General features: G+C 36.3%; 3 protein-coding genes across 3 annotated transcripts in view; all 3 read right to left on the bottom strand.

The window, feature by feature from the left end:
- Positions 1 to 4,684: 4,684 nt before the first annotated feature.
- Positions 4,685 to 17,827, bottom strand: pcmtd1 (protein-L-isoaspartate (D-aspartate) O-methyltransferase domain containing 1). Its single transcript, XM_081352379.1, has 6 exons — positions 17,464 to 17,827; positions 10,855 to 11,346; positions 9,869 to 9,971; positions 8,521 to 8,692; positions 7,941 to 8,064; positions 4,685 to 5,922 (listed from the first exon to the last, which is right to left on the bottom strand). Exons 2-6 carry the CDS (start codon positions 11,159 to 11,161, stop codon positions 5,549 to 5,551), a joined length of 1,080 nt encoding a protein of 359 aa, XP_081208505.1. The 5' UTR covers positions 11,162 to 11,346; positions 17,464 to 17,827; the 3' UTR covers positions 4,685 to 5,548.
- A 4,943-nt stretch (positions 17,828 to 22,770) lies between these two features.
- st18 (ST18 C2H2C-type zinc finger transcription factor) lies at positions 22,771 to 81,850 on the bottom strand (the record flags this gene model as incomplete). The annotated part of the gene is given in 23 exon segments (XM_081352378.1): positions 22,771 to 22,911; positions 23,256 to 23,399; positions 23,484 to 23,587; positions 23,763 to 23,851; positions 24,783 to 25,004; positions 27,313 to 27,393; positions 27,790 to 27,852; positions 28,018 to 28,086; positions 28,182 to 28,244; positions 28,351 to 28,463; positions 29,930 to 30,175; positions 33,718 to 33,914; positions 34,991 to 35,190; positions 36,049 to 36,141; positions 37,096 to 37,186; positions 38,851 to 38,985; positions 40,719 to 41,420; positions 45,386 to 45,567; positions 47,893 to 47,923; positions 50,478 to 50,526; positions 52,689 to 52,804; positions 81,798 to 81,822; positions 81,824 to 81,850. Coding segments are annotated over 23 exon segments (3,183 nt in total).
- Positions 81,851 to 92,057: 10,207 nt separating this feature from the next.
- The window catches only part of rb1cc1 (RB1-inducible coiled-coil 1), a 20,614-nt gene continuing 920 nt past the window's right edge, over positions 92,058 to 111,751 (bottom strand). Inside the window, exons 2-23 of the mRNA XM_081353243.1 lie at positions 110,578 to 110,709; positions 107,472 to 107,598; positions 106,799 to 106,969; positions 106,320 to 106,522; positions 105,425 to 105,851; positions 104,163 to 104,333; positions 103,628 to 103,812; positions 103,269 to 103,455; positions 102,955 to 103,036; positions 102,762 to 102,826; positions 102,572 to 102,675; positions 102,250 to 102,376; positions 99,838 to 101,774; positions 97,714 to 97,891; positions 97,360 to 97,468; positions 96,829 to 97,111; positions 95,634 to 95,685; positions 95,493 to 95,540; positions 94,401 to 94,459; positions 94,190 to 94,317; positions 93,776 to 93,846; positions 92,058 to 93,340 (exon numbers count right to left, since the gene is read on the bottom strand). Of these exons, the coding sequence (XP_081209369.1) occupies positions 93,263 to 93,340; positions 93,776 to 93,846; positions 94,190 to 94,317; positions 94,401 to 94,459; positions 95,493 to 95,540; positions 95,634 to 95,685; positions 96,829 to 97,111; positions 97,360 to 97,468; positions 97,714 to 97,891; positions 99,838 to 101,774; positions 102,250 to 102,376; positions 102,572 to 102,675; positions 102,762 to 102,826; positions 102,955 to 103,036; positions 103,269 to 103,455; positions 103,628 to 103,812; positions 104,163 to 104,333; positions 105,425 to 105,851; positions 106,320 to 106,522; positions 106,799 to 106,969; positions 107,472 to 107,598; positions 110,578 to 110,648 (4,863 nt within the window). The 5' untranslated portion in view covers positions 110,649 to 110,709 and the 3' untranslated portion in view covers positions 92,058 to 93,262. The remainder of the gene's footprint in view (positions 93,341 to 93,775; positions 93,847 to 94,189; positions 94,318 to 94,400; positions 94,460 to 95,492; positions 95,541 to 95,633; positions 95,686 to 96,828; positions 97,112 to 97,359; positions 97,469 to 97,713; positions 97,892 to 99,837; positions 101,775 to 102,249; positions 102,377 to 102,571; positions 102,676 to 102,761; positions 102,827 to 102,954; positions 103,037 to 103,268; positions 103,456 to 103,627; positions 103,813 to 104,162; positions 104,334 to 105,424; positions 105,852 to 106,319; positions 106,523 to 106,798; positions 106,970 to 107,471; positions 107,599 to 110,577; positions 110,710 to 111,751) is intronic.

The raw sequence follows: 111,751 nt of genomic DNA, 5'->3' as shown, positions 1-111,751 counted from the left end.
GTGCTGATATATTAGTAAGTCGTGGGAATGAATTGTTAATTCGTGGCCACGATATAATTTAATTATTTTCCCTGCATGTCATGTAGGGGCTCTGTTTATATACCCAAAATTGGCAAAGCATAACCTGTTATCCTGGTTGAAAATGTTAGTTTTTTAATCCAAACAAAGCAAATCGACATAAATCGAGCATCAATTCTCACAATGTTTAAATCTGTAGAAAAACTCAATGCTATTAAATGGTCTACCTAGAGAAACAGACTGGAGAATGTGGGATAGTGTAATTATTTTCATATTGTACCTATTTTGATACTTTATTAAAGGTTCAATCATGTAACTGAAGATAAGCTGGAATTGACATGACAGTGTGATGCACATTTGAACTTTCTCAAGGGAAGGACATACTTGCTAATAAATGAAGCGCTTGACTTTATTTTTTTATTATTGTTATCCAATATCTAAAAGATATATTAGTGCATAAACTGGTCATTTTTGCAGTCAAAATACATCTACCTGTTAATCTAATAAAGTCAACATGAAATTTCCGTTTCCCTGTGCATAATCCATCAGATTTGTCTTGCTTTTGTCTTTATACATTGGTTATTGTCATCTAGACTGTGTGGGCTGTTAGTTAAAATATTTAGACACTGTTGTAGATAAATCCTCTATTATATGTAATGCAGCCTAAAATCTTGCCAATATTAACTCTTTCCCTGCCAGCGTGTTTTTAAAATAGTTGCCAGTCTCTGCCAGCATTTTTGATCATTTTCACAAAATGCCCAGAATATTTAGTTGTATGAATATCTCAACATGCAACATATCAAAAGAAAGAACAGACCATCTGCTTTTAAACAAAAACATAAAACGTTCTATTCTAGTTTCATGCTTTTTTTATTTATTTTTGTAGGTTTCATAAAAGATGGAGTCCATTACCCCTAAGGCTTCACGGTCCTCTACCTGTCCTGGGTCGACATTTCATTCAGTAATGTTAGGCAGTTTTAATTATACGCTGTTTAATGTTAATTTTACATATGCATCTGCTTACATAAGCTATCGCTTGTTTCGCGTATAACAGTTAAAAACAGTTAATTTCTGTCAATGGCAGGGAAAGAGTTAACACTCTAAACACTGATTAACATTGATGTTATAAAGGTTATTGCAAAAAACAATTGAATTACAATTCTGTAATGCGCATTTTCCGCAATCATTCATTTCCTAATCCTGATTCACTTTTATGTGGTTATGTGGTTTCATGTTGACTTTAATCATCTCAAAACTCTGTACATATTTAAGGCTGCTGTCATTTAACGCATGCTAGAATCACAAACTGACATGTAGGAATAAGATATTTGTTATCTAGCATTATGGCCAAAGCTTTAAATTCAACATTTACTCATGTTAAAGTACTGTATGTATTTGTACTAAAAAATACAACACCTCCGTCAACTACCAACTTAATTGGGCTCAAAAACGTTAAATAACAATCCATAATGTGTCTTCCCCCCAACCTTTGTAATATTCCTCCCAAAAATGTAACCCTTTATTGGCCACCATGCTGCCACCCCAAAGTTAATGTAGGACCCGACAGATGGAATAATAAATGTGGTTTTACTGAGAAGCACTTTTGCGCCATCAATCTTGTCCTAACCCTGGTTTTTTGTCCTGATGTTGAGCGTTTAGTCTATGCAAAAGAGAGATTTGTGATTTACCCCAAGCTGGGATGTCTTTGGCTAAAGATGGGACTGGAAAAGCAGAGGCTGAAAAGTATTCTTTTATTTTTAGCAAACTATGATTTGTTTTAATAAAGATGTATAGTTAATAAAGATTTTATAACGTGTGACCTTGTCTAATCTCAATTATTTTTGTGTGTTCTGAGGTTTGTGTGTTTGCAAATTTTGTCACCAGTAGCGCACTGTACACACGCTGCCCTATTTTTTACTATTTTTATGTAGGCTATATATATATATATATATATATATATATATATATATATATATATATATATATATATATGAATTAAATCATGTATTTTTCTAACTACTGTACATTTCAGAAATTCTCGTGACACTTAACACCATATGGCAAACACAGGCATAGTAAAAACATAACAGGTTGGCTATAAATATATTTAATGAAAAGATGGTTGAGAAACAAAGCATCAAATTACAGTCAGTGATACACTTGTGAAAAAAGACACTCGTGTGTCTTGAAAGGGACCGTCTGTGGAATTAGACCTCATGGAACGTTCTTACAACCACAAACTCATTGGACAGATTCTCCTGGTTGCTCTTATCTTGAGACACGGTCCGGTTTTAGCACTTCAGGGCAACTTTACACGACAACTATATGTACAAAAAAACGGAAAGGTTTTCCTTTTATTTTTTTCTCGTACAGACGACAACGTTGTCAAAACATTAACCGTTCATAATCCCCGCTGTTGGCGATATCACTTTGTATCACTACGTCAGAGCCGTTCATATTTAACGGCTCTGCACTACGTGCATGCGCATGACGTCACCGTTGTCACAAATTCGCATTTTTGTAGTTTACACTGACTGAGACGATAACAGTAGGCTATAGTTTTCAATAACTTACACGTTAATACCTGTTTTCAAAAGTTTGCGTTTTCAGGCCCCCAAAACGCCGTTGTCGTGTGAATGAACGGCAAAAACACAGAAAAGGTTTTCCGTTTTTAGTTTTTACCATTCACCATTTTCAACTAAAAACGGAAAACGGAAAAAAGCGTTTTGACCGTTCATTCACACGACAACGGCGTTTTGAAAAATACTGAAAAATGTGGAAAAAAATGCATGAAAATATTACAAGATCCTCTCAGAAGAGTTTATAATTAATAAAATATGACACTTAGGCCGGTGACACACTGGATGCGTGGCGTGAGCGTGGCGTTTCTGTTGCGTTTCAGCTGCGTGGCGGCTGCATCGCGTTTTCCATGTCTTTGCACACCAGAAGCGTGTCTGACGCGGCGCTGCTGCTGCTAGGTGACATATTGGTGATATATTTGACATATGGGGAGAGAGTTGTGGAAGGCCTATACTTCATGTTAAACAAATATATAGCAGCAAAGACAACTTCGGCAGTGTTGACGGCAATATAGACTATAGAATATTTCATTCTGTATTGACAGGTGCAGTATTTGAAAATCGATAATATTTTTTTAAAATACATTTATATTTGCATTTATGTCAAACCCTAGACACTTTCAAACATCAAAATGACATTTATTAATATGTATTCGTGTCAAAATTTCATATAAACATCTTTTCCTATTCAATTTTGCTTGGAAACGCTTTCAAGACGCTTGCGTGTCGCGTGAAAAATAGGCGTCGGTTCTATTTCTAGCAGGCACGCGTTTTCCGCGCGGCTCGAGCCGCGCCTGAGACGCGCGTGTCACGCACGCAGTGTGCAAGCTCTAACCTGTTAACATGGGAGCCGAAATAAAAACGGACACGCCACGCAGCTGAGACGCTTACGCCACGCATCCAGTGTGTCACCGGCCTTAGCCTGTCATCCGGCTGTCTTTTGAAAACAAAACTTTTTTTTTTTTTTTTCTGAGTTATTTTGAATTTAAAAGCTGTTTTGAAAAGAACATTTGTGCTGGTGTATGTATATTGTACCTTAACCCGTAAGGACAAATATGAAGAATCATTTGGGTCATTTTTACATTCTCCCTGTTACCATCATTTCATAAATAATAGGAGATAGGCAATGACTTAAGGTGCTTAAAAACCCCGTGTCTTTATGCAAGTGAGCTTATAAAAATTTTAGTCACGTTTTCTTTTAGGAAACGAACAAAAATATTGATTACTCATGGGTGTATGATTCAAATTTTTAGCAAATCACAGCTGTGGCATTACAAAAGCTATTTAAAATGAATGTGTCCCACCCTAATGTCCTGTATTAAAACAAAATACATCAACAGACAAAAGATACCCGTGTTTGTCAGGCCATTACATGGAGTTATTTTGGGTAAAAAAAATGTTTTTTGATTCAGTAGGCCTACCACCCTGAAGAAGCTGTACAATAGATATTTATACACATTTCAGAAGAAAAAATAACTTGTTCTTCACATCATGTGTGGCCCCCATAAGCGTCAATGACTGTTTTCAGTTTTATGATGGTTTTATCAGGGCCTCAATCGCCCTGAGCGGGATCTCAGCATCCCATAACCATTGTGGGGAAGAACTCAAACGTGCAGAGCATGCTGGGAAACCAAAGAACATACAGGACCTGGAAGAGGACTTTTGTGGGATGAACCAGAGATGCACAACCTTAACAAAAGATTATGAACACTAATAGAGGCGACACACAATAATTAAGAACCAAGTGTGTGAACTTCCAAAAGAATCATTAGTAGCCTATAAATTCAGTTATCATTTAGTATTGTGGTGTAAATATGTTATGATGATATAGTTTCATAAGGGCAGTACTAAATCAGCAAAATTAAATTCTAATGAATTTTAAAACAATATTAAAAAGTGTAAATGCATCTACTGAATAATTGTTTTTTAAGTTTATTTAGCATTTTAAGTAAATTTTTATGATCTTATTTTTTATTTTGCAAATTCTAAGCATGAGTAGAACTGTATATCTGATTTAGAGATGATATTTGGGGTGTTTTTTTCAATATCTCAAACTGTGTATTTTTTGGGAAATGTGACAAACACGATAGATGTGAAATTCTATTAGATTCCATTTCAATGTAACAAAATCATTTACAATCAACTGAATAATTGAATATGCTGACAATATATTCCAAACAAGTTGTTACGACAGTGTGAAATCACCGATTACAAACCAACACAAACAGTGACGTCTCTTACATTTTATGATCACAAGCAGAAAGTGGAGTGTTAGGTCTTCAGGACGACTCGCAGACGAAAGGAACAAGCAAAAAAATTACATCATCTATTAAGAGAGTTCAATGTCGGTACTTACAAATGTGACTAGAATGTAAAAAAAGAAAAAAAAATAGAAATGCAAAACACAGGTCAAAAAATCCTCTCTAGATGGAACTTCACTAAAACAGTCCAAAGATATACCGAAAGCATTAGCATCATAAACAGCGAAACCTCCAGAAGGTTCGGAGAATCAAAGAAGGCAAAAATCAATCCCAAAATAATGACTTGAGTCTTTCATTCTCTATAATTAAAAAAAGAAAGAAAACTGTCATTACTGGTCTTACATTACAAGCCTTTGAAAAATAGCTTCAGCAATCCTTCCGTCACATTTAGCAAACTCTTCTGAATACAAACAAGGTGAGCTAGAAGCTTCTAAACCTCAGTCTCCCTCAGTTCCTCGGTAGTGAAAAATCACATTCAAAATGTGAATATTACAACGTTAGGAGTCATTAGAACGAACACAGCAAGCACATTCAAATCAAGTCTCTTGGAAACGCAGCCCAACCCCATTTAAATGTTTAAATTATGCTACATTATCAAAAAAAGAGAAAACAACAACTATGAAACTCAGGGTGAGAAGCAGTCTGAGAAGGAAACCACCACCGTAGATTAATGCTTAGCCTGGACGGGTGTTATTTCTCACGGTAGTACAGCAGGTAGGACTTCAGCGACTCGGGAAGCGGCAGACTCAGGATTTTGTCTCTCAGATGGTTGACCTGCGGTTCCTCGGGTTTGATGGGCTCAATGTCTTTCTCCTGCTCCTCTTCTTTGCTCTCCTCCTCGATGCATTCGTCCTCCTCGCTGTCCATGGGTTGAGGAATCAGCTGGTTCCCGACGAACACGTAGGTGTTGATGCGGCGGCGGCGACGGCAGCGCCTGCGCTTGCGCTTCTGGGACGCTCTTTGCATGTTGTTGCGGCCGGGGTTCTCTTCGTTGGTCAGGTTGCGGAGGGTTCGGCGGATGTAGATCCGAGCCAGGTCCTGAAGATTCCTCACGCTCAGAGCCGCTGAGGAACAGACAAGTAATACAGGTTAACGAGTACAGGTTGTTTTCTCGAATCTCATTTGTGTGTACAACCAATTTGTTTAAACCTAAAGTCTTACTTTCCAGTTGATTACTCACAGCACAATAAAGGGATAGTTCACCCAAAAATGAGGTTTGTTCTTGCGCGTCAAGCAGCTTCTGTTTATGTTCGCTGATCAGTGTTTATTTGTGAATAAAAGCCTAAATCAAATCTGTTCATCATATAAAGCGATCGAGTCTCTTTAGAAAATTTGGACTAAACTTCTCAATTCATATGGATTAGTTTTATGATCTCTTCATGAACTTCAGGGACAGAAAGCTCTCAGATTTCATCAAAAAGATCTTCATTTGTGTTCTGAAGATGAACGAAAGTCTTACGAGTTTGGAACGTCATGAGGGCGAGTAATTAATGACAGAATTTTCATTTTTGGGTGAACTATCCCTTTAAGACAATTGTTTTGCATTACAATTTTTCGGAATTGTCTCGTTTAAATATGGAAATAAGGCATCCAATTAAATATGAACAAGTTTGCATATATATTTTCTGAACAGAAATCTGCATATTGGATAAAGCCAGGTTCAAACTGCTTGTTTGATTTTGTTGATATATTAGAGTTAAATATAGATATACAAAAGTCCCACTGTTAAAACTGTCACTTTATAAATCAGAAAATAATGTTAACATCCAAGAAACAAGTACATTTTCAACATGTTTTTAGGAATAAAAAGCTATATAAATCAGGCAAATGAACAAACAGACCCCTCTTAAATAAAACTGTAAAGTTTGGTGTAAGAACTACTGAAGTGGAGATTTCTAGCTTAGTGCATGAGAAAAAATAGAATTTTGAGAAAACGGTCTGTAAAGAGTTGTATTGTTATTGAAGTCTACTGATGCAAATAGATAAAGTGTAACAAAATAAACATTCAGTTATGTATTTTACATGTTTTCTTTGAACTAGCCTGAAAGAAGACATTATGGAAGCCCAAAATCTCAAAATTGATCAGTGCATGAATTATTATTCTTTTTTAGTCAGAAATGTCATTACTTTTCTGAATGAATCAGGTTAATCATTTTAAGAAAGCGGCCTGTAAATATATGTATTGTAAACTACAGATGCAAATAGATAAAATGTAATAAAAGACGCACTTAACTCTTCCCCCGCCATTGACAAGATTTTCCGTCATTTATGACGCAATGCTTCCGGCATTCATGTTCATTCATATTCATGTTTTCACTCAGTAGGGGGCGCTTTTACGCATCTTCTAAAATAGTACAGCATCTCCGGATCCAAAAACAAGCAAAGAAGCAGAAACAAGCAAGAGAAGATTGCTTATGCACATGTAAGCTAACGCGATCATCAAACATTAAACAGCATAGAAGTCAAAACTGCCTAACGTTAGCGAATGTAAAGTTGAACCCACAGAGAGGTGTACGACTGAGAAGCTTCTGGGGTGTTGATGGACTATAATCTATATTCTGATCATCGTTATGAATCCAATCAGAACAAAGTCTCAGACAAAAATGCAGTTTTCTCAGCATTTTGTTCAAAATGTTTTTGTTTTGTTTTTATGAAACTCACCCACATTTTTTGTTGTTGTTGTTGTTTAAAAGCAGAGACTTTGTTCTTTCTTTTAAAATATGATATGTTCCAATATTGAAAGGCTATGAAAGTTTTGTGAAAATGATCAAAAATGCTAGTGGCGGCTGGCAACTTTTTTTTTTTTTTTTTTTTAAACGCTGGCGGGGAAAGAGTTACATGCGCATTTTTGATTCTTTCCACTAGTCTGAAAGATATGTGGAAACAAAATCTCAAAATTGCCCAGTGCATGAAAACCCCCCCATTGGTTTTGCCTGTGGTGTCATTCACACTTCTGAATGAATCGGCTTAATAATGGAATTTGCATGAATAAATCAGTCTGTAACATTGTACTTGGAAACCTCCCAAGTGGCAGCTGATTGGACAGAGCAGTATGAGATCATATTTAGGGGCGGAGACTCACGGAGTACCACAGCTTCAGCCTTGCAGCCTTCTGTCCTGTTCTGCTGAACAAGAGGAGCAAATGACACCGCCAGGATATTCTTACTCTCCCAGGAGCTCTGACCAGTTCTAGTTATCTGAGTCAGCTGCAAGAACACATAAACACTGAATGAGACGGACGGTGTGTACTCATCAAGAGGTCAAACATTTGATGCAATCCCAATTCGCATACTTGTGCTCTATTCTATGCCATTCTATTTGTTCACACTGAAAATTCCAAAAAGAAAAATTGCACTTAAAATACCCGGATGATGCATTTCATTTACTAAAAAAACAGGTAATTGGACACTTCATGCACTCAAGGTCAACTGTCATTGCTTTGATTACATAGTGGAGGGGGCGGGGCTATCAGACTCCAATGTTGAATGAACAAATGATGAAGAAAAGTCAAATTAATTAGCGATGAAAAAAAAATCGTGCAGAATTTGAGACCAACAAATGCAAATGGGTCTATATTTTGTTATCTAATGACATTGAGACCAGTGTGACTGAAGTGTCCAAACACTTTTAGGGCCCGCTATATGCATCATCCTGTGGTTTACCTGGTCCTCTATTGGCATGACCAAAATTCCTCCGACTTTCAGCAGGATTTTCATATAGTTCTCGTGGTCCTTCTGAACTCCAGCTCCGCAGTATATGCGTTCGTACTGGTGACTGTCTGACGAAATCTCCAGACAGTTCCCCACGACAAAGTGTGGTTCGCAGAACTCAAACCTGAAACAACATTTTTAACACTGATATTAATTTATAGAACTTCAACACAATTTTCTGCTGTTTGATATCCTTATATGATACAATATTATGGTCTCTAGATATGTAGGTGAAATGGTATTGCAAGATTATTTGTCCATCAGGCAAACCTGCTTTTCAAATCACTTACACGAGTAATAGCACAGCTCTTTTTAACTATAGCTTATAATCCGAGTCATCATTTAGGCCCATGGGACAATGAAGGAACCACACAGCAACCAAATGCTATGTGGTCAGCTATTAAGTCAGCGAGTTTAGCACTTGCATTTCCTTCAGAACATGTAATAGTCTATTTTTGTGGATGAATAAAAAGCAAATATTCTTGTATTACCTCCTAGAGAATGCCAAAGAGAAATCTGACATTTTGAGCTTATTACAAACATGAGTCAAAACGTGTTTGTATTTGCTTAGAGCCACTAGGCAGCTGTTTTCATTGAACAGTCGTAGACGTGTAAGATATATCGATATCTAATAAAGTGATTCCAACAAGAGAGCTCCCAAAGCTCCGCAACATTGATTAAGCAGCCTTGTTCTGGCACATGGCCTTCTGTATGAAACACATGCTTTTATGGATTGTTTAATAGCATCAGCACTTTGTCTAATACGTCATTACAGCTCTTTCTCCTGACCTTAATAACCCTGCTCTCTTTGGTGCATGACGAAAACAGATGTTTGCAAGCAGCAAATGCCAGAGAGAGCGTTCAGGGAAACCCATTTGCGTGTTCAATACTGAAGAGGACTATCTGACCTAGCGGTTCTGGTTTTGACTGGTGTTCACACAGGTGTGCAAATCACTCAGCCGACCGAAGAGCTGACGTGCGCTTGAGGTATTTATTCATTGAGCCTGTGGTTTGGGGATAGCTAGTGCATTCTTTGTGTCACATGGAAGATTATTGGGCAGGCCTGACTAAATCAAAGATTAAAAAAACAAGTGATCTTTGAAGTGCATAACCACAGAACTGCGGTAGGACTAATGTGGTTTGCTTGAATCTCAGTTTGCCTCCCTGGAAGCGGCTGCCAAGTAAAACAAAGTCATTTCGATTTCTATACTTCTGATTAAATCGCCACTTCTTCAAGCTGAATCTTTACATTCACACTCAAATCTACAGAAACACAATGCAAAATAAAGGATGAACATGCCTGTCAAAGCTGTCGCTGTTTTTAATGAAGTCATCAAGTCTTTCTTTCGCATACTCCACAACATCCTTATGGAGCTCAACGCCATGATTTACTCCAAACGGACCTGCAGATAACAAGAACAACAGGTCCCTGGATAGGTTTTGGGTCCATCATTCAACATAAGCACACTACAGTTCAAAAGTTTGTAAGATAAGAAAACTAAGAAATGTCAGTAAGATTTAAAAAAAGAAAAAAAATTATACTTTTATTCAGCAAGGGTGCATTAAATGTATAAAAAGCAACATTTTATAATGTTACAAAACATTTCTATTTCAAATATATGTAGTTCTTTTTAGCTTTGTTCACCAAAGAATCATGAAAAAAAAAAAAGTACCATGGTTTTTATATTAGAATGATTTCTGAAGGATCACATGACACTGAAGACTGGAGTAATGATGCTGAAAACTGTGTAAAATATATTCAAATAGAAAACTTTGAATATATTAAATATAAAAAGAAAATACTATATATATATATTATTTTAAATTGTTATAATATTTCACAATATTTCTGTTTTTACTGTATGATTTCATGTCTATATAGCACACACAGTACGAGGTGAGTTATGTGTCAATTTCTGCCAATGTTAACGACTTAGGAGTTTGTTCGAATCCCTAAACTTAAACATGAGCAATAATATTAATAGTGATGAAAATAAAAGCGTCAAAATGCAATTACTACGATGCAGAATGTTCTAACAAAAAAAGTGAAATAAACTTTTAAAATAAAGGATGAGAGCTGATTTATGCAACCTAAATGTATTTTAGGTCTAAATAGTCTTTTTGTTTTTGGTACAAATTTCTTATTTCTTCTCATAATTTATTGTTTTTTTTCTTGGATTGATTTCTTTTGAATTTGAAATAAATTAAACGATATTGTTGAATTATATCCTCAATATCTGCTTGTTTTCTTTATTATCGTTTACACTTTATAAGAGCGGTTCTCACCTATGATCAGGCCCACCATCGTGCTCAGGTATCCCGTGCCACTGCCGAGGTTCAGGAAAGACAAACCCTGCTGGAGTTTCAGGGCTTCCATCACCTCGGAGTAGATGCACGGCGCCGAGAGGTGTATATTCCCATGCTTCCACGCCAGGTCTTTGTATGCATTGTCTCTGTAGCCCTCCAGGTAGTAATCTCCACGGTCTATGGCCCTGAAGGCCTGCTCGACGCGGTCCGTGCGGATGTACTGGGCTTCCTTCAGGTTGTCTATCAAATCGTCATTATCCTCGCCAGCACTGACTGCTCCCCCCATGTTCCCCAGACAGGCAACGAGAAAGAAAAAGAAACAAAAAGAAAATGCAGAGGAGGTGAGAGACGGGTAACTAGACCGGTCCTCACATCCAGATGAAAGTGCTGGAGCGATTCTCCACAGGGAAGCCCAGTCGTGATGTCTGTCCCACACAAATCACCTCAGACCATTCTCAGCAACGGCAAGATCTGAGGATTGAAAAACAAAGGGTGACAGTTTAGACCTCTCTTTCACACATTTCAGTTTACCCTTTTCTCTGGCGCACAGCTGGAAAAAAGGAGGCATACTGCGCGCGCCACCTGATACCTGCCGTCTTTGATTCTTCAGCTAGGTGTTGTGTGTACCTGATGGTACATGCCTGATGCAACAGCTTTAATATTGCAGAATACAGCTGAAGTCTTATTACGTGTTTCAAATGATAATGCCAGTTATTAATCAGGACACTGGAAATTCTGCTTCCTAGAAATGTTATGCACTTAAATGAATATCCTTTCAAAGCAAGAGAAAAGTAAGCCTGTGTGTGACATTTGGGCTGCAGACAGGGCATTCAGTTTCTTCAGCACATTGGTAATTGAGTTAAGCTGGATTGCTGTAACCTCAAGGATTTTCATGAACCTGAACCAGATCTGGATTTACACAAAGAAAGAAACATGAGGCTTGTTTACTTAATGGTTCAGCGAGTACAAGAAAAGCCCAATTACTGTACATTGAAATGTCTCTATTTTCCACTCCAATTAAGGATGGCTTTGCAAAGGACCATCCTTCTGAAAAGAACCCACTAAATCGGTTTTATTTTCTTTGTTGACATACTTCCTATTGAAATTAAAGAGCTCATCCCTTTTTAAATATGTTTTATATCGTTGTTGTTTTTTTAAAGCCAAAAGGCTTTAGTTTACATTGCAACCAATAAATCATGATTTTTTACTTGCTATTGTCAGAAGTAGGGCTGCACAATATATAGAAATTATCGTAATATCGCGATATGTATATCGCAACGTCTTGCAATAACTGGTCATGAACAAAAGACAAAGAGAAAATCACTCACTGCTTTTGGCTGAATAACTTTTGTAGCTTTAACAAGAATCAGTATTTATATTTAATTCATACAGTGAAAACGAAGCAGTGTTTTATTTTTTACATTTGATTATTCAGTTTCTGTTGTTAAATAAACCTAATGTAGGCCTTCCTGAAACCCTAAACCCCCTGGTTTACAGAAGTTGTAGGGATGTTTTCTAGTCCCAAAAAGAATGTGAAACACGTATGTAGGTTATATAATTTTAAAGATATTTTAAAGATAATTTAAAGGTATAGCGGAGGATTTTTTACTTCCTGGTGGATCACCTATACTATTGGTCCTCCTAATTGTCAATCATTCTGGTGAATCAATCAAACTTTTCAAAAAGCGGAGAGGGCGGGTCTTATCTAAAATTCGGAAAGATCCTCCGCTATACCTTTAAGTTTATTTTACACACTTTAAGCATTATGAGTTATCGCATATCGCATTTTTCTTCAGTATCGTGCAGCCCTAATTAGGAGTTGTTCTCATTCTTACAGAGTGACATTTGCAGATGTCAAATAGCAGATTTACAAGAAAACCCTGAGACTTTCACATGAAAACAAGAACATTTTACTAAAAAGCACAGGAAAACAGGGTTTTGTGTATCTATGAAGGTTTTTCGTGCACATGTACAAGATTTTTGTGCATGTCTAGAGCAGGTCTCAGGGCATTTTCCTGTAAATGACACTTTAAACGGTGCTCGACATTAAAGCTCGTCCACTTGTCTGGGACAAGTGGATTTTATGAAGAGGCAAGTGAAAGAGAATTTTACTTGCCCGACTAGAGATGTAGCCTGATTAAAATGTCAATAGCAATGAAGCACCGAAACGTCCAAAACATTTCAGGCAAGAATGTAAATGGATATTTTTTGACGGTAACAAGGTGGCGCACAGCCTGTCTATGTGAGAGACTCTCATGGAGAAATCAAACAAATGAGTGCAACAGCACACACAAGCTAATATAAGCACTCACATAAGCTTACAGAAACATAATGTGGTAAAAATATATATATATATTTATAACATTTCTGTTGTGTAGTTAGGCAACATCATACGACCAAGAGTGCCGTTTTCCCGAATATCAGCACGCGATTGCGAATTTTAGACACAATATAGACAGTTTTTGCTCTACTACAAAAAGAGTTACAAACAAATTCACAGAAGTGGAGTTGCAGTCTCCAAGCAACAAACAGCTGTTTCGTTACAGAATGATTCAGTGACGAGCCAGTGGTTTAATGACCCCTTGCTTCATTCTTGAACGAATGATTCAATGACTCACCCATTAAGAGTCACTTGCCGCCACCTACTGTACTCTGGGGTTTGGGCCAAAGTACGAGCCCTGGGACAGCACGCAAAATACACAGTCTTTTGCTCTATCTGATCATTTGTGAGTGTGAACTTGTGAATTATTTTAATTAAATTTAATTCTGATCAAATGTAAGAATTTGACATTAAAGATGACATACATTTGATAAGGTTTCGAAAAAATTGCCCTAGAAATCAGTTTGAAGGGGGTAAGAGCTGATAAAACTAATATATTTAATATATATAATCAATATTGCTTTATTTTATTGGGGGTTTTAAATGTCTACATAGCCATAATTCCCTTGTTCTTATCTTTTCTGCATTTGTCTTTCTTTTCTGCCCTTTGAGTCTCCTGCACTAAAAATACTGCAGGGAGGGATCTGGGTCAAACCTCCTACTCTGTTTTGTACAAGACCTGATTGCAACCCTTCAGAGACTCTCAGTACATCAGTATACAACTTACAAAAGAGAACGGCACCTATTACATGTCTTTCTTTCCAACAAACAGACACTGGTTGGACACCATAAATCAATAACGCCATTAATATAGGGGGAAAAAGGATGCTGGTTTTCATAACACTGCTAACTGGTTTTGTCAGAGGGCAAGTTGAGTAACTCCTGGATTGTTGTCAAGTTAATACTGGAACTTGAACAATGAACTGGAACAGTTTGTTATAAAGCTGAGCTGATCCGTCATTAACATGTTTTAACTTGCTGGTTGCATAATTGCAACATTATCACACTTCACTGATGCTCAGCCAGAATAAATCTGTTTACAGTTCCTCTGTAGTTTTCCAGTGAAGATAAAAGATAAAATAAATGCCGTGTGATTTCCACTATCTCCATTATTTCTTCACAGTATTTTATGTCACACTGCAGGATACTACTGAAACTTATACACATTATACATCTGTCATGTCTCCTATCACAGAGGACACGTGAAGTGTGTGAATGGTCTACATACGCAACGGAAGCTCATGTCCTCGCATTGACTCCTGCACCGCATGTCTGACCCAGAGAAAGCAGAAGCCTCAAACTCTCAGCGGATTCATCCAAACCTCAATAAGAAGAACTGTGTCAGAGAGAAACCCCACCAAGCAAAAAAGAAAAACTGCTTCGGGTGTGTGTGTGTCCACAGTTTGCAGTGTATGTGTGTGTGTTCACTACTAATTAGAACTACTAATGTGTGTGTACTAACTTGGATGGGTTAAACACAGGATAAATTCCAAGTATGGGTTGCTTGCCATACTTGGCCTTCACGTCACTTCACTTCAGTAAAACATGACCCCACCTGCAGGGGACATCACCATAATAATAATAATAAATGTTCAGGTCCTACTTCTTCACCCCAAAATTAAATAAATAAAAATAGTTTTATTATATAAATATTAGTTTGAATTTTAATAGAAATTATAGTTTGAATAAAGAACATTAAGTATTAAAGCATTCCTGAAATGTAAAATAATTACGTATTTCTTTCTTTTGATTTTAAACTATGACCTTTAGGTTTCATGAGATTCACCTTTTAATAATAAAAATAATGTTCAGATCATATTTCACAAAAAAATTGTTAACAATATACGTTTTTTGGTTCATACAAATTACTGTTTGAATAATATTTTTTTTAAATAACATGGATTAAGTATTTAAGTACAAAATATTTTCAAATGTATTCCTTACAACTTTGTTACTTGTACTTATTTATTAGCAACCAAATAAACACTAGTTGAGGCTCTAGTCTAGTGTAAAATATTTGATTTTAAGAGCAACCTATAGCTTCAAGGGAGCAACGTTACTTATAACTTGTATCCATATTTTATATTCATTTAGCATTTATTACATTAATATTACTCATTATGTTCCATGCTCTTGCAATGCTTTACTCCTGTGGTTCAATCTTATGATTGTGTGGCCTTCACAAGATGTGAAGGAGGAGGAGGAATGTATCCATTTCAAGGTTTCAAGGGAGGTTGTAAAGCAGTTTGGTCATGTTTGTGCTGTTCAGATGAAGCCAGACTATGCACAGAGAAAGACACAAATGAGATTATTCAATAAATTTTGTTAAATTACTTTTATGATAGAATGGAAGACGACCAACATTATGGTGGAGAGAAGTTTAGCACAGCTGGATCCAATATTCATAGAGACTGAGATCTAACAAGTGTGTATTCATTAGGTAAGATTTTTTTATTGTATTATTAAGTAACCATTCTAACCTGTAAAAAGCATTTAGAGCTGATGGCCAATAAAAACTGTTTATGTTGTGGAAAAAGGCCTATGAATAAGCACTGATATTTAAGGAGCAGTCACTTGTGAAACTAAACATAAATCCCAGATAGGCTGTGTACATGTATTCACATATAATATGTAATAGTACAGTATATGTGTACTAGTAACAAAAATTAACTATTTTGTTGTAAGGAAAAATAGCCTATTAAAGGGATAGTTCACCCAAAAATGAAAATTGTGTCATTACTTACTGACCCTCAAGTTGTTTCAAACCTGTATGAGTTTCTTTCTTCTGTTGAACACAAAATAAGATATTTTAAAGAACATCAGTGACCAGACAGTAGACAGACTTCCATAGTGAAGAAAAAGTCGATTGGGTCCATCAACTCTCTGGTTACCAACATCCTTCAAAATATCTTATTTTGTGTTCAACAGAAGAAAGAAACACATACAGGTTTGGAACAATATGAGGGTGAGTAAAATTATGACAGAATTTACATTTTATGGTTGAACTAACGTTATCCCTTTAAAAGCAGCTTGCCATAAAAACGCCATAACATTCGGCTCTAAACAAATATTGCGGCACCAATATGCCATAAGAATACTTTTATATTCCTCTGACCGATGTTTCTGTCGTAAGTGAAGAGAAATGCCATATTTGGGACGCTTTCGTTCGTTTGTTTACGTTTACGACCGATGAACATACAATATGGATGGCCTTTGGCTGCGTGACGTCAGCCGCTGAGGTCCATGCACACACGTAAAGATCTACATTTCACGACGCAGTCGAGCTAAAGGATTTGTAAAACACTTCACATAACCGCACTGCGTTAAATACAGTGTCCAGCGACGTGTGCAGTGCTTAATACATTCACATATTATATATGAGACAGTAAAAAAATAAAATAAATCAAAGAAGCGAGAGAGAGAGAGAGAGAGAGAGAGAGAGAGAGAGAGAGAGAGAGAGAGAGAGAGAGAGAGAGAGAGAGAGAGAGAGAGATGTAAGGGTTCCGCATGTTTATATCCGCCATAATCTCTAAGCTGGCCTTGCTTTGCATACATTATATTACTTCAGTAACTCCACAGCTCTATTTAACAGGGTTATGCAATAACATGACATTTAAAATATTTACGAAAAAGCTCGCGGTGTGTCGTGCATACGGCCTTTGTTTTTATGCGTGTTGTGCAATGAGCAAAACATAAAAACAAACTATATGAAAAAATAAAATAAAATAAAAAGCAAGTTATTAAAAAAAATAAAGCTTCAGATATAGTTGTTATACGTTACTTGCTATTGTTAGTTGTCTAATAAGTGTTAGTAAACTTGCAGCATCTGGTTAATATGCCTCCGCCGCCGACTGTAATTCACATGAAAATAAACAGAGCGAAGGGGAAAAAAACTCTAGTTTTTCAATGACTTCAGAAACCCATGCTGTTAGATAACATTAACGCTGCAGGACTGGGGAAACCAGCAAGACGGCGGTTTTGTGTTTGACCTGGTACATCAAAACACTTAAGACAATAAAACATTTGTGCATTCTTCAAAACAGCCATTTTGGGCTTTTCTGCGTGCATTAAACCATTACAGTAAGTTAGCATTTAAATGTCTGCCACATGCAGGCTAAGTTACATCTTCCTCAGCTTGCTCAGATCAACGCAAAGCAACAAAACAAAAATGTCGGCATCATCTTTGCGGAAAAACAATGTTCACTGACCTTTATAAAGCCATGAATCAATCTCAGGCTTTGCACTAGCCAAACAGACTGGATGCACATTAGAGTTGGTATTTTTTGAGCGTACTGTTGATTATGTATAGATTTTCGTGGCGTTGAACAGCCAGCGCTGTTTTTGTCGAGGAACAGCTGAGAGGATGTAAACAGACGTCACGTGGTTCACAGAAACGAGGCTGCGTTATAATCGAAATTATTATTTAGATACACAGTATATTGCTATTTAGAGACATCTTCTGGGATAATACGCCAAGCCAATGCTATTCTAACAGCTTTTTCTGTTTCGGAAAGCAGTTATTTTTCCTCGCCTGTATTCACACATGTCCCGCCTCCTGAGCCAGGAGCCAATAGGGGCTATTGGCTAGTAGCTCTGGCTAGTAGCCCAAGAAGGCGGTCAGGGATTGGACAGTTTAGGAGTCGTTCATATGACGTAGCTATCATAACAGGAGAAGGCGGGACATGTCGAAACATGAGTGAAAAAAGGTTTTCTAATAAAAAACTGCTGGCTTGCCTTTACAAATTATATTGTAAAAGGCATTAAGAACCCATATAAGCATTTATTTATTTTTAAACCCTCAACGTCAACCAAATGATTAGCTACCAGGTTTAGCAATGAATCAGTGGTTATATTTGAGCAGCTGGGGTCAGTGTCTGTTAAAGTAGATTGATTGATGTAGATGATTTTTTGGCATTGTAATTTGTTGACAGTGGGTCAACATTCAGAAGCACTTAAACCTCAGTTACTCAGAGAAAAGAACAAGCATGCCTTCTTGTTTACATCCGAACTTATAGTTGCATCATTGCATGCCAAATTAGTTTGAACACAAATGTACCTGCCGTCTGGCACATATATATATATATATATATATATATATATATATATATATATAGGGTTCTGTTGGTAGCATTTGCCCGTATGTCAGTTGTCTCAGTCTGACTGGAAAACAGTATTCATTTACCACGATGACATCTTTTTATTTTCCCATAGACTGTTGATCCACTTTGTCAAACTCTACTGGGAAATTACTATTATGAAACCACTTTAAAATTAGCATGTGTCCTTTAATACATATGGCTATTACGTTTCAACTATAGAGGACGATGCTCCAACAGAATTGACTGCGTAACACGTCTTTCCCAATCAGGTTTTGGAAACATCAGACCATGATGTTCAGACTCTACAACATGGGCAATATGTAACAGCACTTTCATCCAGTGGAATTCTGGGTAAAATGAGCTCAAAGGAAGGGGTCATATCAAACTCCCCTTTAACCCTAAATTGCATAGCAAACTTTGCCCTCCTGGAATGCATATAAAGATCAACAAAGACAGATGCAAGATGCAACTTCTTTAGAACTATACTTGCTGATATTTTAATGATAATTAAATTATGGAGTGTTTGTGTGTGTGTGTGTGTGTGTGTGTGTGTGTGTGTGTGTGTGTGTGTGTGTGTGTGTGTGTGTGTGTGAGAGAGAGAGAGTTTACTACTTAGCTGTTAATTTTGTCCTCAAACTATTTCTATTACATGCATAATGTAATAATGTATTGTACTAAATAATAGTCTATTATATCATTAAATACAAGATAATAAATATTACTATAATAAAAATAGTTTTGTTTAATATAATAATGTAATAAAGTATTTAATAACTATTATTTAGAAACTATTATTTATATATACTGTATATATATATACTGTATACATATATATATATATATACATAAATACAATAAAAAAAATCATAAACACACATGCACACACATAATAGTTTATTATATTAAAGAAAACCAATTTTATATGTATATAAATGTCTATATAATGTTTGTATTTTTTTTATTTAGTTAGTTTTTCTTTAACCCTATCCTTAGGGGGTAAAGTTTGAATTAGGGTTAGTCAGTTCAGTTGTCATAATTATTTTTGTATTACGGCAAGAGAAGTTTATAGTATATCCTCATGTATGTAAACCAGAGGTACAAAGAAAAAGATCAAACTAAATGTGAAAACACAGATTAGATATAGGCTGATGAACGCAATGAGAAAATCACTTCAGGTGAAAAATGTATCAGAAATATTGGGTGCCCAGGTTAACGCATACAGCAGCAGAGTTTCATTTACATCTGTGTGAGTATTGGTGCATTTAAAACTTTAACTTTAAATAAAGTTAAACTCATTCCTATGCAGTATTTGCTAATGAGGACAGAGAGTATTACAGTTTGCCCTGGAGTGGCTGTATAAGCCAAAGCCCACAGACAGGCCAGCAGCATCTCTGCTTTTTTCCTCTGATATTTATGATATTTCTGAAACTCGCCATGAGCATGACATGTTAACTGTGAGATTCAGTCGAGTGTGTGGGTCAGGGTTAAAGTTAAGCGAAATCAAGAAAACACGGATCATTTAGTAATTGTTGGTTTTGTTTCTAGGTGACGTTCAACAGGAAAGCTGTACCTCAATTCAGATAATTAGACATAATTTGCATCATCATCAACGCATCAAAGGCTAGGATAAATTACTCTGATAATTATAAAGAGGTAATTACAAAGGGTAACAAACCGAACACCATATTTACAAGACACCGATTATTTCATATCAGGGCAACAGGCTTACGCAAGGTGTCTCGAGAGGATCTTAAAATCATTTTCTCGTGATTTAACCAGTCAAACTGGTTAAAACTTATTTATTTACCCTTGTATTTGCTGACACTGAAATCATTGTCTTGTTATTTCTCTTTGTGGATTTAGTGTTTCGAATGCAGAAATGAAGGCCTGAAATCTTTTGTGTCTCAAAGTTGCATCCAAACGCCGCCATCTGCTGGTAAATGTGAAAATAGTTTTTGAATGTCTTGCAATGTCATGAAAAGTTGAGTAGCAACGTTTCAAATGTCACGCTGTTCAATTAGATTTGCTAAATAATACATTGTGGATTTGGTTTTGAGCTCTGATGTAGTTACAACAACACGCGTCTGTGAGGAGCAAAAGTGTTTCCATATTTCATTCAAACTTGTCAGACATTTCTACAGTATGCAGTTTTATGAATTAAATATGAGACTACATGGAATATATTTATACTTTTAAAAATATATTATACTATATAGAAATATAAAAAAGTTGCTGCTTAAATTTTTAAGTTGTCATTTCAACTTAAATTACATTCAACTGACTTAAAAAAGCTGAATCTTTTATAGCTTGTAAAAAAATTATTTTGATGAGTTGATGCAACTTATTTTGTCATATTCTTTTACAGTGCATGTGAAACCACCAAATGTACATTCATGTTAATCTGAACCTAAAATATTGATGATGAGTAAAATAAGTTCAATGACATGTTAAATACACTCTATATGCAAGTAAATATTTTTTTATACGAGCATTTCTATAAATCATATTTTTATATGAGCCACTGTACAATGAGCGCTATGCAGATCATTTCAATAGTTTATTTCTACCATACACAAACTGTACAACACAGCGCAGTACTGCTTATGAAAATTTAAAAGTGTAAGGAAATCCTGATATACAAACTACTTGAACTAAAAAAAAAACATTTTTTTTTTAAAAACAGAAACAAACTAAATAATTTACAGTACCGTGTATTTTACTATTTTTTTCTTTCACACAAAAAAATTCATATCACATTACAAAACATCAAATACAAAAAAGAAAAAAATAAATATTCCTCACAAAACTTCCTGAGCAAACAATCTGTGGTTTATAAATGAAAAATTAGCAATTACAAATCATTTAAACAGAAGTAATTCTAAATTATACAGTAATTTAGGATTTCAAACAAAAATGGATTCAGTACAATTCATTATGCTCATTTGGTCAGATAATATAGCGTTTTTATTTCCTCTGAATGACCTGTAAATTTGCTTAAACAAAGTTTTTGACATCATCAATGGACAATGTAAAACTAGGCTAAACCTGCACTGATCACACATCTGTGACCCGCTCAAAAGAAACACTAAATAACAGAATAAAAGTGCAAAAGGGAACGTTTAGCGTTAGAGAAAGCTTTAAAAGTGCCAGAACAAGGCCGTTTGTGATCGTAACATCACAGCAAATGCCTCCAGTAAGAGCGCCGTGACCTCGGCCCTGCGTTTCAACGCTAAATCAAGTGTCGTAATGGAAAGCTTACTCTCTATTGCAGTCGTTTAGCTGTTTATTTGTCCATTTTTATATTTTAGTGGGTTAAAGACATGAAGTGCTTTGAGAAAAGATCATCCATAAAACCTATTTGAGAGCCCACTGTTTGTCTCACAGAAGAAGCCAAAGGTTGAGGAGTTCAGAAAAGAATAAAAAAACGTATTGTGCCTGATCATAAAACACTTCTTTTTTTACAAGAATATCGTTACATACTTAAAATGGCGTATAAACTGTAGGTAAACAGAGTTTAGAGGCTTTTCATTCAGAAAATAAATATACTGCAGAATAAAATGAATCACCATTCACGTAATACTGCTCTACCACAAAACATATCATATTCCATGTACTCATTTACATTTAGGCACATATATGCACACACATGATGTGCACACCAAAGGCAGTTCATATGAGCAGAAACGGAAATAAATTATGATGTCCTTCTTCGTGGATGGTTTGATTTTTGCTCACTGTACAGTCGTTCGGAGAGTGAATCGGATAAAATATTTTTCTTTTCGCTCACTTATTAGAATACAGATTTATGCATGAAAACAAATGATGTCATTTGTGGCGCACATTAAAAAAATAACCCATACGGCTCTAATAGACCAATGACAGCTGCTCACCAACAGGTGGCGCAAGTGGACTATTCTTACATTTGACATCTGTTATAAAAAAAAAAAAGAAGAAAAAAAAAAGAAAAAAAAAAAAATCATCATCTTCACGGATGCCGGCGATTAAAACTCCCAGTTATTGTACAACGAACGCAGGTAAATGTAAATAAATTAAATTCACAATATGTAAGATTGGCCTTGCATTTTTGGAGTTGCAGAAACAAAAAAACAACAACAATTATGATAGCAATAAATAAATCAATAAATAAATCAATAAATAAGATTACTGTGAGATAAATAGAAGATAATATGCAGCAATAATATAACGACACGCAAAAGAACAATACGGAATAAAGTCAAGCAAACCATAGGAAATAAATAAGTGCAAAAGGAGGTCAAATCTCACTACGAGGAACATTGAGCTGTAAAAATGTGGCTGGTTTTTTCAGTGCAATGAATTTGTCGTGGAATGGAGTTATTATAACGAGACATATCTTGCACAGATTACAAAGCCAGCCCTCCGTGAAAGAGTTGGGCCTTATACGTGGATGCCCTTTATGGCCTGTCTGATGCTGTCCAATAAGGCTTTGCATTCTGGCGAGTACTCGTGCTCTGAAGTGTTGTACATATCCGTCAGCGTGTTCACGTACGCTTCGAAGTTCTGTTCGTTTATCGGACCCTGGAACAGATTGAAGAGCATTCAGTTCAGTAACTCCTGAATGTGTTTCATGATGAACATTTAGCTCAAATCATATTGAATTAATCAAAAAAAATGAAGGTTACACTTTATTTTAAGGTTGTTACAGTGTAACTACATGTACTTACTATGGGGTTAGGGTTTGGTTGAGGGTTAGTTGCATGTAATTATGCATCATTTACTGTTACAACATGAAGCTACCACAGTTTTAATGTAGTGCTTTAGACTTTCTGAGGTTAGTACACTGTAAGCGCGCTGTAAAATAAAGTGCAACCACAATCTCAGCGGGAAAAGAGCATGTCGGTGTAAATGTTTCAGCGTCCCACCATTTGCGGCAGCTGTATATCTGTGAGACTGTTGATAAGTGCTTGACTGAGACGCGCTAACTCCTTCAACAGACTGTCGTTGTGCTGCTCAATTATCTTATTCTCCTCCTCAATAGTCTTTAGGTTGCACTCCATGGATGAAATCTGTTTTAAAAGCAGAAAACAAGGTCTTTAGCTCGGAAAATACATCACTCACAATCTTCTCACACAAGCGTTAATGTTATTTACCTGAGTCTGGAGCTGCATCATGTCTGCTTCTATCTTCAGATTGGATTCATTTAGCTCCTTTATTTCATGATCCAAGTGCTGCATGTCTTCATTGTTCTCAATACCTGATTGACAAGAGACAAACCAGGCAAATTAATAAACACGTCTTTCAAAGTCTGAACTGAATTACTCGGGCTCTCTATTTTTCTTCTCGGGAGACGAGCACAGCCTCACTCTATGATGATAATGTCAGCTTGGTTTTAAGCTCTTTTATTCCTTTAAAGCGCTTGAATCGCTCACCGCTGCTGGTTTTGAGTTTGATGGTCATCATCTCCTCCTCGGAGAGCTTCTTCTTGATGCTCTGGGCGTTTAGTGGACATCCTGACAAACTGTACATGGACAAAACACGAAATCTACAGATCAGTACTAGCAATCTGGAGTAGTTTTTCTTAATTATAACTACAGTTTTAATCTAGTTTTAGGAATCGTTAGATAATAAGTACCATATAAGCATGAACAATCTGTGTTACATAAAATGATAACATTATTGGATACTGTAAGGGTGATCAAATAATTAATAAACCATAGAGTCTGTAGTAATAATATTGGAAACAATATAATAATATAGTCAGTTCTGTAATCTGTATTTGTTTATAGTATACCAATATATTTATATATGTATACCATACTACATGTTTTCCATATTTTGATACATATTTTTACACATTGAAAAAAAGCCAACCTGTATTTTTGTGTATTTGAATATTTGTTTTGTATATTGTGTGTGTGTGTGTGTGTGTGTGTGTGTGTGTTATAGAATGTGATATTATTATAATATATTTCGATATATTATATATTGAATACATACATAACATGTTTATATTATATATTTTTATATATTTGGATAAAATAAAATAAATATATTTTGTATATATGTGTATATATATATATATATATATATATATATATATATATATATATATATATATACACACACATACACATACACACACACACAAAATACCAGAATATAATATATCGGTAATATATAATATAATATAGATGGCGCAGGGTCAGTTCCTGTAAAAGTGAGCCGATTGCGATAAACCCTATTGTATTTTGCATATATAATATAATATAAATATAATATAATATAATAATATTATACATTATAAGGAGAGTGTACTTATATATTATAAGTACAAAACTCATAGATAACTCAGTTCACCATAAATGTGTGAGGAGGCCTCATTATACAGTAGAGAAGTTTAAAGTGTAATATCAGAGTTGAAGTTTGGGGTTATGGTATAGTTTCCTCACCTCCTGTGCGTAACGAAGACGTTGTTGGCATGACCCAGGCCGTTGCAGCCGGGCAGAGGGCAGTGAGGAAGCTCCTGTTTACAGATCTTCCAGGAGAAGGCCGACCCGTTCACGGAGCTCTCCTTCTGCTGCTTGCTGGCCATGGGACAGCTTCCAGCGCTGCGATGGGACGTGTATTTACCCGACACGTGGCCCTGCCCGTCACACCCTGACACCGGGCACCTGAGACAGCAAATACACATCATTACCAACAGCACAATATCCACTGATTTCACTGAACACTAAACTGATGAGAGTTTAGACTGAGTTTATGAGCGTTCATATGTAGATTTCTGTCTTTTTAATAACTTGTTTAGAGGGAACAAGGTCATAATCTGCATCACAAAGGTTGTTTGGTATAGATTTCTGGGTCACTATGCCAAAACACACACAGATGTGACCTGACCCCTCGACATGCTTAAATTAAACCCCCTGCGCAGACCTCTTTTGTTGTCCTAAACTCAACAGGGTAACACTGTGATTGTCCAAGATAATCTCTTATTTGAGATTGAACTAGTTTCAGAGCTTATAACCGAGAGTCTTCCTAAACACAAACGAGCTCATATACATTCAGTTGATAATTTGATGGCTAAAACTTCCCCACACCACCGTCGCGCATTTGTCATTCTGTCCGTAAACACCCCCCCCCCACCCCCCAATTTGCAGAGTTGGAAGACTTTTCAAATACCATTAAGAAGATTAATCCTGTGAAATGCTGATTAAAAATGTATTCAAAACAGAGAGAAAAAAAAGGGCTGGAATAATTCTATCGGCACACGCAAAAAAAAAAAAAGTCTGCGCTTCGACGGAAACGCACTCCAGTAAATAATTACGGGCATGGAGGTTAACGTGCCGCCGATGGAAAACATAAGCCCTAGCAAGTTGAAGACTAGAGTGGTGAGGAGTTGGCCAATTTATTTTGCTGCTCACTTTCCCCCTAGGTCAGTAATGGAATGACATAAATTGCACATAATTGTTGTGCGTCCTCCACAGGGGGGAAAAAGCACATGATTTGGAGGTGGCTGACCCTTTCCCTGATAGCCCATATTGGAAGAGGTGAGAGGTTATCTGGGATAGTACAAATAGCTTGTCTGCAGGCCTATATGGGAAAGGTTGTTATGGCAGTTTTGGCACTAATACACTGACTAAAACAAGACAACATTACGACTCCAACACTGGCCGTCGGGTCCAGCTCTGGGAATGGCGTTCCTGACCGCGGAACAACAGAGATGGGCCATATGGCCGACAATTTACAATAATCTAGCCACATTACAGATGTAGCCTGCTTTCCGTTTCTCCACCCGTCCATTTCTCTGCCTCTCCGTTCCTCCTTTTAATGTGCGCGGACCTGCTACCGTCTAATTCCTAAGCTCTCGTCTTTGCATTAGTAATTAAAAATGAAATACTAGCCCAGATGCAAAAGTAGGAAAGCCCTGTCACTCTGGGTTAGACTTCGGATTTAAGGCTGGAATCAATTCAATTAATTTATTTATTTTTTTCCTCCATAGTATTATGTTTTTAAAGAGCAAACTACTGCATTAATTGTAATTAAATGAGATCTTACAGGAAAACGAGGAAAGAGTTTTGAGCTCCCTGAATTAAAAAAGATTATTATTATTATTTTTGAATGGTATTTCTAGGAAACGCACATTCTGGGAAACATTTTCATCTAGTGTTCCGGAATACAGTATTTCCCAAAACAACAATTACAGTATTATTTTCTTGTGCGTTGCTGTGCAAATAATTAGTTTTAAAGGTTAGTTGTATAGGCCGTTTTGATTTAAAAAGTAAATAAATAAAAATCCTGTTGAAGATATTTTCACTTTCCATAAATATAATACCATAAATTAAATTTCAACAAATTATCAATGAAAGTAGGATCAGTAAAAAAATCATATTTATTTTATATATAAGAGAACAATGTGGCATACAGCAAAATAGACAAATTATATGATCAACAACTTTTTAGCAATTTATACAAGTTTAATACAAGTTTATATAAGTTATACAAGTTTCAACTAATTTTTAAAGTCAGTTTAACGCAATTTAAGTTGAAATTACTTAAAAATCCAAGTTGGTTGTACTTAAAAATTTAAGGCAGCAACTTTTTATAGTGTATTATGTTTTTAGCATTTAAAATATTCTCATTAGTTAACATTTTTCAAATATACTAACAAATCACTATTTTATAATGAAGATACACGCATTTCATACATTTAAACCTAGCTACATTTCATGCTAGGTTAATTTAATTTTAAATAATTCAATGGGACTCAAAACAAACAAAACAATGCTTATCTACCATATTTGTGGAAAGTGTATACTATATTTCGGTTCAAATTTTTAAATCTTTCATCCAATAAAGAAGAATCTATCGGTCAAATGTTGATGCTTTAGTAAATACATCTAGTTTATAGTTAAGCCTTTCTCTTAAATCGTAAATTAAAAACACCAAACGTTTTGGATGTCATTGTTTTTGGTGGTGTCTTACTTCATCTCCGGCTCTTCTTTGTCCTCTTTGCTTGGCGTGAGCTTCAAGCTTCCTTTCCTGGCACGAGGGCATCCTGACAGACTGGGAAGGAACATGACATATGTGACGAACCTTTCAGAAGTTCAAGCGTGCAGACGTGTGTGTGGGAAAGATACTGCGTGATGTTTCAAGCTTTGACACCTGTCGTGTTTCCATTGAACAGGGGTCATTACCTCAACAGCCGTGAAATGCCACAAAGTATTTACTCTTTGGCGATTACCCGGTTTTAAATGCAAATGATTTAACCCACTGAGTGCCTTTGTGTGGTCTGATGTCTAAAATCTATTATAGAATAACATCTTGAATTAGAAAACACTGGTGTCAAAATGAGACATTATGTTATAATAAAAAGCATGACCATTTATGTCATGCAAAAACATAAAAAATGTCACCACAATTTCATCTTTCATTGAAGTCTATGATTATTGAGACGCTTACCTCCTATGAGATGCATAGTTTCCTGTCACATGACCTGAGCCGTCACAACCAGGAGTTGGGCACCTTTAAAAGAAATGGACATTTTATGATTCACGATTCATATTCAATATATATTTTTTCCATTTATTTACATCATCACATTACACTTACATTATTGCTTTAACTTCTCTGTAACTTTAAAACCATTGCACAGTTTTTTATTGAATTGAAATATTAGCTAATTCTTACTTTAGCTCTTGAGAATTAGCAGCCATTAGTGATTTCAGGGTCTTATCAGCCAATGGGCAACCAGATACACTACAAAAATAAAAGCAGGAGACATAATGTATATTTTTCAAGATGGTTTTGCTGCTTGAAAAATAAAGAGGGTGTCGGCGGACGGGGCTCCTCACCTTCTGTGTGACGCATAATTTCCTGTCACATGACCACTGCCATCACAACCTGGTGTCGGACAACTGCAAAGAGAATAAATGACCAATGAATGCCTACAGTCTATGATCTACTAGACACGCGCTAATAATTAATAAAGTTTTTAGCATGCTATCCAAATAATTTTAGTACCTCATCAGCTCTTTTTTGGTGTCTCTTATGAGCATCTTGTTTTTTGCACTTGCCATGTTAGCGTCCCCACTGTACGCTTTATCCTCTAGAGACGCCTTCTCCAACTGATCCACCTACAAGACAAAGAGAAGTGTCAAAACACTGTGAAATGTTGAAGTCAAGTCACGATGGTCACTTAAAAATATCATTCTGTAAGCACACAGCCCCTAATAGTCTGTGAGAGGTTTGATTCTGCTTAGTAAAGCATATATCCATTTAAACTCCGGTGTAATCCCTCGTAGTGTTTATGATGGGAGAGCTGGGTGTTAAACCTTTGGATTTACTTACATTTTTTTTATAAGGTAAGTATCTTTGAGAACCAGATGTCAGAGGGAGAATCAGACAAACGTAAAACTGTCTGGGTTTGTTCTTTGACTCCAAAGAGGATGGAAATTTTCCAGCTTTTCAGGAACATTCTTCTGCGATTTCTTTTCAATTTTGCTTTCGTGTCAGAGCGGTACATCATAACAGACAGAGTGCATTAAGGTTGTGGCTGACTGAAGGAGATAATTTAGATGAATAAATAGAAAGTTAAGGGTTTTCATGCTGAATATGTTCCTAATGTAGCGTACACCAAAGTCAAAGAGCATTTAGACACTGGATGTTGTTTTCTCGGGACATTATTATAATTAGACTATTCATTTTCCACCCAATTCTATTAGAGTTTCATCAAATGTTGAGGTCATTAATACTTTTACTCAGCAAGGATGGATTAAAGTGATCAAAAACGACAGTAAAGACATATCAAATTTTACAAAATGTTTCTATTTCAAATAAATGCTGTTCCTTAAAAAAATTTCCACAAAAAAAATTGTGCTCAACAAACATTTCTTCTTAATCAAAATGTTAAAAACATTTGTGCTGCTTAACAAAACTGTTTTCAACGTTTTGATGATTAGAAGGAATGTTTTTTGAGCATCAAATGAGCATATTACAATGATTTCTGAAGGATCATGTGACACTGAAGACTGGCGTAATGATGCTGAAAATTCAGCTTTGCATCGCAGGAATAAATTACATTTTAAGACATATTCAAACAGAAAACAGTTATTTAAAATGGTAATAATATTTTTACTGTATTTAACTGTTTTTACTGTATTTTTGATCAAATGGTGAGCAGAAGAGACTTCTTTCAAACACATTTAATGTGATTTGACATTCGATGTGTCAAACATGTTATCAAGCCCAAACATTTGATGTGTGATGCATTTAAACCTTGAGATTTTACACAATATATTACTAAAGACATTAACATTCATTCTCATCTATAAACTTGAAAATATTTAAAAAACACTACACTCTTTAATCGATGGTTCCATGAAGCTTTGTTTATTGAACCTTTGCATTGCACAAAAGGTCCTTTATAGTGGAAAAAGATTCTTTGGATTCTTTAAATGTTAATTTACAAGAAGAGTTACAGAAAACTGTTCACTGAAAGGTTCTTTGAGGAACAAGAAACAGTTCTTATGGCATTGCTGAGAAAAAAACTTTATTTGTAAGAGTGTACCAGTAAAAGTGACAGTAGCGGCCTCCATCTCACCTCTTTGTCCTGTTGCACAGGTGTTTTGCTGAAGTTCAGCGGCGCGTCCCAGGCATCCCGTTCATAGAGGACGTGGTAGATGGCCGGGGAGATCTGGAGACCCGCAGCTTTGGCTAGAGAGTGTTCAGGAGGGGTGAAAAGAGCGTCTCCCAACACCGGGATCACAGGAGAGTCTCTCGACTTTTCTCTCTTTTTCTTCATACTTAAATCCAGCGTTCCGTTCTCGTCTACCTCAATGGGCGAGTCCTGAATGAAAAGGAACATAAAAAGCCTTGTAGATTACCAACCATTGATAACTAGAGCACTTTTCTACCAGAAAATTGTGTTTTGAACTTGTCTTCTCTCAATATTACAATTATGTGCATAACTCATACATCCTTGTTTGTGCGACAGACATGAATGATACACAAAATGTGTAGATTGTTACAAAATGTGTAGATTGTTACAAACGTGTCTTTTAATACTTACAAGTTTTGCCTGGCAGACAATAAAATGGTTGGAAAAAAAAACTTGGATAGACACTTTCAGCTAGTAACTACCAATACTACCGTTCAAAAGTTTAGGGTCAGTAAGATTTATTTCTGTAAAAAAAATAATGCTTTTATTCAGCAAGGATTCATTAAATAGATTCAAAAGTGACAGCAAAGACAATTATAATGTTACAAAAGACTCGTGTTTCAAGACTCGTGTTTTTTCTTGAAAAAAAGTATCACTGTTTCCACAAAATATGATGCAGCACAACTGTTTTTAACATTGATAATAATCAGAAATGTTTCTTGAGCATCAAATCATCATATTTGAATAATTTCCGAAGGATCATGTGACACTGAAGACTGGAGTAATGATGCTGAAAATTCAGCTTTAATCACAGGAATAAATGACATTTTACAATATATTAAAATAGAAAACAGTTATTTTAAATGGTAATAGTATTTCACAATAAATGCAGCCTAAGAAGACTTTAAAAAAATCTTACCAACCCCAAACTTTTGAAGAGTAGTGTACATACTACAGTTGCTATGGGCTACTTTAAAAAAAAAAAAAAATCCATAGAAAATTAATTTAAAAAAAGTTTTAATTAATTAATAAAGAGTTCAATTTCTAACACGTTTATAAATATTCTTTATAAAAAAAAGAATTAAACCATTAAAATGGTATCCAGAAAACTTAAAACAGAAAACACATATTTTGGTAAAAAATAAAAAGGAATTTGAGAAAAATAATAATATAAAAATGCATTTCATAGGGCCCTAAACATGTAATTGTCAAAAAACATGTGGGTCCCAAAAAAAAGCAGAATCCAGAAAAATGAAAACAGAAAAAAAGGATTTCATAGTGCCCTATTCTTCTATTTCTTTTCCCTAGGGACAACTGGTTTCAAGATGTCAACCACAGTGGTTTTAGGTCACAAACTAAATTAAATGTGAGATTTAAAGCTCTGCGTATCTTAATATCTTAAATTATATCATCAACAGATGTGCTGGTGTATGAATTTGTGTTATTGCGAAGAGTTTTTAGGCAACTCGTTAACTGCTTAAAAATGTGTCACACCAATTACTCCACATGGTAGCAAACAAAGGAGAGCTTATCAGGAACTAATCGTGATAATTGAGATTACAAACCAAATATGGCACTCTCTCTCCAACCAGCTCTACCCGAGCTAAAGCGCACCTATAGAGTTGATCCCTGCGCACGATGTGAGTTTTTCCCATCTGATGACATTCTCTCCAGCCTTAGAAACAAGTGAGGTGACATCTTTCTCCCACACTTCCCTGAAACGCTGCAAGACGTTTAGCCGTATTCTTCGAAAAAAACAAGCGACTTGGCACAAACAGGGAAATCGAGATACTTAACATGCATAAAGACATTTCGACGCAGACATCAGCAGATGACAGATCGGCTAACACTGTTTTATTCATTCGCTCAGTTTGTACAGTATACCTGCTCTCTGCCCACTGCGTGCTGGGACTACGAACGGCCTGTGTGGTGTGTAGGTGTGTGAAGCGTTTCACGCCATACTTCTGCGAGTTTCTCTCACTTTTATCTCTCTGCTTCTAAGAGGAAAACTTGAAAGCTTTGATCGAAGCTACCAAACTGGATGGATCATACTGTACGCTGTTTCTAATTATTACTAAAATATACAGAATTAGGATCCTGTGTTGATTTTTTCATTATTTTGGCACAGTAGAGCATAAAAGTTACATTACATAACAATGAGTGTCTTATTGTTTTACCAATATATACAGGCAGTCATAAGTTTACATGCCCCTTGCAGAATCTATTAAATGTTAATTATTTTAACAAAATAAGAGGGATCATACAAAATGCAAGTTATTTGGATTTTGTGCTGTCCTGAATATGATATTTTACATAAAAGGTGAAAACATTCCGTGATGCTCCAGAAGGAAACATGATGCATTAAGAGCCGGGGGGTGAAAACATGATGATCAGGGTACATTTTTACTTATTTTTGTCATCCGGGACACATGTAAGTATCTTCTGTTGCTTCTGAATGGTGAACTAAGTGAAAAAATACAGTATGATCAAAAAAATCAATTATTTGGACATCTTCTTCCTGTTCAAAAGTTTTCACCCCCGGCTCTTAATGCATTGTGTTTCCTTCTGGAGCATCAATGAATGTTTGAACCTTTTTTTAATAGTTGTGTAACTTAGTCTCTCAGTTGTCCTCAGTGTGAAAAGATGGATCTCAAAAGCATACAGTCAATGCTGGAAAGGGTTCAAATATGCAAAAAAAACACAAAGAATTTGCAGGACCTGGATGATTTTTCTGAAGAACACTGGGCAGTTTATATATATATATAAAATAAAAAATATTATTATAATTAATCATTTATAAATATATATATAAATATATATATATATATATATATATATATATATATATATATATATATATATACACACACACACCGGTATGTAAATATTATATACAGTATACTGTATGTAAATATTATTAATAATATTATTATATTTTTTTTAAATAGAAAATATGTTTATACTTTTGCAAATGTATAAAGCCAGAAGAATTTATATTTAATCATAATAGCTCATTTTTGAGGGAATTTCTTTTGTCTGAGAGAAAAGAAGAAAGAATACATGAAATGTCGCGAGCTGGATTTTCTATTAAAAAGAGGCTCAATAAAAGAACACAAGTGTAAAACTGATTCCGATATCCATATTCACACTGTAACATACATAATCTGGTGGCCTATGTAGACTTTTCTTATTTAATTTAAATAAAAGAGTGATGTCTATTAATCCCTCAACCAATTGATTTAATCCAACGTCTCATAGATCGTCTGTTAGAGATCAACGCCAAAGGATCTGTGCGAGCTTATCTAGGATAATATATTACTTAGCAAAATGTCTTTGACCATCTGCAGTGAAAAAAAAAAAAAAAACCCTCTCTCCTGCAAACAAGAGAAAGCCCCAACATTACCATTAGAGCAAGTAGAAATCAAATGCACGGCCACATGTTTTACAAAAAGCCTTATAATTGTCATAGAGAAGGAAGCTGTGATTGTATTCCTCCCAACTCTTTTTGATGTGATTACACAAATTCTCCTTTGTGTACATTAAAGCTTTAGGGCCAGTGTGGGGAAAAGAAAAAACGCTCCCACTCTCTTGTTGTTGTGCCACCAGAGGCAACACAGTTCTCTGTGCCAAAAAGTGTCTTTTGATGTTACTCCTCTTTTTCATACACAAATCACAGTTGTTTCAGAATGACCACATTAAATACCTTTTTCTGAGTGGTCTAATTTGATTACCTTTGTGGATGATGCCAGGGGCCGGCTGGGGGGCAGGGCCTCGCTGTTGTCTCGGCAACGGGTGGAGAGGTTGAGGATGGCTGCGGATGCCATGTTGGACTGGAGGGCGTTGCTTTGGGCTTTATGGCGACTGGGGCTGTTGTCTCCGGGCATGATCATATGACTACCAGGAGCCAGAAAATAAGGGAACTGAGCCGCTGGAAAAGGTAGTTAGAGTTAGTGATAGGGTAAAAAAGAGACAGGGAGAGAGGGAAAATATTATGCAAATAGAGCAGATCAACATCTATGTAGACAGACAGGTTACAAATATGAATAAATTAAGGTTTTAGTAAAAAATAATAATAATAATGTTTTTAATATATGTATAATTTCTTTTAAGCTGCCTGTCAACATAGATGTGGATTTGTAGTTGCTCTCTATCTCTTCAATATAAGATCAGTTATAATTTATACCGTATTGTAATAAATATTATTAATAAAAACATATATTTTCAATTATATTTAATATCTATCTATCTATCTATCTATCTATCTATCTATCTATCTATCTATCTATCTATCTATCTATCTATCTATCTATCTATCTATCTATCTATCTATCTATAAATATATATATATATATATATATATATATATATATATAGTGTGTGTGATATATGTTCGTATATATATAGTGAGTGGGATATATATATATATATATATATACACTGTACACATACTGATCAGTTACAGTTTAATGTACATTTTCAGTACATTCATGTGAATATTATTAAAACAAATACATATATATATGTACTGATTTATATATATATATATATAATTATTTTAAATAATGCAGAGACAACTATAAGTTCACCATTTGTAGGTTAATTTATATTTTTATAATATAATGTTGTAATAATGTAACATTATATTAAAAATATAATATTCAATTAACCATCAAATGGCTTAGTTATAGCTGTCTCTGCAATTTAAGCTTTTTATATTATATATATTTTTGAAATAGAAAAGATTTTTACAAAAAGTGAATGGTGTTTTCATGTGGAAAGCTCACTGCCAGGGTGTTGCTATGCAGTTGCTAGGGTGTTCTAGGTGGTTGATTATTGGTCTAAATCAGGTTCTTCATTAAAATTGTATAGAGCAGACTGTATGGCACATACAAGTGACTGCACCAAGTCACACATGATGACACTGAATACAAGTTCTTTTTTTAAACGTCAGTAATGTCAGTGCATGCTGGGTAACCTTTGATTTGAAACAAAATAGACACTCACAGTCAGGAAAGTGTGAAGATTCGTGACTCTGGTCGGATGCCATCTGAGCTTGCTTGCCAAAGACCTGGGCGTCAAAACTGGCGTAGTCAAAATGGCCTTTAGTGTACTTGTCCATGTCTTTGGCCATGCTGGCCTGCAACGCTGCCATAGGATGTGCAAATCTGTATGTGAAGTCAAATTTCTTCATGTTTCCTAAAGGTCTAAATATAAAAGAAAAATCAAGACTTCAGAATTGAAGTATAGAGTTTTTATTGCTGCTCATTCTTTAGCATAAAAATTAATGACATTCCATCTTGAATGAATCATTCCCAACCAAATCAGATTTGTGTATTTATATATTTAAAAGCTCCAAAAGAATGTGTTAACAACTCGTGAAGAGCTTATTAAATGTGTAACGGAGTCAAATAGCGGCAGGAATCCCTCCGTCACACACACAAACGAAGATCTGCTGTGAGGAGATGTGGTTCTGATGCCTGTACTGGACTGTGATGGGCAACATTGACACTATGACGAGAAAAAACAGTTATGCTTGAGCATTCTGTCCTTTTTAGGGTCGCATCTTGTGACATTATGCTCTGCTTTTGGTTGGTTTACATGTCTTTGGTCTGTGTTGCGTTCATATTTCAGTCAAACCGGATCAGAGTTCGTTTGGAAGCGGATTGAGACCCATCTTTCCAGCGTCTCGGTCCGCTTGTTTGGGGTCACCAGGGTTCAGATGGCAGCGTTCACACTTATTCAAATGAACCGCACTAACAGAGCAATCGCACCAGGGTTTGTTTCAAATCGAACCAAACATGACAAGTGTGAACACGCTCTAACTCTCATTGGAGTATTAGTAGACTGTGTGCTTAATATCTGCTATCTTCTATTATCTTCTAATGCCCTAATGAGAGTTAGTTGACATGTAGTTGCAAAGATACTTAGTTAGAAGGATGTCTGAACAGATGAGATGTTTATTATTATCCTTCAGAAAGATGATTTGTGAACTTATTTTGAACCTGCTTGACTGTAAAGGAATCAAGACCTCCATAAGATGCTCCTAGATGAAGGTTTATTACCTGGCCATTCTCTCTGCGCTCTGTCTGCACTTTGTGGGCTCCTCCTGCGGTTTGGAGATCTTTTCTGCAGCCGCTATCGGGCAGCCTGAGAGACTGTGTGAAAACAGACATCAGAAGTGTGGAGTTAGTCTCCTCCTGGCCTCCTCTGGGTTAACAACTTTCTTTTAATTGAATTTGGGTGCATTAAATAGTAATTGTTCAATTAAAAATAATCTGATAGTTTCTATGCGATAACCATCACATTGTTTTACAGTCTACTTAAGTTTCATTAACAATTTGTTTGGATTTTTCCTGATTTCCTGTTTCTTTTCAAGTGAATGTCCAAGTTTTCAAAGCAAGTGCATCTCTTTTTTGGGGGTAAATTAACATGGCTGATGTTTTAAAGGGGATCTATTATTCTTATACATTTTCAATGTACTTTAGTGTGTAATATTGCTGTTTGAGCATGAAAAAGGTATTTATATAAATCCCACCCAAGGCATACGTAAAAAAAGGGGCGGGGCCTGGTTGAGTTAGTTAGTAGGGTGTTGAAACTCGCGCTTATGGTAAGGGGCGGGACATTTCCCAAACACGCTCGAAGCGGTTGACCAATCACAACACACTGGTCCAGCCGACCAATCAGAGCACAGTGCGCTTTTCAAAAGGAGGGGCTTCATAGAGACAGGAACTAAACACAGCGTTACTGACAGACTGGGAAGAGAGGAGCTGCAAAAATGTCAAATATCTAAAATATAATGAGTTTTTGGAACATTCAAGCATGAAAAACTATTAGTAGACCCCAAGACATTGATATAGGGCATAATATGTTCCCTTTAAGGTGCTTTAAAGCATTGCAACAGTGCAAAATAGAGTAATAATACTAAGATATATTTTTGGGAATAAATGTCCAATGTGGTTTAGTCGACTGGTAACGTTATTATAAACAACATCACTTTCCCCCAGCGACTGCCTCCCTGCTGCAAATATAGATGCAAATCTGCTTACAGCGAGAAAGGAGGTTTGTATAGAAATGAATAGAGTGTAATTTGTGTAAAAAAACAAGCTCACCTTCTATGTGTGCTACGGTTACTGTTGACATGACCTCTTCCTGTACAGCCAGGGGTCGGACATTTAAGGACGTTTTCGTGCATGGCAAGGACTGGAAAATAAAAGAAAAAAAGAAGAAGATATGTAACTTTACAGATAAAGAAGAGAAATTACATTTAATAATATTTAATAATTCCATTTTGTGGAATTCACACAAGCTTCTACTGCAGCTGTTTTTACTGTTTATGCTAACTAAAGTTTTCAATGTGATTCTTTGCTAGTTGAAAATGTCTCTCCTTTCAAGTATGAACATGCAAAAACATCACGACTACAAACACATTTTGATTACCATTTAAGAGACACACACATATTGTTGAAGTCCTATCCAGTATCCTTAGTAACTTTTCACTCTGCTCATAATTAGTTTGGAGGATGTGCCCGTCTATTTAGGCTGCATCCGCGGGTCCTTTGATTTGCAGAATGCTGCCTCTGGTTTAGGAGTACATGCTTTCATATTGGAGGAAAAAAAGGGGAAAAAAAACTTAATTACATTTTCTGTTCCTTTTGTCACATCACTGTTTAATGGCGGTTGTTTGTTGTGCTACTCTCAAATGGAGAAAAACAGCGAGTGAAAAGTTGTTTCCGGATTGCATTTTTAATTTGCATACCGCAGGAAATCAAACCTCAGTTGTGTTGACGGCTGAAAAGTTCTTTAAAACAAGTTTTTTTTTTTTTTTTTTACTTTCAGCTTGCAGCATTATGGTTTCCACTGGAAGGCTCAAGATAAGTAGCAAATACATGAAATACATTTATGTACATAATTGACAACCAAATTACATATTACATACTTCATGTTTGTGATTTTGTTTTTAAATTAGGAACGATTTTGACTAAATGAAGTCTTGGAAAAGGACATTTCTTCAAATTATGTTTAATATGTTTATCATATTTGTTGAATGTCTATCAAATTCCCCAAAATAATTTTTCACATTTTGGAGGAAAATTTGGCTAAGCCTTTGACAACAAGTTAGTTGCAAAAGCAATGAATTGCTTCTGAATTAAAATATTCAAATAGTGAATAGTTTGGTTATGACAACTAAATAAAGATAATGTCATATCATGATTTAAAAATCTCAAAATAAATGACATCAGAACCAAATTATTTGAAAAACCTAATCTCTAAAGAATATACATAAAATTTATGTAAAAATACAAAAATATGTATGATTTATTTTAAGTAAGTTGCAAAGCAGAAACTCCTTGATTTTTTTATTGTTGCATATATAAAGTCTGTCTCAGTCATAAAAACTGGCAAATGTAACACTTCTTCACAACACTCTTAAAATTTGGAAAAAGTAATTAAGTAGATATAAAAAAAAAGGTTTAAAGCTATAATAATATACCTATTAAATATAAAATGATTGTTTATTTAACACACGCACACACACACACAATATATATATTTGCATTTTTTCTTTAAAAACTGAAGAATCCTGCATTTTCTATCACAGAAAAGAAATAACTATTAGATGAAATAGAAATGTGCTGATTATAATACAGGCAGGTTAGTTAAGCAATCACCATGTAATCTTTTATCCCTGAGTCTCTGTACAACTAAACCTTGATCATTAGTATGGCATGAATATTTATGGGCTGAAATGATCACAGTGTTGTTATCACTAATTGTATTTGTTCTGTTTGTATTGTACTGCTGTGAAGGGAGGAAATGTGTCTAATGTCCTCAGGAAGTGATGCGTAACATGAGAACAGACTCACTCTCTGGGGGCACTCTGACTTTGTGGGGACATCCTGATAGACTCCGGTGATGAGGGTAAAGGCCTGTCACGTGACCCGTCCCGTCACAGCCCGGGGTCGGACATTTGATGTCTTTCTTTTCTGTCCGAGGGGAGTCTATAACGCACACACACACACACAAACACACAGTAAAAACAGTGCTCTTCAAGAACGTGGTTATAGTTCCTCCCATCCAATCACGTTTCTCTCTATGTAAGCTAAAGCGCATCCTGTAAAAGCGTGATGGGTATGTGTATGTATTCATCCGTGACATTAGTTAAGGCTGCGGTCTTACTCAGGGCACCGGTTTCTTAGCGTTGATCCATAGAGAGATTATCTTCAGAGATTACCCATTAAACAGCAGTCATCACAAGATTCAAAGTGCTTAAAGCTCACATCAGAGATACTTTACTAGGATTTATGACTTAATTTATGCTCATGGTAAAATATCTGGCTGATACCGATAAAAATCCAGCATACATAGATGTCATCAGAAGATTTTCTTCTTGCACTTGTACTTTTTATTTATTTATATATATATAAATCATATTTACTATTAAATATTTTCTAGCCAAACTGTTTTTAGCACTTAAGAGGATTTTATTTATCTATCCCTTTGGGCTAGAATCTCTGTATGTCTCGTTCTTTTTATATGTGGATTTTTGTAGTTTTATTGCAAAAACACATATACTATGAAATGGTGTAAAGCAGGGGTTTTCAAACTGGCCTGGAAGAGAGTGACAGTGGGTCCGTGGAAAAGTGAAAAATGGTAAAAAAAAAATAGTAAATAATAAATAATATTTATTAAGTAAATAAATTAAAATAAATGGCATCACTTTATTTTACAGAGTCATTGTTGAAGATGCTACTTAGTTACTATATTAATAACTATAAATGATGCATAACTACATGCAACTAACCCTAATCCAAACCAAACCCTGATGCTAACCCTATAGTAAGTACATGTGACACTTCAGATGTAGCCTATATACTTCATACTTAAACTAGATACTTTATGTAGCCTATATGACAGACCTTTGCTGCACGTTGTAACCATATTTTCCTTTTTGAAGTTATTTCAATCATATTTCAACCAATTCAAAACCATCATTGTGAACAGAGCATCACAATGATGGTTTTGAATTGGTTGAAATATGATTGAAATCACTTCAAAAAGGAAAATATGATTACAACCTGCGGTCTGTCATATAGGCTAAAATTAATAAAATTATAATGAGAACATTATACATAATTGTGTGCTTGAGACATGGCTTTTAATGGTGAGACTTTTGTTTTCATAATCAGGCTCTCAAAACTCTGGATTTCGATTTATTGGCCAATATATCGGTTATCACCCTTCAAATATAAAGAATTATCGGTATCAGCCAAAATGTTCATATCGGTGCATCCCTAAAAAAGTAAACTGAATGATGTTCGGTTCGGTCCGTTAACACTACAACAGAGTTTCCTGCAATACAAGGCACCGCAAAACAAACAGTGTGACCAGTGCAGTCCGAATCAGTTAACCACCCACTTAATGACTCTAACGAGCCGGTTCTTTATTCGAATCACAAACATATAAAGTGCAACAAGTGAGGTCCGACGGCTGAATGAATGACTCTTATGAACCAGGTTTATTTTAGTGAATCAGAAACATAGGCATACAGTCTGATTCCAGAATGAACGACTCTAATGAGCCGGTTCTTTTTAACGAATCAAACACATAGTCTAGTTCGACTCCTGATTGAATGACTCGTATGATTCATGCCAACTTTAAGGAATCAGAATATTTACAAGGAATCCAAACTATAATCTTTAAAAATCAGTGAGAATGTGATAGTGAATCTCACCTTTGCTGCTGTGGTACATGGAGCGAGCGTCTATCTCCAGCATCCTCTGCTGCCTCCGGTCATGGTTCATCTGCTCCAGGAGGAAGCGGTCCATGTCTTTGTAGGCACTGTGGATGACCTGTCTATGTTCAGACTGCAGCACCATGGCCTGCTCTAGAAGACTGAGGTTCAGTCGGGCTCTATCCAGCTCCAGACGTCTGGCCATCAGACCTGGACCCCAAACACCTCCTCGCTCCTCAACCCTGGGCGTCTGGAGCTCCTCCTCACTGTCGCTGAACTCTCGCACAGAGCCATACTCCTCCATAAAGTTCCCTGCACTGTTTCTGTTGATGTAAGCAGAAAGAGCGTCTTCGTGGAACTGCTGACCTATTCGGAGTCTCTTTATGAAAGCGTTGTCTGCAGGCGGACTGGGGCTGTGATGGATCCCGTTGACTTTAGTTAGGGACGGAGGAACGCTCCATTCTTCCTCGTCTGCCTCTCTGTCTGGAGAAAGGTGATAGCTGGCTCTGATCTCCTCCTGATTTTGGTCTTCAAAGTCCTGGTTGTGTTCCTCCTCTTCTTGCTCATTCTGGTGCTCGGATATCTGAGCCATCAGGTCTGGCGAACCCTCACTCGTTTGTTCCGACCATGACAACAAGTGGTGAGAGTTTGCGTTGTGATAGACAGTGTCTTCCAGAACATCACTGTCGTTGAGTTCCTCATCTGAGACACAGGAGGACAATGGGGTTTAAATTGATGGATCATCAGTAAGAGCTCATTAAATGATTTGTTTGGAAGTAAAAGACTAACAGATGGTTTTCAGATCATTCAAAATCACAAGTTGTGACAAATATGACAGATTCAGTTGGGGATTTGGAAAAAATGTGAAGAGAAACACAAAATATGTCTCTGAGCACATTCATAAACATGGATGGATGGATGGATGGATGGATGGATGGATGGATGGATGGATGGATGGATGGATGGATGGATGGATGGTGGATGGATAAAATATACAATATACAATTTTGTCAAGAAAACATTATGATAAACATTATGTATCCCAAGTGCATACAAATATTTTAGTATTTACTGACCACAACATCTAAAATCACCATTTATTAATTGAAATATATACATGACTTGACCTTAATATAAAATAAATAACATTTAAAATGTATTAAATGTTAACATTTATAAAAAATAATACAAAATATGCCCTCTTAATTTAATCTTCCATCTGTCCAAGTTACGCAACAGTGTTTTTTAAAGTGCGACTTGCTTAAAAATGTGTTAAATGTACTGGAAAAAAAATTTTTTTCAAATCCACAATGATATAAAGCTGTAAACGCTAATCAGAAAGCAGCATGATTTGCTATACTACAGTACTACTTTTCATAAATCCATAAAGCTTATTTGACAGGGGGTTTATAGGGTGAATAATAATTCTTTTTTGGGGGGGATAAATCTCAGATCTTTTATCCCTTAAAATCACCTTTAAACGACTCTTTGGAATTGCAACAGACCCGATTATATTAAGTAATCGAGTCAATGATTAACAAAAGAAAACTATCAGCTGGATTGATTTACAATCCACAACTGATCTCTCTGAAACTTAACCGCTGGGGTTAAAGCTCTTTGGGCACTAGGTTTTAAAGTTCAAAATACAGCGTAAGCACGAGATACATCTATCCTCTTAGAGGGCCTTATGCCACCCTCCAAACCATATGCAACCACTGAGTTGATTAGATATTAGAGCATTTTGGCTGTCGCCACATGCGGTTTCAGGGGCTTCTAATGGGATCATACTGCCTTAACAAACAGTTGCTAGACTTAAAGAGCATATAAAGTAGTCCTGCTTTTAATCCCCCCAAAAACATCCCTAAATGGGGGATAGAGAGCTCAGTGGCATTTACAATCTCACCCGTCTCTTGCCAAAAATGGAAACCAGGCTTTGAGGGGTTAGAGTGTGCTTGCGGATTGGTTCGTGCCATGCCAAACTCGGCATAATGTCGCAGAGGTCTACATTGGCGCTGTAAGAATGCAAAGGCATAATGCTAGCGCACAACCTAAATTTTGATTCTGTTTGTTCAGATAATTATAGTTTTTATGCATGCTGCTTGAGGAAAGGGTGGTTTAATCTCGTCCGTTTTTATTTTTGGAATTGCATCCAGTTGAATGCGTGTCGAATGTTTACTGCACTGATTCTTGAGAGATGAAACGTGTCCCACACTTTAAAATCAACAATAATATGAATCAGAACAGATAGAATGTTCCTTAAACATAGTAAACAGTCACCGAATCTCTCAAAAATATATTAAACAATCAGGATGAAGACTAATTTGCCTGATTTGATTAATATTTTGATCTGAAAGGTGCGTTTTTAAAGGTGTATTTTTAAATAAAAAAATTATTATATTAATATGTATATTTTTTTTCTAAAAAACTAAAAAATAATGCTATTTTTGCCATTTTTAAAATAAATATATATTTTTAAATATATATATATTTTTTTATAATATTAATTTAAATAAATGCACCATAGAAAATACACATCTTTCAGGTTATGAAAATATTAATAAAATCAGGAAAGTTAGTCTTTATCCTGAATGTTTTATTTTTCCATATGCTAGTAAAGCAACTCCAAATAAACAAAATGGCTACAATACATCTGTAACTAAATGTCATTATTTTGTCAACACCATCAGATTTTCCGTGAGATGCGGCTGACATTTAAAAAGACGGAGCAGAAAATCAGTTTGAAGCCGTCCTGTGGTCTCAATTTATTCTTAATCATAGTTAAATGCTCCATTTATTATAAAAATCTGACATGGTACTACTCATGTTTGTATCTGACGGTGTTGACCTGTACAAAGCGATAGAGAAAGAAAAACAATTTGTGAGAAAATGGAAGCAGGAAGTTGCACCAAAATATGAACATGATGAACAGATTAGTCCACAAACTTAAAACTTCAATATTTATTCATTTCTGTCGAAGAATCAGTGCCGTAACACAAAACCATGAAGCATCTGGACGGCGAAACCAAAACGGATCATGGATTCCACTGCTAACACACTTAAGAGCGGACGATTTTCCTGATTATGTCGCTTTTGTCAGCAGTTTGAGGTGTGAAAACCCAAAGCGGTCCAGCACAGATGAAAAGTTCGCCAGTTATGCTAAGACACAATTAACAGAGCAGATGATTAGGAGTTCTCTGCCATCCAGATGGAGATACAGCCCTGACCAAAAAAACAAACAAAAAAAAAACAGAACAGTGGGGAAAAAAAAAAGACTGGAGCGAACAAGGGCGAAAAATGCTTGGATGCAGAGAGTGGTTTGTGTTTTGGAACAGGTGAATGGTTTATACTCCAGAATAACCATTACCATTGTGTGTATGGAGACCAGAAGCTTGGCTGGAGTCACACACACACACACACACACACACACACACACACACACACACACACACACACACACACACACACACACACACACACACAACAGTACCAAATGGAAGCCTTGTATCCCTTTAATTTCTCCCCTGCCTTTCCTTAAATTCACACACCCCTCTCGTCCCTCTACAGATTCATTAATTTCGCTACGGTCCCAGTCGTCACTCACTCCCTGTCACACCCCGCACATTATGTTTAAAAAAAAGAATAATTCAGTAGCACTTCTTCAGCAGTGCACTTTGGCAAAACGCGAAGCAAACATGTTGCGAGACAGCAGGGAAATATGACAAATGAGATTTTCCAAATCATTCTACAACTTCAGAATATAATACTAAAAAACTCAAAGGAGGAGAGAAAAAAAAAAAAAAAAAGGTTATGATTATTGTGGGTAATATGAAATCAGAGAAACAAATAAATTCCATTTCCAATGATGCTGTTCAATTTATTGAGCTATTTTGTTGTCCATTTAACAACCCACATGTGTCCAATAATGAGCAGCACACATTATGCCTAATTATGTATATTTGGGCTGCATTCGTTGGTCTAACAAAAGCTTTCGAAAGGGACAATTACGTTTGTTGCTTGGTTACATCGTTAAAAATATACCAAATAAGTGCAGATTATAGGGGTGTGGAGGTACACATGTAAAGCATGGGTATTGTTGCCAACATGCTCATAATTTGATTCATTAGGAAATGGCAGCATTTTGTTTCTAGAAAGGAGACTGCTTTAAAACGTAATATCGACTTTAACGTTTCCGTGCCTCCTTTGCCAAAAATGTTTTGTTGTTGGAGTGTATGATCACTCTCTTTTGTCAACGAGGCACAATATAATTTGGTGCATTCTATTCTCAGTTACCCTATTTGCATAATTATGCAAGCAACCACACTTGCTTATAAAAAAGCACTTTTGTGGGCTGCATAATCGACCCGGCGCCAGCTACTTTAACGCCACCGAGTTTTTAATCCGGGTTTCAAAGTAGTCGAGCGGAGGAAATCGTCCTTAATCTGGAGACCGGATGCGGGGAAAACCGGCTCGGAATATTCTGACGGATCAACTTCCATGGGACGCCGTGATAGACAAACGTGATAGATGGATGGATGGATGCGATAGGGGAGGAGGGAGAAGAGGCGAAGGAGGAGGAGGGAAAGAATATATGAATGCAACAGATGGTAGTTTAAAATTCAGCGTCAATTGTTCATCAAAACAGACAAAACAACAGGACATCTGTCTACCTGCTGGAGTGTCAGTGTTCCTGGGCACGTCTTTGTCCCGAACGTTTGCCAGGTCTTCCTCACTGGGGCAGGGGCTGGGACTGTAGTGGCGGGGCTTCATCAGGAGAGATTTCCTCTTGTTGACTGGCGCCCCGCGGACCCCTTCTGCGGCCGCACGCTTTTTACCCGCTCCGAGATGCAAGCTGGAAGGAGAACACAGGGGTCATTCAATGGATGCGGCATGTCACAAACCAACCTGTTAAACTGTCTGTGTCTGAGTATTTGATTGGTTGAGGTACAAAGATCTAATGAATCTGACCCATGAGGTTTAGTGTTGTTTAGACACATCTTGAAATAAGTTGTGGCAATTCTTCAATGGTTCTTTCAGCAAAATACACTCTTGTTCTTGGTTCTTGAGTTGCGATATGGTTCTTTACAGAGTAAACAATGTCCAACAATAGGCTCTTCAGATCAGTGTTTTGGTTCTATGTGGAACCTTTAAAGTCTTACAAAAGCAGCTCATTAATAAAATGACTTACGATATTGTTCAAAAGTTTGGGGTCAGCATGATTTTCTTTTAAAAAGCAAAAGTATTTGTATCCATTAAATTGAGCAAAAGTGAAAGTAAAGACATTTATAATGTTACAAAGGATTTCTATTTCAAATAAATGCTGTTCTTTTGAACTTTCTTTCTGTTTAAGAATCCTGAAAAAACATATCACAACTGTTTTCAACATTGATAATAAAAGTAATGTTTCTTGAGCAGCAAATCATCATGATTTCTGAAGGATCATGTGACACAGAAGACTGGAGTAATGATGCTGAGAATTCAGCTTTGATCACAGGAATAAATTACATTTTAAAATATATTAAAATAACAATACTGCCATTTTAAAGTGCAATAATATTTCACAATTTTACTGTTTTTACAGTATTTTTGATAAAATAAATGCACCTTGGTGTGCATAAGAGACTTCTTTCAAAAACATTAAAAATCGTACCAACCCCAAACTTTTGAACAGTAGTGTATGTGAACAGACATGACTAGATTCTCCTACTCATATATTATTAATTATTTTTATAATTGCCCCATAATCCTCTCTGATAAGACAGATAACAGATAGACATGTAGTTTCAAGTTAACATTAAATCAAAAACGTCTTTCTTAATTCACATTTCTGGCCTTACAGTAAATGATACGGTGACACATTATTTCAAAGACAAAAATATAATTCCACCTCTGAACCGACTTTCCATTTTAGCCTTCTTATTTTTCACCCCCTCCCCTCCAACCACTTATAAGAGGCCACTTTTCACCATCCAATCAATTCCCGATGGATCAAATCGAGCCTCGCCCTACATTTTGTCTCACTGAACATCCTGTTTCACACACACACACACACAAAAAGGGTGGCGAATGGCATTTCATGCTCTTTGAGGCAACGACTTTGTTACAAAACTCATCAGGGCAGCATCTGAAATTCCCTGCAAGATGTGACTAAGAAACTCAGCATCGCAGATCCTCATGTGTGAACTTATGTGTGAACACAGAGTCCAAAACACTCAAGCATGAACTGGCTCATTATTTTCAATGAGAAATCTGTTGCTATTATCAGCTATCACGCTGCATAATAAGGAATGATACAGAGAATAAAATGTTTGCTGTAGGCTGATATCATAAATATTCTCTGACTTTATATCTCCCAATTGCATGTTATAATGTCAGAATTGTGCGATATAAACATGCAATTCTGAGAAAAAAGTTGTGTTTTTTTTTTCAAAAGTTTGTCTCACAATTCTGACTTTATAACATGCAATTGCAACTTTATATCATGCAATTCTGAAAAAAAAAAGTCAGAATTGTGAGATAAAAAGTCGCAATTACCTTTTTTACTTTTTATTCTGTGACGGAAACAAGCTTCCATAATTTACAAAACTACAACTGCCCCAAAAAGTATTTGGACACTTAAAAGGTACACTATGTAACTTTTGGTTACACAGAACATTTGGTTGTGCTTCAGCTCTGCTTGACTTTGTTCTCGCCATCTCCGAAAAGCCAAGCCAATGTTGATTCTTGTTTTATTACGAACTTTGTCGCATTCTATTTTTGCCAGTAGACTCATACTTAAAAATGTATGAATGCCATTGCATTAGAGGTAAAACATCAAATCAAGCAACATTTATTTTAAAGAAAGATATACAAGTACACTTTACAAGCACAAAATAGTTCTTCAAATGGATCGTGTTCATACAACACTTAAACTAAATGACTTCATGCATCAGCTAAAAAACATCAAAACACTAGGTTAAAAGACTGAGTAAACATGATGAAGACAAGTCAAATTAGTCAAAAGAAAAGACGATTTCCTTGGTTTAATATTTGGTATCCAATGCAAAGACATTCATTTATTGTTAAGTGTCCAATACCTGAAATCTTAAATGCAACTTTTGACAACTGCACGTATGAAAAGCCGTCAGAAAAGCCATAAACTGACACCCGGAAGCAGGTAGTGAACTCTCTGGCTTACCTGGGCGCCTCAGCGATGCAGTCAGGCAGAACTGCAAACAGAAAAAGAGAGAGAACGAGTAAACACACATGTTTACATTTCCAGCAGCGAGCCCGGCCCCTCCAGCACCTGCCTGTGATCCTTCACACACCTCTCGCTTTAATGTCACACTCAGACGGACACAATGATGAAGGCTCCTGCTGGCTCGCTGAGAGACGCTTGTGTTGAGGATACAACTCTTCTGGCATACAAAACATCTTAAGCGAAAAACTTCCTCTACCTCTTTTTTTTGCGCTCTGATAATGTGGCTATGGATAGCAGCAAAAAGGATGCAAATCCATACAAAACAAAAAGATGCAAATAAGGCTTCAGGAATTTTTAAAACCACGTTAGAGAGGATCTACCCTTGTCCGGTATCAGTTGACCCTATTTTGCTAGTGGATTAACAGCCCATAAGGTCCTATTTAGGGTTCTTTCAGGCACTTCATCTACAGAACCTTCCATCATGGGATCATTTTTATAAATTAAACATCTCATTAACATACATTAAAGTAACCTATTAAACATGAAAGTATTATGCAATCATTTCTCCTCATGTAGGACCTTTTTGGCATTAAGCGTTATCTAAAATTAAGGCAAGAACCCTAGGGGTTGCTAAGAAGTTGATTCATTTTTGAGTGCTCTGGCCCTTTAAGGTCAGGCATTCTGGGTAATGTCTTTCTTATGAAGTAGGGCTGAACATCAAACAGTTAATCATGTCTTTATGTCAATTGCAACTAGTTAATTTACTCATCATTATAAGTAAAATAGTAGTTGTTACATACAAGAGATATGGTTGTTGATGCAACAAAAAGTATTCAGTCTTATTAAATATTAATAATACAATAAAATAATATGCATATTACATTATAACTACAAAATACATTATATTAAATTAAAAAATATATTAAATAAAATGCCCTTAAAATTCATTATATTTAAATTTATTTAATATTTTTTTCATATTTTTTTTATACATTTATATATATTTTTAAATTACATGTATTACATATTATATTTGTATTATATTATTATATGTTTGACTAGAATAAAACTAAGTCATTAATATGTTTCTACATGATGCACTTTTTAGGTTACCAGACAAACATTTTGTAGACTAAATGAAAGGAAAGGTAAAATGAAAATTCTCTGAAAGGAATGAATTGTTTTATATTTCATAAAGCATGTTCAGGATGCACAATATTTTCTCTTGGGGCAAAATTAGACAATACACATATCTGGATATGCATGGGGAAAAAAAAGCTGGATCACTTTACTAAACAGTGTTTAACAATCACAGCTCTGACATAATGATATATTCAAAGCCTCACTGTGAACTTAGTCTAACGAGATGTACAGACAGAGAGAGAGCGAGAGAGAGAGAGAGAGAGAGAGAGAGAGAGAAGGAATGTGTGTCAGTAGGAGAGAATATCTCATTCACAGCTTCACCTCAATCCCATGGTGAAGACTCAATAAAACACCATCATGAATTTTTACCGGCACATTAAAGGGCCAGGCGCACATGAGCGGTACAGTACGTGGCTCTAAACACTTAAATAATGATGTCCCCTTTCCATTCACGACGCCCTCCTTAACTCGTTTGAAAGAATATTGCCACATAATGAAGTCACTGTCTATGCATAATGCATCGCCGCGGCAACCGCACCTCTCTCCAGCTAAAGAGGATTAATATTAAAATTGACAGATCTGATGTGAGACCGTTAAACTAACACTTCAGATCAAATGTGCGTAGGAAAAGGGGGCGTGCGCACGCGGGCCTGTCAGGAAGCCGTCGCTGAGGCATCATGGGAAATGTGTTCAGCTTGTTTGTGTGAACTTTGTACAGGGCAAATATAATGCATGTTTATATAAACCAATAATGCGTTCTAAAAAGTGTTATGAGATCATGTTTCATAACAAGAGCATGAAATAAATATTATGTTGCAGAGGTAATGGGTTATACATCTTTACAATGATATGAAGCACTTTAACACTTTATGCTAAAATGTATTACGCCATTCAACTTTTTAAAATGCTAAGCAGATGTTAATTAAAATATGTAAATAAGAGCTGACATTTCTAACTATTTGAATATTAAGCGCTGAGTATATGGTTGATAATTATATGAAGTAAAATATAAAAAGTCAAGCTAGATATATCTACTAGATCTGAACCTTAATAAAGAATTAATTAAAAAAACATTTATTAATCTAATAAAGACAGATTGATATATAATATAAATAAAAATAATAATTAATTATACAGTAATTAATATACAGTATGTATATATATATATACACACTGTATATATATATATATATATATATACACACACAGTTTTATATGTATATATATATATATATATACACTAGATAATTTAAAACACTGCTGTTATGTTATGTAATATATTTTGTTATGTTATATTGTTAAACGTCATGTTATACGTTATGTTATATGTAATGTTATGTCATATGTCATATGATGTCACGTCATGTCATGTAATGTTATGTTACGTTATATTATATTATTAAAGTTAGTATATATATTTCAACTTGTGAAGCACTTACTTGTGCCATCACATGTTTCGCTGCGATTCTCTTCACTGTCAGACTCCATCTGGAAATAAAAACAGAAAAAAAGTTAATAACAAATAGCAATTTTCAATTCCAGAGATTTATAATCCTGTTTAATAACTCATCTCAACAGGATCTCATCATCAGAGTGACAGCTAAGTTCCTGTCAGTTTAGGTTATTAATAAGTAAGCCAGATTATTGTCATGCAAAGAGTTGATCACATTGCAAGCACTTCATTTGCAATTTCAGAAACACCCCATCTGCAAGCCCTCACAACTTTAGATCTTAAAAAAAAAGAGAAAAGAATTAACAAGTTTAAAATTCTAGGATTACAATAAATAATAGTAGTAAAAAACCTAATCCAATCAAATGATTCCCGTAGCGTGCAATGAGGCGCCAGCACAAGAAATGAAAGGTCAATGAACTTTATGACAAATAAAAGAGGGAAATTTCACAGTGTTCGCAGTGGCTCGGGTCCATTATGTGCATTGTGTGCCGAGCTTCATATTTTGGCTTGATTTAATTGACTTAGCATCTGCACAGAACTACAGCAGCAAACAGAGTACAGTCAGACAGGCCTTCACTTTTAAGAGGGTGAGACAGGGGCGAGCAAAAATTTAATAATGCAAAAACCAGCGACAAACAAAAGTAGTAGTGTGTGTGTGTGTGTGTGTGTGTGTGTTTAGACAAAAAGAGTTGTTAATACCGGTGCACCTACTCACTCACTCAGTCTCCCTCTCTCTCGGTTTCTCTCTGCCAGCAGTGCCTTGCTGATCCCAAATAAAACCTATTAAATGTAATTATTCTGGGCTGATGGCGCTCTATAGCGGTCGGAGGGTCTGGTGAGCTCGGTGAGTCACTGGCTGGGCTGTTACTTCGCTTATAATGGGAAACATGACTCCTATCTCCCCTTCTCTCGGCTTGGCTGTTGTGATTGAAGCCACTGACCTGTCATACATTTATAATAGGGGGAGCAGGTGTGGCATTGATGGACCTTAATTTCCTTTAATAAACCTTTTATGTGGCCCACTCTTAATGCCACGCCGGCCCTCTCCCGGCTCCCGACGCGTAATAGCTTCATTACTTTTGATTACTGGGGGCCCCTATTGAGACAAACAACTCCCAAACACTATAGATTACATTCTGTAAAAACTAATGTACCTGATTAGTTCATTACACTGGCTCGCTCGTGTACACACAGATGCACGCTAGCACACACAACGCCAGAAGTGGCCTGACGCTTCCGGACGGGCTTTTCTGAACACCTCTTGAAAGCTGAAACTATTAAAAACTGCGAGAGCCATCGTGATTTCTGTATTGTTTCGCTGTGAAAGTGAAAAGAAAGCTTTTATTAGCCCCCGACAAGCACGGGCTTTATTTCAACAAAGGTTACGCAGATTTCGAGGGTTACGTAATTTGATATTTGGTATGTTCAGAGCGGAAACTTTGACACGAGGAGGAGGGCGATCAGGCAACAGCTGCTCACTAACAATCCCTTAAATTACACATCACCACCTTACAAAACCAAACCATATGTCAACAAGCACCGCCGACCTCAGGTATCACGTCAACAGAGCACGCCAAAAACAACTTTAAACAATGGCACAAGTGATTCCCCAGACAAACTACAAACAAACTTTCCATGCTTTACTATAATATACAGTGCAACTGTCACTTAAAGAAGCTACATTGTCTGCAAACTAAAATAATCAAGTTTGTTCATATTAAATAATGTTATAATTGAATATTTCTTTCCTTTTTGCAGTGTTGTACTGGTAACAATACTTTTTAAATGATTGTGTATCATATAGGCTAAACACACAAAAAAATCTCAAAAATGATTTATACTAAAACGTTAGAAAACCCAAACTATGTTGATAGTTATGCATTAACAGTTGCCCCATAGTGCATTTCCATTGTGTCTAAAGTTCACACAGAAAATGTTAAATAAATAAAAGTACTCAGAATGGCTACTAGAGAAATTTACTGCATGTAACAGTGTGGTGCAATACTTTTCTACTTTCATAGGCCTAAATGATTATGTAGAATGTAAATACACACTCACATGAAAAACAAAGGCAAATTATTTTTTAGTCCACAAATTGATACAAGAGTGTATAAACTACTGGATGTGCACATGCGAGATACTCTGACTGAATCAATGGCCAATATATATCCACTGCAGAAACAATGACTAATTTTACCTTTGTTTGCTTGGCCTGTAATGAATAAGATGTTCTGCGAGGTCCCAGCGGGCCGCTCCGGTTACTGCACACACGTTTCTTCAGCTGATCTATGATGTGAGTGTGACATTCATGCTCTGAGTGAAGAAGAAAATGACAAAAGATATCAAGGACAAGTATTTTTGAATGACTAGTGTGGAATCCATTTTTTAATGTCAAATGTGTCCTTTAGAGACAACATGACACAAAATATAAGGACATTTTTATTGTAAAACATTAAAAAGATATTTCTACCCTTTTGAAAATCACTAACTCAATGCAGTCAGGTTGCTTTAGTCATATTAAATCAATCGTATGACATTTATTAGCTTGTGCATACTTTTTAAAGACAGTTCATTTTTAATGGACGACTACATTTTTGTTCGGACAGAAACGCTATTCATGCTCAGAGTGAAAGAAAGACAAAAGATATCAAGGGCAACTTGAATTGCACTTTACGGAGTATGACTAGTGTGAAATAAATGTTTAACTCACAAATGTGTCCTTAAGTGAAACATGACCACATAAACTGCAGTTATAAGTCATTTCTGATTCATGTAAAACATTCAAATGTGCAGTTTTAACTTTAAAAATCTATTTATATCTGTTAAAATGAACTCAATGCACTCAAAGTCATATTAAATAATACTTTTTTTGCCATTTTTAGGTTTCACATTTCACTTCCATTTGGACGACGACATTCAGGAGTTGTTCGAAGCGCTAACCGTGAATGTTACAAACGGTGTCGTTGAGAAACCTGGGAGCGAATTACCAGACAAGACCTCATGTGGCTTTCTTAACAAGATGCAAATTGATTGCTTGACAGAAATCAAATAGCTTGTGTGTAATTAATATGGTTAATCCGGGAAGAGTTTTGTGTGATTGCGCGCATCGGGACAATTTAAACGCTGCGCTACACAACGCCTGAGCTCCGCTATTGGTGAGCCATTCATGCCTGTTGGCTTTGAGAGAGAGAAAGAGAGAGAGAGAGAGAGAGAGAGAGCTTTGTGTTAATTATGGCTAAAAACTCCCAGCATCTTTTGCCCGTTGGCCCCCGCCACCACACGAGCGCAGGGGCCCGGGGACGAGGAGGGGGCCCCCCTCATTAGCATAAGAAGAAAAACGGCCCACTCCTTGAGCGGCCCGTCATCTGCTGAATCATTATAAGGGGGTTTCTCTCGCCCCTTCTGCGCGCAGACAGCGTCCCTCTGAGGGCCGGGCCACTAATGTGCATGGCCTCGCGGTCTCCAAGGAGATAGTGCTTCCTGATGCGGCGTGCGTGTGTGTGGGTGTGTGTGTACGTCTGCGCGTGTGTGTATGCGGCCGCTGCACTTTGCCCTAACCCATCTGCTCTTTTTCTCAAAGCCCCGTCTGAGCCCAACGAGAGAGTTGCACTTTACAGCCTCTAGACATCAATGGGCGTCATCTGATTCAAATAAACGACACGGCGACCCTTAAAAACATACATACAAAGAAGATTAGTGTTAACATTCACAAATGAGAAAGAAAATATGAATGACATTTTCTGGTCAAAACAGAAACGCACACGCTATCATTAAAGGCCGGGTGCAATGTTAGCGCATTTCTAGTCTTTAACGCATGAATGCTAACATCACCGAAAATAAGACAAACAAACAGACAACGACACAATGCATATGGTAATTATGTTTGTTATCAGCATCACAATCGCTCATTGGATTTAACCGCTCAGGGGACGACTGCTTGTAATCAAACCTCAAATCATCTTTAGCTTTATTACGACATGCACAGAAATAGTGTTCAAGGTTAGATTGCAAGTTAAGCGACAATATTTGTGCATTCTGTTGATTAGCACGGAAATATTTTTAGGAAAAACAAACAATGGACGTCTATGGGCCAAGCGTACAAACTTTGTTTTAACTTATATTTGACACAGAATTCACTTCTATTTAACGATTTCAATTCATTTTGGGTTATTAGTAAACAATCAAAGTGTCACGGAAGCAGGGTGATTATCATCAAAACCATAAAAAAAACAGGTTACACTTTATTTTAAGGTGTCCATGTTAGAGAGTAATTAATTAAATGTACTGACTATAGTGTTAGGGTTAGGATTAGGGTTTAGTTTAGGGTTAGCTGCATGCAATTATGCATAAATTATAGTTATTACTATAGTAATTACACGAACACTGTAAAATAAAGTTTTGCCAAAAAACAACAATACTTGAAATAAAATAAAATAAACGGTAACTGAAATATATTACTTACTTTACTAACTTAAAGTACTAAAATAACAAAGTAAAAAATTATTTAAAAAACAATTTAGGATTAAAAAAAAAAAAAAAAAAAATCTTGATGAAATGAAAGAGGAAAAAAACGAACTCAAATTATTAATAGAAAATATTAATGATACTAAAATAATTTTTGATAAAGCAAACACTTATTTTGGATGTTAGATTTCAGAATGTTGACAAATGGATAAAAATGAATAGCAGTTAATAAATGTACATAATAAATGTAAATAATAGCAATAAAACTGATGGTTAAAAATATAAATTTATTAAAAATTCAGGTCTATGCAGCAAGCAACGATATTCCCACAGACTTCCACTGAAAGTGCATTTTTGCGCACACATTTTTTATTTCCAAGTTATTTATCTTGCATTTAATTTGAATTTAACACAACTTTTTTAGACTTTTCAGAAGTGTATTTCTAAAAAAGAATGGCTTTTTTTAATTAAAAGTGCACGCCTACAAGTGCTCTCTCGCTCGCGTTAAGTTGTGTCTTAGTACCTCGACTTTGTAAAATGATAGAGGGTAAAAAAAGCAGAAAGAAATAAGCGTAAAAAACATCCGAAGCGCACTCAGTGCCCTTTTCCTTCCTGAATGACTGTTATGATTAGATTGTACTTTCAGTGTAATTACGGAATAAGCACTATGTGGCACTAAACAATGAATAAATAAAGACCTCCAGCTCTATCTCCACCCAGATACCTCCCTCCCTCCTTCTTCTCTCTCCTTCCAATCACCTTTCCCTGTTTTCTTCTCCTCTCTCTCTCTCTCTCTCTCTCTCTCTCTCTCTCTCTCTCTCTCCATATCACCTGTCTCGCTAGTATCGCACAGAGAGAGTTATGAAGACACACAGGATCTCATTGCAAGGTCACCCACTCTCTTTCTATCTCGCTCTCTCCCTCTTTTTGTTTGTCTGTAGCGTCTGGCTGGAAAAGGGTTAAGCCAGGAATGGATTTAATTATGGAATGAATGGAATCACAATGCGCCTGCAGCAAGTTTGTGCCTCCTTATTTATTAAAGCTGCTGATGGTCCAGGTTTGATGAGCCACTTCGGGCATAATTGAGTCATCATACAAAGAGGGTTCCACGCATTCAGAGAGGTTTTATCAGCTGCAAACAGACCTGATTACTGGCAATTACACTATGATCTAGGAGGATGGTGGGGGGGGGGGGGGGGTGGGAGGGGTAACTTGTGTGTTTATAGTTTACCCCAGGAATAATTTCCACATTCATTTTACATGCTAAGTGTTTTTCTGTTGCGGCGTAATAAAGCGCAAAGCGAGAGATAGCGGCGTTTTACTTTCATTTTCCCCCTGCGCTGAATGTCTTACTGTAACCGAAAAAAGGGGAAAGAAAGGAAGAAAATAATTGCAATTGAATGCGCGTCAGAAGGGCGGTTGGGGGTTTTGTTTACATGCTTTTTGAAATAAAAAAGCATGCGGAGGTGTGAAGCAAACAGTGACATATGTCTGAACTGGGTGGAGTTGAACACAATCCATTATTGTACGTCGCTTTGATACTTTTTACTTCAAGGGAAATTAATTACATGCACATCAAAGATTGATCAAATCTAAAAAAAAAAGAAGAAGAAATATTCACAATGATCATTCACTATATAGGCCTTCTGCCTAAAAACAAAGGCAGGGAGATGTAAAGAAAGGGGACGCCTGAGATTAGAAGGGGCGGGTGTGTGTAAACGCGAGATATCAGTCTCCATGTACTTCATGCCAGAGACTTTAAACTGTGAAATCTGAGAACTCAAAAAGCTGCTATTTTAACTTCTGTTAGCTCCTGGAATATGAGGCTATGTTTTCTTTCTAGGGCAAGCATAATTAGTTTCAGTATAATTACCTTAAAGTGCATCATCTGTCCCTAGGTCTAATGTGGGAGTAACTTCAAAGATACACTTGTTTCCAACTGTTTAAAGCATTTCTCATCTGATAAATTATTCTATGAGAAATCTGCCAGCAAACGCAGATGATAAAAAAGGATGTTTGCAATGGAAACGTGGCGTTTGTAGAGCTCCGAAGTTAAAGCTCGTGCAAACAATTCTGCAAAAGTGACCAAATAAATTAATACATTATAAAGTCATTTAATGGAGCACAGAAACAGATAAAATACTCCTATCAAACTAAACACTATATCAGGTACAATATCACATAATTAAATATCCATCCATCTATATATCTATCTGAACTGTACTGAATTATATATTATTTATTATAACGCATTCTTACTATTTAAAAAAAATATATATATATTTTTGTGTATTTTTTGGATGTATAATACATATCAAATTATGTATATTATATTATATATATAATATTTACAATATAAATGTAGATATATATATATATATATATATATATATATATATATATATCGACAAATACAGTATATTGTAATATATACATAATTTTTGCAATAGTAAGAGAAGTCATTGTAATATACATACATACATACATACATACACATACATATACATATACATATATATATATATATATACACATACATACACACACACAAATATATATATATATATATATAATAAAAAAACTATCTACTTGCCAACACATGATACAAAATGTTGTTTGCAATAGTCAAATTCATTATAAATAATACATTTTATTTATTTATTAATTTTTTTTTTTTTTTATTAATTTATTAATTTATTTATTTGATTAATTAATTAATTAATTTATTGGTTCATTCATCATTCGGTTAATAAAACTGGCTCCAAAAGAGCTAAATAATACTGTCAGGAACTTCAATTTAAAAAATCTAAAAATTGGTAAAGTGTGATGGCCTTTATCGAAGCTCCTTTAAAATACAGTGCCATTTGAACAGCGAGAGATACTTCATTAAAGTCTAGTAAAAGACCTAGCTTAGGGACACAAATATATTTCAGAAAAGTTACTGGGCAACGTGAACATATTTATTTATGCTAACAACTGCATTGTCTCTACATCTTCAATTCAAAGGCTGACCTATCGCTTCCCTTAATGTGCTTTGGAGAAGCATAAAAGGGCATCTGAAACGAAAATGAGATGCCACAATCGAGGCCAGGTGTTAGCAGGGACAACTTCCACGCCTGTTCTCCGTTATCAGCACGCACTGATCCGGCCCATTGTCTCAGGACGGGAAGGTATCTCAATAGAGAGGATGCATGAGTACTACCAGGTGGTCGGCAATTTGTTGAAGCCGTGGCTACCATTCCAGCTAAATCCTGGAGCACAAAAGGCAGGTCTCCAGGCTCTGAAGCCCCTGGGTTAAAAAAAAAAAATGGAAAAAGAGAAAGGGGGGAAAGTAGGCCTATATCACAGGCAGGGTTTGAAAGGAGAAGACCCTTTAAACTCCTGATTCCTAATAAGATTGAAATGAACAGCTCGCATGGCAGCTGTACTTTTCCCAGGGTTAATTACCTTTCACTGCACTTGCCTAATGAGTCAGCTGTTCCTGTCATTAAACAACTCCACTTCACCATAGCTTCTTCATCCTCCACAAACACTGGCCCTCCTGTTTGCTCACTTGTTTCAGCAGCATGTGAGACGGAGAGAGGGAAAAAGGGAAAGGTTGCCCTTCATGGCATATGTTTGGAAACTGGCGGCCACTCACAGTTTTGAGCTCTGATTATGAAATTGAACCCCAAAACAATCTGGCAATGCAAGTGAGGGTGAATTACACTTGTAATTTAGATTCACTTCGCATAAATTGCTTTCTTCAAAATTAGACTTTTTTTGGTTGGGTACTTTTTCCCAATACACTAGTGATTCCCAACCTGAGAACTTGAATTTTGATTTGTTAAACCTGCAGTTTAAAGCAATGTAAACATGTTGTGGCGGTCAAAGGATTAGAAAAATAAATACTTACACATTTTTTTTTTATAATAATAGGATAATAATAAATAAATAAAAAACAAATGATAATAATAATAAAATATTAATATATATAAAAAATCCTTTATAAGGACAAACTATGATAGTGTAATCTGTCAAGTTTTACACTATATGTGCTAATTACAATGATGGTATCAATTTAAAAAATAATTAATTAAATAATAAATGATAATTAAATAATAGATTAAAACCACAACTAATTTGTTAAATGTCATTATTTCATTTAATAATGTGTAATCTGTCAAGTTTTACACTTGAAGTAGAATATATGAACTACTTATAGTTAAAATTGTATCCATTTAAAAATAAATAAATAATTAAAAAATACATAGATTAAAACTACAACTAATTGTGAGTTATGTCTTTATTTCATTTCGACTATAAGGACAAAAATATGACAATGTATAATCTGCACATTTTTACACTCAAAGTAGAATATATGTGCTAATTATAATAATAGTATAAATTTAAAAATTAATTATTATTAATTAATTATAATTCCTTTATGTCATCATTTCAGTTCAACTATAAGGACAAAAATATGACAATGTATAATCTGTTAAGTTTTACACTCAAAGTAGAATACATGTGCTAATTATAATATAATCCATTTACAAATGAATTATTATTGATGACAAAATTATGACAATGTATAACCAGTAAAGTTTGACACTCTAAGTAGAATATATGTGCTAATTATAATAATATAATCCATTTACAAATGAATTATTATTGATGACAAAATTATGACAATGTATAACCAGTAAAGTTTGACACTCTAAGTAGAATATATGTGCTAATTATAATAATATAATCCATTTACAAATGAATTATAATTGATTAATTATAGTTCTTTTATGATTTTTTTTCAGTTCCACTATGACAAAAATATGACGCTGTATAACCAGTAAAGTTTGACACTCAAAGTAGAATATATGTGCTACTTGAAATAACAGTATCAATTTAAATTTTTTTAAAAAAAAAATAATATTAATAGATTAAAACCACAACTAATTGTAATTAATGTCATTATTTCAGCTCCACTATAAAGACACAAAATAATAATAAAGTGTAATCTGTAAAGTTTTACACAAAGTAGAATCTATGCACTACTTTGTGAGGCACAATAGTTTTACTTGTTTAAAAGCAGCTTTAATAGTATTACTGATCATTATTAATGCTAAATATTGAATATGATGTATAAAATGAGTAAATATGAGCACAATAGGAACAGTAAAGATGAGGGATACTTGAGCCTTATTAATGGGGTTCTTTGAGGCACATGTGACACTCCACCTCATAACACATGCACAGGCTGAGTCAAACAAACAGACATCTTCAACGCAAACGGTGTCAAATCCCTATATAGAGCAGAGCGAGCAGGTCTATAACATGCTGGAAAGTCCTCTTTGGCATCTACACAGACACCAGCACCATGAGCTCAGCTTCAGCACATCTCCGCTGTGCTGTCATCATTTCAGGCTGGATCCTGCAGCTCAGGCTGTTCGGGGAGTTTTAAGTGATTTTTGCCAGTGTGTGGCGAAATCCCCAGGCCACCTGGATTACAAACTCTAGTCCTTTAACTCATGCCAGTCTAAATCCATGTTAACTCGGATTTACCTCTGGCATAGGAATTCCCAGTCCGAGTAAGCTTTGTTTGGAAAGAGTTGCGTCTAAGTATTTTATGCATTAAAAAGAGGTCTAGTGGGGAATTCTGATTTAACTAAAATGTCCAAACGGGCTGAGGGATCAGGATCATGGATTTATGAAGTCTCATTCTGTAATCTTCTAATAAACAGAATGGATGCGTGCACACTTTTGTCATAAACTTGTTTTTACAACTTGCTTTTAAGGTGCTTACAAAAATGATGCCTAAGCAAGAAATAAACTCCGAGAACATTTGCAAACATTTCTGTAATTGCCTTATTTTATCCTAATAACTACAATGCTTCTGTTAGCATAAGTGTAGAACAACAGCAGACAAACACACACACACACACACACACACACACACTATTTAAAGGTAATTCAATTAATTTAAATATATATATAATTACTATATGTAACTCTATAACCCAATATGAAAAACTTTTTGCATTTTTAGAATGAAAAAAATCTCTATATTTATTTGTATAATACACAAATTCTTTTTTCAAAATAAAAACATCCCAAAATGTCCTCATAGGGAAGTTCAGCTCACTTCTAGGGGCACACACACACACACACACACACACACACACACACACACACACACACACACACACACACACACACACACACACACACACACACACACACACACACACACACAATCACGTGACCCTACAGTGAGGTCACACTGTTTTCTACTTAAATGGTCAAAAAAGCCACATTATGAGTTTAAAACAAGCTTCCCATACCAGCAGATGGAACTTACACATGATTATATGCATCAGTAAAATGAATAATCTTTAAGGAAATGTAAATTTGACTTAACCCCCAGGATTTAATAAAGAGGATGGATTCTGAACACTCTTAACCCATATTCTCATAGCCAGAAAAAAAAAAGATATGCATCTTTCAAAGGACCAAATGTTCAATAAAGAAGTACTTTATAAATTGAAGTTGTTTCAATTTCCAGATTTCAAAATCTCTGCATTTGCTTTTATCAGATTGTGATTGACCACAACTTTAGATATTACATTGAGTGTGTGTTTGTGTGTGTGCATCACATCTGAACCACACACTTATTTAAAAAAATAACAAGCCATGTCGCAAACTATAAAATATTAATTTTCAATATTGTTGCATTTGTGCTATTTCTAAATGTTATGCCAAATTTGTGGGACACCAAAATCGCTATTTTATATTATATGAAAAATAACTAAATTACACAAATTAAAAAAAAAAATCTAAAAATGGTAGACATGAAATATCAGTTTTAAATTTTTTTTTTTTTTTTTACTTTTACCACATTATTAAAAGCAACTGTGTGGAAGCAAACTTTGAGAAAAGTGAAAAAAAAAAATCAATTGATCCTCTGATTCAATAGTCATCCTGAAATAATCAGTTAACCATGTAGCGTAAAGTCCACTAAATCTGGCTTTTGACTCGCATCTTGGAAGAACCAACTTTAGTTTTCCCTGTAATACACGTATGTCAACTCGCCATGCATATGATCAAAAGCCACGCTTCCCAAAGCAGAACTAAACAAAAACTACTAGTTCCCAAATGAACAAGCTTCACAGCTAAAGATGAGGACGTTGAGGCGAACACAAAAGTAAAGCGTGCATACGGAAAGACAAACAATGTATTAATTACAGTGAAGAGTTTTATCTAAAGAAGAGTGTCTCAACTCTGACTCAGAAACATGCTTCCAGGAGCATCACCCCTCTCAAACACGACCCTGGAAATGACAGCGTACGAAAAGCACTGCACTTGTCTTGATGCATTTCACAGATCAAGCCCTCCATCCAGCCAAGCATCTTTCTCACCCCCAACCCACCTCTCCACTTCCCTCTCTTTCTCTTAACAAACACAGACGGACACAAACACAGTCAGCGGGTTAGTGAAGGGCCACCTGACTTACCACATCCACGCGAGCTTTTCACAGCGACATGAAAGGTGTTGTTAGTGGAGAGCAGAGGAGGTGGGGTCGGGGTTACGCCGTGTCTTGCTGTTGTGTCGCGTGGCGAGAGGGGAAAGCGAGTGCTTTGGGTCTCTATCCCCCCAGCTCTCCCCCTTCAGCCTTTGTGTCATTCATTTAACCACCAATCTCATTAGGCAGCGACGCACAATGGGCTGAACTATTTTCAGTATAAATATACCACATGGTGACCCTCAAGGTATAACTTATGAAGGACTGTCTAATCTCATAAAAGATGGATAAACAAAAAAGCAAAGCAAAGGTCAAAAAATGAATTAATAAATAAATAAAGATCAGAATGCTTTCATATATGAACCTAAATAAAACATCAGTTTGTGGCTTAACATATTGAACATGAATATAGTAAATGCAATTTATAATACTTAAATGTTAGTATTTATTAATAGTTACAAAAGATGCAAAATTAGGATAAATATGCAGTGTAGAATTAGCCTAAATATTCTATTTAAATATAAATAAAGAAAATTAAGTACATAAAGCATATCAAACTATTAATTAAATATCAAATATTTTAAAATTCCTATGCATTTTTCCTTCACTTTATGCTGTGACAATGACTAAAAAAATAATAAAAATTGTGCTTTTTTTCTTTAGCAAAAAATTATAACGAGTGCATTGGCAATTTCACTCTTCAAAACAAAAAGAAACGTGTTTAAAAATCAAAGCGATGTAAATATAAAGTGTAACACTATAAATGAAAAAATTCTGATTTCTATATTTTTATAAAAAAATATTTCCTTCATTTTTCTACTGTGAGCATGCTGAAATAAGGTACAATTAGTTTTATTATTAATACTCCAAAGTTTTGGGGAAAATAATAAAGATATAGAGTGCGTTGCCAAAATCCCTCTTCAAAATCAAAGCGATGCAAATATAAAACTATTAATGAAAAATTAAATATAAAAAATGTAGGACCATGAGTAAAAAACAAACAAACATATAGTGTTACTTCAATTACTACAGTGTTTTGGGGGAAAACCAATGCAAAAAAATGCTAAAAATGCTCAAAATGCCAATATCGCTCTTGAAAACAAAAAGAAATGCGTTTTAATATCAGAGCGACGTTTGGTAACGTTACACATGCTGCTGTGTCCTTCTGACTCCAAAATTGTCTTTCTACTCATAATTCCATGTAAAATGCATTAAGGTGGGACTCACATTAGTGGCAGCTGTCCATAATCAGCAGGGACATGTCTATTGGCTAACTTGACCCATGTCAGTAGACAAAACAAACAGAGACACACACACACACACCATTAAAAAAAAAGAAGATTTCAAAAGCCTAGGACTTGCCGAGCGAGGTCACTGGAGATTTTCCAGACAAACGCAATCCGGAGGGGTGGTGGATGGTGTGTGTGTGTGGTGAAGGGGTGGTGTGTGTGTGTGTGTGTGGTGAAGGGGTGGTGGATGGTGTGGTTAAAGGGGGTGGGGGGGGAGAATAAAAAAGGACAGGCTTAGAATCTCATTTTACCAGACCGCACACAATCTGGGCTCCCACTGAACTATCTCTGCCTGACCGCTTTCTATTTATCCCTTATCAGTGTTTACCAACCGCTACTTCTCTTTCATTCATACTGTGCGGCAGTTCTCTTACTATCAGTCAACAGCTGACACCATGGAACAGCCTCAAAGGCATAGGAAAGGATCAAAACTGAACCAAAGCTGTTTAAACAATACAACAGAGGAAATAAATTCATAAATCCTAATTCTTCCCAACCCACAAGGGTGCAGGCAGATCCTTTATAGTTAGGCCAACAAACACACCCGCAGCCAATGAGGTAACACTGCTATCAAGGTAGATGCTGAAATATATTCAGAGGGAAAAAAAGTGTCAAAAAAGGCCCATGTAATTTTAATTACACAACATGGCTCACTGCCTTTTCGTGCTTTACTTTTTTACTTCTATTTTTGCCTGAGTACAAATTGATCTTCATGCTGGATTTTTTTTTTTTTTTCGCAATATCACATTTGGTTATCTGTCATATGAAAGATATCTGCCTACAGATTCAAAGAAACATTTGATGCATCGCTTAAATCTCTCACAAACGCTTAAGCCAATCAGATGGAGAGGATTCAGTGGCTTTTGTTTTCATTTGGACATTTTCAGTTAATTGCGAATATAATTCTGGAGTCATCGCATCAAACGGTCGGTGCTAAAAATCAAACGTTGCTCTATTGTGTGTAATCTTCCTGCCATGCTCCTGATTTCACTTGCATTTCTCCAACACACACACACACACACACACACACACACACAGCGCTCTGTTTTCCTGGACTACTGTTCAAAAGTTAAGTAATTAATTACATTCAGTCTATCACCAGCTGCTCCACAGCAGATGGAACATTTTTAAAACCTTGTTGAATTAAACCCACAAAATTCATTTGCCTGGATTAACCAAGTGAAGTTTGTGCATGGATGGCTTTGTGCAAGGGGTTCAGAAAAAAAAAAAAAACAGGTAACAAGATGTTACACGGGTACACAATTACCATGTGAACGTTTTGGTGTCGTATCTCTTGATTTATTGGGCTAAAATGGCATTGCAAATGGCAGCGTGTTGATGTTTAGCATTACGAAGCTGAACCGAAGTGTTAATTTGAGTACTGGGAGTTTTACTCGTGGTTTGAATGTTTTCTAACAGCTGAGTAGGCGTAAACGAGCAGGTCAAAAGGTCATGAAGGTTAAAGCCGAACCCAGTTGACCTTCAACAAAGCGGAGGCCGGTTTGTGAGGAAGAGAGAGTCTGTTCAGCACCAGTTTGGTGAGCAGCACCATGGACAGTTCCCTGATCTCTCACACGACTGGATGAAACTGTTGCGCTCCTGTAATGAGCCTGACAGTAGAAGATAAGACATCATTCAGCTTGCTTAAGCGACACAATTCTGTTGACTTTGCTTTAGTAGTGGTGAATGACAAAACGAATAGTTAAATAATAAAAGGTGATGCACGTAATCTGATTTATTAGAGATTTTGGCTTTAAACAAACAAAACTACTGTACTTTTTAGTTCACAAAATACTGGCATTTTCACTAAAATATTATTTCATGACGATTGTCTTTGCATAGTACAGTACAAAACTGCATACAAATCAATGTAATAACCACAGTGTGGTAATATGATGATTCATTTGTTAAAATTACATTGACTAATTTTAGATAACAAAACATTCACTAAACTAGGTGTTTTAAGTAATAAATATTTTTGGCCTGAGAAAAAGTTCTTGTATTGAAAGTGTTCATAAACAGCAATGAAAAATATAATTAGAAAATTAACCTGTTGACATGGCAGTGAAAATTCAGCTCGCATGTGAAGTTAAAGTGTACTGCTTTATAAAATGCCATTGCAACATAAACAGTAATAATTTCTAAGAATGAAAATCTCCTTCATGCACACATCCAGTTTTAGCTAAAAGTTTCAAACGTAAACCCTCAGACAAAAACACAATGCTAAAGTCTGTTTTATCCATGACGCCACATGGACACAGATCTGAGTTTGCTTTCCAGGTGGCAACTGCTAAAAACCAAACCGAAACCAAAATGCCGTACAACCTAAAGACAGCAGGATAGAAGGCAGTGTTAACGCAGCCCGAAGCCTGAAAGTTTGAGATGAAAGAGAGGAAGGGCTGTGTGTGCTCAGCTGCTGTACCGAAAGCCCAAGCTTTGTGCTAACACACAATGCTAACACGTCTAAGACTCGCTTTAAACCCTCCGGCACACGCACAGCGACTTTCATTTAGGTAGACAACATCTACTGTTATCTGTGTGATTAAAAATAGGTCATTCTTCTTCAAATACACAGTTTGAGCTGTCTAATCTGCCCTTGCGCCCTCTGAATCCTAGAGCGAACAGAAGTCGCTTTCAGCGAACAATAAAGCTAATCTCAAAAAAGTAAAAAATGTATAAAAAATACAAGAAAGCTAGGAAAAAGAAATCAGAATTTTACTTTTTAAACCAATAAATAAATAAATAAATGTATCTTTTATTAAATAAAATATTAAGTAAATGTTACAATTTTAAATTCTAATTCCCATTCAAAACTTTTCTTTTGTACTAAGCTGTCAACAGCAACACATCCTGTCAGTTCAAAGACAAACAGCTCGATTTGATACCCAAACACCGACCACAGACGGCTACAGCTACTGTCACATCAAAAAAAAAAAAAAAAAGAAGCGTAGCACCAACCTACTTGACTGCTGCTGAAAGTTAGCTGCGGATTGTGTGGTCCCTGCTCGGCTGATGCTCTAGCGCTGGAGCCGGTAGCTTTTGAAAGGTAGTCCCCAGGAATATGACACACTATGTCTGTGACAGCCCCGAGATAAGCACCTGCGTTCTGCTCTCTTTCTACGTCACACCTCCCTATTCACAAGCTCTCAATATGATGCACATTTGCACATCAACAGCAACCCCTCCACTACCACACACACACACACACACACACACACTTCACTCCACTCCCACATCCGCAAAACATAAAAACCGGCGCACAGAGGGGAGGAACAGACAGTTTTTTTTCCTCTCCACATGCACACACTGATTTATCCTGCTCTTCCTAACATGTGCATGCAGGTGCGTGTTTGCGTTGAATTGCGTACATTAAAAAGCTAAACTTTCACGTGTATATTGTTGTGATGGGGGTTTGGGCATATGTCCTTCCAAACACACCCCCCCTTTACCCCATCCCACTCCACCCACAATCTCTCCTCCCCCCATATCAGTTACCATGCAAATGAGATGGAATGTCAGCCTTCGGTAGCAGATGGTCAGAGATGATAACAATGGCTCAACAGACCAGTTCCAATGTCTGCCACTTTATTGCTACGGAAACAACAAGCAGAAGTATATGTAATGAGAGGTCGGCCTGGTGGATGTTTTTTCCTTATTTGCACTCCTTGCCCTTTCTGAAATGAGTCTTACCCCGGTTTTATGCTATTATGTATTGCACGAGTGCTGCCGGGTCATTCTGTGAAACGGATGAGGTGATTTTTAACCGTCATTTTGTGAGATTGGGAATTATTAATCAGATAAATTATGCATTTTAGTGTTAATAAATTACCGTGTTAAAGTCAGCATGAAACTTAGGTTATTATTGTGACATATTTGGCTTCTCAAACAAGAAAAATGTTGGGACGGGACTTGATTTTGTTCATCGGGAACTGATTGGTTCGTTGTGGTTTGCTATTGGTGGATCTCATGTGAGTGACAGGTTGCCCCGCCCTCCTGCCAGTAAACACATCATCAGAGAAGAAAGGAGATGGTTCTGCAAGAAGGAGGGGAAGTTATTTTGACCAAATGAATCTAATGCTGATATTTTCAGCATGGTCTCATGGGAAGAGGGAACAATTTGCTAGAGATACCAAATCTAAGCCTAGACCAACCATAAAGCCTTAAACCTTAAACCAAAATTATAATAGGAAAATAAACTGTAAAAGTGTGTTTTAGTATAATCCAAATTATACAGTCTCATATAATTTCAGCAAGTCGTACAAATAATTACGAGTTATCATACAAGTGGATATTTTGACAAATTGAAAAATTATGAATAGCTCACTATTATTCACTATTATTACTATAAAAAATATTATTAACGGTTGAAATTTTAAGATTAGTGGATAGAGATTATATGAAAGGGGTGCCTTTTCCAGGCTTTAATTATATATATATATTTTTTAAAGTTTATATAACAAAAAAAAATGTTTACTCTTTTTCTTATTAATGATGTTGTTAATAAGTTGCATTGTGCATAATTATGCTTTTAAAGAGATAAAGGCAGTTTTACCATTGAATTTGACCTTAAAAGACATTTAATGCTGATATTTCTCAAACTTTTCAATGATCAAATTTATTATAATCCTATATATTATAATAATCCCCCGCCCCTTTTCAGCGCTGCGCTCGTTGTGTTCTGTCTTACAGTTTGTATTTTCACAACATGAAGGTAAGATCTTACGGGTTTATGAAAGAACCGCTTGTTTTAAAACCTTCTCGGTCAACTAACATCTGTTATGACATCCACTTCAAATATTACAATGCTCATGATAACTGTAAATCCACTAATTACTCTTCAACAGCGATGCCATAGAAATATACAGAGCTACCACAAAATCAGAAGTTCAAACCCAAAATTCTAAAGATCGTGTTTCTCTGGTGCATATGGTCTATGAAATGAATTGTCCCCTTCTGACAAATATAGCAACAAAAGTTAAAATGTTAAAATATATTTTATAATCAATAGTGCTATCAAATTGATTAATTGCGATGAATCGCATCTAACAAAAGTTTGTTTATATAATGTATGTCTGTGTGTGTGCACGCATATATGTTTATATATATAAACGCGCGCACACACACATATATACGTACATACAGTATATATAATAATGCATATATATATATATATACACACACACATATATTATAGAAACACAAACTTTTATGTTAGACGCGATTAATCGATCTGACAGCACTAAATCAATTGTTTAAATAATCCATTATATGTATGTACATTATACATTAAAAGTTACTTGATTTTGACTGATACATTTAATGCATTTTAAAGCTTTACCCAAAAAGCATCAGCTATCCTAAAATGGGCTGTATCATACAGATACACAAATGTCACTCGTTTTGTAGAGTGACCCGGCCCATGGGTTTGATGTTGTTTGGTGACTTAGAGAAGCAGGACTAGTAATTACTGGAGTGATGAGGAGTAATTTCTCCCTGTAGACTATCACTTTTGAGAAAGGTTGGGTAAGGGGGGCCGTCTGGAGAACACTGCATATACAGGGTGTGACAATAAAAAACCCAGCGGCAATGATGTCACGGCACTCCTTCAGCCCGCTGACTTTTGTAAATACACACGCGTGCAAATGTACACCCATCGGCGAGAGCAAACAGCGAGTGAGCCTTTAACAAATAGAGTCCGGATTACAATGACAAAGAGCGCCACACTTCTGGAGGGCGAGGAGAGGGTTTGAGGGGGGACGCCCATGGCCAAGTCCTCAAAATGAGTGAGGGGCCCACAAGATGCTCCCATCTGACGTGTCTCCGCATGTGTGCGTGCGCGCGTATATTCTTGCCAAGACCCTTTCAACCCCCTCCTTCCTCGGGTTCAGAGAAAGCTCATATCTGTTTTGTTCTTCTCTCAAGAGGATAAGGCGCAAGCACAATGTCCGGCGAGTTTTTCATCAGCCGAGCGTGAATTTTGAGGAACAGAGACAGAAGGGCAAGTCATTACAAAAGGTTTGGCGGTTGATCTTGTTGTAGATTTCATTTGAAAGTCTAATTCCGCAACTGCTTTCGGGGAGGTTTGTCACTTCTATATGTGTGAGGGGACAGATTGCGTGGCCGTCGGACGCACTTACAACATTAAACTACATGTTTCTTTCTTCCGTAATCTCCCGCAACACAAGTGAAGAGTTGTCGCTACAAGCGTCTTACTTAATGGAAAACCTGTTCTCGAAGATCCAAAGACCGGGCAATCTGATTTCCAGTGCATTCGGTCAAGACGTCGCTGATCTCTCGTAATGTGCCGAGACAGCTGGCAAAAGAAAAAGAACATGACACATAAATAAGTTTTAAAAGGGATCAGCTTTGTTACAACAGTCTTGATGAATCAAAACATCAGTGGACATGAAACAAAGAAAATCCTTGCACTTGAATATTCTGTTGCTGAAAGTATAATATTTAATGGTGCACATACTCTTCCATCGAGGGCGTGCGGTCCAGAGCATCAGGAAGTGAATAAAAGTGCATTCTGGGTGTTTGATTTGGGGTTTCATAAAAAAAAATATGCCACAATAGGTGTATATTAGAGGGAAAATTAGAGCTAAAGTGGGCGAAATGAAATGACATGTCACACAAAGGTCTGCGTTTTTCAAAGTACACTGCATGTTTGGAGAAAATGTTTGATTGCGTTTATAAAAGTATCACACTGGGTCACACATAATGTCTAAAAGCTTTTTGCATTAGTCCGCCAATTATGTAAGCAAAGTTAAATGCATCTGTAACCTGTTGTTTATGTGCCTTAGTCAATCCTACACGCGCTGTGTCGAATAACTCTATACTTTTGATAGAAATGCTTACTGTGACACATTTACTGCAGTATTCGGAAGATTGTTCCAAACATTTTGAGAGCTCAATTAGAGTGCTCTAATCCAGTGAGCTCAAAAAATATCCGACATATTTCGTTGGCCTATTAGCACCTAATAGTTCACGAAAACTGAGAATTATGTTGTTTACTCACCCTCATGTTGTTCAAAAACAGTATGACTTTCTTTCTTGTGTGGAACACAAAAGGAGATTCGCACTTCTCTGTTCCATACAGCGGAAGCATATAGTGGCCAAGGGCTGTCAAAAGGACTCTAAAAAGAACAAAATTGCACCATAAACGTAGTATTTATGACGCGTGCACTGCATTTCACATCACTTTAAGTCATACAATAGCTTGGTGTGAGAATCAGTGAAAATCTTCACTTACTTTTTACATCCACTATAGTTGACAAATTTAATTGATGCTTCAGCATATTCATAATTAACGTTCTGTGATAACTACAAGACTTGTGAGAACCAATGTCATCATTTATGTCAAAGCAGCATTGATGCACAAATGTAAGAGCACTACAGAGGAGCAATTTTTAGATTTTCAGCGAGTATATTTTTACATCTTTAAAGATTTGAAACATAGACCTGGGATTTTTTGGGAAAGCTGGCCTTATATATATTGCATGAGAAAAAGCTTGATATTATGAAGACATGATAAAAAAGGCTATTATATAGGTACTGTACTGAAGCCAAACTAATTATTCAAATATTATCTAGAAAATATTGACTGAATTTTAGTAAGATTTATTTTTTACTTTTATTCAGCAAGGATGCATTAAATTGATCAAAAGTTACAGTAAAGAGATTAATAATGTTACAATAGATTTCTATTAGAAATACATGCTTTCTTTTTATTAAAGAATTCTGAAAAAAAATGTATCACGGTTTTCACACAAAAAAAGCAGCTTTGGAGCTTTGCATCACAGAAATAAATTACATTTTAAAATATATTCATTTTAAATTGTAATAATATTTCACAATATTACAGTTTTTACTGAATTTTTTATCAAATAAATGCAGCCTTGGTGAGCAGAGGCAGAGGTCAACCCCAAGCTTTTGAACGGTAGTGTAAGTGTATATTTTTTCAAGCCACTATTATATAATATTAGATGTATAAACCTGAAGAAAAACATTTTTAATACAAATTTTAATGTAATATTTGTATAGCATTTGTCACAAAATGCGGTTTTAAAGCCCTAAAATACCTCAAAACAATCTTGTGGACCCCGGTTTGAAAACCCCAGATCTACAGCCCAGGTTTTATGGACTAATTTACTCATTTTATGACGCTTTTTATCTCATTTTGGTACCTCGACAGATCCAGCCCCCATCCATTTTGATTGCATGAGCAGCATGAACATTCTTCCAAATTTGTCCTTTTGAGTTCTACATAAGAAATAAAGTTGAAACAACACGAGCGAGAGTAAATGAGATCGTTTTCATTTCGGGTGAACTATAAAGGCCTAAAAAGAAAAGTATCACACACAGCGCCACTGTCATGACAAACTCTGCTTTGCTCAGGTGCAGCAAATTGTCTTAACAAGGCGCATAATAAGTGGAATGGAGTCCATCTGTGTCCACTGATAGTGTGTCAAATGGTTTAAAAACACCTGTGAGAGAGACTCACCTGTCCATGCCTGCTTTCTCAATCAAAGCAAGAGCATCCTGAGCAAATGCTAATTATAGGATGCCAACCAATACCTGGAGAACAGCTTGATCAGATTAAAATAATTTGTAGATCATTGGATTTGTATGAAAATGTCAGTGACTCTGACTCCTGCGTTTTGGATTCGAGGTTCGCTTCTTGGAATCTATAAGGTTTAGAAACTATAGGACTCACAAGTGCAACAACCTAAAGTCCTCCAGGGATGTATGCGGTGTGTTGCTGTGGAGCTGGTTAACAAGGTGGTCTCCAGCATCGCCTGAAGTGATTATCTATGCCTTCCTAACTAGATGCCTCCATGGACCTGTGGGCAGAATAGCAGATGTGCACTCATATTTGGGTAACAGAAATCCAAATTCAGTCTAGATGCAATGCAGGAACACTCTATTGTGTCACACATCTGCCCAAAATAACCAATATCACTGAATAGTTCACCCAAAAATTGATAAGGTCATTATTTACTCACCCTCATGTTGTTCCAAACATGGATGACTAACCATCTTCTGTGGAACACAAAATATTTTTTTACCAATAATATACATATATAGTTATTGGAAGGAAAGATTATGAGTAAATAGCAACATAAACTTCAGTCCGTTCCTCACACAAAGGCTTAAGAACACTTGTAATAAAGCCATGAACCAAAAATGTAAATTTTTGGATAAACTAATCCATTGAGTAGTCATAGAGATACTAACTTGATCGTAATTCAGGATCGTGATCAGTATAGCTCTGATACAAAAGCCTAGTGGGATGCATCCCAACAGAAATAGAACCTCATAAGGGTTTGATTTGCAAGATTATACTGTAAAAATGACGCTCCTCGTGTGGATTGCATTGAACTGATTGCATGAACTGATTCCAGCACTGACATGTGATGTTAGCATGCTGCTAACTCTCTCTCCTCTCCACTTATAGCTGGTGTGTGTGAGCGCACTGGCGCCGTTGTACTGTGGCTGCCGTCGCATCATCCAAGTGGACGCTGCACACTGGTGGTGGTTGAGAGATCCCCTGACTGGATTGTAAAACGTTTTGGGTGTACAGTAGTACATATGAAAGCACTATATAAATGCATCATTCATTCATAATACAGCCTGACACTCAAATAAACAGAAACCTCTCTGTGAAATCTAAAGTTAAACATTTATAATACAAACTGATATGAAACTAATAGGTCAGAAAGATTATTATAGTATCCAGTCTCTCTATGAACAAAGAATTTAACTTGACCCGTCTCATGTACTTTATATTTGTTATGAACTGTGGAATACTATTGAATGGGTTGAAAATCTCGTTTGTGCCTGCATTGATTTAATTGTTAAATAAGGATATTTTTTATGTGTATGCATTCTGTGTTTGTCTTGTGGGTTACACTTTATTTTGATGGTCCACTTTAGACATTCTACTAACTACAGTATAAGTAACTTTGCAACTACATGTTAACTAACTCTTATTAGAGTATTAGTAGACTGTAACAGACTTTGGTTACACTTTATTTTAAGGTGTCATTGTTACAGTGTAATTACATATTTAAGTACTGAGTAATATTAATTAACTACATGTACTTACTAAAGGGTTAGGCTAGGATTAGAATTTGGTTGAGGGTTAATTGCATGTAATTATGCATAATTTACTGTTATTACTATGGTAAACACATGCAACATATGTTACAAAGACACTGTAAAATAAAGTGTTACCCAGACTTTTAGTAGACTGTTAATTTAGGGTTCGTGTTAAAGTTTAGGAATAAGTTGACATGTTGCAAAGTCAGTAGAATTTCTTTTGGGGAGCATCAAAATCAAGTGTTATCAGATATTAAGCAGCTAAAACTCTGACTGCTAGTTACAAAGTTGCAAAGTTACTTATATTTAGTAGAATCTCTAAAGTGGACCATCGAAATAAAGTGATACCCAATTGTGTTTATACCCGTTTTGTATGAGTAACAAGTGATATAGAAATGTAGACCACACCAAATTTTCCCATTGGGAAATTCATAATGTACTTTGTAATGTATATATTTTCATAAATAATTGTAGCCAAAGTTAAAATGCGTTATAATATTTGCAGATTCTTGTTACATCTGAAATTTGGTTGTTTGTCAAGTCTTTTAAAGGACTATACTTTCTAAAGGTGAAAATGAATAGATAGGTATGTGATTACAATTGTTAATTAGATAATATAATGCATTATAAGGTGGATTGTGAGGCATAATTAATGCATTACAAAAAAACAAAAACACTCATAATGAATTTCAAAGGCTTCAAGTAATGTGTTACCCAACTTTCTACACATCTACTGCACATTTTCACTTTATACACTGTATAATTCATATTTCTCTCACCTTGTCCACCATCTTGGGTTCATATTTTCACTGAGTTTGTTGCAATGCATTATGGAATTGGCTTCTCCCTGAACTAAAACGAGTTGTTTTAGAAGGCAGCATTATTTAGTTCCCGTCTAGGTAGTCAGCTCACTAGGATTTGGAATAGAGCCAGACAAAGTAGAAAAAGGTAAATTTCTGCAAATGTTATCACGTGATCTATATCAATATGCATGATCTAACAATACAATTTCCCTATAGCAACCTTCCGCACCTCTTTAAAAACAATAAATACAAACACAAGAGGAAGCGAGCACAGTGGACGTCAAGGATTACCGAATGTAAATGAGTATACTTTGATGTTGACTGTGTGGGATGGGATAAGATTTTCTTTACTGTGGGATTTACTGATTCCTAAACTTTGCAATAGCAGAGGTTAATCTGTCTTAGACATATTGTACAGCATTTTACATGCGCAATATATCCATGATATTAAAAACTCTTCTAACAAACTGTGTCTTTCTATCACGTCGAGATTGGTCTTTAATACTGGAGCGCTACAATGGCGTGTTGAGCCCGCGCTATTCAGTGGCATACTTGAGAGTCCAAATAACCCTCTTATTAATGTGGATGACAATGTTTTGATTGCATCCAATATGGCACACTGAATCAGCATGCAAATGCCCTTTGAGCAAAACAAAGACATTGATTATGAGGTAAGTTTCTTCGGCACAAGTAGCCCGCTTGGTGTGATTAATCGGCCTGTGCCATTGATTTCCCTTTGTTTAGATCTTTGCTAACTTTTCAGGAGATACAATTATAATTTGTTCGCTAACAATAAATCCAATCTAGCGTGCTCAAAGAAAACCTTAATAAGGTCTTCCATGTTATTTGTCCTTTCAATAGCCAACTGAATACATCTGAAGAGAGCAGGAGAAAAACAGGTCGGTCTCCTGACAGTGTTGATTTGTTTGTTTGAAATGCGCTCCGACAGTATTTCCAAACAGAATGGAGCCTAATACAGGAGAACTAGGCTGAAAAGATGAGCGCCGAGGTGACTGGAGATGTTTGAATCATAATGGCACAAGTTCAGATCCCAAGCCAAAGTACAGGTATATATTTCACCTATTTGGTTAGGCTCGGCTTTGTCACGCTTTTGCGGTAACGCAACAAAAGCATCAGATGCATCAGAGTTCAGGCAATACAATGTACTATTAGCATTTGCAAGTCAAATGCACGTGTTCCATCAAAGTACTCCATCAAAGAGCATTTGCGACGTTTCTCAGATTTAGTACTTTGAAAACTCACCCCCACCCCAGATACGGAGTCTCTCTGACTTCTCGCATCATCTCTCCAAGACACTGATAATACGATTTCAGTGTTTCTTTTTTTTTTTTTTTTTTTTTTTTTGCTGTTGAGAAACAAACTGGATTATGAAGAGATCACTACATAAACAGCTTTCTAAAAGGAGCCAGCTATTTTAAAAGAGGCTGAAGGAATGCAAAGAGGGATTTAAATTTTAATTTGAATTTATTCCAGCAAGTGAAAGGTTCTTTTGAGAGGGGATTTCGGCAAAGATGATGGTATTTAAAAGTGATAAACAAGCATCTAAACCTCCAGTAAAATGCAGACATTTCTTCTTCTTTCGAACACAGAGGCGAAATAGGGCTTGCTATGGTCACAGCTGTCAACCCACAACAACACGAAATGTAAACTGAAACATCTTGCACAGATAAGCATTGCAAGCGCGCAGCCTTCAACTGGAAAGTTTCTATGCTGAACGCTGAGCATTACAGGAGGGAATGTGTGGTTCATGTCAGGGTTATTATCGGTAACTGAAACTAAAAATTAAACTATTAAAAACATTTTTGTTGATTGAAAAAAATAATAATAAAATAAAAGAAAATAAAATATAAATATTATATGTTGTAGAAATGCTGCCTTAATGGCAAATAAGTTGAAATGCTAAAATTACTAGCTAGAAATTAAAAACGAAAACTGAAAAAAAAAAAAAGTGACAAAAGTACATAAATTTAATAAAAAAATAAAATAAAAAGCTTATAATATATATATATATATATATATATATATATATATATATATATATAAAAATACTAAAATAACACTGGTTAATGTGTGCCGGACAGCCCACTTTGAGCAAAAGCATGCTCAAAAGGTTGTGGATTGTGCATCAAAATCTGAAATTCAGAATGAAAAAAAAAAAAAAAAAACATCAACATGCATTTTACATGCATTATTAATCAACTTTCTCTTTCACAGTGACTGGTCATATTGGCAGAAAACAGTAATCCCGAGCACAGAGACCCATGAAAACGTATCAACTATAAGCAACTCTCTGGCTTTTCGCACACTGGTCACAAGCAGCATAAATTGTGAGTTTAGTGCGTATGTGACATACATAGAACACATACCACACAAACAAAGAGTTACATCATGCTGTTGCATGGTTAATCCGATCACGGCCAGTCTTTATGCCTTTGCTATCTTCAGCAAATGCCGCCAAAAGTGGCAAGTAAACCATTTAACAAGAGTCTAAGAGAATGATTACAGAACCAGGACCGGATACGATTTCACACTGCTGGATTGCTCAATCGCATCTCCCAAACAGGCTTAAAACTGGAGAAACACTATAGGGCATCACTTTTTCCCAGTTTTGTAAATATTCTATTCTAAAGGATGCCGGGAAAAGTAACTTTTGAGTCGGCAAACTGGATTGTGCATGCTTTGAAGAGCATATTACAACAATATGGTATAGTCGACAAGTAAAACAAGCTGAAAATAAACAAGTATTCATTAGGATAGAGAGGGTGCCATTTTGAGATGAGTGGTTCTCAACTGGTTTTGCTTCATATTACGACTTGATATTACGACAAAAGGCAAAGGCTAAACAACATGCTAATTATTAAAAGGTAATATGTGTAATTTTTCTTAGATGCTAAAATATTTTCTTCTATGAAAGCTGCAAATTTATTAATTCATAGGTGAAGTTTCCTCAAAAAGCAACATTGTTAGAGCATCCCAACACAGCAACGATGGCTCTGTGACTTTGGGGCGGGACTATCTTTTTTTCACCAACCAATGGCAGATGGGACGAGTGTCTGGGTTAATCTGTTTAGAAACAATCATTATTTGTGCAATTTTGTTAGCCAATGCTATTGGCACAGAATGTCATTCTTCATCTTTAAAATGTCATATGAATAGTAAAATTAACAATTGTATAAAACATAAAACCAATGCAAAAAAAAACACTAGGCAAACTTATTTTGTCTTTATATTATGTGCATGTTAGCTGCTTATTAGCATGCATGTTACAAGAATTTAGGCTGTTTATTAGTACTTATAAAGCACATATTATGCCTCATTTTGGATGACCATATTCTACATCCCTTAATCCTACCCAATATATACTATATACTGTGTTATACACACACATTTTTATATAAAAATATTTTAAATTTAATATATTTGATAGTATATATGAACTTCAAAAAAATAAAGTCCATGTATGCTCCAGTTTATTAAATTCTCAGGAATTATCTTTTCCTGACAGAACAAGGTTTGTCTGGTCTCAGTTCACTTTTTGCCATCCATTCCTGGATTTAGCCAGGCAACTCTCCTGAAAGCACAGAACAATTGGTAATGCAGGGTGATGGCAATGACTGGAGCATTGTCTCAGGGGACAGCCAGTTTCAATAGGCTCGGAAAGGCAATCCAAAAGGTGCAGATGACAATGGCTTTGTTGCTATTTATGCAGAGCAGATAGCCGGGCATTGAATCAGGCCTCCCCAGAGCCACGAGAAAGACCTCTGAGAAACGTACAAAACAGGTGATAGGAGGGACATATGCTGCGGTGGATCCAGCCACTTCCGAACGGAAGCAGAGGCAAAGAAAGTTTGACGACAAAGTGCAAAAGAGAAAAATTAAAGGCATGGATGATATTCAGGACTTCCTTCTTAAGTCATCTTTCTGAACTTCTCCTCAGAAACACCAGTAGCCCTTAATGGAATTTTCATTTGAAATAAGTTATTGTCCTTTCTTTCTTTCATTCTTTCTTTTTCTCTTTCTTTCTATCCGTCTGTCGTTCTATCTATCCAACTCTACTGCAGTAAGAACAAAAACATAACAAAACAAAAACATAATAGACTGAAATGTAATCTATCTATATATCTATCTGTCTGTCTGTATTTCTACCTATCCATCCATCCATCCATCCATCAGTCGTTCTATCTATGCTACTATACTGCAATAAGGTAAACAAAACAAACATAACAGACTGAAATGTAATCTATCTATCCATCCATCCATCCATCCATGCTACTATACTACAATAAGATAAACAAAACAAAAACAATAGACTGAAATGTAATCTATCTATCTATCTATCTATCTATCTATCTATCTATCTATCTATCTATCTATCTATCTATCTATCTATCTATCTATCTATCTATCTATCTATCTATCTATCTATCCAACCTTCCATCTTTCCACTGTCTGTCTGTCTGTCTGTCTGTCTGTCTGTCTGTCTGTCTGTCTGTCTGTCTGTCTGTCTGTCTGTCTGTCTGTCTATCTATCCATCCAACTTTCCATCCTTCCATCCATCGGTCTGTCTGTCTGTCTGTCTGTCTATCTGTCTGTCTGTCTCTCTGTCTGTCTGTCTGTCTATCTATCTATCTATCTATCTATCCAACCTTCCATCCTTCCATCCATCGGTCTGTCTGTCTGTCTGTCTGTCTGTCTGTCTGTCTGTCTGTCTGTCTATCTATCTATCTATCTATCTATCTATAAGGTAAACAAAACAAAAACATGATAGCATTGATAAAAATCTAAGTTACTTATTATTTGTATAATCTACTCAATATTTTGATTCATTCAGAGGTGAGAAACATGTTCATTTTAAAGCGTGTCTAGCCTGAAACAAACAGGTGATGAGTGACAAAAAGCAGAAATAAAACAAAAAAAATGTTTCTGTATTTTAGCTATCAGACACAGACAAAAATACCTGGTAGAGTTAATTAAAAAAGGTTGATGTTTAGTTCCATTCCAACTCTTAGTCACTTTTAATATTAAAGGTTATTTTTATAAGGGCTTCAACAGAGAGAAGCTAAGCCTCATCCAAAGATCCAAGATTTGTTCAAGATTAAAACTAAATGCTTCCAACAAACAAATCACTGGCATGTACAATACTTTTTTTTTTTTATGACTTACAAGTAAAAGATTACTCATGCATCACAACTACACACATTTTTCCATGTGTAATGGCAAGGTTTATTCACTGATGTGATCAGTAAACACGCACACTCTCATTGTTAGCTTTAGCAAATGATAAACTATTGACACTTGCCAACGTTAACACGCCGCTAGCCGACGTCAATACAATGCTACTCAGACGAAGGCAAAGAGGTAAACAGCGGTGCTGTCTGAATAAATGTTTCCTCATAAACAGCTCTAAAATATATCATCAACAGCAAGCACACTCTTATATTCATAACATCCATATTCATCCATTTGGGAATGATAGATTCGCTTGATCCTCTGTTGTCGGTCTTAACGCTGGCAAAAGTGCTCTATAATTATTGCTCTCGGCACCAGGCTGAGACAAATAAAAGTTACATCGCAGCTGCATTAACATGTGAATGCGGCTTACAGAAGCGCGCGCGGTAAACTGCTCCACCTGGCTCGCCACAAACGTCCTTGTCACAAAGTCCACCCACCGCACTGGCTTCCGCTGAAAGGCCTCCTGGGGGACTTCAGTGACCATTCACTATGTTTTCTCTTTTCCCAAGCACCTGTGACTGTTTTTGTGCTTTCCCATTTTTTTCTGCCTTTGTCTCTCTCTCTCTCTCTCTCTGCCTCTCTCATTTTTTTTTTTTTTGGCAGGGCCCTATCATTAGGGAAACACTTTCTTTCAAAAGGAATTCTCGCCACTAACAATGCTGTTTGTGTGTTTACCAGGGGAGGCAGGACTCCGAACGCATCCAAAAAGCATGTCACGGTCACGGACGCAGAGGAAACGCGGGAAAAGGTGGGCAACGCCGGTCACTCCTTGCCTTTCTTGGGCAGGTGCAGTTGGAAAGACTCTCCTCCTCTGCCGCTTCCGAAGGCTCATCCGGCTTCTCCATGGTCCTGGACCTTGGAGAGCTGCTTTGCCATTTTCCAAAGGAGTTTGGCACAATGGCTTTGTCCCCTCTTTTCATTGTGTTTCTGTAAAACACATTTGCAGCATGACTCTCCAGGTTTATCCCTCTTGTGAGCCATCTACCCCTTTTCTCTTTCTGCTTCCACTAAACCTACGCTCATCTCGCCAACCTAGAGCAACGGAGAATTATACGCGATTGTGCGCGCGTAGTTTTTTTTTTTCTCTTCTTATTTTCGCCATGGCTATCTGTCATAGAGTGCTTTCCCACTTACGCCATCTCGATTGACACTCGGCTAACTGCTAGCAGAACGCAGCTTGCCAGAATTTGGCCGCAAACGAAAAACGAGGACGGAAGGGGGGAGCGGGAAAAATAAATATGCAGATTAAAAAGTAAACATTCTCCAAGAGAGGGGGAAAAACAACCACATTTTCATATTTAATCCAACTTAGCAGAAACAAAAATAACACATTATGCCCTAATTGGGTGCCGTGTAGTCCACAAATACTATTACAAGGCCGATCAGGATTAGCTCTGCTACATACCTAGTTATCTATTTCGGAGTGCCAAGACTGCAAGCAGTGGGCAACTAAATTTCAAAAGCTGGCAAATCCAGTTGTCTCCTAAATACAGAAAGTACTTAAATCCGGAGCTAACACAAGAGAAAGAGGGATAAAGGGTACTCTGCATATCACCAAAAAGCTTGTGCACTTTGCAGAATCACTGGCTAGGTTAAACAAATATGCTAAGCAGACATCAAAACAATCCTTTGATCTGCAGCCTAGTTTCCAGAGCAGCGGCTGGGCTCCTGTTGTAAATAACTTGTATAAATCTGTACCGTTTGCCTTCAGGTAATTTTTACCAAAGTGCCAGGAATTCGTAAGGAAGCACTTCTAGTCAGAGAGATCAGATAAAAGGCGTATCAGTTATTCACCCTGGGTGAGTGAGCGTCCCCGAGCTCGTACTAACACGCTCTCACGTGGCTAATGATCAAGTTATTAGCGTCTGCGAAGAGTAAAAACACGGCGGCTTACGTACCTCCGGCAGCCCGGGCAGGTCCGGTGGCAGTGAAACGCATTGTCGAGCGTCATACAAAAGAGGCTTAAGGAATCTGAATGCAGGGAAGCTATGTAACTTGCTGACTAACTTTGTCCTCTGTTTTGATGGAGAACACAATGGAAAACGCTGTCCATTCAAATCAGGCAGGGGAACAGAGGGGGCCGTGTGCCTGCCTACCATCAGTGCCCTGATAACAGCCGCACTGGCACCGGGCGACACCACACCACTCACGCCCAACAGAACAACTTTTGTGCCGTTGTCATTCTCCAGAAGTTTGTCTTCTTCTGCAACTAGTTCCCCCCCACCCCACAGCGGCTGCAAACTTGTACAGTTGTGCTTTTGATTCCGCCAGCTGCCGTTCTCCGGCTTCTGCTTCCGCTCGATTATAAGGGATATAGAGGGCCTGTTGTCTGTTGAAAGAGTTTAGTTTAGAGGTTGAAATTTACTTTTTGAACTCGCATCGAAACTTAAGCTAATTTGACCTTTACCGTGATCTTTGATGCATCGATGCTCATTTCAACAAGACCACAAGCATTCATCATCACAACATGGCGTAAAAAAAAATTCTTCATTAAATGCAACATTCACCTTGTTAAACATAAACTTAAACTTTGTTTGTAGTTTAGATCAAGCTGAAGTTTTGATTTGACTTGTTTGACACAATACAATGCACTGAACATATAAAACGCTAGGAAAAAAGCTTGACTTGACATTAAATTTAACCCTATATTCATTTAAAGAGTGCTGGGTAAATATTAAGGCATATCGAACACTACTAGTTTATTATAAATATTTTACAGTGTCCTTGTTACACGTTACATGTCGTTACTGTAGTAATAACTCATTTTTTAACTTTAACTTTAATTATGCATAATTACATGCAACTTTTACCCTAAGCCAAACCCTAACCCTATAGTAAGTACATGTAGTTACTAATAAGTACTTAAATGTATAATTACACTGTAAGACGGAAATTAATTACGTAACCAAAAATTATTTACAGTATTCATGGGTTCATGCGGTCGTAAATGATCTTTAGCATTTTAGTAACACCATTACAGTACTGTTCAAGTTTGAGGTCAGAATGAAATTATTATTTTTATTCAGCAAGGATGCATTAAATTGATCAAAAGTGACAGTAAAGACTTTCAGATTTGTTAAAAACTATTTTTAAATTGTGTTCTTTTGAATTCATATAAAAATCATAAAAACTATATCATGTTTTATTAATATTAACTGTATTAACTGTTTTCAACATTGATAATAATAAGAAATGTTTCTTGAGCAGCAAATCAGCATATTAGAATGATTTCTGAAGGATCATGTGACACTGAAGACTGGAGTAATGATGCTGACAATTCAGCTTTGGTCACAGGAATAAATTACTTTTTAAAATATATTAAATATATTAAAATGACCCCAAACTTTTGAAAGGTAGTTTATAGTATTACTAAAATACTCATGGTTACATGAGGCTAAAACTACTGTCTTAAGGCCTCATAATTGTTTATTTGCCTACTGTACAAATACTCAGTACTTACAAGTTATTATTAGTTATTTCAATTCATACTTTCTCAACAAAAGTCACAGTATAGAATATAAATAAACTGAATTCAGACCATAGCATGTAAATATATTTCTCAAGCTTCAAGCTTAAATCCCAAAGCATCCTCTATATGCAAAAGCATCATGTCACACACCACACAGGAAAAGACAAAATAATGCTCAGGATAAAGTAATACTAATAAAAGAAAGAGGGAGAGAGGAGACAGGAATACATCAGTGATCATTTCTGCAGTTGTATAAATGTAGGAGATGTCTGGGCGCTGTGCATATGCATCGCGGAGCTAAATTGTGAAATGACAGATAGAGTTTCTGGGTGTGATAGTGTGGAATGACTAACTAATAAGAAGGATGCGTCGGTCTGTTAGCGGAAAGAGGCATTAGCACTCTGGCTGTCAATCACATCGCGGGATGCGGGGGCCGGGTTAGGATGGGTTGGTCTGGGGTGGGTGTCTAAACAATTATCATTTGCACAAAGACCAGAATTGTGAGTATCACACTCATTTTGACACTCTCAAACAAGCTGACTGATAAGAAAACGGTTATATTTTCTGAAATAAGAAAACGTACCTTAAAAGTCTCTGTCAGAATGCTCGTATGGTTGCCAGGTCTTTGCTAGATGATCTAGATGTCTTTATTATATTCTGGACCACATACACAGCTTCTTCAGCACAAGCATATGTGATTTTCTTCAGCTTTTTATCGTCCGCCTGGAAGAAAATCATAATTTTAGTCCCTTTGAAAAGTAATAACCTACTTTTTTCTCAACAAGACACCTTATTTCATGCACATCCACAGCACAAACGGTGGGGGATGAGATATACACCGAAGTTTAACTAGTTCAAAACTGTCCAAATCCAGAACCCTGTGTATAAGTAATCCGTTGTCTTCCTAGTTAGTTAAATCACAAACAGATTTTCTAGTCAAATTGGTGGGACTTCCTGTCCAGCATGTTTGGAATTTTTTATTTTTTTTGGAGAACATTGTTTAGAACACGCAATCCAAAATTGTGGTAAGAACTTCAAGCACATTTTGTCAAAATCACCCAAATTACCATTTTTACTATATTAACACACATTCCTGGTCTTGCTGTGAACAAGTAATTGGGGAAATTATTTTTTGATTGAAATGTAACCACTTGCTCTGCCTTAGAAACAACTTTCTTTAAGCTGATATAGGTTTAAAGAAATATTTTAGCAATTAACTCTTTTCCTGCCAGTGTTAAATAAATAAATAAATAATTGCCAGCCACCTCCAGGATTTTTAATAATTTTCACAAAACTTTCACGGCCCCCAGAATAGTAATATACTTTAGTTCTAGTAATATCTGAACATGCAATATATAAAAAGAAAGAACAGAGTCTCTGCTTTTTTATCAACACTTGAATGTGTGTAAGTTTTATAAAAAAGCAACATTTTGAGCAAAAAGCTGAGAAAAACACACTTTTGTTTCAGACTTCATTTGGATGGGATTCAGAACGATGATCAAAACACAGATGGAGTAGATTGAGTCCATCAAACCCCTAAAGCTTCACAGTCCTCTAGCTCGTCCTGGGTCGACATTTCATTCGGAAACGTTAGGCAGTTTTGATTTATATGCTGTTTAAATGTTCATGATCACATTATTTTACATATGCATCTGCTTACATATGCTATCGCTTGTTTCTGCTTCTTCTTCACATGTCCTTAGCTCAGGAGATTCAGTACTCTTTCAGAAGATGTGTAATAGCATCCTCAACCGTATAACAGTGAAAAAATCCGGAAATTTCAATCAATGGCAAGGAAGCAATGTCTCATAAATGACGGAAATTTCCGTCAATAGCGGGGAAAGAGTTAACAAGACAATTTAGTTGCGTAATTGCATCTAAAGTCAAAATGATCGCCCATTAATTTGTCTCTGCAGCGAAAGTTGAAATGCAAATGTGTTTTTTGTACACAATCCCTTTGGCCTTAATTGTGGTGGCGGTTTTAGCATGGTGTGTGACGAAAGTTGTCATCGCTTGCATCCGCGTCTCTCTGAGCAGAACAGAAACAGCAAGAAGTTCTAACAAGAAACAGTGTGCCAGGTGGCGAACTGGCTGTACCAACACAACGCACAATCTGTCCGCTTCTACATCCAAAGCACTAGCAGCTGCCATCAACAGCCCCACACTCACACTCTCTCTCTCGCTCTCACACACACACACACCCCTAAAACATGTTTGCTTTCTCCACTGTTCTCATGTGACTGATAAAGCCACAGGTCGGGCCTTTACCACTTTTTAAGGGTTTGACATATTAAAGATGCATTTAAAAAAAACTATATTTAAAATATATTCTGTGTTTTGGCCTCACTTTTAAGTGAACAATGTGCTTTCACGCTGGAAAGATCTGCTAATCCAAAAAAATTCTGGGTACATTTTGGTAAAATATAAACCAAAACTGTGACTACAAAGAGATTAACAGATTACACAAAAAATCCAAAATGGACCTTTTTTACTTCCTTAATACACATTCATGTTCTTATTGTGAACGATTTATATCCGTTTTACTTGAAAATATGTAATTTTACGGAAGTAATATGTGTTGCAAATGCCTTTTATGTTGACTTGAAACACTTTCTGGAGTTCATTGTTTGGAAAATGTAATCCAAAATTGTGGTTAGGACTTTGTGCTTGTGCATATGAAAATCCACATGAGCACATTTTGTCTCAAGTCCCCAAAATTACCTTATTTACTATTTTAACACACATTCCTGGTCTTATTTGGGGGAAAAAATCAAACTGTTGATCAAAACTTGTCTTTCGGCTGATGTCACCTCCCCCATTCATGTTTTTATGATCAAATTCATTCCCAGTAAATAAAAGCCCCTAAAAATAAAATTGTTTGTGGGTGCCGTTTCATGTTTTTTCGGGTACTTATTTAATGTAAATACAAAATGTGGTTAGGACTTTGTCATTTTGAGCATATAAAATCCACATGAGCTCATTCTGTCCTTATTTGCTATATTATAAGTTGAGTCCTGGTCCTGAAAAAAAAAAAGTTTGTCTTCATAATCTTTCATCAAAATGTAACAGCTCAGAAACGACTTTCCTTATCGAGGGATATCACCAATGCCTCTTATTTTAAAACCCTCCCCCAACCACATTTTCACAGTCCAGTTCATTCCAAATGGATAAAATCAAGTCTTGTCCTACATTTTTAAATGTGTCACATTACAAAAATAAAATTGTTTGTGGGTGGCGTTCCAATGCTTTTTGGGCAAAAATTATTTAAAGAAAAAAATATGTAATCCAAAATAGCAGCACCTTTATGCACTTAAAAATCCTTGTGAGTGCGTTTTGTCCACGAGTACAGAATTCAGTTTCCTGCCAAGGGTGATACACTACATGTTAGCGAGGACAAAACATGTCACTTAGGACTGTGCTTTGAAATCATCCCGGCCTCTGCAATTTTTATTAAAACACAACCGAGAACAACGATTGCTAGTATGCGTTTTAATCACATTTGCAATTTTTCCACGTTTTCAATTAGAGAATTGAAAAGCCTGAAAATCTGTCGACATGTATAGATTAAACGAGCGTAAAACGAGGGCGACTGGAGGTACGCATCCACCTCAGCGCTCGTAAGCTTCCGCTGCAACCCGGCGGCTAAAAATAAAAACTTGGCAAAGTTGTGCACATCTCTTATTGGTCCTATAGTTTGATTTCACATTTAGCATGTGCGGCCCCCCCTCGCCTAAACACGGCATTCTTCTCTTCCCGACATACAATGAGACTTGAGTGACTCTGGCAGCAAGCTCTGGATCGCTGCTCCTCAATCCACCAGTGTATGTTATCAGCAGGTAAACAAGCTTTCCAACAAAGCCATAATGGAACTGCAAGCGGCATAAAGAGGCTCATCTCAAAAAAGCTATAGAGTCCATCAAAGCCAGTGTCATTCCTTCTGCACAGGCGCTGCGGCTGCAAAAATGCGGGATGCTAGCGTCCATTTTGCCTCGCCAGATATCTTTAGCTGCTGGGAGGGTTTGGACTGGTTATATATATACAGTACAACAACTTATTTTGGCTAAAAACATCTGCCATTTCCACTATGTTTACACATTATATTCTTGGTCATCATATACATATATATAATCAAATTACTATAAATATAAAGATTTTACTAAAATGAAACTCTCTTTGGCTGCCAATCAAAATCCCAGAGTTTGATCAACTGAATCATCTGGTGTGGTGTGAATACATATTCTATTCTCTTCCATGGCACCGAATATCACGCTATATCCTACGGTCTGTCAATCTGGCTGGCACACACATACAATGATCTTTGTATGTGACATGAAAAAGTATCTTAATATAAAGTCTATTAATGCTGCATTTGAAATAGAACGTTTAACTTGCAAATATTTGTGGCACATATTGCAGCGTTTGACAAGCACGCTGTAATGATATATCATTACACCTTCTGTCATCATGTGGACACAAGCCATGTTCACACAAGATGCAAAAGGTGAGAATCATGTGGCGTCTCTGGGACCAGCAGTGGTTCATCCTGTTGCGGTGAACATATAACAACGCACTCGATGACTTTGAACTTCATTATATTTCAATTATATGTATGATTAAAAATGTACCACGGTATTAGTATGCTGCTTTGTAAAATTATGGGGTTTTATAATACCATGGTATTGTTGTAGTAGCATACAGTTTAAACACTATAAGAATACAGTCAGTTGGTCAAAACAACATGAAATAGGGTGATTAAGAACCATAGTACCATAGTGTGTGTGTGTGTGTGTGTGTGTATATACAGTGTATAGATATATACATTCATTCTATATATAGTACAGTCTCAAGTGCATTTATAGGTGTCAAAAGTAATTTTGTCTAATTATTCATGATTTATTTGCAAATATACTGGTAACATTTCCATTAGCAGTCATGTTTATTTATTTTATGTATTACGATAAAAGGTCAACTGGGTCATTTTCCATGTCAGAATACTTGGTTGTATATCCCAGGTCACTATGCAAAGACAACTATAAGCCATTTTTATCAGTTTACTCTTTAGGTCTAGCAAACATAATTACACTGTATCAACCAATGACAGGAGTCTGGGGGTGGGACTATCTGCAAATTGACCAATGGCAACATGGGGAGTGTTCAGGAAACTTGTTTGATAACAGGTTCATGATTTATGTTTGAGAGCTGTTAGCACAGAAAAAGATTTATTTGAAGTTTAGGATAATTATAGGCGTATTAGTTTATTTAGATATAAATTCCTGTATAAGGACGGATTAATCGCACTCTTGCGTGGCAAGTCTGAAACATAATTTAAAGATGAAAAAAGGTGTTTATATGGCTCTGATACACAATTTAAAAGAACTGAACATCACACACCATATGATCAAACAAACACCCGTTCTTTTCTCAATATCCCATGACATTTGCTCTTTAACGTTGATCTCTTACCGGGGTATGTACAATCCTCCATCTTGAGTAGAGGCACTCAAGGCGAACGAAACATGTCTGTTTAATGATCGGTTTGAATGTGCGCAGCAATAAAAGAGTCTTTTGAGAGGCTGTATATTACAGAGCCAAAATCTGTTGCTCAATTTTCACACACAAAGAGGGAAATTTGATGGAATTATAGCCATTTCCAGGTCTCATCTCTTATGTAAAGAATAAATGTTGTTTAATTTCTTCATTTTGATGTGTTGACATACTAAGCAGAGATCATTTTCCACTCAAACCCCTAAAAGCTCCATCTCTATTATCGACTAGCAATTGGTGGGATATTAGTTGACAGCTGTTTTATGTAGTTTTGTAAAAAGGCGTTATTATAAGCATCAAGCTTTAAACAGGACAAGATTGCAGAAGTCAAACATCTCCTCTACTTTGACAGCAGAGTTGCCAATTGACATTTATTGAATGATGCTAATATTTTTTATATTAAGTTCATTACTAATATATGCACACGTTAAATATAACCTTAAATCCTTTAAAGTCAATCAAATCAGACCCCATTTAATGTATTTAACACACTTTACTGTAATTACAAAATTAAGACAACTTTTCTTTATGGTTTCCCTACAACAACCTGTTATTTAGAGACAATTTACACATCCAATAATTTCATTATGGGGAAAATCTGTATATTTTTTATTTATGTTATGTACAGTTACTTCATAACATCTTTTGTCAAAACAATTACAAAGATGCATTTCTCCTTAAGTATTGCTGTCCAAAAGCAAGGTGTTACATAATGGCAAAAATATGTGCATTGAATTCACCGCCATACATTTAATGTCAAAACAGCAAATTTACATTTAGTCAAAACTGAGTTATGACTGTATTATGTTGCATAAACTATGATCTGTCCTGTGACAAATGGGTCTGACTCAACTATGTTCAGATTTAGAGAAAACAGTATGACGTTGATATCAAATCAATCAAAATTCAATCAAAAAGCGTTTTTCTCAGTTGCTGTTTCTGTAGTTGCAGAGTTACGGTTTAGATGATAATGCATCACATCGAGTCTTAATAAATCATAAATGTCACTGGATCGGTCTAACCAATGTACTTGCCTTGGCATAGAGGTTCATGCATGCGCTCCGACAGCTGTGGTGTACACATGGGCGTCCCAAGTTTGAGTTCTTCTCGTTTCTGGATCTTCCCTATTATGCAGAATATTTCCTATTATTTTCATATACCCAACACTTAAAATATTGGATAAAAAAAAAAAAATTAAACTGACAATGTTAAAAGACAGAAATCCAATTATGTTCTATTACAATATAACAATAGTGTGCAGAGGGGTGAATTTCAAATAACTTACTCTAACAATTACCTTTGGTTTGATGGGATGTTGTCATTTTTGCCCTGGGTGCTGTACTTCTAAAATGATAAACTGGCAATTTATTAATACATATTCCATTTTTACTTCTCTAATCAAGCAAAACTTTTTGAAAATACTGATTCAATTAATAAAAAAGTATAGTTTTTTCCAGTGTCCTTAATAATTCCTTCCATCCTGTCCGACTTTTGTAAAAACCTTCAGTCATTATACGTAATATAATTCAAGGGAAAGCAACAGCACCAAAATCAGAAGTGATCAGCTGACAACTTAATAAAAAGTGAGGAAACCCATTACCTTAAAATTTAGTAAATAAACTTCATGCATAATCTGAAAAAATTAAGTTATGTGGAACTGTCAAGTTCACATATCTTAATTTTTTCAATTACGGATGGTTTATTTGATTAATCATTTTAAGGCAACGGGTTTCCTCACTTTTTTTTTTTTTAAGTTGTCAACTGATCACTTTTTTACAGCAATGGATTAGATGTCATTTGTAATAGCTACCAACAAAGCAAAAATTTCTCACTTTGAAACATTGCATACTGTTTGATAATATTAAAGAAATCAGTTTTATAATATCGGCATTTCAAAACGTGGTTTGAAAATATCGAAATAAATGTTGATGTTCCAATGCAAACTAACAGAGAGATGACTAACTCTTGATTTCTTTTCTATGTAAATGATCATGTTATAATTAATAAACCCCAATCGCCTGAGCCAAAGCATATTTCAGAAAGACTACTGTACAATTTAACAGAAATACTTCCTTACATATTAGTATTTTACTTAATTGGTACTACCTCTTCTCACTATCCGTACAAATAAAAATGTCAACGGGGCAAAAAAAAAAAAAAAAAAAAGGAGAGAGATTTGAGGCCACCCACATTGTCATCAGACTGTTAATTCAGTATATTATTGGCTTTTTGGTTAAGCAAACACCGTTTGGAAGGATGTCACACCAGCGCCGAGCTCTAGTCGTGCCTAGCATGTCCCGGCTCCACAGTAGGGGGCTGTAAACATTTACACTGAGAGGCTGTCCATTCCACATGGTTCTCCTTCACCAGCAACCTCAGCATCTCGCGTTTAGTCATTCAGGCCTGTCCCGAGATACTACGAATCACACCATCAATTTATGAAAACGCCATCCAAATGTGACAGCCGACTTATGCTAAACGGAGAAAATAAAGCAAAACATTGCCGAAACACCCCTAGGCCCACATGGTACCGAAGGCTCGGCGGAGAGCTGCTATGCTCCCCGCTGTGAACTGGGAAAGTGATGTTGGTGCGCCGTGCTCCTCCAAGAGGGTAGTACCGTTCCCGGGCCCTTATCGGAGCCCTTTTGAAGTCTGTTGCGTGCGAGAGCGTGCCAACGGTAGCACACGACAGTAGCTAATGCCCCCACAAAAGCCAACATTAGACAAGGACCGAGCTGAAAGAGAGAAACGTCTAAGTTGGGAATAATTCCCTCAAACGACGTACCTCGGCACTGCCTTCACTCCCAGGTTTAATTTTAGACGGAACACGTTACATAAGTGATAGACAAAAGCAATAAAATGGATCCCATTAATTCCTGACATGTATGGGCTTGTTTGCTATTCATTAGTTTAGTTGACACAATAGAGGCATAATTCTTTTAAAATCTTCCGTTTTGCTCGGTTGGAAGTGTTGCCAATGACTCAAGAGCATCAATAGGCGATGATTGCAAAACTTATGTAAACAAGTACTTACAATCATAGCGGTACACGCATTTGCAAAGGAGGAGAAAAAGAATTGGGGGCATATTTTTGGGTCTATAATCTTTGAATAAGGAAAAAAAAAAGTGTTTTCCACTCATAAAAGCACCATACACACAACTTTATCATTCTGCACAACAACCGGAGAACGGATGTTGATGGGAAACATCTTCAAGCATCAAGTCCAAAGCTTTATTGTACTTTGATTCGATAGATCAACAAAAAAGCCTTTAAATGTACTTTGGATACATGCATCTCTTCCCCAAAGGTATGACAAATAAAAAAATTAAATAAATGAAAACAATAAAAAGAAAACTACTTGCAATATACTTGTCAGGACACAATCTATGGCAAAATAAAGTTGTTTGATTTTACTTGCACTTCTCAAAGAACGTGTCCCAAAACGGACGCAGTGGGTAATGCAATCTACTGCGAGGAGTTTGGGATCAAACCTTTATTGTTTTGAAAATTCTAAATTCTTTTACAATACAGTCATTTTTTTGTATTTTTTTTGTTACTGGTGTGATCTGATGAATAATATACAATGTTGTCGTTAAATTCAATAAAGACACACATTCACAAACATGAAATATTACTTTCTATTTTTCAACATCCTACAACAGAGGGAAGATATGTGCTGCTTTCCTTTAGACGCTTGTTTTCAACAGCACAAACGCCTCCCTTTTGAATCTACGAAAACGTCGTCTTTTTTTCCGAAAGTGCATCTGATGGATTGCGAGGCCTCTGCGCCAGGTAGTCCAAATGTACGTCATAATAATAAACAGGCGGGTCATACTGTGCTGCGAGTAACAATCAGCAGGTTTTTACTGATACCTCCGACTACAACGCATATCCAGAAGTAAATTAAAGAAAATATTATCTATATGCATGCCATGACCATTCCTCTGGTAACATTTACAATAAATTTATATTTTCATAACCTTCTGAAGCAAGTAAGCTGACTGTGATAGTGCCCCCCCCCCGACCATAATATTAATGATGAACTAATATGTAACATCCAAATACATTTTGTTCATTTTACAGGCTTGTTGTGATGGCTTTGGAGCCATCATCGCACGTGAGGGCAATGCCCCGATAAACTTAGAATCATTTGGTCCACATTTACAAATCCTCTGCATATAAAAAATTAGATAAAACGATTTGCAATTGCAACAGAGGCAAAAAATAAAAGGGGGTGAAATGGTTTTGTCTTCTGATGTGACAAAACAAAAAATCAAGGATGAGCGAGTTTGCTTAAAAAAGCAATAAAAACATACTGCGCTTATTACAATATGATACATTTTTACACGATTACACTTTCTTGTTCCATGGCACGGCCTTTACTCTGTAGAATTTGGTGCCGAGAGGAACTTTGAACCGGTTTTGGGCCTGGAGACAGACAATAACAAAAGAGACACGTTCAAAGTATGTATTAAAAAAATAAATAAATCACAAAATCAATCAATCAATCAATAAATAGATAATTTAATATAAGTGCCTACAGTAATATTAAGACACTGGTTTTGAAAACACAATTAACTTTAAAATGCAAAACAAAATTAAATTCACAATTTTAAATCAGCATGCACTCTTTTAAGTATCTTCAAATGTTTTAATTGTTTTAATATTTACGTCTCAAATATAACCAATATTAACCAAAAACAGGAAAAATGGGCTAAAAGGAAGTTATATTATGAGAGTGAAAGATTACCAAAATTAGTCATAATTATTTGTAAAGTAAAAAATAAAAGTAAAATGAAATGAAATTGTACAAAAAAACTCCATTTAGAGCAGTTGCATAAATAATAAAATAATACTGGTTACCTTTTTAGCTTGGCAATATTCCTTCTCCATGACTTTTCCTAAAACCCACGGCCGTCTTGTTGCTCCTGTCGCTAAAATGAAAAAATAAATAAAAATTATTATTGCTATACGATATAAAAAGGTGCTTTATGTAAAATACTAAAACAAAACACTTTATCAGGAATAAAACACTTCCTCTTTTTATGTCATCATTCATGTCAAACTGGAACATTTTAAAAAACATTTCAATCTACAAACGCAATGATACATAAATGTAAATAATTAATAAATTATAAGAAATAAGTTAACATACTTGTGGAACAGCAATGAAAGAATATGGTAAATGCAAAACCATCTTGTTGGAGCAAAATTGTTTCAAATATGTAAAATCGAATTTATTTCCTTAATTAAGTATTCCTGTCGTGTGTGACTGACCTGGTTTGAGGTCCAGTGCAGTGAGGGACTCTGAGTGGAGGAAATAAAGGGTGGGACCAACAGTGAAGAGAACGTAATTATCGTGCCTCTCGTCCAGGATTATGAGAACCAAGTCGCCCACCTGAAAACTACAAAAGGAGGGGTTTTCAAATGAGGTGGACGGGTAAAATAGCAGTTCAGATCATTAACGCTAATATCCAAAAATGCTTACTCTCGAATGGCGATTTTCTCCGAGTGCCGTGACGACACGGACGACATACTCTGTGACATCTGTAAAACAAAATTGTTAGAAGATTCTGTTGATATTTACACTAGTAACCATTTGTCATGCTGCTTACATACACACTGCAATCACAAAATAAAACTGCATGCATTATATTGCAAAAAATCTATATTGGTTCAATGTAATGTTGAATCTCATAAATGCTTCCAGTGATTTTGTGCCTAAAACAAATGTATGTGTGCCATCTAGTGGTAAGGAGTAGAACAGTCCATTAAATAGCATGCATTGGTAGTAAATACTTATAACACAACAGACAAAGACTAAAATGAGTGCAACATAGATACATAATAAAAAAGAAATGAGGGATTTAAACATGTCTGTATTTGTTTAATTTCGAGCTTGTTTGTAAATGAGCTGAAATTCAGTCCCAGCTCAATTACACAGGCACATTTCAGAGTTGTTATTCATCTTGTGAATCTGCCCCGAGCTGTCAGGACTCAGGAAAGTGTGGGTTACGTGTCTCATAAGATGTCTCTCACGGCCAATAAGACGGCGATTGTAATTTTCCTAAAGAGATTAAACCTATTTGGAGAAATAGTCCCAGGGGAAATGTTATTAAATTATATCAAAGAGTCTCATGTTGTAATTAACTTCTGATAATGTGCGAGTTGCTACTATAATAACAACAGCAACATAGTGTAAATGAACTATAAAGTAATTCCAGAATATCTACAGTATTTTGCTTATAGATAGATATAAAAATATCTAATATAAAGAAAGAAATGTATTTATATATATATTTTTAAATTCTTCAACATAATATAACTGTTCATGTGTCAGTCGCGGACCTGCTTTAATTGAGTGTGCATTGTTAAATTTAACGTCACTAATTACTGCTTTTAATTGACTGTTCAAGTGGTCAATTATAAACTGAGATCAAGCACAAAGGACCCAAATCAAATGATCAATTTAAAAGATGTTAAATGATATTCTCATACAATTAACACATTTAGATGAAATATAAGAGCCAAAGCAAGCACAAAAATGTGAACACACACAAATAAAAAAATATATATTTACCAATCTTTGACTAAGTCTCTTGTTCTCTTCCTCCTTCATATGTAAGGTCTGAAACAATAATAAATAATTGCATATAATAATATATTTAATAAATGTAATTTTTAAAGCCTGTCAATATATGTACATGTGAAAATACATTACCCTTTCCAACATCAGTATGCGCTGTTTCTCTTCAGATAGCAAGGAGTTGTCACTGAAACAAAATACACAAAGTAAATTCACAGTTCACTAACTCGTCAAAACTTAAACATATTCTCAAAGCCAATAAAATGACAGAGCAAGCAACTTCATGACTGCGGTCAGACCAAAAACATAATTTCTTGTTCATAAACGGAAACTGCTGAAGATTCCTCACCTACAGCAATCGCTCGACTCGCATCTCTCCTCTTCTATCTGATCTACTCTGCTTTCCTGTCATGGTCTTGCCCCTCTCCTACAATATATCCTCCTTGCATACTTTTAAATCTCAAGTAAAAGTGAATGATTTATAACAATTGTTTAGTTAGTAATGTATATAGATAGCCTGATTATCTGACAAACTCCATTCTGTTGTTTCCATTTTTTTTTTTCCAGACATATATATATATATATATATATATATATATATATATATATATATATATATATATATATATATATATATATATATATATATATATATATATATATTTATTTATTTATATGTACATACATACATACACATATTTTATTACATCTATTATGCATTATTATTACATTAAAAAAAACACTAATTATGTTCAAAACTAGCATCTAGCACAATAAAGTTTTACTTCACTTATACCATATTTTATAAAAATATCAGAACAAATGAGCTGAGGAAATGTTTGTTTGTTTTTACATGCAAGTGTGTGTGTATTTTTGGACATAATAAAAAAAAATCAACTTGATCTTTCTTTGTAATTATTCCTAAACTTTTAAACTCTGACAAACTGCATCCAAGCAAAACTTTGACTGTTGCAACAAGAGAAAGCAAAATCACATGTATTGTTGAAGCTTATTCAGCTTATAATGTTGTGCAGTATTTTTAGCATTTTATTATTTACTGAGCAATGGTGTGGTTTGTGTTTTACAGTGATGAATGCCACTGAGTAAGATGCTAGGACAAAAAATAAAAACAAAAACAGTCTGTTGTACTGCTAGTATAAAATGAATAATTTCAAACCAACTTCTAGATCATTTTAATGACATACACTCTGTCTGCTGTTGTAGCCAGTTTGTTGAAGTTAAGTGTGGTAGTTGAGTTTTTCAGGGTTCAGGGTTTATAATTTTAGCTCTAGTATGAATGTCACATGTGCACGTCAGCACAGATGCTTACTGCACTGTCATCATGCTGGCCTCCACAGCTGACTCCACCCTCTCCTCATCCTTGAAAGCAGCCATGAGCGCCAATCTCTCTGGGTCAGGGGTGGAGGGCGACAGAACTTCTGTGTGGGCGGGGCCACAGGCACCGTGAGCCTCCGTGATGACAGGGATGGGATTGGGCGGAAAGAAGGATGAAGAGACGAGGACGGTGCTTCGCAGACGGTTGAGTTCCTCCTCCATCTGTTTCTTCTCTTGAAGGATGGTGGCGCGGTCCTCAGAGAGTGTTTCAATCAGGCCTTCAGGGAAACAACAAAACACAGAGGGCAACGATCATGAGAATATTTACTGGCCTCATTGATCATTTCAGTGCAGTTTGGTAACAGATCTAAAAAACAAGTGGAAATTCGTCCAAATCATATGATAAAAATATATATTTTTTTATACTTTATCTTTAATTTCTGTGCAGTTTGGTAACAGATCTTTGAAAAAACAAAACAAGTGGAAATTCTTCCAAGTGATGTGATTAAAACAAAATATTTTATACCTTTATCTTTCTCTTGTTGCTGCAACACGTTTTTGAGCTTCTCTGTGAGATCATTGATGATTTGTTCTTTCTTGAGTTTCTCCCGAGTCAGAACTGTATTGAAGTTCGTCTAGGAGAGAACACCACATTGAAACAAGCTATTTTCAGGGCACATTGATACTATATTAAGGACAAAACATTATTAGGTCAAAAAAGTTACAGGGATCAACAATACCAACATATTTAGGGAGTTTTTTAAGGGAGTTTTTTTTATTCTACTTGTCCTGCCGATTTACACCGACCCACAACGCAACTTAGCAATTCAAATGGAGCTAATGGCAAAATTCCTGTAGTTCAAATCTTCTTATTGCTAACCTGCTGTTCAGCAATGAGTGAGGTCTTCAGGTTCTGCATCTCCTCATTTTTTACGCGTTCCAGGATCTCTAGTTGGGCCAAGAGCGATGCCCTCTCCTCGGTCCACTGGCCACTCTCTAGTGACAATGTAGCGCCGGCCTCCACACCAGCCTCTGACTGCTCAACAGAAGCTGCCACTCTGAAACACAGAATCAGCCGTGAGAATCAACTTGGCTTTGCATTCATTACCACTAAGAAGTCAATTAGCTGATGCTTCCTTCTAAATAAAAACACACAATGCAAATTCAAAAGCTGAGCAAGTTGTTACATATTTTTTCAGTAAATCTGGCATCAATTTGGTGTCTTTCTAGAGCTCTGAAGGTTGTTTCTTGCAGGGTTTGAACCTACGCTACAACCTTTCATTACTAGCTTGGACAATTATATTATAGAGTGCCATACCCACTTTTTCTAAAGAGTTTCTTGTTGGTCACCAGAATAAATAAATAAATAAATAAATAATCAAAAACCTCCAATTTACTGGGATTGGTATAAGACTTGGACACAAATCTGTTTTCTGTTTTTAATTAATCCCTACTTCACTGGCACATGTAACAGGGTTATCATATTTCTCGCTAATTTCTACTTAAGAAATGTTTTAATGAAATGGTCACAGTTTTTGTTCATTCTTTTTGATGTGCTAATTATTCACAAGGGTGAATGAAATCAGAAAGAGAAAGTGAATGCATGTTTCCAGTGTGTTTAATTAACAGTAAAGTTAGAAGTAGAAGCTTTAATTTGAATGGACTAGAGCAGCATTGTTTCAGTGTCATTTTATTTGTCCTCAGCAGATGCTTTCCTCATACAAATGTGCAAGATTTATTGAGTTCTTCATGACCAAATCAACAAGAAAGTGACATTGTTATCAAAAGAACCAAGAGAACAACTAAAACCATGTAAAAAACACAATTTCATATATATTTTTAAACAAAACGTGAGGAATATTTGCTTTTGCAAAACTGCTAAGATGTTCTGGGTGGTTTCCCAAGTAAAAATAGCCAAACCAAAATTTTGGGGCCCTAGATACTCTACCGTTCAAAAGTTTGAGTCCAATAAGATTTGATCATTTTATTCAGAAAGGATGCATTAAGTAGCTCAAAAGTGACAGTAAAGACATTTATGATGTTTCAAAAGATTTACGTTTCAAATAAATGCTGTTATTTGTTTTGTTTTTTCATTTCAAAGAATCCTGAACAAATCCTGAAGTTTCTTGAGCAGCAATCAGCATATTATAATGATTTCTGTCAGATCATATGACACTGAAGACTGGAGTAATGATGCTGAAAATTCTGCTTTGCCATCACAGGAATAAATTACATTTTAAAACATATTCATATAGAAAACGCCTATTTTAAATTGTAATATTAATTCACAATATTAAAATTTGTACTGTATTTTTGATCAAATAAATGTTACCAACCCCAAACTTTTTAACGGTAGTGTATTTCGCAGATCACTCCTTCAAAGTAAGGCTAATAATTAAATAAAGCTAAAATAATTGCCCATTTTATCATCCATTAGCCAAAAGTCTTTTCGCTTGGGAAATGTAACACAATTTGAGGTTTGACTGATGCACAAAATGGACAGGACAGGTTGCACACATAAGCGTAATATTACTGAATTACTAACTTTATTCAAAAATGAAAATTGTCATAATTTACTTAACCTCATGTTGTTACAAACCTGTATGACTTTCTTTCTTAAGGGGAACATAAAAGGACATATACGGAAAAATCTATTTTTGTCCATATAATGAAAGTCTGTGGAGTCTGAAACACTGAACCCCATTGACTTTGTTGTATGGACAAAAAAAAGACTAAAGAAAGAAGTATCTCCTTTTGTGTTCCCCTAAAAGAAAGAAAAACAAACAAGTTTGGAATGAGTTTTCTATTCCTTTAGGATCAAAGGTTTGCTGAAATCCCTAAGCCTAAGTATGAGCAATATTACTAGTGATTAAGCGCCACTTATAACTTAACATCTATCCTTCTAGTAAACTGTGCTTTAAAATTGAATCTTAGAATGATTTTGTCAGAGACTGTCCGTTTCGAATACTTGTGGAACAAGATGGAAGCTTTTGATTTTACTTACATGTCAGTGGATTGTCTGTCTTTTAGCTGATTTTCAAGTAGATCAATTGCTCCTAACAGTCTTGTCTCAGTCTCCTCTTTTTGGAGTTGAAAGTCTCTTAAGGCCTCTTGTATTGCAGCTTTGACTGCCTCCTCTTTCTCCTTCTCTGCCCTCTGCAGGGCCTCCACCCTCTCCTGCTCCAGTCTTCCTGACAATAGTGAGTTTTCCGCCTGCAGGTCTCCAATAACAGTCTGTAGGTCTTGCTCTTTCTCTTGGAAAGCCCTCTGCTCATCCTGCTTTTCCCTCTGTAAGGCAGCAAGCAGGTCCTGATGATCATGCTGGATCTTCTGGACGCGTTCCTCGCAGTCTTTCTCTGCATCCTGCGACTTCTGCTTGAGCGCTGAAAACTCGTGGCGGAGCAGGGTGCTCTCCTCTTCGTGCCGATCAACGAGTTCAGAGATGCAGTGGTCCTTCTCCAACCTCATGAGCGCTCGGAGCTCAGCCAGGCCCACCTCATAATCTTCGTTCTTCTGCTGGAGCTGCTGGTTTAACTTGTCGATCTGCATCTGCAAGGTGGTTGTTTGGGTAGTAAGCTCCGATTTCAAAACCTCTTCTTGGGTGCTTTTGGCCTCCTCGTATTGGAGTCTCATGTCCTCCATTTCGGCCTCTTTAAGAGCCATCTCGACTTCCAGTTTGCAGCGGGCATCTGCAAGTTCTGTAATACGAGCCTCCAAGTCTTTTGAGCGTCCCTCGCGCTCCTTGAGTTCGGCAGAATGGGAATCCATCAGATCTCTTAGTTTCACCAGGTTCTCCTGGACAAGTTTATCAAGCGCAGTTTCTTTTTCCAGTCTGAAAGATTGCAACACTGCTTCATGTTGTTGGTTCAACCGTGTCTCCAGTTCTTGAAGGTGCACCTTCTCTGCATTCTCCATCTCCAGTCTGATTTTCTGTTGGCCATGCTCGATCTCAAAGTGCAGGTTCTCCAATTGCCTAGCAAGTCCGTCCTTGGACAGCAGTGTATCTTTCAGTTCTTCACTTTGCTTCAAAATCTTCTCCTCAAGGTCCTGCACAGTTTGCTTGTGAAGATCTTGCAGTTCTTGCATAGAACGCTCCCTCTCACTCTCCAGTTGTGATATTTCCTTCTCCTTACGCTCCACAAGCCCCTCCAATTCCAGCATTGCTCTCTGGACATCTTGGACAATCTTCCGATTGCCTTCTAGCTCTTCCGTGAGAGCAAGTATCTGCTTTTCATGATCGTCCTTCAAACTCTGAAGATTGGATTGTTGCGTTTCTCTTAGTTTCTCCTCGTGACAGTATTTGACACTGTTGAGTGCGTTTCGGACCTCAATGGTCATAGTTTTCAGGGTGAATCCAAAGTCTCGTTGCTCCTTCAGAACAAGACCTCTAAAGTGGTAAAGGTCTTCTTTAACTTTCCTCAAACTGTTCTTGGATTCTTCTGCAGCGGAACGGTACCTGTCTGCTGATAGCTTAAGAGCTGTGATCTTTGAGTTTTCCCTCTCAAGGGTAGTAGTGTCCTGGATACGCTTGCTATCGATTGCATTAATAACAGAGGAGTAAAGAGACTCCACCATCATCTCTGGGCTTGTAGGATCACTGATGGGATTAGGTGACATCAAGTTCTCCTCAATTACAAATTCATTAACAGCAGACATGAAGTCTGACTCTGGACTTTCTGCCAATGAGTCCAAGTCCAAAGAGCCTTGCTGTAATACAGGATCCATATTGGGGTGCCCAATGGTTTCAAAGTCAAAGGTCTGGGCATCTATGCTGTCGGGTGATAGGTCCTCCAGGGGACCAGGAAGCACCATGGGTTGGCAGTCCGGTGTTTTTAAAATGAGAGTGGACAAAGTTTTGGTGGAGGTAGAGGTGACAGCAGTTGTGCTTTCAGATCTGGGTGTTAATAAAGTGGATCTTTGAGCACTCTGGCTACAGGAAATCTACAAGGCCAAAGCAACAAGGTAAGATCATATGAAAATTCACATTGCTATAAAAGTCAAATTAGATTATATATTTTTTAAGTTGCAATGTAACGCAAGTAGCAACAAATGTTTTCTTCCGTACTGTGACATACATCCAAGTGAAACAATATCAAGAATGAAAAAATACAGGGAAGAAGGGGAATGTCCACTGCTTGTTGATTGAATGGAAGCAGATCGGAATGCAAGTTTGTAGTTGATTGTAAGAAAGGGAAGGGTTTAGGCAGAATCACCACAAAAAAGTCTGTCATTTCAGGTTGAGACATTCTGATTAAAAATTAAGAGCTCAAAAAAAAAGAAAGAAACATATGCATGGATGAATCACAGTAAGATAAAAAAAATATATTTTTTTTTAAATATGGTAAATTTGTATTTCATGACAACATCCAATATTTCAAACACATTTCAAAATTTAATTATTGTGAACACAAAGCACCTTTTGTTCATTTAGTAGGTCTGTGATAGTTTGTGACATCTCGTCCACACTCTGCGCAGCCTGAACCAGCTGATGGAGAACCTCAACATGATGGTTAAGAGGCTCAAAGTCACACAACGTGGGGACCCTGATGAAAAAAACAGGCATCAGACAAAGAACAACTAACACAGACCATCATTTAAGAGTTTTTAGCCATGATTGAAAGGTCAATGGCTGCAATAACACAGGAAAGAAAAGCATATTTGGCATATAAACAAATATGGTTGTGAAGTTACAACAGAGACATCAGTATTGTGACTGAAACCGAATAAGAGTTGTTTACCTGAGGTAAGGCTGAACTTCGGAAGGGCAACAGGATTTGAGATACTGCAGGTCATTCAGGGAAATATCTGGAAGCTCAAAATCAAACTTTCGAGGCCTTCGAGTCTAAACACAAAAACAAAGAAAACACTCATTAATGCTAAAAGACCATGAAGGGATCCTGAAAAATAAAAACAAGTTCAAAGACTCACGCAAAACGAAGAGGGTGGCCATGAGTCCAGTCCTCGAAACAACCGATTTCTGAGGAACGATTTCCCTAAAAGAAACAAAAACAGTGTTTTCAAAGCAATCTCCTCAAACAATATGACAATTAATTTGGACTCAGATATCAGTGTTTGTTCTCAAACTAAAAGAAGCCATATTAAATACCTAAAATTAACTTACTGAAGAGCTTGCCAAAGGTTTCCCTTTTTACTTTTTCTGCCTCATAGAGGTTTTTCCCATCTCTGACAAGAGCATTGGCCCACTAGAAGAAATAATAAATAAAACATTAACACAGCTAGCCCTTTTGTGAGAAATGACAATCAAATGTGCAGAAATCTTTTAAAACTAATAATAAAATATTATTATTAATTATTGTAATTATATTAGCTCATATTATCCACTCAGTATCTGTTCAACTTTGTAAATCATTTTATAACCCCATCTCTATAACAAAACATGCACTTAACCATCATGAATTAGTAGCTGACTCTTACTTGTCTGTAGTGTCCTATGAACATTTTGCGTCTGACCACCTCCGCTACGGCGAGACAGTACATCTGTGGCACAGTGCTGAGCGCTTCCACCACCCGTACACGCTCCAGCAGCTCTGTCAGCAGTCTCAGGAGAGCCTGCAGCTTCTCTCCATCCTGATCAGCGTGAAGCATCACGTAGCAGCACCATCTGATGGAGGAGACAACACAGTGCAGCTAGGAAATGCTTACAATTTATGTCATAAAAGTATCGTAGCTCTGAAAATTGCCAAAATCAAAGCCCAAACTATTTAGTGTTCTGGCCAAATTGAAAACAAACTGTTTAATTTGTTGTCCACAAAGAAGAAAAATGCTGCTCTTACTTGAGACGAACTTGAAGGTTGTTGGCGAGCTCCTGTTTGGCAGTGGTACACTTCTGCTTAATGTCAAGTAGCTTCCTGTGATTGGTCAGCATGATCATTAGCTGGTTGGCGTGACTCAGACACAGGTCAGGCAGCACCGAGGTGTCCTTCAGGTTTTCAGCCCTCTTCTGATTGGCAAGAAATCCCTAGTGGAAGGCAAAGGAGAAGACATGAGGAAGACAAGTCTCCTAAAAAAACATCCACACTGCCATTTTCAAGTGTTTTGCACAGCTTTGTAATAGAAACATGTGGCTAAAGTTTGTTTTGTCGATCTGTAACAATATAATACAGCTTTATAACAAGGCTGTTATTGAAGGATGGGGCAGCACCAACTACATTAGACCTGGCAGTAAACCCACAACCAGCAAAAGATTAAGTGTTGTAACTTGTAACTAATCATATACGTGGACTTCAGGGAAAGAATAAAGTGCACTTATGTGTAGAATATGTAGCCGGTAGGTTGCTTTTATAGACTATATAAATGAGATTTGCTTACCTGAGCAAGTTCCTTCTGTTCATTAACCAACTTTTTACAGCTTGCTATCATCTGGTCAAGCGCATACAATCTGTCCTCAAGACCTTTGATGGCCTTCATGTTCTGATTATCCAATTTGGTAATCGTCTCACGGCATTCAGTTAGAAAGGGTTGGATAATTCGTGGATCGAGCTGGAAGCATAAAGAATGAATTAAACAAATGAAAATGAGTGATCATGGACAGTAAAATAGTTCATGGTTACAATCCTGTGAAATGTGATGATGATGATGATGATGTACTTTACTGTTTAAAAGTTTGGTTTGGTAAGATTTTTAATGTTTTTGAAAGAAGTCTCTTATGCTCATCAAGGCTGCATTTATAAAAACAGTAACATTATGAAATATCATTACAACTTAAAATAACTGTTGTCTATGTTAATATATTTTAAAATGTAATTTATTCCTGTGATTAAAGCTGAATTTTCAGCATCATTACTCCAGTCTTCAGTGTCACATGATCCTTCAGAAATCAGTCTAATATGTTAATTTGCTGCTCAATTAACAGTTCTTATTGTCAATGTTGAAAACAGTTGTGCTGCCTAATATTCTTTATGGAAACCATGATAGGCTACATTTTTTCCAGGATTCTTTCAACAGAAAGTTCAAAAGAACAGCATTTATTTGTCTTTATTGTCAGTTTTGATTAATTTGATGCATCCTTGCTGAATTAAAAGTACTATTTCCTTTTTAAAAAATCCTACTGACCCCAAACTGTTGTATGTGATGTAGGAGTGATTGGTTCCACCACGAATTCCACTGTTAAACTCGATTATACATTATTTAAGTTGAAATAATGTGGCCTAATGGCTTCAACAGAAGCAAATACTATTGAATAACAACCTTGTAGCTCACAGTAGGGCTGTCTTTAAATGTTTGTAAGTTATCGTAAAAGATAATTTCCCTAGAAAATGAATGGAGTTTTTACTTCTGGAACCAACTGTTGCACTCTATTGCAAGGTTTTGTCGTCTTACTGATGTCAGACTATGTTTTTTTGCATTGTCTCCATGTTTCTTTGTAGTGCAAGCAATGTAAAGCATTCCTGGCCACTAATAGCTGTGCAAATATAAATAGCATAGCAAAATGACACTTTTCTATCATCACACGGTATATCATAATGACTGGCCACCTCAACACAATATAATGGTTGTTGCCGGTTACTTCACGGTAGCACTAGTTTACAGACCAAAACATTCACTCCCAATATGACTCGTCTATTACTCACCCTGTTGATCGAGTCAAAACACTTCCTCACTACCGACTCCACATCATTGGGTCTGTCCTGAACGTTGATCCAATCCAACAGTGTGACATTGAAACAGGGCATTGCTCCCCTCTCCGGAGACTCTTCCTCTTCCTGTAGAGCTTCTTTTAGACTACAGCTGCTCTTCAGTCTGTCCTGAGGAGATGAGGACGCCTGGGATGATGTTTCTCCTGAAGCAGAGACCGGCGAAGGTGTCTTTCGATTCTTCTGGCCGTCAGCGGGACGGAGGACAGCGGACTGGGTGGATGTTTCTCCTGCTTCATCATCCTCATCATCTGTGGTTCTTGGGTGAGGGGAGCAGGACTTCTCCAAGTTTTCTCTGTAGCTGTGCCGAGTCAAACACTCTAGCAGTGGAATCTTTGCCATGACCGAGACAGCAGTGCCAAGCCTGACGAATGACATTAAAATTAGTGATCTATATATCTCTCTTCACAAAATACACTACAGTTCAAAATGTTGGGGTCAGATTATTCAGTAAAGACTTATTAAATTGATCAAATGTGACAGTCAAGACATTTATTATGTTGCAAATCTCAAATAAATGCTGTTCATTTGAACTTTCAGTTCATAAAAGAATCCTGAAAAAAAAATGTATCACGGTTTCCACAAAAATATTAAGCTGTTCTCAAGATTAATAATAATAAGAACTGAGCACTTTTAAGACTGAAGAAATGATGCTGAAAGCTTTGATATCACAAGACTAAATTACATTTTAAAAAAAATCACATAGTAAACAGTTATTTAATAATGTAATAATGTTTTACAATATTATTGTTTTTATTGTATTTTTGACAAAAACATTTTTTTAATTTTAAACTTTTCTAAGATAAGAAGGTGGAGTCAAAGATGAACATACTTGGTGAGTTTTATTTTGATGTCTTCAAAATCCTGTTGGTAATTTGTGTAAGCAGTGTCGAATTTCAAGAGGAGTTTTTGATAGGACAGGGTGCAGTCGTCCAGGTTAGCCATGATGGCCGCCCATCCCTGGTGCTGAAGGTGTTCATCATGGACCAGACGCTCACAGAAAGAGCAAAGCTTCTTGGCAACCTCAAACATTTCCTAAAAAATGGCAAAATATCAGGCATTATGAGAGTCATATGCACACAAATGGAACAAAAGCTTCCATCGCTTGGGCGTTTGGGCGCTCTGTCATTTACAAAAAGGCATTGTTGCTTTGACTGTATTTGCATTTATTTTCTCAAATATAAGTCATGCTTAAACCTTAAATAAACATCACTGATATAACAGTGTGGATGAGCATAGATATGTAAAACCAGGCAAATATAGGAAGACAGGGGTTGGTCATTATAGGTCAGAATAGAAGTTGGCCTGTACCAGAGCCAGTTGAGTGCGGGAGGCGACAGTGTGAAAGACGGCAGGCATCATGAGGGACTCCTCCACCTTCAGCTCCATCTCATTCTCTATGGAGAAGGTGGTTTTGGGGATGGTTGGCGCTCGGTCACACAGGATCATCTCTTTGTTGAACAAGAAGATCGGGTTGGTGTCCTGAGGCAGCCAGAGACAAAAATCAATCAGCATTAAGGCATCACATTACTTCAAGAACCTCAATATTTCACAGCCAATTTAAATATACTGAAAGTGAAGTGAAGTGAAGGCCAAGTATGGCAATCCCCCTGGAGCAGTGGGCAGCCATTCACTACGGCGCTCGGGGAGCGATTGGAGATTAGATGCCTTGCTCAAGGGCACATCAGTTATTTCCTGCCGGTATTGAGAATCGAACCTGCGATTACAAGTCCGACTCTTTAACCATTAGGCCACAACTGCCCCTAAATTGAATTAATAATAACACAAGTATCACATTTACAACTTTTATAGAGCTTCTTTGTGATTTTTGGTTCTTGAAAGCATCAAACATTTTAGTAGTGTAATTTGTAGCAACGATTAATCATTTGACTATATTATTCATATATAATAACTAATATTACCCTCTAATCAAATGTTGAAGAGCAAAAATGCTGTTTTTTGTGTGATTTGGCTTGTTACTTACCGTTCCGGCGCTGTAGCTGCACACACGCCTCTCTGCCACCATACACTCCCCTCCATTGACCACCAGCACCTGGTGCTGGATTGCAATTTTATATTTGGCCTGGATGGCATGTTTAAGGTCCAAAACACTATAAAGAGCATGCAGCACAACACATTATACTTTTAGTGATCCAGTAAAACAAATCAGGATTCACTTTATAGACAAAACTCCAGACAAACAGAATATAGAGACATGACTAATACTGATGATGGAATTTATACTTTTTAAGAACGAATAACACTTATGTAATATAATAATAATAATTTACATTTGCACCTTAACCATCATAGCATTATCCAGGTAATTACACTGGAATAATGTAATCAATAAAGTATTTTGCATTTCTAAGTATCAACACAATACCATTATATTACATAGTATATTATTCAATATAATGCATTGTCTCATTTGCAAAATATATCAACATATGTAAATTATATGTAAATTCAGACAAACTCATTCAACTATTTTTAAGATGTTTAAGACAAAAATAAAGAGTAATAGGTTTACCATAAGGCTCTAAGTGTTAACATTAGATAATGCAATAGGTAACAGCCATCTTTGTTAGCATTCATTTCTATGAATTCTAATACGAATATACTTTAACAATAAAAGCTGCAAATGTTTACATTACTTTTGTTCATCTTGGAAACACAAATGAAGATATTTTTAATGAAATCTGAGAGAATTCTGTCCCTCCATTGACAGCTACGCAACTACCACTTTGACGCTTCAAAAAGTTCATAAAGAGACTGTAAAACTAATCTATATTAATTGAGCGGCTTTTCTGAGGAGATATGATCGCTCTATATGATGAACAGATTGAATTTAGGCTTTTATTCACATATAAACACTCATCAACTCACACACCAGTTGTGGTAAACGGACATACAGGAACATTTTTCATTCTCGCGTTACACAGCACGTTTGAGCTTCTGCAAGAACCAATGAGGTTTGTTCTTACACATCAAGCCGGATCGGTTGTGCTTCTGTTTATGCTCGCTTTAAATAAGTTAATAATGATAACAAGACTATTTATCATGGTGACTTATAAGTTATGGTACAGATGCTTTGTGGATTTGCACTTAAGACCAAACAGACAGTGAATAAGAGAGATCGACTGAGCATGTCCGATTACCTGCGTCTGTCTTTGAGGTCAAGTCATATATATTTGTGAAAAGGTTGCCGTGTCCAAGGAAAGCGTAATATTTGTCGTGTCATCCTTTTAATGTTTATGGGTATTTCCACAGCGCGAGGAAGCCGTGGGAAAATTGTCGTCACGTATTGAATCAATGCCATTGGTGTCTATTAAGTGAAGCATCAGCTTCAGTGTCAACCATGCGACGCATTGCTGGTCAGCTGAGCCTTGAAAAGTGGAGCTCAAAGTTGAAAAATAATGAATATCTTGTTTTAATATCTCTCTTTTAATGAATCAGCGTTTTTGAACGTGTTCGTTGAATGAACGGTTTAAAGGTAGGGTAGGTAGGATTTTTATAAAAAAAAAAATTCAAATTGGTTTAAACTGTCTTTATATACCAATACATAATTAAAATGTAAGTGCTCTGAAAAAGAGAGTATAAAAATCGAGTGACTGTAGACCTTTTAATCTGCAATAAACACAGCTCATTATTTCCATTCGGGACGAAACAATTGATTGGTTTGGGCGACTGTCACTCACTCTCGCAACCATGGCTACCACCCCGTTGCTAGATCTGCCCATATGCGCGCACCCGTTTGATTTGAGAGGCGCGGAACCTACGAAGAGTAAAATTATGGCAGAGAAAGAGCATTCAAAATTCAAAGCACCTGCATATGCAGTCAGCGAAGGCAAACAAGGCAAAAACGACTTCCTCGGACCCTGGTTGCCCGCACTCTTGAACGACCTCCTCTGCTTCGCCCTCGACCCCGGACCTGTCCTCGAACCGACGAAGCGGTACTTGTCTCCGGAGTGTAGTCCTCATTAGAGTCAACAATGTTTTCATGGAAATCATGGAAACTCGCAAAACACTGTATATGTTATGAATCTTAGACGAAATTCACCTTCATCACAGTGTAACTGATGGTAATGGAAAAACGTGTATCAGTGCAACCTGTTTTTAGCTTTGCCTTATAAATATAGCTTGTTACCGAATCAAACGAAGTATATTTTAAACTTTACCAGTATCGATATGCTAGCTTGATAGTGAGTACTAAAAGAAATCTTATTTGTCTATATTTATAGTGATAAAGTTAGGTATTTTATTACATGTGATTCTGACATGATGTCACTGCATGCGCTGCGCTCCTTCCTCTCCGCTCGTCTCAGGTAAATAAATGCGTCTTCCAGCTGAGCCTGAGTGTTTGGCGTTGCGCGTTCATCTGTTTTGGGGCGTGGCTTTGGAAGGAGCCCAGAAGGGAGGGGGTGGAGTGAATGGAAATAATTAGCTGTGTTTACAACAGTCGTGAGAGGTCTACAGACACTCGATTTTTATACTCTCTTTTTCAGAGTACTTACATTTTAATTATGTATTGGTATATAAAGACAGTTTAAACAAATTTGGAATGTTTTTTTTTTTAGAAAAATCCTACCTACCCTGCCTTTAATGACTCATTCAAAGACAGTCCGTTGACGTAACAATGCGTTTAAGTTTCAGTAACATTGAAAATGTCCTCATTTTTGTGCAAGCTGACCACATCGTAACACATATTTAGAAACAAATAAATCAAAATAAATCAAAATAAATAAATGGCGATAATACCACATATCGCGCTACTGAGCCACTCAAAATTACCACAAGGGACATTCCTTCACCGCGACTGTCAATAAAGGGACAGAAATCTTTAAAGTCTTACAGGTTTGGACTTTGGAACGACATGAGGTTGAGTAATTTTTGGGTGAACTAACCCTTTAAATATGTTAACATGTATAACCTTACTGAAGTTTTGTTAACAAATACTGTGAACAAGTTTGTCACATAATATGTTCTGTGAAACAGCACTACATCATGACTTCACATAAAACATATAGGTGAAAACAAATGAGGGCTTAAACATTCATTTTTTACTTAAAACCATTAAAATCTCTTACGTTTGGACAGCAAGTTCAGTGTCAAACGTTAATGTGCTTCCATTGTTGACTTGAAACACATACAGCTTCATGTTGAATTCTCCGCTGAGCCTGCCTCCAGCTTGATTTGTTCATCTAGTCAATTATGGCTGTCTGATCAAAAAGAAAGAAAATGCACACGATTCAAATCAAGTTTCATCAGAACTTACAAGTGATGATTTCCGGTTAAACATTTGAATTAACCTAAAATTATAATACATAAAAAAATACATACAATTTTAAAACACAAAAAAAGGTTAATAAAAGGTTTAAATGGTTATACCTATACCGCTCACAAAAAGTCCTGGTAGCAGGACACTTGGCACACTTTCACATATTTATTAATCATCATAAATTAGGTATCATTTGAAAGCTTAAACACTCAAAATTCATTCTATAAAAAACTTTTTTAAATCGGACATTGTGTTACAATGTAAATTGTACTTTAAAACCTTTTAGCCGGCTCAATTTTTGTGATAATAAACTTAAAATATGGCTTTGATTTTCTAGCCATTTTAGAGACCAAATTATTTTGTAAAATACATATTTTGTATAAAATAAAAAACACTGCTTTCAGTAAACTTCTATAACTTTTTTTAAAACTCAAACAATCTTCTTTAGGAGACTAACTCTTAGGTCTGTATCTCAAAGCATTTACAAAATACAACTTTATAAGTTCAGATGCTCATAAAATGGTTGTGCTAGTTAATCTGTACAAGCACACGTAACCTACAAGACATAGGCCTACTGTATCTAGCCCAACGTGACTGTTTCAGTAGATAACAAGCTGGAAAACCCCCAGATAACCAGCTAATCACTGTGATCAGGAATGTCATTCTATGCGGAGACAAATAATAACACTTTTCAGATTATTACATGGGCATTGCCTAAATCTCTGGGGTTGTTTGTGCTCTAAAATGTGGTTACTGAGATGTAAAACTGCACACAGATCAGCATGACCATGTGGCCCAAATATTCAGGCTGAGTCATGTTGTTCCCTGTGGGTAAACACCATCAACACAAGCTAAAAGATTCTTTGTGGCTTAATTCCCCATGAACGGGTGTAAAACTTTGACAGGGAAGCATTGTAACAACTCTTATTATGGATACAGGGAATAATAAGGCGAGTCTACCAGGAATAGCACATGGTTGGCGT

The sequence above is a fragment of the Scardinius erythrophthalmus genome (genome assembly GCF_964197995.2).
Source record: "Scardinius erythrophthalmus genome assembly, chromosome: 22".
NCBI lineage: Eukaryota > Metazoa > Chordata > Actinopteri > Cypriniformes > Leuciscidae > Scardinius > Scardinius erythrophthalmus.
Note: the sequence above shows the minus strand (reverse complement) of the source record. Positions and strands in the feature narration are given on the sequence as shown.

Coding starts and splice junctions, on each gene's coding strand:
- pcmtd1 (XM_081352379.1), bottom strand. CDS start 11,161: ATGGGGGGAGCAGTCAGTGCTGGCGAGGATAATGACGATTTGATAGAC. Junction 8,693..9,868: donor AACAGCGACAGCTTTGACAG/GCATGTTCATCC, acceptor ATGTTGTTTCAG/GTTTGAGTTCTGCGAACCAC. Junction 5,923..7,940: donor GGCTGAAGCTGTGGTACTCC/GTGAGTCTCCGC, acceptor TCTGTTCCTCAG/CGGCTCTGAGCGTGAGGAAT.